Here is a 137,549-nt window from a genome sequence, read left to right as displayed (position 1 = left end):
GCCCTGAACCCCATGGGAGACCAGGAGGAAACACCTGGCTCCTGCCTTGGGATCAGCGCAGTGCACTGGCCGCAGTGCGCTGGCCGTGGTGGCCATTGGAGGGTGAACCAATGGCAAAGGAAGACCTTTCTCTCTGTCTCTCTCACTGTCCACTCTGCCTGTCAAAAAAATTAAAAAAAAAAAATACTGTTTCAGTACTAGTTATAGCATTACTTCACATTGGACAACACATTAAGGACAGATCCCACATGAGAAGTAAGTACAGTGACTCCTCTTGTTGACTTAACAATTTGACATTCTTGTTTATGGCGTCAGTAATCTCCCTAGGCTCTAGTCATGAGTTGCCAAGGCTATGGAAGCCTTTTGAGTTCGCTGACATCGATCTTATTCAGACAGGGTCATAGTCAAAGTGGAAGTTCTCTCCTCCCTTCAGAGAAAGGGACCTCCTTCAATAAATGAATTTTTGATACACCATGACTGACTCTCAAAATAACTATTCTGAGTGAAAGTACTAAGACACAAATATTAGAAAGAGGGGCCAGCACTGTGGCATAGAGGGTAAAGCCATCGCCTGCAGTGCCACCATCCCATATACGCACCCGTTCAAGTCTAAGCTGCTCCATTTCCGATTCAGCTTTCTGCTATGGCCTGGGAAAACAGCAGAAGATGGCCCAAATCCTTGCACCTTTGCACCCGTATGGGAGACCCAGAGAAGCTCTTGGCTCCTGGCTTTGGATCAGCTCAGTGCCAGCCTTTGTAGCCATTTAAGGAGTGAACCAGCAGATGGAAGACTTCTCTCTCTCTCCCCCTCTCTCTCTCCTCTCTCCTTCTCTCACCTCTGCCTCTCTGTAACTCTGTCTTTCAAATAAAATTTTAAAATCTTTTTTAAAATATTAAAAATAGAATACTTACTGTATGATTCCATATATATATTATGATTCCATATATATATATACATACATACATACATAATTATATTAATCCCCATAGAAAATGGAAGCAAATCTATGGTGACAGAAAGATCAGTGATTGCCTGGGAAGCTGGGGACAGGGAGTGAGGAAGGGAAAGATAAATAAAAGACCTGAAAAACCTTTGGGAATGGTAGATATGCTCATGATCTTGATGACAATGAAATCATTGTATGCTAAAATGTATTAAATTGTAGTTAACTGCATATCAATAAAGCTGTTATAAAGGGCACATCTTCAGAATTCAGATTTAAGTAGTATATTAGGTTTTAGTTGGATGCCCTTTATTAAGCTTGAGTACGTTCTCTCTTCTATTTCCATAATGCTGAGAATTTTTTTTTTTAAATCAGAAACATATTGGTGGGGCTGGTGTTGTGTCCCAGGAGGTTGAGCCATCCCAGCCTCCACTGCTCCACTTCCTATCCAACTCCCTATTAGTGCACCTGGGAAAGCAGAGCAGAATGGCCTAAGTGCTTGGGCACCTGCCACCCAAGTAGGAGACCAGGATGGAGTTCCAGACTCCTGGCTTCAGCCTGGCCCAGCCCTGGCCATCGGGGACATTTGGGAAGTGAACAAGCAGATGGAAGATCTCTTTCTCTCTCTCTCTCTGTCTCCCTCTCCTTCCCAACTCCAGTAGTTCTGCCTTTCAAATAAATAAGACATCATAAGAAATGGATATTGGTTTTCTTCAGTGCTTCTCTATTGAGATGCCCAGATGGTTTTCCTTTTCTTTTTTTTTTTTTCAGTTTGTTTGTCTAGTGAATTACATTTTTTTGTTACTGTTGCTTTTTGTTTTAATTTTAATCCACTATATAACCACAGGCTTAATTCACCACTAATTCACTCTTGTGGTGTTGCGGGTTAAGCCACCATCTGCAGTGCCAGCATCCCATATGGGTGCCAATTCAATTCCTGGCTGCTCTACTTCAGATCCTGCTCCCTGCTAATGGCCCAGGAAAGCAATGAAAGATGGCCCAAGTCCTTGGGCCCCTGCACCCACATGGAAGACCTGGAAGAAGCTCCTGGCTCCTGGCTTTGGTCTGGCCCAGCTACAGCCATTATAGTCATTTGGGGAGTGAACCAGCAAATGAAAGGTCTTTCTTTCTGTAACTCTGCCTTTCAAATAAAACAAATAAATCTTAAAAAAAAAAATTTAGGAAGACCCACAGAAGTATAAACAAGGGCTAAAAACAATAATCATATCACATTTCTATACTTTTGTTGTATTCTATATTAACTACCACATACCAGAAAAAACATGATATTTGTCTTTTTGATACTGGCTTATTTCACTAACATAATGGCTTCCAGTTGCATCTACTTTGTTGCAAAAGACAGGAATTCATTCTTTTTCATGACCGAGTAGTATTCCATAGTGTTATATACCACATTTTTTTTTTTTTACCAGTCATCAGTTGATAGACATCTGGGTTGATTCCATATCTTTGCTATAGTGAATTGAGCTTCAATAAACATGGGAGTACAGATAACTCTTTCATTTTTAGTTATCTTTTTAAAGACCTATTTATTTATTTGAAAGGCAGAGTTACAGACAGAGGGAGAGACACAGAAAGAGAGAGAGAGATCTTCCACCCACTGGTTCACTCTCCAAATGGCTACAATAATCAGGGCTGGGCCAGGCCGAATCCAAGAGCTAGGAGCTTCATCTGGGTCTCCCACGTGAGTGCAAGGGCTCAAGGACTTGAGCCATTTTCCATTGCTTCCTCAGGCCATTAGCAAGGGGCTGGATCAGAAGTGGATTCTATATGGGATACCAGCCCCAACTCTTTCACTTTTAAATGTTAACCTAACCTCATCTTCCTAAGACAAACCCTGCTTAATCATGTAAGATCATTTTTATAAAATGCTGGATTACCCTCACTAGGATTTTGCTTAGAATTTCTGCTTCTGTTCTCCAGAGAGATATTGGTTTGAAGCATTCTTTCCGTGTAATGTCTTTGCCCGGTTTCAGTATTATGGTTATGCTGGCCCAAAAGAACAAACTGAGAAGTTATTTCCTCCTCTTCAGTTTTCTGGAGGGGTTTTGAGGAGAAAAGGAGAATTTGTTTTTTCCTCAAATGTTTGGCAGAATTCAGAAGGGAAGCCATGGCCTGGAAACCCTCTCCGAGGCACTAAGCTGGGGCAATGGTAGCAGTCCCCTCATTAGTTTTCTTTCTCAGAAATCAACAGTCTTCAATGCTGAATATTTAAATGCCAGTATTTCAAAAATTTTGTCAGTCTTTCTTAGTTATTTGAGATGAGATAGTCAATCTGATCTCTATTATTCCATCTTGTTTAGATTTGGAGTCCAGAGATTTGAAACCAAAAGTGAGTTTGAGAAATATTTTTAGACTGGACTGGGCCTTTTTAAAATAGACTTTTAATAGCAGTTTTAGAATCACAGCAAATAAACTAGATGTTTAATAACGGGGACTTACCAAAAAATTCTGGAATTTTCTTAAAACATTGTCAAGGGAACGCAAAAGAAAACTTGATCCTGGTAATTTGGAAGTGATAATTTTGGGAAAATCTGATTTTGTGTTTATAATTCACCATGTCCATTCTTATCCCCATAACTCATTGTCCATTCAGCAAAATGATCTTTTTAAAAGAGGGAATGAAGAATATTTTTACAAGGAGTTGAAAACTGTCTCTAAATTTATGTTCTTTGACAATAGTAGTGTCTTTTTCTGGATAGGCTCTGTATTGTCAATGTCCCTTTTAAAGTGTAGCATCCAAGTATATATATATGTGTGTGTGTGTGTATGTGTGCATATGTGTGTATATGTATGTATATGCATATATATATGTGTGAGTACATATATACACAATAATCAAGTATTGTATGACAAGTACAAAAGGATCTGTATCATTTTTCAATAGATGCCACTTAAGATGATAGTATCATTTTTTAAAAGTTGTGTGACACAATTTTTCAGTTAATAATCAACTAAAAATCCCCACTTTAAAAATAAGTGTTTATTTAAAATAATGACTTCCTCACATTTCATGCTTAAGTAGTTGGTATTTGGGTATGAGATTTCCCTTTGGTCCCTGTTTTATCTTACTAACCTCAGAATAACAGAACCTGCCATACTCTTTTCGAACCCAGATTCTGAAGCCTAGCACACTAATTATTTCTCTCAGCTTCACAATGTTGCAAACTTGACACACATGCCACACATCCTCAATTTTGTCACTAGGAAAAATGTTCAATGGGATTAGTGAGTGCTTGAGATGGATTTCTATGGCACCCATTTAAGTGCTATCTCTAAGCTAACACCAATCCATCAATAAACACATTTCGAGTTTAATGATTAATTTCAACTTAACTCAATATATATAATACAATGTAGACTGAAATTCCCAATTTCATCCATACAGGTAGAATGAACCCTTATCATTAAAAATTCAATTTTGGGGCCAGCATTGTGGCATAGTGGGTAAAGCTGCTGCCTGCAATGCTAGCATCCCATGTAGGCACTGATTCAAGTCCCAGCAGTTCTAATTCCAATCCAGCTCCCTGCTAACACAGGGAAAGCAGTGGAAGATGTCCCAAATCCTTGGGGCTCTATACCTTGTGTGGGAGACCCAGAAGAACTCCTGGCTCCCGGCTTCAGTGTGGCCCAGCCCTAGCCATTGTGGCCATTTGGGGAGAGAACCAGTGGATAACAGATCTCTGTCTCTCCCTCTTTCTCTCTCTCTGTAACTGTGACTATAAATAAATAAAATAAATAAATCTTTTTAAAAAATCAATCACTCCCTTATCTTCTACCTTAATGTCATGTGATTTCTCCCCTTGAAAGTCTTCTCTACTATAAAAGGATTCTTGGCGGAGCCTGGCACATTTCCACTAAAATACTTAAAAGGGGTGATGACATTTTTAATGGTCTTCTTGGCTTTAAATCTAAGATGTGATTGAAATCTCTTAAATGTTCCTTCTAATGGATTACGTTCTTCATTTAGTGTAATAATCCACAATTCCCATTTGTCCTTGAACTTTATGTGAAAAACAAGTTTAGGTAACAAACAGAATTGCCCAATCAGCCCTCTCTCCCCTCAAAAAAAATTGTGAACCAAAAAAAGACATCTACACTAAACCTTGAATTAAATATCAATCTGTAGATCTCAAGCAATCTAAAATTATTTTAGATTTTATAGTAACGTTTGAGTGTTTCCAATAGTGCTAAAAAAGAGAAAATGTATGTGTATGTATGTGTGTGTATGTGTGTGTAGTGGCCTAAATGTGTTTGAAGGTACTATTTTTTTTTAAAGATTTATTTATTTACTTGAAAGTCAAAATTACAGAGAGAGACAGAGAGGCAGAGTGAGAGAGAGATCTTCTATCTGCTGGTTCACTCCCCAAATGGCAGCAACAGCCGGAGCTACACCAATTAGAAGCCAGGAGCCAGGAGCTTCTTCCAGGTCTCCCACATGGATGCAGGGGCCCAAGGACTTTCCCAGGCCATAGCAAAGAGCTGGATTGGAAGTGGAGCAGCCACGACTCAAACCAGCGCCCATATGGAATGCCAGCACCGCAGGCAGCGGCCCTACTTACTACGCCACAGCGCCAGCCCCTTGAAGGTACTATTATTATAAGGGATAGGTGTAAGGACACGAAATCATCAGTTTTCAGTCACCCTAAAAATTATCTTCCCTCAGATCTCTCTCTCTCTCTTTATCTATCTCTTCCTCTCTCTGTAACTCTGCCTTTCAAATAAATAAATAAATTTTTTAAGATTTATTTATGGCCGGTGCTGCGGCTCACTAGGCTAATCCTCCGCCTTGCGGCGCCGGCACACCGGGTTCTAGTCCCGGTCGGGGCGCCGGATTCTGTCCCAGTTGTCCCTCTTCCAGTCCAGCTCTCTGCTGTGGCCCGGGAGTGCAGTGGAGGATGGCCCAAGTGCTTGGGCCCTGTACCCGCATGGGAGACCAGGAGAAGCACCTGGCTCCTGGTTTCAGATCAGCGCGGCGCGCCAACCACAGCAGCCATTGGGGGGGTGAACCAACGGCAAAGGAAGACCTTTCTCTCTGTCTCTCTTTCTCACTGTCCACTCTGCCTGTCAAAAAAAAAAAAAAAAAAGATTTATTTATTATTTTAAAGGCAGAGTTACACTGAGAGAAGGAGAGGCAGAGAGAAAAAGTGAGGTCTCCCATCTACTGGTTCACTCCCCAGTTGGCCGCAACAGTCGGAGCTGTGCCAATCCGAAGCCAGGAGCCAGGAGCCAAGAGTTTCTTCCAGGTCTCCCACGTGAGTGCAGGGGCCCAAGGACTTGAACCATCTTCTACTGCTTTCCCAGGGCACAGCAGAGAGATGGATCGGAAGTGGAGCAGCCAGGGCTGAAAGCAGCGCCCATGTGGGATGCCGGCACTGTGGGTGGCAGCTTTACCCCCCACACCACAGCCCCAGCCCCATCAAATAAGTAAATAAATATTTTAAAAAACATCTTTTCTCATTTTCTTGGCAATCCCAGGAATAGGCTCAAGAAGCTATTGGTTTTGTGGGAGGGGGAAGAGATAATTTTTAAAAAAGACTGTAAAATGTAAACATTAGATAATGATTTTATAGTGACAAATTTACAAAATCCCCACTTTCACAACCCAGAATGCTGAACAATCACAGAAACTCAGAATTAATCAACACCCTAGCAAGGACAATATATGGGGGAGAAATTGATATGAGATCCTCTCCCAAAAACATAGCTTTAAAATATGTTGAAGAGGGGCTGCCGCTGTGGTGTGGCGGGTAAAGCTGCCACCCGCATTGCCAGCATCCCATATGGGCACTGGTTTAAGTTCTGGCTGCTCCACTTCCAATCCAGCTCTCTGCTATGGCCTGGGAAGGCAGTACAAGATGGCCCAAGTCTTTGGGCCCTTGCATCCACGTGGGAGACCCGGAAGAAGCTCCTGGCTCCTGGCTTCAGATGGACGCAGCTCCGGCTGTTGCAGCCAGTTGGGGAGTGAACCAGCGGATGGAAAACTTCTCTCTCTCTCTGCCTCTCCTTCTTTCTGTGTGTAACTCTTTCAAATAAATTAATTAATTAAAAGAAAATATGTTGAAGAGTTCTCAGAAACCAGCCTTGATATACATACCACGTTTCTACATTCTATGCCGAGACCCTAGACAATACAATAGTAACTTCTGAATCACTCTACAAAGAGAAACTGAGGGAAGATTTCATGAGCACTGGAGGAAAGATCTCTTACCAAGGAATTCAACAGCAAAAGCAATGTCCAAGAGTGGTGATGCAAGACAAAGCTTTCAGAAGTGGAAAATCCCGGTTATATATACTTATAGTGAATATGTAGTTGTTATCAATGAAATATTAAACTAAGTCTCAAAATACCCAGGGTTCCACAAATGAAACATGCATAAAGTTACTAAGAAAGGATAAAAAGACAGATTTTTAAATGATAAAACTGAGCCAAAGCTCTGGATGTTCCTGACTCTATGCTCCTCAGCCCCCAACACCCTTGCTGAGTTGCTCAAAACTTCCCAAACCTCCCATACGACATGCCCTCTCCAAACCTCTCCAAACCCAGTACATGCAACTTATCTGGAATCATTATCATTAAAAGTTTCAAGATAGGGGCCAGCACTGTGGTATAATAGTCTAAGCTCCAACCTGTGACACTGGCATCCCATATAGGTGCAGTTTATGTCCCAGCTGCTCCTCTTCCAATCTAGCTCTCTGCCTAAGGATTGGGAAAGCAGCAGAGGATGGCCCAAGTGCTTGGCCCCCTGCACCGGCATGGGAGACTGGGAAGAAACTTCTGACTCCTGGCTTCGGATCTGTTTAGCTCCAACCGTTGCAGCCATTTGGGAAGTGAACCAGTGGGTAGGAGACCTTTCTCTCTCTCTCTCTCTCTCTCTCTCTCTCTCTCTCTCTCTCTAACTCTACCTCTCAAATAAAATAAATAAAACCTTAAAAAATAATAAATAAATAAAAGTCTGCTGGGTCAAAGAGCCAAGATCATAAAAAAAAGTTTAAAGATATGTTTAATAATGTTAAGGAGGCTGGGGCTGGCACAGCTAGGCTAAGCCTCCACCTGTGGCACCAGAATCCCATATGGGAGCCAGTTCAAGTCCTGGCTGCTCCACTTCTAATCTAGCTCTTTGCTATGGCCCAGAAAAGCAATGGAAGATGCCCAAGTGTTTGGGCCCCTGTACCCACGTGGGAGACCCGGAAGAAGCTGCTGGCTCCTTGCTTCGGACTGACCCAGCTCCAGCCGCTGCAGCTATTTGGGGAGTGAACTAGCAGATGGAAGACATTTTTGTCTGTCTCTCCCTCTCTGTAACTCTGCCTCTCAAATAAATAATTAAGATCTTTTTTTAAAAAAACAATGTTGAGGACAAAGCAACTGCAAGTGTATTTGTAATGCTTTGTTTGTTTGTTTGTTTGAAAGGCAGAGTGACAAAGAAGAGAGAGACAGAGAGATCTTCCATCTACTGATTCATTCCCCAATGGCAGCAACTGCCAGTTCTGGACCAGGCTGAAGCCAGGAGCCAGGAACTCCATCCTGGTCTACCACATGGGTGACAGGGGCACAATTACTTAGGTCATCATCGCTGCCTTCCCAGACACATTAGCAGGAAGCTGGATCAGAAGCAGAGCAGACAGGACTCTAACCAGACAGGAAGCTGGTATGGTAAATGGCACTTAGCCTTCTGTGATACAATGACATCTCCTGTTTTATTAATTTTTAAAGAAATATTTATTTATTTCAAAGTCACAGTGACAGAGAGACAGAGGAAGAGACTGAGAAAGAGAGAGGCCTTCCACCTACTGGTGCATTCCCCAAATGCCTGCCACAGCCAGAGCTTGGCCAGGCAGAAACCAGGAACTAGGAACTTCATTCTGGTCTCCCCACACCAGTGGCAGGAACCCAATGACTTGGGCCATCTTGCGCTGGCTTCCCAGAGACATTAGCAGGAAACTGGGATGGAGGGGAATGGATCTAAATCAGAACTTAAATATGGGATGCAGGAATCCCAAGAGTAGGCTCAGCCCACTCAGCCAAAACACTCACTCCTGTTTTATTTCTAAAACTGAGTACTAGTCTAAGAAAACTTTTTTTTTAAATCCATGGAAAAATGGAATTAAAATATAAACTTATTTTGGTACAAAAGCTTTTTTGAAATCCAATAATAGTTTTTTTTTCTTCTTTTTTTTAGATTTATTTTTCTATTTTTTTAAAAGATTTATTTATTTATCTGAAAGGCAGAGTTACAGAGAGGCAGAGGCACAGAGAAGGAGGCCGTCCATCTGCTAGTCCACTCCCCAGATGGCCGCAACAGCGGAGCTGGGCTGATCTAAAGCCAGAAGCCAGGAGCTTCTTCCAGGTCTCCCACTTGGGTGCAGGGGCCCAAGGACTTGGGTCATCTTCCACTGCTTTCCCAGGTCACAACAGAGAGCTGGATCAGAAGTGGAGCAGCCAGGACTCGAACCAGCGCCCATATGGGATTCTGGCAATGCAGGCGGCAGCTTCACCCACTACGCCACAGCACTGGCCCCGAGATTTATTTTATTTATTTGAAATGCATAATTACAGAGAGAGAATGAGTGGCACAGAGAGAAATCTTCCATCCATTGGTTCACTCCCCAGATTGCCACAAAGGCCAGGGCTGGGCCAGCCTGAAGCCAGGAGCCAGGAATTTTTTCCTGGTCTCCCACATGGGTGCAGGGGCCCAAGCACTTGGGCTGTCATTTGATGCTCTCCCAGACGCATAACAGGGAGCTGGATAGGAAATGAAGCAACTGGAACTTGAACCAGTACCCATTTGAGATGTTGGCATCACTGGTGGTGGATTAACCCACTATACTATAACACTGGCCTCTTATATAGTTCTTTCATAACACACATTTTCCATGAACTTTTTTGAGGATGCCTCATATACAGATGTTTGATATATTATCCTTTACAACTTGTATATTCATAATAATTATCGTCCCAATTATCATCCCAAACAATGCATGCCCATATCTTCTTTTCCAAAACCTTAACCCAGGATGTATTCTGTAGATAACAAATTAAATTGGGGCCAGTGCTGTAACAGCAGATAAAGCTGTCGCCTGCAGTGCCAACATCCCATATGGGTACCAGTTCTAGTCTGGGCTGCTCTACTTGTGATGGAGCTCGCTGCTGTCCCTGGGAAGGCAGAAGAAGATGGCCCAAGTCCTTGGGCCCCTGCACCCCCATGGGAGACCCAGAGGAAGCTCCTGGCTTCTGGCTTCAGATCAGTGCAGCTCCAGCCATTGCAGCCAATTGGGGAGTTAACCAGCAGATGAAAGACCTCTCTCTCTCTCTCTCTCTCTCTCTCTCTGCCTCTCCTTTTCTCTGTGTGTGACTCTGACTTTCAAATAAATAAATAAAACAATTAAATTTGCAGGGACCAGCATGGCATAATATGCTAAGCCAGCAGTGACACCAACATTCCATATGAGAGCTGGTCTGAGTCCTGGCTGCACCACATTCAGTTTCCTGATAATGTGCCTGGGAAAGCAGCAGAGGATGGTCCAAGAACTTGGGCCCCTGCCACCCACATTGGAGACTTGGCTGAAACTCCTGCTCCTGCCTTCGGCCTGACCCAGCCCTGGCTGTTAAAACCATTGGGGTAGTGAACAAGCAGATGGAAGATATCTCTCTCTCCTCTCTCTGTCTCTCTAACTCTGTCTTTCAAATAAATAAATAAATAATTTTTCATGTTTATTGCAGTTCAATTCACAATAGCTAAGACATGGAATCATGTCTTAAGTGCCTAAATGCCTGTCAACAGCAGACTGGATAAAGAAATTATGGGAGCGGTGGCACAGCAGGTTAAAGCCCTGGCCTGAAGCGCTAGCATCCCATATGGGTTCTGGTTCAAGTCCCAGCTGTTCCTCTTTTGATCCAGCTCTCTGCTATGGCCTGAGATAGCAGTAGAGGATGGTCCAAGGCCTTGGGCCGCTGCACCCAGAAGTTCCTGGCTCTTGGCTTCGGATCAGTGCAGCTCTGGCCATTGCGGCCATCTGGGGAGTGAACCAGCAGATGGAAGACCTTTCTCTCTGTCTCTACCTCTCTCTGTAACTCTGACTTTCAAATAAATCTTTTAAAAAAAAAAAGAAATTATGGGATATGTGCTCTATGGAATATTACACAGTGGTTAAAAAAATGAAATCCGGTCATTTGCAACAAAATGGAGGAATCTGGGAAACATCATACTGAGTGAAATAAGCTAGTCCCAAAGGAACAAATATCATATGTTCTCCAAGATCTGTGACAACTAACTGAGCACCTAAAAAGAAACCTGTAGAAGTGAAATTGATATTATGAGAAGTAATGACTTGATCAGCCCTTGTCATGACTGTCAAGGAACAGCTTATTATTTTATTCTTTTTACTATTTTCTTTTTCTACTTAACACCATTGGTTGAATTCTTTACTTAACACAGAACTATTCTTAGGTGTTTAAGTCCAATTGAAAATTGATCCCTGTAAAAAAATAAAAGTGGGATTAAGAGAGAGGAGATGTACAGTTCAGCACATGTTCCCACAGACTTACACCTAAGAGTAAAGCTAAAGCTTGCCATAGGACTCCAAATCCCATTAACTTGGCAAGTACTAATGCCATCTTACTAGTTAAAATGATCACTTTAAGTGCATAACTGATCATAAAAATAGGAATAAGTGTCAAAGGGATCACATAAATAAGATCAGTGTCTGCTAATAGCAATAGATAGAATTAAAAAAGAGAGAATGTTCCAACCTCGGAAGCAGGCCACACAGCAGACTCACAGAATGAAAAATGCCCTAAACAGCACTCTGGTCTCAGAATCAACCCTCAAGGCATTTGGATCTGTCTAAAAAGACCATGAGAGTATTTCAGGCATGGAAAGCCAAGACACAGTGGCAAAAAATGGTCTACGTGAAAGATCTCTGTGAGTGAGATTCCAGTGAAAAGAAGGGGCCATCAAAGAAGGAGGTACCTTTCTCTGAAGGGAGGAGACAATTTCCACTTTGATTATGGCCCTATCTAAATAATGATGGAGTTTGTGGACTCAAAAGTCTTCCAAAGCCTTGGAAGCTCATGACAAGAGCCTCGGTGATCACTGACGTCATAAATAAGAGTGTCAACTGTCAAATCAACAACAGGAGTCACTGTGCACTTGCTCCCCATGTAGGACCTCTGTCCTTAATGAGTTGTACTATGAGAATTAATGAAAAAATTTGTCTTCAAACAGTACTTTATACTTTGTGTGTCTGTGTGGGTACAAACTGTTGAAATCTTTACCTAATATAGAGTTGATCTTCTGTATATAAAGATAATTAAAAATGAATCTTAATGAAGAATGGGATGGGAGAGGGAGCAGGAAGTGGGATGGGAGTCGGGGGGGGAAGAACCACTATATTTCAAAAGCTATACCTACGAAATTTATATTTATCAAAAAAAGCTGTCTTAAAAAAAGAATTAGGCCGGCGCCGTGGCTCAACAGGCTAATCCTCCGCCTTGCAGCGCCGGCACACCGGGTTCTAGTCCCGGTCGGGGCACTGATCCTGTCCCGGTTGCCCCTCTTCCAGGCCAGCTCTCTGCTGTGGCCAGGGAGTGCAGTGGAGGATGGCCCAAGTGTTTGGGCCCTGCACCCCATGGGAGACCAGGATAAGCACCTGGCTCCTGCCATCGGAACAGCGCGGTGCGCCGGCCGCAGCGCGCTACCGCGGTGGCCATTGGAGGGTGAACCAACGGCAAAAGGAAGACCTTTCTCTCTGTCTCTCTCTCTCACTGTCCACTCTGCCTGTCAAAAAAAAAAAAAAGAATTAAACATGGAGCAGGAGTTTGGCACAGCAATTGGGATGCCACTTGGGACATTTGCATGCCATATTGGAGTGCCTGGGTTTGACTGGTGGCTCTGCTTCCTATCCAGCTTCCTGCTAGTTAGCACCGTGGGCGGCAGCAGCTGATAGCTCAAGTACTTGAGTCCCTGCCACCCACTGGAAGACTCAGATTGAGTTTCAGGCTTCCGGCTTCCACCTGGCCAAGTCCTAATTGTTGTGGGCATTTGGGGAATGAACCAGCAGATCAAAGATCTCCATCTGTCTCTCTCTACCATTCAAGAAAAATACATGTTTTTAAAAAGAATTAAACAATATCCCCATGTTTTTCATATTATAATGAATTAAGCAATTGTTTAGTATTAAATTCAGAATTAAGAACATTAAGTATTATTTCCAAAATTCTCATCTTTGAATGCATATATTAATGCATTTTATACATTTTTATGCACACTATTTGGTTAATTTTTGGTCTTGTATATATTTTAGATTTTAATTTCCAAAAACTGATATTGAACACATGTTAACCTTTGAAATAGTTGATCATCACTTTTAAAATAGTACTGACATGGTACATTTTGTTGATATATCATAAATACTACTCAATTGGGGATTATCCCATTCACTGTTACATCAAAAATTATTTTTTAACAAATGTTTGTGGCAGACCTCATATGTGCTAATATGTCATGCCCTTGTACTAAGATGTAGTGATAACTATGGTTAACAGGATCCTGACTTTCCAGAGTTGACACTCTGGTGGGGAAGACAGAAAAGAAAAAGCAAGGTAAATTAAGTAAAAATCATCACAGTTTATAATAAATTCTAAGCAGGAAATATAGTAATGTAATAAGAGTGTCTGGAGTAGGACTGGGGTAGTCTACCTTAGGAGACAACTTGGGAAAGGCCTGTGAGAAGGTAACATCTAGGCTGAGGCAGGACATATGAGAAGGTGGCTGTGCTGACATGGCACATTACCACACAATGGGGATACTCCACTATCTTCAAAGTTGTGTGAAATCAGAAGTCCCAGCAGGCTAGGCTAATTCCTCACAGTGTGGGATCCTGGGTGTCAGCTAGCCTGGGCTCTTTTTCTTGATGTTCTTCTGAGACTGAATCCACTTCTAAGTTCATTCAAGTTGCTGGTAGAATCCAATCTCTTGTCATGCAGGGTCTAGGTCCCTGCTTTGCTGTTGCCTGTCAGCTGGAAGTTAATCTCAGCTTGGACAGGCCAACAGCATTCCCTGACTAGTGGCCCCCTTCATCACCAAAGCCAGCAACACTGGATCCAGTTCTTCTCCTGCTGCAGATTCCTCCACCACCCTCCTCCCTCCCCCTGCTTTTGCCTCATCTCTCCTGTGCTCCAGTCAGAGAGATTTCCCTGTAATTACAGTGGACCCTTCCAGTTAACTGGACCACGATCTATTTTTAAGACCTATACTTTTAGTCACATTTGCAAAGTCCCTTCTGCTGCATAATGAGTAGCATATTACCAGGTTCTGGGGATAAGGGAATGGACATTTGGGAATGGGGGAAGGTATTATTCTGCCTACCAGAGCCAGATAAACACTGTTCCCAAAAAGGCAAGAGCAAGGAAAAGGAACAGGATAGAAAAGACCTTGGCCTGGGAAGGACAAGCTGCAGGGTAGAAAGCCAAGATAGCAACAGAACAAGGGAAGAATCACAGAAGGTGGCACCATGCACTTCTTTACAAGAGTAAACTTGTTTTCCCATTTGAACTACACAAGTTTAGGATCTGTTTCGAATTTTAGAATCAATCTTATTCATTCTAAAGCTAAAGATGCAGCCTTGGCCTCCCAACTTCCAGTCCATTTTACCTCCCACAAAACTAAAAGGCATTAATATTATTCCTTCACACCTGTATGGAGAAATTGCTTCCAATCAGCATTTCTTAACCCTAAATATTTTGGTTCTTGCATGTAAAACTTATCCAAATATTGATCTCCATCCATCACAGTATATGTAAAATATGTATTTGACTATCAGGAGGCAAAAAACTAAAGTTAAAAAGAATTTAAAACATGAGAAAGAAACTTTATCCCAAAATTTTGTAATTAAAAAATAAGAAAAAAAAAAGAATTCTTTCTTTCCAATGCTTTCCACAAAGACTTGTAGGGCAGTGTTTTGTGGTTAAATGTTGATAAGGAGAATTGCACCTGTGCTGTGGTCTGTTTTTAAATAAACTTGCACCTGCAGTGGCTTTTCAGAGAACTGCTATTTGGGATATTAGGTGTCATTTGTTTGACCATCACGCGGAGTTCTTTCCCTTCCCCCACACTACCTTGTGGGCAGTGCTAATTTACAAATGGCCTACATCCAAAAACTCATTTGAAAAAAAAAAAAAAAAAAGCCTATTCTGTTGTCATGATCCAAGGACACAATTACAAGGCTCCCAGGAGCCCCCTCATACATCAAGATCATGGCCCTCTAAATCGATGAATTTAAGCAGCCTGACCCCTCTCTGCTTTAAGGAAACTTCTAATCTATTTTGGGAGGAGGCTTCTGCTCTAGTCAAATATGTCTGCTTTCTTTTTCCTATAAGTGAGCTACTAATTCCTGTTTCAGAATTTTTTTTATTCTGTCATTCTCCTTACCAGACATTTCCTTCTCTTTCCTTCCTGCTAATCCTGGTCAAAAATTCTAAATTCTTCAAAACTGATTTTGCTGCATTTTCCCTGCTTAATGTCATCCCATTCCATTCGCTCATTTCCTCTCCAGTTCCTCATTGCTAATAAAGCCATATTATGTATCTATACCACTTTGGATGGATTGGCATATTACTTTATGTTTTATCCACTTTCTTCATATGCATATGACTTACCTCCTTACAACACTAACGCTTTCTAAATGCAGGAAGGGGTGTATAAAGAGCAGTATCAAATGGCACCCCCACAAAAGGATATGAAGAGACCCCAGAAGGGAACTCTAAAGAATGAGTTGGGGGGCTATGCTGTGGTATACTGGGTGGGGCTGCCACCTGCAGTGCGGGCACCCCATATGGGCACCGGTTCAAGTCCCGGCTGCTCCACTTCCAATCCAGCTCTCTATTATGGCCTGGGAAAGCAGTAGAAGATGGCCCAAGTCCTTGGGCCCCTGAATCTGCTTGAGAGATACAGCTCCTGACTCCTGGCTTTGGAAAGGCCCAGCTCCAGCCATTGTGGCCATCTGGGGAGTGAACCAGCAGATGGAAGACCTCTCTCTGCTTCTCTCTCTCTCTGTGTAACTCTGGCTTTCAAGTAAATAAATAAATCTATAAAAAAAAAAAAAGAAAGAAAACATAGAATGAGTTGGGAAAACGAATGAAAAAACAAAATTTTTCTTGTACTTACTCTTCAATTTAGAATGTTTACATCACATGTTAACGCATACTATGGGCACTGGTTCTAGTCCCAGCTGCTCCACTTCTGATCCAGCTCTCTGCTATGCCCTGGGAAAGCAGTAGAGGATGGCCCAAGTCCTTGGGCCCCTACACCCACATGGGAGACCTGGAAGAAGCTCCTGGCTCCTGGCTTCTGGCTTTGGATCAGCCCAGCTCCAGCCATTGCAGTCATTTGGGGAGTGAATCAGTAGATGGAAGACTTCTCTCTCTTTCTCTCTCTCTCCCCCCCTTCTTCCTTCCCTTTTCTCTCCCCTCCCTGCCTCTGCCTCTCTCTATCTCTGCTTTCAAGTAAATAAATAAATCTTTTTTAAAAAAAAGATAGAGAGATTATTCTGGATTAGTTGAGCGGGTCCTATGAAACATAAGGGCCCTGATAATTGAAAGAAGACAGGAGAGTCAGTGGGAGAAATGCAAAGATCCTGCACTCCTGGCTTTGAAGGAAAAGCCTACCAGCCAGGGACTCCAGCACACCTCTAGAAGCAAGAGAAGGTATGGAGACAGATTCTGCCCTAGAAACTCCATAAAGAACATAGCCCTGCTGATTCTTTGACTTTTAACCCAAAGAGACCATATCAAACTTCCAAACTACAGATAATATTCATATGCATCATTTTAAACCATTATGATTGTAGTAATTTATTAGAGAACCACAACAAAATTAATATAGCCATATTTTTTACTTATAATTTCCTTGAATAATTGGGGAAACCCATAAATCATTATTTAAAATAATTTCTCTTTAAGATAAACAAGAATGGGATCAGCGTTGTGTGGTGGGTTAAGCCACTGTCTACAATGCTGGCATCTCACATGAGCACCAGTTCAAGTTCTAGCTGCAACACTTCCTTATTTTTTTTATATGGAGTCTTTTTTTTTTTTTTCAAGATGTATTTATTTACTTGAAAGTCAGGGTTACACAGAGAGAAAAGGAGAGGCAGAGAGAGAGAAAAAGGTCTTCCATCCACTGGTTCACTCCCCAGTTGGCCGCAATGGCCAGAGCTGCCAATCCGAAGCCAGGAGCCAGGAGCTTTTTCCGGATCTCCCAAGTGGGTACAGGAGCCCAAGGACTTGGGCTATCTTGTACTGCTTTCCCAGGCCATAGCAGAGAGCTGGACTGGAAATAGGGCAGCCGGGTCTCAAACCGGCACCCATATGGGATGTCGGCACTGCAGGTGGTGGCTTTACCCGCTATGCCTCAGCATTGGCCCCTGCAACACTTCCAATCCAGCTCCCTGCTTATGAACCTGTGGAGGCAGAAGATGGTCTCAGTGCATGGGCCACCCACATGGGAGACCAGGATGGAATTCCTGACCCTTGGGTTCAGCTTGGCCCAGCCCTGGCCATTGCAGCCATTTGGAGAGTCAACTAGAGGATAGAAGCTCATTCTCTCTCTCTCTCTCTCTCTCTGTAATTCTGCCTTTCAAAAAGGATGAACAGAATAAAGTTTCCATTATGACAAACAGGTAATGTGGTCTTTAAGGTGAAGACTGCTTTTCTGGTCTTCATTAAAATGTTTATTCATTCATTTATTCCTTCAACAAATATATCGGCATTTATTTTACATAGCAGGGATGCAAGTGAACAAAATAGGTCTGACTTTTGATCACATGGATTTACGGTCTGGTTGGTAATAACCATGTGTATCCTCATGGTGATGAAGTATAGTGTGCCATAGGAGCACAGAAGTTCAGGGCGAGAAGCAGCAGGATCAAGGAAAGCTTCCCAGAGGAAGCGATGTCTAGCCTGAGACTGAAAGATGAGTAAAGTTAGGCAAAGCAGGGAAGGATGTGATATATGAGAGACTATAACATCATTGGCAATTTGGAGTTGAGAGAAAACATGACCATTCGAGGAAATGAAACTTTAGTATGTTAATATGAGTCCAGAGATCAGACACTTTGTTCCATCACACCTACCCTTAAGTACTACCTATACTGCTGCGTGCTGTCAAAATTAAAATATCTTATTTGGATATAAATTTGGCATTATTATTGTATATGGCTGTAGAGAACTCTTTGCATGGATAACTGTAATTTATACTTGGTTATTTAATATCTTCATCCAGTTCAGTTCCATAACAACATGATATAGTTTTTCTTTTATTTCTTTCTTTTTTTTTTTTTTTTTTGACAGGCAAAAGAGTGATAGTGAGAGAGAGAGACAGAGAGAAAGGTCTTCCTTTTTGCCGTTGGTTCACCCTCCAATGGCCACCGCGGCCAGCACATCTCGCTGATCCGAAGCCAGGAGCCAGGTGCTTCTCCTGGTCTCCCATGGGGTGCAGGGCCCAAGCACTTGGGCCATCCTCCACTGCCTTCCCGGGCCATAGCAGAGAGCTGGCCTGGAAGAGGGGCAACCGGGATAGAATCCGGCGCCCCAACCGGGACTAGAACCCGGTGTGCCGGCGCCACAAGGCGGAGGATTAGCCTGTTAAGCCACGGCGCCGGCCCATAGTTTTTCTTTTAAAAAAAAAAAAAGATATTTATTTGAAAAGCAGAGTTATATATAGAGAGATCTTCCATCTGCTGGTTCACTCCCCAAATGGCCACGACTGTCCAGTGGGGGCCAGGCTGAAGCCGGGAGCCTGGCACTTTAGCCAGGTCTCCCCACCTAAGTGGCAGGGGCTCAAGTATTTGGACCATCTTCTGCTGCTTTCCCAGGTGTATTAGCAGGGAGCTAGACTGGAAGTGGAGCAGCCAGGAATTGAAACAGCACCCATATGTTGCTTAACCAACTGCACCACAGCCAGCCCCACAAGTTTTCAAATATGAGAATATTATCATCTGAAAGAATACACTTGGGGCCGGCACTGTGGCATAGCGGGTAAAGCCACTGCCTGCAGTGCTGGCATCCCATAGGGACACCGGTTTGAGTCCCAGCTGTTCTACTTCCAATCTAGCTATCTGCTGTGTCTTGGGAAAGCAGTAGAAGATGGCCCAAGGTCTTGGGCCCCCACACCCACGTGGGAGACTCGTTAGAAGCTCCTGGTTCCTGGCTTCGGATCACCACAGCTCCGGCTGTTGCAGCCAACTGAGGAGTGAACAAGCATATGGAAGATATCTCTCTCTCTTTCATTTTCTCTCTCTCTCTCTCTCTCTCTCTCCCCGTCTCCCTCTCTCATTTTCTCTGCCTCTCCTTCTCTCTCTGTGTAACTCTGAGTTTCAATTAAATAAATACATCTTAAAAAAAAATCCCTGTCAGGGTTGAAAGTTTTCTTTAAAAAAAAAAAAAAGAATACACTTATAATATGTAAGAGTTGTATTTATTCCCTCTTAAGTACTGTTTAAAAGAATATTAATTGTAGTGTTAATGACAGTCTGAAGTAATGCTCTGATTAGTGTAACTGAAAGGAAATACAGGGGCCAGTGCTGTGGCGTAATGGTTAAAGCCACCACCAACAGTGCTGGCATCCCACATGGACACCAGTTGGAGTCCCAGCTGCTCCACTTCTGATCCAGCTTTCTGCTATTGCCTTGGAAAGCAGTAGAAGATGGCCCAAGTCCTGGGGTCCCTGCACCCTCATGGGAGACCTGGAAGAAGTTCCTGGTTCCTGGCTCCTGGCTTTGGATTGGTACAGCTCCAGGCATTGCAACCAATTGGGGAGTGAACCAGCAGATAGAAGACCTCTCTCTCTCTCACTGCCTCTCCTTCTCTCTGTGTAACTCTGACTTTCAAATAAATAAATAAATCTTTAAAAAAAAAAAAGAAAAAGAAAAGAAAGGAAATATAAGAAGCAATTTACAGGGGCCAGTGCTATGGCGCAGTGGGTTAAAGCCCTGGCCTGAAGCGCAGTCACCCTATATAGGTGCTGGTTCGAGACCTGGCTGCTCCACTTCCGATCCAGCTCTCTGCTATGGCCTAGGAAAGCAGTAGAAGATGGCACAAGTCCTTGGGCCCCTGCACCTGCGTGGGAGACCCATTAGAAGCTCCTGACTCCTGGCTTCGGATCAGCACAGCTCCGGCCGTTGCAGCCAATTGGGGAGTGAACCATCAGATGGAAGACCTTCTCTCTCTGCCTCTCCTCTCTCTGTGTAACTCTGACTTTCAAATAAATAAATAAATCTTTTAAAAAAGCAATTTACAATGAACAAGCAATTTTACCAAATCACAAGAACAAAAAAATCAGCCTAAAGTTTCCCCAAATTCATCAAAGAAAGAACCAATCAATCTCTGAATAATACTCCCCAATTATACTTTACGGTTTGCCTGTACTCTGAACATACCTACTACAGTCATGATTTCCCAGACCCCAAAACAAAAACCGGAGAGATGTAATATGACTGATGCCTCTGAATGCACTTGTTTTTATGTAATCATTTTGGTTAAAAGTGATACCAAGTCTCTGAGAAATATTAATTTATACAGCTGAGGATCCAAGTTCATGAAGCATAGATGCATATGTCTCTGAATCCTATAAGTTTTTCACTGGTGATAAAATGTAGACTGGAAAACATGATAGTATACTGGTTCTGAAAACCAATGTTGTAGGGAGACAATTTGGCTTCAACCTCCTGCTATGCAATCTGGGAGCAAATTATTCCACATTTATGAGCCTTGTCAGTGAAAACAGGATGATAAAGGCATCCTTCTCATAGCTCTGTTATGAGAAATAAGTAAGATCATGAACTTAAAGTACCTGGCCCAGTCCCTGACACATAACTAGTACCTACCAAAATAGTGAAGGAAAACAAATGGAGCAAGCCCAGAGAGCCATTAAAACTTTGGATACACTAAGGATGTGAATCAAATACATATGGAAGTTTTTTTCAGATGTATTTTTGTCAGGAATTTTCACAATTTAGTTGCACAGTGTAAGTTCAGAAATCTTAAACTTGAATAAATTACATACCTAATTCAATATATATACATATAACTCATTAATAATCCAAGCTTTTTTGACATTTGAAGACAGATGGTGCTGTATCCATAGTGGCAGGCAGGTAGTACATCTCAAGTAGAACTGGTCTACCAGTTCTTGTGTGCTAGCTACTTAGGTAAAAAAAAAAATCTAAAATCTTATTTCTTGTGTTTTCATTAAATATCAAGTAGGATCCCATGTTCCAAATGAATCTGAAAAACCCTAACATCTCTATATAGTTCAGATCTTTCCCTCAACCTTGAGATTCATGTACCTATCTGGAAGACATCCGGACACTACAACATCTTCACAAATACCTGAAAAGCAATATCCAAAAACTTAACTTCCCTTGTGTGCTGTCCCCAGCTAAACTCTTTCTACCTAACTTTTCTGTCTTACTGTAAGGTACAGCATTCACTTGGTTGTTCAGGAGAATCTGGAAAGCATTTTAACACCTTACCCTTCATATTTAATCATACACTAAAGCCCATAATGCCATCTCCTAAGCAGCTCTTACTCTGTCTACTTTTCACATCCTGATTCCCAGCACCCTAGTTTAGACACTAAAATTCATCATCTAGATGACTGTAACAGCAACTTTCCACCTGTGATTTTTATCTCCAATTAACTCTCCAATCCTTCCATTTAAAACTCTCCAATGATTCCTCTTTGCTCTTAGCAGAAGGTCTATCTTATCTCTTAATACCTAAAATAGATAAAGATCAAGGTCATACATGCAAAAAGCTTATTATTAAATTCTTGTGTTATTTCTAATAACTTCTAATACCTTACTAAAATTCAAAGGAACTCAATTTAACTTATTATTTGACCAGCTGATTATCAGCATTTACTATGCTGAGTAACTGCATTAGACATGCTATGCGCCAGCATCCCTACAGATGTCCCGGTTGCTCCTCTTCCAGTTCAGCTCTCTGCTGTGGCCCAGGAGGGCAGTGGAGGATGGCCCAGGTGCTTGGGCCCTGCACCTGCGTGGGAGACCAGGAGGAAGCACCCAGCTCCCGGCTTTGGATCGGCACAGCACGCCGGCCATGGCAGTCATTTGGGGGCTGAACCAATGGAAGGAAGACCTCTCTCTCTGTCTCTTTCTCTCACTGTCTATGACTCTACCTGTCAAATTAAAAAAAAAAAAAATTATAAAAAAAAAGGTAGAAAGAAAAAAATAAAATGAGTAAAAAATAATAGAAAACAAATAGAGAAAATTAATAAAGTCAAAAGATGGACATCAGAAAGATTAACAAAATAAATTTTAAAAACTTTTAAAAATATGCTAAGATTTACAGAGATTAGTGGTGATATATCCAGCAGAAAACATCAGACAAGTACACAACTCATCTTAACACCTGGAGAAATGTCTAGCAATCCCTAACTTAGGAAGATTTGACTGGCTATTAGATGGTAATGAAGAGAAACAAATCAAAGAAGACAGCCTGGAGAATATAAGATTTTAGCTGACCTTGAAGGCCAGTTAAGAACTGGGATGGGGCACAGCCTAAACAAAGCCCAAGAGAAATAAATCTCAAAAAGAGAAAAGAATAAGGAGTATTTTGGTTTGGATAGAATATAGAATTCAGGAAAGCAGCTAGAAAAGAAGTTTGGGTCAGATAAGAACAGGCCCTGAACATCATGCTAAAACCTAAGGATTTTATTCCATGGAGAATGAGGGATGACTGAAGGCAAAAAAAAAGAAAACCTATGTGAGTTGTATTTCAGAAGAGCCTCACCCTCAAAGCTATAATTATTATTGAATAAACAGTTAATATATAAGTAGGTGTACTTACAAGTTTCCTTATAAGAAAAATTTTAAAAGGGATTAAATAAAGTTTAGAAAATGATCACATAGTTCTTAGAGTTTGGAATGGAAAGCAGTGTCACAATTCCATTAAATTCTCCATTTTGTAATTAAGACTACTAAACCAAGTCATTTTTTTAATTAAACTTTTATTTAATGAATATAAATTTCCAAAGTACAGCTTATGGGTTACAATGGCTTCCCCCTCCCAAAACTTCCCTCCCACCCACAACCCTCCCCTTTCCCACTCCCTCTCCCCTTCCAATCACATCATGATACATTTTCAATTCTCTTTATATACAGAAGATCAGTTTAGTATATATTAGGTAACGATTTCAACAGTTTGCCCCCATATAGCAACACAAAGTGAAAAAAAATACTGTTGGAGTACTAGTTATAGCATTAAATAATCGTGTACAGCACATTAAAGACAGAGATCCTACATAATATTTTAAAAAATTAATTAATTTTCTATGCCATTTCCAATTTAACACCAAAAAAAAAAAAACCTGTTGTTAAACCAAGTCATTTTTTTATTTAAAAGCTTATAAACTTTCAAATACTTATTGCCTATCTCAATAGAAGTTCTATATTTTACTTCCAAATCACTTTTAGGATCTTTGTGACTTAAAATAGATCCAGGCCTTATTTGCAAAAAGAATCTGTAACATATTGGTCTCAGAGTAAGTGGTTTCTGATAGAAATGAAAGCAGATGGCAACTCCACCTTATCTTTTCCATTTTCCTTATTTCTAAAAATAATCCTTCTTTCTGTTTTGTGACAAAAAATAGTTCAGCAAGTTTCTGTGGTTATATTAAACTAAGCTGATAGCTATTAACACCAAGGACACATTTTCCTATTATTACTCTCATATAAAATTATCACGTTTGCTATGCTATTACCTCACCAAGCTTTACAAAAAAGCCACTTCTTTCAACAACTTTAGTCTCCCCAACCTAGTCTGTATGCTATGAATTTAATCTTGACAGTAACTGTCATTCAAAGTTTTCAGTTGGTATTCTAGGAATATATACCTGGTGAGGAGACCTAAAATTGAAGAGACCTACTGCTGGAATATTTGAAAGCCAGTATAGTTCACTAGTTAGTTACAGTACAGCATGGATTCTGGAGCAATCCAGTCGAGTTACTAGCTTTATGCCTTCATTTAAGCTCTCTGTACTTCTGTTTCCTTGGATCTAAATTAGATATCATTATAGTACGTCTTTCCACAGAATTAAATGTCAGGAGTTTACAACAGTAAGTGGCACCTAATAATTGTTCCCAGTGTTGATGCTATTCAACAGTCCAGGAAAAAAGAGATCAGTTGAAAGTGAAATAGTATCCTGGTATCACCTGACGTCATTTACAGACCCCTACTTTCCCACAGTAAGAAAATTCCCTTTAGACCAAGGCAAAAGAGTAGTCTGTAAAACAAATTCAAAAATAAGCCTGTTGGCTTTCATGTGTAGCTTGCTAACTCCTGTGCAGGCCAGCAACACCATGTTAAAAAAAAAAAAGATTCAAGTTAATGATATGTTGTAATTACCACAGATACAGTAGTTACATATCAAATGTTATTCAGTACTTGTTTATTTTCTCTAGGAATTCTGTGCTTTTCTTTTTAATAGGCATAGGCTTAAGATGTTAAAAAGCTGTTAATCTGTTTTTGCAGGAATACAAATTTCAGCAAATAATTTTCTTATCTAAGTGGCAAATTCTAAAATTAGGCTGTGGAAGGGTCTATAGGCACTAATGTAATTGAAGACCTGACTTCTAAACTGGTCTTTATCAAAAGGATCTTAGAATGTTAGAATACAACACTATCTGTGCATTGCATATTGCAACTTGTGTACCTAGTAAAACTTAATGCTTAGATATAATGAAACAATTGTACATTTTTTAAAGATTTGTTTTATTTATTATTTGAAAGTCATAGTTACACAGAGAGAGAAGAGGCAGAGAGAGAGAGAGAGAGAGAGAGAGAGTTCTTCCACCCAATGGTTCACTCCCTAATTGGCCACAACAGCTAGAGTTGTGCCCATCCAAAGCTAGGAGCCAGGAGCTTCTTCTGGGTCTCCTACATGGGTGCCAGGGTTTCCCAGGCCACGGCAGAGAGCTGGATCAGAAGTGGAGTAGATGGGTCTTGAACCAGTGCCCATATGGGATGCCGGCGCTGCAGGCCAGGGCGTTAACCTGCTTCGCAACAGCACCGGCCCCTCAATTGCACATTTAAAGTAAGGATATAATTACAGTCCTAGCTTAGATGCAACAATGACCTGGGCTGGGCAGTGGTCAAAACTGAAGAAGGAAATGCAATCCAGGTGCACCATGCGAATGGCAGGAACCCAATCATCATGGCCTCCCAAGATCTGTGTTAGCAGAAGCTGAAATCAGGAACCAGGGCTGGGAACCAGGGCTGGGAACCAAGCCTACACACTCCAATGCGGGACGTGGGTGTTCTAAGCAGTAGACTAACTGCCAGGCAAAACACCCACCCTCTGCCTTGTTTTTCAGTAATCTGTATGTCTTCTTCTCTGCTTGATTTTAAGCTCCTCAAGAGCACTCATTTTTGGATCTACTACTGCGTGTAACATTCTACTAGACAGCAAGCTGAATGACAAAATCCATTAACATTTACATTCAAAGAATAACTTCACATTTACCATCAGAAAATAGACATTTACTCACATCTTTTTTATCCATTAAATTTATTTTCAAAATCTTGTGAAGGTTCAAAAAATGCTTTAAAAACCTTTAAGTGCTTTGAAAATATTTAGTTAAAAATGTTATTTTTCACAGAAAATGACCCAGATGGTGCAGCCTGGGGCACAGCGGGTTAAGCTGCCCTTGCATTCTAAATGGGTGCCAGTTCAAGTCCCAGCTGTTCCACTTCATATCCAACTCTCTGATAATGCATCTGGGAAAGCAGGGGAAGATGGCTGAAGTCCTTGGGCCACTGTCACCCACTTGGGAGACCCAGAAGAAGCACCTGACACCTGGCTCTAGCCTGGCCCAGCCCAATCATCGCAACCATTTGGGGAATGAACCTGAGATAGGTGGTTTTCTCTCTCTCTCTCTCTCTCTCTCTCTCTCCTTCTCTCTGAAGTCTGTTTTTCAAATAAGTTAATTAAGATATTTCTATCTCTAAAAAATTTGATGTAATGATAATATAATGTCTCCAAAGAAGTTGTAGATCACTTAATTTTTTTTAAGGCAGTCTTTTTTTTTTTAAGATTTATTTTATTTATTTGAAAGGCAGAGTTTCACAGAGAGGTAGAGCCAGAGAGAGAGAAAGGTCTTCCATCCACCAGTTCACTCCCCAAATGGCCCCAACAGCCAGAGCTGCGTCGATCTGAAGCCAGGAGCCAGGAGATTCCTCCGGGTCTCCCACTCGGGTGCAGGGGCCCAAGGACTTGGGCTATCTTCTACTGCTTTCCCAGGCCACAGCAGAGAGCTGGATTGTAAGTGGAGCAGCTGGGACTGGAACCGGCGACCCATATGAAATACCAGCACTGCAGGCCAGGGTTTTAAACCACTGCGCCACAGCACCGGCCCTATCACTTAATTTTAACAACGAAATTTCAGCTTCCAAATACTTACATTTTTAAAGTATCACAAAACTAACTGAATCTGTCTTACACAAAGTCTGAAAACTTAAACCTGAATTAGTCTGCAGGTAGAGCAGAGCTTTCATACATCTAGCCTTAACAATTTTTCTAAAAACCAACTTAACTTAATTCTTTCCTTATTACTACTACCCTCTTCCTCAAATAGCTTGAGCTGTGCCCCTATTCTTTTTTTTCTTTCATCCACTTAGTAACACCCATCCTCTGGAAAATGTCAGAAATTCACCCACTTTGGAGAGATAAATGACTGATAACAGCTAAACATGGAAGCTCGGTGTGCGAGCACAGACCCTGGTTTCTGTGCTAGATTTGCTAGTGACATTTTCCAAGCCTGGTTCCAACTGTGTAAAATGAAAGCCGTTACAATGAAGGATTCCTGAAGTCCATTCTAGCTCAGGTTTTCAGCCTCGGGCATCATCCATCCACTCTGCTCTATATTGTACCGTAAGGTAATAAAACACTCTAATTTCAATACCTTATTCGTCAACAAATACTGACTGAACGCCACCCTAAGGAAGCACTGGACTAGGTTCTTGAAATAAAGGTCTTTGAAGAAATCCACCAAGCCGCTGTTAGGACGGAGGGAAACACATCTAAGGGAGTTAACGAAGAGACCGAAGGCCGGCGCTGCGGCTCACTAGGCTAATCGCCGGCACACCGGGTTCTAGTCCCGGTCGGGGCACCGATTCTGTCCCCGTTGCCCCTCTTCCAGGCCAGCTCTCTGCTGTGGCCTGGGGGGGGCAGTGGAGGATGGCCCAAGTGCTTGGGCCCTGCACCCGCATGAGAGACCAGGAGAAGCACCTGGCTCCTGGCTTCGGATCAGCGCGGTGCGCCGGCCGCAGCGCGCTACCGCGGCGGCCATTGGAGGGTGAACCAACGGCAAAAGGAAGACCTTTCTCTCTGTCTCTCTCTCACTGTCCACTCTGCCTGTCAAAAATTAAAAAAATAAATAAATAAAATAAAAGAGACCGAAAGGACGAAGCTTCAGCTGCCCGGCGCACGCAGCAGGAATTCCCCGCCTGGGCGAGAATACAAACGGCTTTTCAAGTAACGGGGCTGGCAGGTGCACAGACAGCTGCGCCGCCCGCCCCAGGGCGCGCCGGAACCGGGCCAGACCGCGGCCACCACGCGACCGCACAGCCCAGCTGTGCACGGGGCCAGGCGGGCGCCGAAGCACCAGCGAGGGGTTCGCCCGGAAAGTGCAGCTGTGCCAAGCACGAATCTCCTCCACTTCGCGAGGAGAAATGCCGGGGCGCGTCCCCTTCCCAAGGAGGGGCCCCGTGGCTGCCCGCACTTCCCGGGAGCCTCCCAGTCCCATAGCGGGGCCCTGCCGTCACCCCTCGGCCCCATACCTCCGCGGGCAGGAGCACAGGACGCGAGCTCAGCTCCGCGGGATTCTGGGGCCTAGGGGCGCGGCGGCGCCCGACAATGTGGTGATCGGAAGTTGCAGCGAAAACACACGACAAAAGCCATCTGAATAACTTCAAAACTGACACGCGGACAAGAGAAAAACCACCTCAGTGAGCAGGAAAAAACTACACCCACTAACCCTGGTCCCAGGGGCTTAGCCGCCGGCGCATGCGCCACACAGCTCACAGGCCCGCCCTCGGGATGTAGACATACTGCGCCCTCTACCGGCGCCCGCGAACTCACCTCGCGCTCACATCGCGATCTCGCCCCTCAGCCACTTCCGAGCTCGCGAGAGTAAGAACCAAAATCTCCGGAAAGACTTGTGCGGAACGGAATTTCATGGTTCTATTGTTTCCGCACGGGCAGATTTTAATTCACCGGAACCGACTGCTTCCGTCTATAGACCGAGCGGAAGTCCTGATTTATTCGACACGCGGAGAGCATCTTGGGACCCGGAAGGAGGAGGTGGGAGCTCCTGCGTCCGGAGTGCTCGCAAACTCGCGTGGTCGGGGTGCGTGCTGCTGTTGAAATCCTGCTCGTTGCTGAAGAACCAGGTCTGTGCGCAGAAGTCAGACGGCCGGGATCCCCGCGGCGCTTTAGAACCTGAGACTGCAGGTGAGCCATGGTGGGGCGATCCCGGCGGCGCGGAGCAGCCAAGTGGGCAGCTGTGCAGGCCAAGGCAGGTCACAGCGCCGCGGACGAAGCTGAGGACGATTTAGGGCCGCCACCCTCGCCAGGGGACTCCAGCTACTACCAAGACCAGGTAGATGATTTCCATGAGGCGCGATCCCGGGCAGCCTTGGCTAAGGGCTGGAGCGAAGTGCCGAGTGGGGATGAGGATGATGGCGATGAGGAGGAGGAGGTACTAGCCTTAGACATTGATGAAGACGATGGAGAAGGAGAGAGTTCGAGTGATGAGGAGGACGGTGATAATGATGATGATGATGGCGGGAGCTCCGTGCAGAGCGAGGGGGAGGCCTCTGTGGATCCCAGCTTGTCTTGGGGTCAGAGGAAGAAACTTTACTATGACACGGACTATGGTTCCAAGTCCCGAGGCCGACAGAGCCAGCAGGAGGTGGAGGAGGAAGAAAAAGAGGAGGAGGAGGAGGCACAAGTCATTCAGCGGCGCCTAACCCAAGTCCTGCAAGAGGACGATTTTGGGGTCGCTTGGGTGGAGGCCTTTGCGAAACCAGTGCCTCAGACAGAAGAGGCAGAGACACGGGTCACGAAGGATCTGGCTAAAGTTTCCGTGAAAGAGAAGCTAAAGATGCTGCGAAAAGAATCCCCAGAGCTCTTGGAGCTGATAGAAGACCTCAAAGTCAAGTTGACAGAGGTGAAAGATGAACTGGAGCCTTTGCTACAGATGGTGGAACAAGGGATCATCCCACGTGGAAAAGGAAGCCAGTATTTGAGGACCAAGTACAACCTCTACTTAAACTATTGCTCCAACATCAGCTTTTATTTAGTCCTGAAAGCTAGGAGAGTCCCTGCCCATGGACATCCTGTCATAGAAAGGCTTGTCACCTACCGAAATTTGATCAACAAGCTGTCAGTCGTGGATCAGAAGCTGTCCCCTGAAATTCGTCATCTACTCACACTTAAGGATGGTACAGCAAAGAAAGAACTGATTCCAAAAGCAAAATTGACCAAGGCCAAGCCAAAGTCTGCTTCAGAGACTTCTGCTCCTGCCTCCAGTGTTGGAGAACTTTCTGATGATTCTGATTTTGATGAAGCCTCACTGAAAAACTATAAAGAAATGGAAAACAGGCAAACACTGAAGAGAAAGAATGAAGAAAATGGCACTGAGGAACAGGTTCTTGAAGATCAAAATACCAAGAGAGCTATTACCTACCAGATTGCTAAAAATAGAGGACTTACACCTAGAAGAAAGAAGATTGACCGGAATCCTAGAGTGAAACATAGGGAGAAGTTCAGGAGAGCCAAAATTCGAAGAAGAGGCCAAGTTAGGGAAGTTCGTAAAGAAGAGCAACGTTATAGTGGTGAATTATCTGGCATTCGTGCAGGAGTTAAAAAGAGCATTAAGCTTAAATAAAGTTTCTTTGCTTAGCTCATTTAAGGTTTTCAGTAGTAATTTTAGAGCAATAAATTTCATTTCTGACTAAAGTGGCTGATTGTATTAGTATTAGCATACTTAAGTTTTAAAAACTTGTCAATGGGGAAATTTGTTTGAGTTATTGTCTAATTTTTTCCTTTAATTTATATTAAGGTCATACTAAGAACCATGGGAATAATATAAAAGCGCTTCAGAAATGATTGTGTTGAAAAAGTTCCCTAATAACTTTTCACAAAAGGAGACCATACCTTTGGCAATCAGGTTCTTTCAAATAGCCTAATATTTCATTTGCCTAGCTATTTTTCTTGGGCAGAATACTTCTTAAATGGTTTAATGGTAAGATGGATTATATACATTCTATGGGTAAATGTGTGGGGATGAAAGGAAACGTTGGTTAAAAGTTGAAGGATATGCTTTATAATTGATCACATCAATTATAAATATTGACGAGTGGCCCGTGTGTTCAACAAGGTAAAAAATTGATTTTTCCTGGTGATCTTCAGTGGTTACTGTTTATACTCATATCCCTCCATGTGCTAAAAATTTGGTATTATTACTATTAGGGAAGTGACAACTTGAAATAGTAACAGCAAGGATTATATTTTTCTTTATTTACTTTGGTCTTTTACACTAGGGAGAAGATATTGAAATGGTGAATTTAAAGATGATGCCAGGGAGAAAAGTGATAGTATTAGTGAAAGAAGGCACAAAAGTAGTCTTTAACTGTGCTATGTTGGTTCATTAAACATGTGCTAACAGGAAGAGATGCAAATATGTCAGTGGTTAATACTAAATAATTGCTAGGTATTAGTTGTGCACCATCTCATTAAATCCTTAAAATAATTTTGTGAGGTGGTGGTGTAGTCCCAGTATCACAGATGAGGATGTTGAAATTGTAGGAGGTAACTTTCTAAAGGACATCTGCTTGGGATTTGTACACAAACCAACTTAATTGAGCTTCACTCTCTTAACCTCTGGCTTACAACTGTTTTCCCTGGAGTAACACACATGCCAAATTATTTTATCTTTTTTTTTCCTATAGATAAAGGTGGGTTGGAAAAAAAAAACAAAAACAAAAAAACACTAAATGCTTTCTAAGGTACTTTTTCTGAGAACTTTATTTAGACTTATTTCCTTATTCCTTACAGTCTTATGCGGTAAATCCTATTAGCCACATTTTTGAAGATGAGGAAGCTGTGGCAAAGAGAAGTAATTTTCTCAAGGTCACATAGCTATTATGTGGCAGAGCCAAGATTTCAGCCCAGCCTTTCTGGTTTCAGAGCCTTATCCTATTACTTGCACTTCCTTTTCTGGTGTAGAAAAAGTGCAGGTTTTGGAGTTACTTAGGAGGGTGATTAATTAATCTCTGTTTGATTTCTTTTTATGTGTATACTATTTTTGCTAATTGCCTAATAAGTGTTGGCTTGTGAGAAATTAATACAAGTTTGGGAGAAAGGAGAGGCATTGGGTGAGCACATGAAGGGATATAGAAAATCTAGGACAGGGTAAAAATGAGTTATGAAGTTAGAGGTTGAAAGTATTTGCTGTTTTATGTCAAATCCTTGCCATTTATATATAGTTGTGGTGAGAACAAAATGTTATAAAGGAAGAAGAGTTTTCCATTTAGGAAAGTGGTAAAAAACGAAGCTTGATATATATTCCTCCAAATATATTCCTTTGGAGATTTTATAGCACATCATATAAATATTCATCATTTTAGAAGAGCTAGAAAATAGATAGTGCCATCCTATATTGTAAAACATGGTTTTGTTTGATGTGAGATAACAGCAAAAGAAGTTGTTAGAGTTAATATTTACATGTTCCAAAATTTTTGTTTATCTAACAGACTTAAGGAGCACTGGGGTGTGTCCTGATGCATGTATAACAAATTGTTAACCAATGTGATGATCATTTTCCAGGCTCACTTTGTGAACTCTAGAGCGCTTCATAGAAAGGCGTTCTAATACAGAAGATTACTGACATCAGGCATCAGTTCAAAGCACAACCTGTTTGTTGCATGGCAGCATATTAAACTGTGGGCAGCTGTGGAAAATAGAGAATACTAAAATAGAACATTGAATTAATGAATCCATGACTGTCGAGCCAGCTGGCTTTGGACTTGTCAATTTCCCATGCCCACAGTTTCTTATTATGTTCTTATCTATGGAAGCATTAAATAAAACAATCCCCTTAGGGCCAGCACTGTGGCATAACAGGTAAAGACACCGTCTGCAGTGCCAGCATCCCATATGAGTGCTGGTTCAAAACCTGGCTGCTCAACTTCCAATCCAGCTCTCTGCTATGGCCTGGGAAGGCAGTGAAAGATGGCCCAAGTGCTTGGGTCCCTGCACCCTTATGGGAGACCCAGAGGAGACTCCTGGCTTCTGACCGGCCCAACTCCAGCTGTTACAGCTATTTCAGGATTAACCAGCAGATGGAAGATCTCTCCCTCTGCAATTCTGCCTTTCAAATAAATAAATCTTTAAATAAATAAACACTCCCCTTTAGAAATGAATTTTATTTGCTTCTCAGACATAAACTAGCTACTAGTTTGCATTTGGCAAACTGAAAAATTTTTTTAAGGTTTGCTTATTTATTTGAAAGAGAGAGACCTCCCATCTGCTAGTTCACTCCCCCAAATGGTCCAGGGCTGGAGCAGACCAAAACCAGGAGGCTGAGACTCCATCCAAGTCTCCCAATGGTGGGGCAGGGGCCCAAGGACTTGGGCCATCTTCTGCTGCTTTCTCAGGCACATTAACAGGAGCTAGATTGAAAGAAGCAGAGACTCGAACCAGCCCCCATATGGGATGCTGGCACTGCAGGGCAGCAGTTTAACTCACTGAGCCACAAAAACCAGCTCCTTGAAAATTCTCTTTGACCAAAGCAATAACTAGCTTAGAAAACTTTAGCAATTATATTTTCATATTTCAAATAAATACTTGATATTCCTGAGGAATTATGAGATTGCTTATTTTTCCTGTTGTTTGTATGAAATTAAATAATTTTTAAGTTAGTCAATTATACCACTTAATATTACTCACATAACTCAAGAAAGGTGAAACTTGGCACCTTACGTGTCTGGAATCACAATGAAAGAACACTGAATAGTAGATAATCCCAAAAAATGTAGGATTAAATTAGAACTTCATACCACTCAAGCTGGAAAAACATTGTTTCAATAATAAGTTATATTTTTTAATTCATTTATTCTTTCTTAAAAACATTTGTTGGCCAGCGCCGTGGCTTAACAGGCTAATCCTCTGCCTTGCGGCGCCGGCACACCGGGTTCTAGTCCCGGTCGGGGCACCGGATTCTGTCCCGGTTGCCCCTCTTCCAGGCCAGCTCTCTGCTGTGGCCCGGGAGTGCAGTGGAGGATGGCCCAAGTCCTTGGGTCCTGCACCCACATGGGAGACCAGGAGAAGCACCTCTGGCTCCTGGCTTCGGATCAGCGTGATGCGCCGGCCGCGGCGGCCATTGGAGGGTGAACCAACGGCAAAAAGGAAGACCTTTCTCTCTGTCTCTCTCTCACTATCCACTCTGCCTGTCAAAAAAATAAATAAATAAAAATAAAAATTTTTTTAAAAAAAAGCGTTTAATTATAGAGACCGGCCCTGGGAGCTGGAACGAACCCGGCAGGTCGGCGGGGCCAGTAAACAACTCTCCATTCCTCATTCTTAAGACAATGGTTTTATATTTGCTTTGCTTTTTTTTTTTTTTTTTTTTTTTTTGAAAGATTTATTTATTTATTTGAAAGAGAGAAGAGGGAGAGACAGAAAAAGAGATCTTTCATCCATTGGTACACTCCCCAGGTGGCTGTAATGGCCAGGGCTGGGCCAGGCTGAAGCCAGGAGTCAAGAGCTTCATCTGGGTCTCCCACTTGGATGCAGGGGCCCAACAACTTGGGTCATCTTTCATTGCTTTCTCAGGCACATTAGCAGGCAGCTGGATTGGCGGTGGAGCAGGGGACTCTGGCATCACAGGTGGTGGCTTACCCACTATACTATATATTACTATATTTACTTCAAAATAAAGTTCTGAATGACAGGAACTATTAAGAATCAGCATTTGGGAATAGGCATGCAACCTAGCAGTTAAGATGCTGGTTAGAATGCCCATGTCTTGGGTTCAGTATTCAGCTCTTGCTCCTAATTCCAGCTTCCTGCTGTAGCAGAAAGATCATCCAGGGAGGCAGCAGTGATGAGTTCCTGCCACCCATACAAGAGATCTGGATGAAGTTCCTTAGCTCCCTGTTTTGGCCCTGGCCCAGGCCTAGCAGTTGTGGGCATTTGGGAGTAGGCATGTAATCTAGTAGTTAAAATGCTGGTTGGAATGTGGGCATTTGGGGAGTGAACCAGATGACTCTGTCTCTCTCCCAAATAGGAAAAAGAAAATTTTTAAAGAAGAAACATGTATTAAAAAACAAAAAGTAGGAAGGGACTAGTGTTCTGCCTCAGGAAGGACAATATAGGATAGCAATTAGGAGTTTGGTCTTGGGAGGGATCAAGTTCAAATCCTGGTTTCATTGCTTATCTCGTGTCTTTGGTGTACTTAACCTCTCTATACCATTTTCTTCACATTGAATAATATATGACTGTTATAACCACTGAAATAATCTGTATTAGTAAAAAGTTTGTGGAAAATGGAATTAAAAGGTAAATTTATTTTGGTACAAGAAGTTTTCAGATTCATGCATATGTGGAGTCTTCAAAAAGTTAACAAAAAAAAAAAAATTTCATGTTCTGGGGCTAGCACTATGCCACAATGAGCTAACTTGCAACACAGGCATCCCATACTTGAGTGCTGGATCTAGTCCTGGCTGCTCCACTTTGATCCAGCTCCCCACTAAAGTGCCTGGGAAAGCAAAAGGATGGCCCAAGTACTTGGGTCCTTGCCACCCACGTGGCAGACCAAGATGGAGTTCCTGGCTCCTGGTTTCAGCCTGGACCAACCCCAGCCATTGGGACCATTTAGGGGAGTAAACCTTGCTCTCTCCACACATACATAATCTGCCTTTCAAATCAATCTTAAAAAAAAAAAAAAAAAAATGCGTGTTCTGAAAAGGCTATCCATGAATTTCAAAAAGTTCTGCACCAAAATAAAAATTCCATTTCCATGGACTTTTAAAAATGCTTTCAAGTATTAACAACACCACCTGCTAGATGTGAATTCTTAATTACTATTATGCCATTTTTTATTAAAAAAAAAAAAGCTAATTTACTCTATTTGAATGAGGTTTTTTTCCATGTTTCTACCATAATGCTTCTTAAACTAGAATGCCAAAGGATCAGCAAGTACATTTTATTTATTCTTTTAAAGATTTATTTATTTATTTGAAAGTTGTAGAGAGAGAAGGAGAGGCAGAAAGAGAGGTCTTCCATCTGCTGGTTCACTCCCCAAATGGCTGCAATGGCCAGAGCTAAGCCGATCCAAATCCAGGAGCCAGAAACTTCTTCCAGGTCTGCTACATAGGTGCAGGGGCCCAAGGGCTTGGGCCATCTACTGCTTTCCCAGGCCACAGCAGAGAGCTGGAATGGAAGTGGAACAGCCAGGACGAACCTGCGCCCATATGGGATGCTGGCACTGCAGGGCAGCGGCTTTACCTGCTATACCACAGCACCGCGGGCCCCAGCAGGTTCATTTTAAAATGCAGATTCCTGTGCCCCACCTCCACAGTACCTGATTCAGATGACCTAGAGTAGGGCCCAGGAGTCTTCAACAGGCATTCCACAAGATCCTGAACCGGATGGTCTACAGAAAATACTCTGAGTGACACTTCTCTGGACTGATTTTTTGGTTTCTCTGAGCTAGTAACAAGCATATGAATGAAGTTAGTTAAAAGAGTGAAATATTATGTAGTATTTTCATGGAACAATATAAAACATTGAGGGTAGCTCCCAATAATCTTTTGAAAGCAGTGAACCTTCCCGCAGAACCATAGCACAGGATTAACCACAACATTTTACACACCTAACTGGTGGGTTCCTGGGCTCCCTAAAAGCAGGAGCCCGTGAAACCTGTTAGAATCTTTACTCTCAAGTGTTGGTTTTGTAAGCCTGTGTAAATATGTATAGTAAGAGATTCATTTACCCTAACTGGGGGAGGGAATCATTTAAATTAAGTAGATGAGAACAGAATTTTATTAGCACTTAGATTTTTTTTTTTTTTTTTTTTGAGATTTATTTATTTGAAAGGCAAAGTTAGAGAGACTTTCCATCTGCTGGTTTACTACCTAAGTGGCCGCAATGGCCAGGGCTAGGCCAGGCCAAAGCCAAGAGCCAGGAACTCCATCTGGGTCTCCCACATGGGTAGCAGGGCCCCAAGCTCTAGGACCATCTTCTGCTGCATTCCCAGGCCATTAACAGGGAGCTGGATCAGAAGTGGAGCGGCTGCGTTTCAAACATATGCCCATATGTAACACCAGCATCGAAGGCAGCAGCTTAATTTGCTGCCACACAACGCCAGCCCCAGCACCCAGGTTTTTTTTTAATATTTATTAAAGTACCTCTTTTAGACATACGTTTTTATTTATACCATATTTGAATGTACACAAAAAAGGGAAATATAAGCCAAATAAGTTACTCCTTAAGCCTCATAACCCAACTTTTCTGAATCCATTCTATTCAGGGCCCTTGATAGCCACAGACAGAATCAAAAAAATTTAGACAGGATCTTGGAAAGAGATGTGGGGTTTTTAAAAAAACAGGCAGAGAACTACTTTGAGGAATAGACTTTTGTGCACTATAGAAATAAGAAACTCAAAAGATGCCAAAAGACATGTTAGAGGAGACCCATTACAATGAAATCACCTGATTAAATAGGGTGCTAGGGGACCTCAGAAAAGAAAAACATCCTGCGGCCCGCACCGTGGCACAGCGTGTTAATGCCCTGGCCTTAAGCACCAGCATCCCATATGGGTGCTGTGATCCCAGCTGCTCCACTTCTGATGCAGCTCTCTGGGAAAGCAGTAGAAGATGGCCCAAATTCTTGGGCTCCTGCACCTACATGGGAGACCCGGAGCTTTCCTGGCTTCTAGCTTTGGATTGGCACAGCTCTGGCCTTTGCAGCCCCCTGGGGAGTCTCCACCTCTCTCTAACTCTTTCAAATAAATAAAATAAATCTTAAAAAAAAAAAAGAGAGAGAAAAGAAAAGAAAAACATCCCTCCCACAGTGAGAGCAGAGGCATGGCAATATGAGGAATGCCAAACATGTCAGTAGGCAACAGAGGTGCCACAAGGTAGGAAGATAACAGTGCATAAGAAAGGTGGGGAGGATTAGATCAGGAAAGAACTTGGGTTATTTAGAAAAGACTATTTCAGAAATGGAGAGGCCAAACCAAGGTCTTAGGACACAGTATGACATAATTAGATCAATCTTCAGAAAAGTCAACTATTTTAGTTGCCAGAGAGTAAAGGACTGGAATGGATTAAAACTAGGAGCAGGGAAACCACCTAAGGAATCCCTCATAGGCTGGCGCCGTGGATCATTTGGCTAATCCTCCACCTGCAGCGCCAGCACTCCGGGTTCTAGTCCCAGTTGGGGTGCCGGATTCTGTCCCCGGTTGCTCCTCTTCCAGTCTAGCTCTCTGCTGTGGCCCAGGAGGGCGGTAGAGGATGGCCCAAGTGCCCTGCACCCACGTGGGAGACCAGGGGGAAGTCAGCCATAGCGGCCATTTGGGGGCTGAACCAATGGAAAGAAGACCTTTCTCTCTCTCTCTCTCTCTCTCTCTCTCTCTCTCTCTCTCTCTCTCTAACTCTGCCTGTAAAAAAAAAAAAAAAAAAATCTCGGCCAGCACCGTGGCTTAACAGGCTAATCCTCCGCCTTGCGGCGCCGGCACACTGGGTTCTAATCCCGGTCGGGGCGATGGATTCTGTCCTGGTTGCCCCTCTTCCAGGCCAGCTCTCTGCTATGGCCCGGGAAGGCAGTGGAGGATGGCCCAAGTCCTTGGGTCCTGCACCCGCATGGAGACCAGGAGAAGCGCCTGGCTCCTGGCTTCGGATGGAGGGGTGAACCAACGGCAAAAAGGAAGACCTTTCTCTCTGTTTCTCTCTCTCACTATCCACTCTGCCTGTCAAAAAAAAAAAAAAAAAATCTCTCATAATAACGACAGGAAAAAAAGATGAAGATTTAAATTAAAGGAGAGGGGGCAGCACTGTGGCATAGCAGGTAAAACCACCACCTGTAATGCTGCCATCCCATTTGGGCGCCAGTTTGAGACCCGGCTGCTCCACTTCGGATCCAGCTCTCTGGGAAAGCAGAAGATGGCCCAAGTCCTTGGATCTTTGCACCCACATTGGAGACCCGGAAGAAGCTCTTGGCTCCTGGCTTTGGATCTGCGCAGCTCTGGCCGTTGCGGCCAACTGGGGTGTGAACCAGTGGATGGAAGACCTCTCTCTCACTGTCTCTCCTTCTCTGTGTGTAACTCTGACTTTCAAATAAATAAATAAATCTTTTAAAAAATTAATTAATTAGGCTGGCGCCGCAGCTCACTAGGCTAATCCTCCACCTAGCGGCGCCAGCACACCAGGTTCTAGTCCCGGTCGGGGCGACGGATTCTGTCCTGGTTACCCCTCTTCCAGGCCAGCTCTCTGCTATGGCCCGGGAGTGCAGTGGAGGATGGCCCAAGTCCTTGGGTCCTGCACCCGCATGGGAGACCAGGAGAAGCGCCTGGCTCCTGGCTTCGGATGGAGGGTGAACCAACGGCAAAAAGGAAGACCTTTCTCTCTGTTTCTCTCTCTCACTATCCACTCTGCCTGTCAAAAAAAAAAAAAAAAAAATCTCTCATAATAACGACAGGAAAAAAAGATGAAGATTTAAATTAAAGGAGAGGGGGCCAGCACTGTGGCATAGCAGGTAAAACCACCACCTGTAATGCTGCCATCCCATTTGGGCGCCAGTTTGAGACCCGGCTGCTCCACTTCGGATCCAGCTCTCTGGGAAAGCAGAAGATGGCCCAAGTCCTTGGATCTTTGCACCCACATTGGAGACCCGGAAGAAGCTCTTGGCTCCTGGCTTTGGATCTGCGCAGCTCTGGCCGTTGCGGCCAACTGGGGTGTGAACCAGTGGATGGAAGACCTCTCTCTCACTGTCTCTCCTTCTCTGTGTGTAACTCTGACTTTCAAATAAATAAATAAAGTCTTTTAAAAAATTAATTAATTAGGCTGGCGCCGCAGCTCACTAGGCTAATCCTCCACCTAGCGGCGCCAGCACACCGGGTTCTAGTCCCGGTCGGGGCGACGGATTCTGTCCTGGTTACCCCTCTTCCCAGGCCAGCTCTCTGCTATGGCCTGGGAGTGCAGTAGAGGATGGCCCAAGTGCTTGGGCCCTGCACCCCATGGGAGACCAGGAGAAGCACCTGGCTCCTGGCTTCGGATCAGCGCCGTGTGCCAGCCATAGCGCACCGGCCACGGCGGCCAATGGAGGGTGAACCAACGGCAAAAGGAAGACCTTTCTCTCTGTCTGTCTCTCTCACTGTCCACTCTGCCTGTTTAAAAAAAAAAAAAATTAAAAGAGAGAAGACAGGACAGATTTGAGAGAAATTTATTAGAGAATCTGGAAAGCATGGGAATTGGGATGAAGTGAATAAAGTCATAGAGGGTAAGCAAAAGCAAACAATATAGCCTCAGCAATGACATCAAGATATTAAATGCTGGAGACACAAAACAGAATAAGCTCCTCTAAAGGAGGCCCAGTGAATTCTGTACAGTTTACATAAGAAACACAACTTTGCTGTTAGATCTTCATAAAAGTGATATAATTATGTAACCACTAATCAAAATATCCCCTCAATATGTTTTACTATCCATTATAAAATTAACACATCCATTATAGACTACTTGCAAATATAGTATGTATCTATATATCCATATTCCTTAAGAATCCTAAGAAAATTGCCATTGTTTGATTTAGACGAAATATATTGCTTATATTTCTTAAGAGTTCTCTACAATAAACAGGAAATATAATTAGCTAGCTGTTTTTATAATTTATGTTCTGGAAAAAATAATAAGCTAATAACAGCCATGAAAACCTAGAGATTTAGTAGAACAGTAAACTCAAGAACTTTCATAATGAGGGATTATATTAACTAATATAAATAAATAAATTCCTGCATTTCTTAAAATGAGATTAATATGAAATCTTAAATCGAGCACCTTGTTTTCAAATAAGGTAAGGCTTTTCCCAAGTACGATGTAAAAACAAATCAACTCAAGAAAACCATTATTTTAGAATCATATATATATATATATATATATATACACTATATTAAAAAGAATGGAAAACAGCAATCCTTCTCAGGTAGTATCTTTTTAAAAGATTTATTTATTTAAAAGGCAGGGAGGGAGGAAGAGATATTTCATCCACTGGTCACTCCCCAAATGGCTGCAAGTTCCTAGGGGGATGGCAGGAACCCAGGGATTTCAGCTGCTTTCTCAGGTACATCAGTAGGGAGCTAAATCAAAAGCTAAGCACCAGGGGCTGGCACCTGGCTCAGTAAGTTAATCCTCTACCCCACAGGGGTGCCAGTTGGAGTCCTGGCTGCTCTTCTTCCAATCCAGCTCTCTGCTGTGGCCTGGGAAGGCAGTAAAAGATGGCCCAATGCTTGGACCCCTGCACCTGCATGGGAGACCAGGAAGAAGCACCTGGGTCCTGACTTCGGATCGACGAAGCTCCAGCCAAACATACTAAATTATAAATATCCATACTTAGGATCACCAAAGTGTTTAAAAACAAAGCAAACATGGATAACTAAATATAAAATACAGGCAATTAACAAAGCTTGACTTTTAATTATAGTGTTAGGGTTCTGTCACTTTAAAACAATATGGGACGATGGTACATTTTCAGGAAGGAACATTGTTTAGGCTTGTTTTTATAATCTTGGCTTCTTTAAATGTGCGTAGCAGCTGAATCAGCCCTTTACGTCACTACAGCTAATGCAGAGCTGTGATTTTATTATTGATCCAAAAGCTAAAAGCATAAGAAACTAGGAACTTGCAGTCCCAGCCACCTTTACAGAAAAAGTTCATAAATAGCCTTGCCTGTAAATTTTAAAGGACTCATATTTCAACTAATTTTCTGTACTCATTATACCGCCACTTAATTAGACATAAAGCATAAATGGGATCCTATTATAAAACCAGAGAGGCACACACAAACAACACAGTGCAAGATTCCAGCTCATGGCAATGTTTCCATACCTACACGTATTTTGGCTAAGAAGAGGGGGAAAGCTGGCAAGACACGATAGCATTTCATTCTTTTGTTGAGTTGGTGACTGCCTGGGCCAATCACTGGCCTTCCTCAAGAACAGTTTCTGAGGATGCTGCTCTTTTCCTCTCCCTAAAATGGGGTAAGTGCAAATTCTTGTCAGATTCTGTACTGAAACATTGCAAACCATTTCTATGAAGGAGTCTGACAAGAACATACGATCCTCTGGAATTTCTACATGCAAGAGCAAGAAAAGATATCCGATTAAGGATGGATTTTAAAGCCATAAATCTAGAATCTTTTTTTCAAGTCAGTATACGGTTCACAGTCCTACCAGGCAAGTACATCTTTCTATCAGGATGCTCAGCATCATCAGGAGTGAAACAAAAAGGTCCAACAAACCTCCAACATTCTAAAGACACGATAAAAATGCTTTGTTCCCCGATTCAGCTTTTCATTATTATAAGTAACAAGCTGTTTGCCAAAATGATCAAATACCTCTAATAATAATGATTTAATCCTATGTTATATCGGGTTCTATTCCTTAACCACTCACAATAGCTCTATCAAGTAAGTAATAAAATCTTTCTATAGAAGAGCACAAATAACTTACTCAAGTAGTTAGTAGGGCTGGATTCAACAGGTCAGGAAAATACCCAAAACTAGGATGCTATGAAATTTTCTAAGACTACCTGAAGTTAGCTTCTTGGCAACATTCCCGTTTCAGTGCTTCTGGCTTCAAAGACTTGGGAAATTGACAGTATTAGAAGTAATTTCTGGTGGTATTTTCAAGAACGATTTATAGACAACAGTATTTTTTAAAGGATCACTTTTTCTTTCAGGAGAGTATACAACTTCCTCTTCGGAGGGAAAGACTCAACAGAGGCGGCAGGGAAAGCAGGTGGGCAATATGTTACACAACAGTGATTTTTAATTACGAGTCAACATGGACTCCATGCCAGCATTCTGCAACCCGAACACAAAGCTCATCAGCTGGGAATCCAGGGTGGAGAATAATGAGAGTAGCTGGAAACTCTCTCGTGGAGAAACGCGTTTCCTTGCGGGGTCAAGTGAATCAACAACCACGGATGCAAATATGTAACCTAAATCAATGCTAGGCAATTTGTGGCGAGACCCAGGCTCTATCAGAGTGAAAACTGTCCACCTGTCACAGACACTTGTCATATAAATCTCGAGCTGGTTGGCTTAAAATGCACTCATGCGCACCGGGAGCACTGGCAAACCAGGCAGTTACAGTCAAAGCAAATACAATATTTCTATACCACGCACATGACAGGGAACAAAAGACGAGGTCGAAGGAGGACACCCACCTCTGGTTTATCACCTAAAACGCTCATGAATCAAAACCGTGTATCAACGGTTGAAGTTTCAGGGTGCGAAAGGCAAATGGTACCGTTTTCTACCCGGGGGGGGGGGGGGGGGGGAGGCAGGCAGGCAGGCAGGTGCCTTTTTAAAATGAGCTTTCGCCTCTCCTTCCACCCGGGGCTTTGTGCCTTCGCGCTGCCGATCAGTTGGCAGTCAGACACGAACGCTGCACGGTACTAGGCCAGGCTTCCCCACCTTTCAGGGCACCAGGGGGCAAACACGCCCGGGGCCCGGGCCGGCAGGGACGCGGCGCGGGGCGCCCCGAGCTCCCCGGGTCGGGGGCGAGCTCCGCCGGCCGCGGAGAAGCGGGAGCCGGAGGACGCTGCCCCCTAGGGGAGCCGAGTCGCAGGCTGGGGCCCGGGCCGGGAGGGAGGGGCGCGCGGGAGGCGGCGGCCGGTGGGCAGGCCGCGCCGTCGGGCGGGGCCGTCCCTCCCGCTGGCTCGGGCCCGGCGGGGCGGGCTGTGGGCCGCGCGGCCGAGTTGAGGCTCTGCCCGTGGCCAAGGAGAAAGGTGGCGGCGGCGCGGACGGGACGGGGCGGCAGCTCCCGGCCGTCAGCCTCAGCGCCTCCGCCCGAGTTCCCGTGCGAGTCGGAGGCGGCGGCCAAGGAGGGCACGAGCATGGCTGAGCCCCCGCCGCCGCCCGCCGCTGGTGCCGAAAGTTGCGGCGAGGAGTCGGCGAGGGGCGGAGAGCGGCGGCCGGAGGAGCCGCGGAGCGCCCCTGCCGGAGGCGCGGACCGCGAGGGCGAGGCGGGGCCGCCGCCGCCGGCCTCCCCCGCTGGGCCATCGGAGCCGGACTCGCCGGTGGCCGCCCCCTTCTTCCTGCTCTACCCGGGCGATGGCGCCTCGGGCTTCGCAGCGCGCCCACCGCCGCAGCCACAGCGCTCCTGGAGGACCCCGCCGTCACCGGGCTCCCCGCTGCCCTTCCTGCTGCTGAGCTACCCGAGCGGCGGCGGCGGCGGCGGCAAGCACCGTGAGTGGCGGCGGGGAAGGGGGCACTCGGCCGGGAAGCGCCGGCCCGGCCCCCGAGGAGCTCCGCCTCCCGCCCGTGTGTGCGGAGCCGGGCCGGCCGGGAGGCGGGGGCGCTGGGCACAGCCCCCGGCGCGGCGCGGTGTCGGGTCGCGGCGCTGAGGGGCCTGGGCGGGGCGGCCGCGGTGCGCGCGCCGGGTTATTTACCTCAAGTGTCCCCAGGCCGCGGGCCCCCGCCGGGCCTGGCCTCCCTCCCCGCTCGAGCCGGGCGCTCGCCCTCGCCGGCCGCCCACGTGCTCGCGCGGGGGCGTCGAGCGTCCCGTGAGCCCCAGCCCTCGGCGCTGGGGCCCAGGTTGGGACCGGCCCCGGAGCAGTGGAGGCGGCGGCGGCGGCGGCGCCCGGAGCCCCCTGCAGCCCCGCCGAGCCTCCGATTGCGGGCTCCAGGCGGGCGCCGCGGCCGCCGAGTAGGTGTGGCCGCCGCCCGGCCGGCCTCAGCGGACTAGCACATTCTCAAGTGCGCTCACTCCGTCTCCATAAATAGGATGGATCCGTCTGCGGGAGTGGGAACAGCAACCCGGAGCGGTGTGGCTCTGGAAGGGCACCTCCCAGGATTCTAGCTTTTGTCAGGAAGAGGCCTTCGCCTTTTTTTTTTTAAGCCGCTGTCGCACGCCGCGAACCCCGCTCGGTGCTGACCCTGAGCGGCCGCAGGGTGGGCGCTGTGAAGACTCTGGGAGCAGAGTTAAATGGGGTTTACAAAGCCAAGATCTTACAGTGTGAAAATGTGGCTGACTTGCAAAACATGCCAAAGACTTTGCTGTAGGAGTTCTGAAAAGGGAGAGAAACTTGCCTGAAGTGATGTGCGAAGGCGCCTCTCAATTTATTATTGCTGTTATTATTTGAGCAGCAAATGGAGAATGCCCATCTGCTGGTTCAGTCTCCCAGATGCCCAAAACTCCCCAAAGCCTGGAGCCAGGAACTCAGCGTCTCCCACGTGGGTGACAGAGACTCAATTACCTGAACCCTGTAGCCCAGGATTTGCACCTGCCAAAAGCTGGAGTCAGAAATGAAACCCAGGCGCCCCAGTGTGGAACACAGTTGTCTTAACTGCTGGGCTGAAGTCGAGGACCCCTCATTCTTTGGGTTTTTAAAGCATCAGCGTGAATCTTTAACTCAACTCACTTGTTCTGCTTTGTGGCCCATCTGGTAGGAAAAGGTTAGGTTTGTTGAGTAGTTTCTATGAGAGAGTGCTGTCATGGTTAATATGTTTCGTGAGCCAAATATGCTACTTTTTTAGATGAAGAAGTTGAAGATGAGTATAATTACATGAGTTGTCCTAAGTAATAGCTTAAGAGAAGGAATGAAGTTGACCTAGATTCTTTCTGTACCAAATTCATGCTCTTGTTGGACAGAAGTCCAGAAGTGGGAGATGGTTTATCGCAGGTTAACAGTACAGGAAAGTCAGTTGGATTCAGCCCTGTGTTACCTTCTCTGTATCACTTACCCAGAGAGTAGGACAGTATGAGCATAGTTTGTGTAGTATGCGCCAAAGAAAATCTAGAAACATCTTTTTATATAGCAGAAGAGGTAACAATCTTCTCATCTGCTTTTCATTTTCTAAGAATCTGCTTCCTGCTTTGCACTTTAGGCACAGCCTCTTTTTTCCCTCAGAATTTTCTATTTCTGTATAGTCTGCTTGTTAACCACATCACCTCATTGAATGAAGAAGCCACCCCTGTCAGTTCCCTGTGTAATAGTTAGGGTACAATGTTTGATGTAAACTTTTGCAACTTTGGCCTCTATCAGTTGCTGGGATTAATCTGAATTTCAGGTAATGTTTTTGATTCTTTCCTCTTAGTAAAGACTGACTTTCTTTTTTAAAAGTGTTGTTGGAAACAAAGACCAGTATCAGGAATGATGACTTGAAGTTTCATGGATGTGATCTTTGAGTGTGAACTTACAATACAACAGATGAGTGACATGATTTGTTAGCAAATAAAAATTTTAGTATTGGGCACTGGTGTTGTGCCACAGCAGATGAAGCTGCTGCCTGTAAGCATCCTATATGGGCACCAGTTAGTGTCCCATCTGTTATACTTCCCATCCAGCTCCTTGCTAATGGCCTACGAAAAACAGAAAATGGCTCAAGTACATGGGCCACTGCCACCAACAAAGGAGACCCAAGTGAAGCTACTGGCTCCTGGCTTTGGCCTGTCCCAGCCCTGGCCATTGCAGTCATTTGGGGAATAAACCAGTGGATGGAAGATGCCTCTCCTTCTGTCTCTCTCTAACGCTGACTTTCAAATAAATAACCCCCCTTTTTTTTTTTAATTTTTATTTTATTTTATTTTATTTTTAAATTTTTGACAGGCAGAGTGGACAGTAGAGGGAGACAGAGAGAAACGTCTTCCTTTTGCCGTTGGTTCACCCTCCAATGGCCGCAGCGGTAGGTGCGCTGCGGCTGGCGCACCGCGCTGTTCCAATGGCAGGAGCCAGGTGCTTATCCTGGTCTCCCATGGGGTGCAGGGCCCAAGGACTTGGGCCATCCTCCACTGCACTTCCTGGCCACAGCAGAGAGCTGGCCTGGAAGAGGGGCAACCAGGACAGGATCGGTGCCCCGACCGGGTCTAGAACACGGTGTGCCGGTGCCGCAAGGCGGAGGATTAGCCTACTGAGCCACGGCGCCGGCCAATAACCCCTTTTTTAAAAAAAGTTTTAATATTGCCTCATAATGTTTATTTCTGAAATAGTTCATAGATGTGTAAGTGCCAAAAAAAAAAAAAAATCACTGGGAAAACATGTGTGTGACACTTCCTCTTCTTTTAAAGACCAGTCACTGAAAATATTTCATATTAGCAAAAAAGTTTCAGTACTACATATTTTTTAAATGTAAAGTTGACAAAGTAGTTCTTGTTTTTTAAAAAATATTTATTTATTTGAAAGGTAGAGTTAGAGAGAGGGAGAGAGATCTTCCATCTACTGGTTCACTTCCCAAATGGCTGCAATAGCCAAGCCTGGGCCAGGAACCTGGAGCATCATCCAGGTTTCCCACATGGGTGGCAGAGACCCAAGCACTTGAGACCATCTTCTGCTTTCCTAGGCCGTTGGCAGGAAGCTAGATTGGAACTGGAGCAGCAAGACTCCAGCTGGTGCACAAATGGGATGCCGACAGCACAGGAGGAAGCTTAATCAGCCTGACCACAATATCAATCCCTGTAAATTGAATTTTATATTCCCTTTCAATTTATCTTTGTCTGCATTGATTGCCATATCAGAGCATTACTTCATAAAGTTGTTTTTGTCTTGGACTTTTGGATTTTTACCTACTATTTTTATACAGGGATACTTCAAAAGGTTCATGGGGAAAGGCAATTAATAATAAACTTATTGGGGTCAGCTTGTGATGTAGAGTATTAAGCTGATGCCTGTTATGCCCATGGATAGAAGTTTCTCTCCCTCTTTCTCTCTCTAACTCTGCCTTTCAAATAAATAAATAAATAAATCTTTACTCCCCAGATGACCGCTAGAGCCTGGGCTTAGGCAGGCTGAAGCCAGGAGGCAGGAGCTTTATCTGGTTCTCCTACATGGGTACAGGGGCCAAAAGACTTGGGCCATCTTCTGCTACTTTACCAGGCACATTAGTAGGGAGCTGGATCTGAAGTAAAGTAGTTGGGACACGAACTGGTACCCCTATGGGCTGCTGGTGTCATAGGCAATGGCTTTACCAACTCTGCTGCAACACCAACCCCACAAAAAGTTTTTTTTTAATCAAGGATGGGTACTTACCCTAGAGGTTAAAGATACCTGCATGCCTTATTGGAGTGCCTGGGTTTGAGTCCTGCTCGAAACTTCAGATTTCTGCCAATATTCACCTTATGAGGCAGCAAGTGATAACTCAAATGGTTGAGGCCCTGCCACCCACCTAGGAAGCCTGGGTTGTGTTCCCAGCTCCAGCTCCAGCTTTGTTGTGGGCATTTGGGAAGAGAACAGGCAGATAGGAGCTCTCTTTTTCTCTCTGCCTCTCAAATAAATAAAATGAGTAAAAATTTTAGAAAAATATTTTCAGATTCATGCATAGTTTTTGTTTTATTTAACAATATGTACTAAAGGCCCTTTTTGCATGGATTTCTTTTGTTGTTGTTGTTTTTAGAAAAGGATTTTATTGATTTATTTGAGAGGTAGAGCTACAGACAGAGAGAGGGAGAAACAGAGAAAGGTCTTTAATCTGCTGGTTCACTCCCTAAATGGATGCAACGGCTGGAACTGGACCAATGTAAAGCCAAGAGCCAGGAGGTTCCTCAGGGTTTCTCACATGGGTTCAGGGGCCCAAGCACTTGGGCCATCTTCTACTGCTTTCCCAAGCCATAGTAGAGTTGAATTAGAAGAGAAGCAGCCAGAACACGAACAGGTGACCATATGGGATGCTGGCGCCACAGGTGCAGGTCAGCCCACTACACCACAGTGCTGGCCCACATGCACTAATTTAAAAAAAAAGAAATTTTGCACCAAAATAAATTAAGTTCCATTTGTGATGAACCTTGTGGAGTATCCTCATATGTACTTTAGAACACATGTATACTTAGAAAAAGGAGGCCGGTGCCGTGGCTCAATAGGCTAATCCTCCACCTTGCGGCGCCAGCACACTGGGTTCTAGTCCCGGTCGGGGCTCCGGATTCTGTCCCGGTTGCCCCTCTTCCAGGCCAGCTCTCTGCTATGGCCTGGGAGTACAGTGGAGGATGGCCCAAGTGCTTAGGCCCTGCATCCCATGGGAGACCAGGAGAAGCACCTGGCTCCTGCCTTCAGATCAGCGCGGTGCGGCGGCCATTGGAGGGTGAACCAATGGCAAAGGAAGACCTTTCTCTCTGTCTCTCTCTCTCACTGTCCACTCTGCCCGTCAAAAAAAAAAAAAAAAAGAGCAAGCCTGGTCCCTGAGCCCCTCTGGCTTCCCGTCTCACCGTATGATCTCTCTCCCCAACACATGCTCCTTGTTGTGATGCTGTTGCCATCAGGTCCGGGCAAAAAAGAAAAAAGAAAAAGAAAAAGGAATGCTCTAGATATGAATACAAATATCAGGATCAGTACAATATTACTTTCTGTAATGATACTGAATATCAGAACTGATTTTCAATTGCACTTTTAAGAAACCTGAGACCAGCGGGTGTGTGTGTGTGTGTGTGTGTGTGGTCCGGCCATAGACAAGAGTTTTTAAGACTTGTTTTGATTACAGTACTTGGACTTAGTCTCAATACCCAGTGAATATATGGTGACTGACATCTGCCTCCTCAGCACCCAGTTTTTAATTTTTACTAATGTATTTGCTAAAAGTATATAATAGGCCAGCGCCTTGGCTCACTTGGCTAATCCTCCGCCTGCGGCGCCGGCATCCCAGGTTCTAGTCCCAGTTGGGGCGCCGGATTCTGTCCCGGTTGCTCCTCTTCCAGTCCAGCTCTCTGCTGTGGCCCTGAGAAAGCAGTGGAGGATGGCCCAAGTGCTTGGGCCCTGTACCCACATGGGAGACCAGGAGGAAGCACCTGGCTCCTGGCTTCAGGTCAGCACAGTGTACCAGCCACAGCAGCCATTTGGGGGGTGAACCAATGGAAGGAAGACCTTTCTCTCTGTCTCTCTCACTGTCTAACTCTGCCTGTCAAAAAAAAAAAGTGTATAATATATGATAGCTTTGAAAGATTATTGATTAAGATAATAGTATCAAGGCCAGTACTGTGGCATAGTGGGTAAAACTGCCACCTGCAGTACTGGCATCCCATATGGGCAATGGTTCGAGACCCAGGTGCTCCACTTCCTATCCAGAACTCTGCTATGGATTGGGAAAGCAGTAGAAGATAGCCCAGTACCTTGAGAGACCCGAAGGAAGCTCCTGGCTCCTGGCTTCAGATCGGCACAGCTCCGGCCATTGCAGCCATCTGGGGAGTGAACCAGCAGATGGAAGACCTCTCTTTCTGCCTCTCCTTCTCTCTCTGTGTGTAACTCTGACTTTCAACTAAATAAAGAAATCTTTTTTTTCTTGGTTTTTTTTTTTTTTTTTTTTTTTTTTGACAGGCAGAGTGGACAGTGAGAGAGAGTGAGACAGAGAGAAAGGTCTTCCTTTGCCGTTGGTTTACCCTCCAATGGCCGCCGCGGTCGGTGTGCTGTGGCTGGCACACCGCGCTGATCCCAAGGCAGGAGCTAGGTGCTTCTCCTGGTCTCCCATGTGGGTACAGGGCCCAAGCACTTGGGCCACCCTCCACTGCACTCCCGGGCCATAGCAGAGAGCTGGCCTGGAAGAGGGGCAACCGGGACAGAATCCGGAGCCCCGACCAGGACTAGAACCCGGTGTGCTGGCGCCGCAAGGCGGAGGATTAGCCTGTTGAGCCACGGCACCGGCCTTAAATAAATAAATCTTAAAAAAAAAATAAAAAGATGGGGCCAGTGCTGTGGCGCAGCAGGTTAATCCCCTGGCCTAAAAGGCCAGCATCCCATATAGGTGCCAGTTCAAGACTTGGCTGCTCCACTTCTGATCCAGCTCTCTGCTGTGGCCTGGCAGGGTAGTCCCCCAAAAGAGGAGACCCGGAGGAAGCTCCTGGCTTCAGATCGGCGCAGCACTGGCCGTTGCGGCCAATAGGGGAGTAAGCCATCGGATGAAGACCTCTCTCTCTCTCTCTCTCTCTCTCTGCCTCTCTGCCTCTCCTCTCTGTGTGACTCTGACTTTCAAATACATTTTTAAAAATTATTTTTAAAAAGATATTATCAAAAAAGATATTATCTTTATTTTAGAAATCATGACTGTACTCAGATTTTAAATATTAACTTTCCCACTTGAGTTCAGAAACTGTTCTTAAAAGAATAGCAAGCAAAACAAAACAGAAAAATATTCTTAGCAAACAGAAGAGGTGGCCTAAACTGTCAGGGTTGGCGATATGAAGTATTCTGGTATAAAATCTCACAGGATTTAATTCCATAAAATCTGCATGCTTAAATGAAACATGAAAGTCAGCTTCTCACACACCTTCTTGGATTGTGTTCCTTTCTGAGTCTGAGTGCTGGCAGTCTCCATTTTTATGCTAGTAACTTATATCTTGTGAAATTCTGTACTTTTACAAGTGGCATGTTAATCTATTATTGTTGTCTAGATGTCTTACAATACAAAAACACATCATACTAATTTGCTTTTCCTGGTGTGAACCCCAGGATGCCCTCTGCTACTCCGCTACACATTTATTCCTTATCAAAGGATACTACTTTTGAGGTTGAGTTTTCCAGGACTTTTTCATGTATTCATAGACAGGCATGTGTTTGTTCCTATTTCATAGTATCTTTTCTCGCTTGGTATATGACCTTCCATGACAGTTTCTTGTCAACTATATCGGATAAAGCTATGGAATGCCGTGGTACAACATTTTAATAGCTTCCTTTTCCATCCTAATGTTAGAAACTGTCTGGTGCATGGGCAAGATGGATAGGAAAAGGCTTCTCCCTATGCAGGATGGAAGAGATACGCCCACTGTTTGCATGATTACCGGCTTCTGTGTACTGTTATTCTTTTGTCTTTCCAACCCTCAAAACTATAGCAGACATTTATGTTTAAGGCAATGCCATGCAAACACCCCATCTCTCTGCCTTTACCTTTTCTCTCCCAGTTAACAGCAGTATACAAACAGTGTCCCACCCAGGAAAAAGCTTGCTTTATGTATTTGTGTGTGCTCTTTTGAGATGGAAGATAGGCTGGAAGAGGAACAGAAGTGAAAATCAGACTCTTGGAAAGGACTGGCCATGTTACTACGACTACCCACTTAAAAGTTGGGTACACGTAACGATGAGTGCCAAGCGTCTAGGGGTAAGCCCTGAGTAGTGCAGAGAATGAGACATCTAGATGCATTTGATTGTTTCTCGGAAGCACTTGAAGAATCTGTGATGTGGGGGAAAGAATATACAACTTACATATAAACCCAGCAACTAGTGTTTTAGGGGAGAAAATCAATTTTCATGTTTACATTCTCTTTTAAGAAGGGTCTTCAGCTAGTTCATGTGAATTGCATATTATGAAAAAACTATACAAGGATTTCAGTACTCTTTGCACCAGAATAAACTTACCTTTTAATTCCGTCTTCTGCAAACTTTCTGAAGTACCCTTGTGTGTGGATATACATACACAGATACATAGATGTGTGTATATCTATATTAAAAAGTGTGTATATATAGATATGTAGATGTGTATATATAGCATGTGTGTATAAAGATACGTGGATGTGGCTGTATATTGTGTGTGTGTTTATTGTAGTTTATACTTCATGGACCATCCCAATTTCTGTTATTGGCTCTCTTTCTTATTTTTTAAACTTAATAATACTCTAGGAAACATACAGGAGTTGAATATACATTCATCAGTTCATCTGCTGTGTGCCTTTAAAAAAATTTCTTTATTTTACTTGAAAGTCACAGTTACACACAGAGACAGAAGGAGAGGCGGGGGTGGGGGTCTTCCATCCGATGGTTCACTCCCCAGATGGCCGCTATGGCTGGAGCTGTGTCAATCCAAAGCCAGGAATCAGGAGCTTCTTCCAGGTCTCTTGCGTGGGTGCAGGGGCCCATGGACTTGGGCCATCCTCCACTGCTTTCCCAGGCCATAACAGAGAGCTGAATCAGAAGTGGAGCAGCCAGGTCTTGAACTGGCGCCCATATGGGATGCCGGCACTGCAGGCGGTGGCTTTGCCCACTACGCCACAGCACCAGCCCCTGCTGTATGCCTTTTAAAGTCTGAAAAGTACTTGATTCTATTTTGTAAATATAGAGGTACCTACCCAAGCTGTGAGATATAGAAGGAAGGATCAAACCCTCAGAACCTCAAAGTCTTGAGCATTCACCTTCCTACAAGTAGATTTTGAAACAACAAGTTAATTTGTGATTTTTTTTTTTTTTTTTTTTTTTTTTTTAGAAAGACACTCCTTGGTATGTTCAGTATAGATCAGCACCCATTTACCATACTGTGATTCACAAGTCTGTTAGCTTTCAGCTCTTCTCCTGCCTTATTAAGAGAGCAAAGACATTTTCTGATCCATGAAATGTTATTTTGTGAAGTGACAGATAAAAGCACCCATTATCAAAAAAAGAAAGAAAAATCTGTGAGAAACATAGCATCATCAGATTATGTATAATTGTAGGTAAGTGACCTCTAGAGAACTGGAGTTAAACCATTAAAAGTATCTTAAGTGGGGCCAGCATTGTGTTTAAGCCTCTGCTTACAGTGCCCGCATCCCATATGGGCTCTGGTTCAAGTCCCAGCTGCTACACTTCCAGTCCAGCCCCATGCTGATGTGCCTGGAGAGCAGTGGAGGAGAGCCCCTGCACCCACTTGGGAGACTCAGAAGAAGCTCCTGGCTCCTGGCTTTGTCCTGGCCCATTGCAGCCATTTGGGGAGTGAACCAGCAAAAGGAAGATTTTCTCTCTCTCTCTCTCTCTCTCTGCCTTTCAAATTTAAAATTAATTAATTAAAAAAGAAAGAAAAGAGCATTTAAGTGCAGCTAGCTGCTCTCTGTGTGCAGCTGAAATGACCTGGACCATCCTGAGTTACTGAGGGGCAGGCAGCTTGGTCACCTTCCCGTTTCCTGCCTCTGTTGCTCACCTTCCTGGCTCTGCTGCTGTTACCCCTGCTGCCTGAGCCATCATAGGTTGTTCTCCATGCCATCTTCTCTCCTCCTCTTCTGCCTTTGCCCTTGTGTTTTCACTTGTTCTTCCAACCTAGTATAATCAAAAAGTCAAATGGCATTTCTGATTGACAAAGCAACCATTGCAGAATATGGGACTGACCCTTTGAATCTTTGAATTTGCTTTGGCTGCTCCCCTTTTGATAATCGTAGGTCATTTATGAAGAGTTTTCTTTTTCTTCTCAGCTTCATTCTGGTTACTAGAGGATGGGTCCTAAAAGGCTCTTCATTTATATAACAGAGGCTTACTGTAGCTTTCTCACCCAAAAAATTTACAATAAAGAATGTTACTAGGCCGGCGCTGCGGCTCACTAGGCTAATCCTCCGCCTGCGGCACCGGCACACCAGGTTCTAGTCCCGGTCGGGGCGCCAGATTCTGTCCCGGTTGCTCCTCTTCCAGTCCAGCTCTCTGCTATGGCCCGGGAAGGCAGTGGAGGATGGCCCAAGTCCTTGGGCTCTGCACCCCATGGGAGACCAGGAGAAGCACCTGACTCCTGACTTCGGATCAGCACGGTGCGCCAGCCGCAGTGGCCATTGAGAGGTGAACCAACGGCAAAGGAAGACCTTTCTCTCTGTCTCTCTCTCTCTCACTGTCTAACTCTGCCTGTCAAAAAAAAAAGAATGTTACTTGTAAGATAATAATAGAAATTGTGATTTCCATTTGTGGGATTTTTTTTTTTTTTTTTTTTTTTTTTGAGAGACAGAGACCTCTTATCTGCTAATTTACTCCTCAGTTGCTTGCAACAGCTGGGTCTGGGCTAGGCCAAAGCCTGGAGCTGAGAGCTCCATCTCTCTCTCCCCTGTGTGTGTCAGGGACCCAAGTACTTGAGCCATCACCTGCTGTCTCCCAAGGTATACATTATCTGGAAGGTGGAGCTGTGACTCCAATCCAGGCTTTTTGATATGGGATGTGACCATCCCAACCACCGTCAAAGCCATTATGTCAAACACTTGTCCCTTGTAGAACATTTTTATGGGTCATACAGAAAACTAGTTCTTAATGATTTTTTTTAACTGAAGATTAGAGAATGAATATTCCTAAGTAATCTGAGCCCAAAGTCCATGTTCTTTATCACTTTGTGTTCTTACCAAGGTCTTACAGAAGCCAGTTTGGGCAGAGGGCAGAAAGGGTTGCTGATTGGAGGGTGAACAGAAAAAAGGTGGTACAGAAACTAACTTTTTTTTTTTTTTTTTTTGACAGGCAGAGTGGATAGTGAGAGAGAGAGAGAGAGACAGAGAGAAAGGTCTTCCTTTTTTTGCCGTTGGTTCACCCTCCAGTGGTTGCTGCGGCTGGCACATCGTGCTGATCCGAAGCCAGGAGCCAGGTGCTTCTCCTGGTCTCCCATGCGGGTGCAGGACCCAAGGACTTGGGCCATCCTCCACTGCCTTCCCGGGCCATAGCAGAGAGCTGGCCTGGAAGGGGGGCAACCGGGATAGAATCCGGCGTCCCAACCGGGACTAGAACCCGGTGTGCTGGCGCCGCAAGGCGGAGGATTAGCCTGTTAAGCCACGGCACCGGCTAGAAATTAACTCTTGCAACTGAAAAACAAGTATTGACCTCAAGCATATTCACCTGATTATGTTCTGCCTTGCCTCTTTTCCCTTTTTGTTTGCTTTGTCACAGAACTCTGTAGACTAAAATGGTAGAATTTCGTTAATAAACAAAAAGAACATGTTTTTCTAGCATAGAATATAGGCATGGGGACCAGCATTGTGGCATAGCTGGGAAAGCCACCACTTGCAATGCTGACATCCCATATGGGTGCCAGTTGTGTCCCAACTGCTCCACTTCTGATCCAGCTCTCTGTTGATGGCCTGGAAAAACAGTAGAAGATGACCCAAGTGTTTGAACCCCTTCTACCCACATGGGAGACCAGATGAACCTCCTGGCTTCGGCCAGGTTCAGCCCCTGCCATAGCAGCCAGTGGAGTAGTTGGGACTTAAGCTGGCACCTATATGGGATGTTGGCACAATAAGTAAAGCTTTTAAAAATATACATGCATGTAAAAAGTCTAGCTATGCTGATGAAAAGTATAACAGAATTAGCTGGATGAGATAATGGTTTTTCTTTGTTGACTTAATGTTTTTGAAAAATTCCTTAATTAATGAAAGAATTGACTAAAAGACGGGCTAGCCCTCCATTGCATATAGGCAACCTGTGGCCACCATAAATAAAGGTAGAATCTTATTTTAGTGAGCTTGGCAGGATATCATAGCTGTTGCATTTCTTCCTAAGTTCTGTGAATATTGCTTCTCTCTGCAGTGCCACGTGGCTCAAGCATGAGCTTTGCCAATCTGTCTTGGGAAGTCAGTGGTGCACCATACGCATTAGAGTTGATTTGAAATTAGGTGAAAGGACAGGCTTTTAGAGTCCACAGTGGTAGAGCTTGAGAGGGTGTCAACATGGCTGTGACTGCACTGTCGCCTTCCTGAGCACCCCAAAGATGCTGGCGCACGTGGGATTCCAGAGCCTTTAGCATAACTGCCTCGCTGTAGATTTGCTCCCTACCAAATGGACTCAACACTCTGCATGTGTCAGAGGTGGTGGTTGGACAGAGGCCAGGAAGCTTGACCAAAAGGGGAGGAACCTCGTGATGTGTGGTGAGGGAGAGACTGGTGGCCTAGCTAGCCAGGGGCATGGAAAAGCAGAAGTTGTTTCAGCATGTTTCCTCTTAGAGTGTGGTTCTTCTGACTTAATGTGTTTCGGGACTCTCCACAGACATTTCTCTGCTTCTGCTGTCTTTTTAATGTCCAGTCACCAGATGTGAATGCTTGGTAAAATCCTGACCCATCTCTCTACCCCTTCTCAAGACCAGAGACACCACAGTGTACCCTTTGCTCGTGGGGTGGTCAGTGTTTTCCAGATCTCTCAGAAGCACTTATACTAAGCATAATGGCTGACTTTGTTTCCTTGCTGCTTGCTTTGTGCCAAATGCCACGCTAAGCATTTTACTGACATTACTTCATTGAACTCTGAGGCAGTTAATTTTCCCTAATTTGTTCATGAAGAAATGGGCACAGAGTGGAGCAGTATGGCAGTCCTGAGGTTCAATGTGGGCCTTTGGACTCCAGGGTCCACAAGTTCCATCATACTGCTTTTCAGGCAACAACCCTCTGGTTCTTTCTACTCACTAACAATGAATGAATGAATGAATGAACAAATGAAATGCTCAGATACCCAGTTTGATAGAGGAAAATATGTATGTGAACAACCCTGAACAGTCCATGTATATAACAGGGACATAGGAATTTTTTAAATATATGTTGCTTATTGCCTTGTTTTTCCTTCTGTATGCTAAACCACTGATACTTAGCAGGTGTCCTGTACATGTTAAATGAATTAATCTGTTCTGTTACATGAAAAATGCCTATGTTATGATAGTGGTTTTCAAGGTTGAAGTAAAATAAGAAGGTGGAAGAATACAATTGTAATACTATGAAGTGCTTTAGAATTACATATACCATGCACCAAAGTTGTAGTACCCAGGATAAGCTACTGCCTATGATGCCAGAATCCAACATGAGCGCTGGGTTGGGAGTCCTGGCTGTTCCACTTCTGGTCCAGTTCCCAGATAATGTGCCTGGGAAAGCAATAGAAGATGGCCTAAGTACTTGGTCCCTGCCACCCACGTGGAGTCTTGGGCTCCTGGTTTCAGCCTGGCCCAACCACAGTTGTTGTGGCCATTTGGAGAGTATGCCAGTGGATGAAAGATCTTCTCTTTCTCTTCCCTCTCTCTCTCCCTCTGTAACTCCACCTTTCAAATAAGTAAATAAATTTTTATTAAAAAAAATTAAAGAATACATATACCAACAAATTGGTTTAGGGTACTATACTAGCAAGAATCTTTTGATAACCTGGCATTTGGTAGGTACTGTTTTGAGCAGGTGTATAAATGGTATACAAAACAGGCAAATTTCTTCTCATGTACCCTTTGAAAAGCAGAAAAAGAGACTGTCCTTCTGCTGACTCATTCCCCAAATGCCTGCAACAACCAGGACTAGGCCAGGCCAAAGCCAGGAGCCCAGAACTTAATCTGAGTCTCCCACAATTACTTGACCCAATTACTTGAGCCATCACCTGCTGCCTCCCAGAGTTAGTGTTAGCAGGACACTGGATCAGAGGCAGAGCAGGGACTTGAACTCAGACCTTCTAATACGGGATGCAGGTATCCAATGTGGAGCTTTAACCACTGCACCAAATGTCTGCCCTGTGAAACTAGCTTTTAGTTTCCTTTTACAGTAAAGCTGAGTAAATTGAGGCAAAGGAGGATCGATTTCCCAAGGTCACCCACCCACTAGGTTGTTGTAAGCTCTTCTGCTGTTAATAATTGCCTACTGCCAATGAGCCATGAAATCAATTTTACTTTTCAAGATAGAAGTTACTCTAGTGTTATGCTGGTTAATTTTAATACATGAAAAAGATGATGCATTATAATACTCCTGGTGGCATTTATTTCTAAAAAAATAAGAACTCAGCTTCCCAGGTATAATTACTATATTATTACTTATTGTCACCCTTAGTTAATGTCTACAACCAAGTATATAAAACTAAAATTGAAGAAATCTCAGAGGCAGAGGTAGATGGAATAGATTTTGGTGCTGGGAGAGGAGGGGAGGTGGTTGTGGACTGGGAGCATGTGAGATAATCATGGACATTCAGATGAGTACTCTTGCAACTTAGCAGAAACATCTGGGCTTTCCACCAGTGTCGTCATAATGATAATTCATCACAGACCTCCTGTCATGCTAACAGCAAGTAGTAAAAGGGGAGGTTAATGAGATTTTTCTTCTCATATTGTGAAACCATGACTCAGGAAGCCTCAGAAAACAGATTTTGTGGGCTTTACAGATTGATGTAGTACACAGCTGACATTTTAAGAAGCAATATTATGTCTAGAATAGGAACAGCTAAATAGAAAGAGGTTACTATCAAATAAATGACATGGCCTCTTTCCCTCAAACCTGTTAGGAAGAATTGGCATACTTGCCAAAAAAAATCGATTTCTGAAAAAAAAAAAATCTAAATAATATGCCTATAATTCAAAACGAACAAAATTAGAAATATTCCAAATGTCCACCAGTGTGAAAATGAATCAGAAAATTGCTTATACATACAATGGAATATTTCCTTATCCATCAGCTGAAAGGATAAATAAACCACAACTGCACATTACAGGGTGGGTGCATGTTAGAAGATGAGATGTTGAGTGAAAGGCTTAGAAGGTTGTATGCGGCATGAAACCCTTTCTATAAAGCTAAAAAAAAAAAAAAAGAGCTAACTACAACTACATTGTTTTTAATATCCATACATTAATAATAATATTTTTTAAAGATTTATTTTATTTATTTGAGTTACAGAGAGAGGTAAAGACAGAGAGAGGTCTTCCATCCGATGGTTCACTCCCCAGGTGGCCGCAACGGCCGGAGCTGTGCTGATCCGAAGCCAGGAGCCAGGAGCTTCTTCCAGGTCTCTCATGTGGGTGCAGGGGCCCAAGGACTTGGGCCATCTTCCACTACTTTTCCAGACCATAGCAGAGAGCTGGATCGGAAGAGGAGCAGCTGGGACTAGAACCATTGCCCATATGGGATGCCAGCGCTTCAGGCCAGGGCTTTAACCCGCTGAGCCACAACACTGGCCCCAATAATAATATTTTAAAAATAGGAATGATCAGGGCCATACATTGCTCTGAATCAGTCATAATGTGGAAAATTCAGTGTTTAGGCAACAAGAACATACAATTTTTCTTGGATTTGAACTTCACACAAGTGTAACCTGTTTTAGAGCCACAGATTGCATCACACTCTCCACACAATCATCTTACAAATGTGAGCCATTATTCATGAATGAGGATAGATGAGAAAATACTTGAGTAAAGCTTGTAATTAGTGTGTCTATGAGAAAAAAAAAGTCAAAGTGTATGTATCTTATTGGCAGCTTAATATTGTCTTTATATTTAAGGCCAGTACATTTACTTAGTAAAGACCCAATGGTAAAAGCAATACTAAGCAATCTTTAAAATTATTTTTTATTATTAGTCTTGTATAAATAATAAAAATTTTTAATGAGTTCATCATTTATGAACAGTAAGCAACTGCTCATTCTGAAGACTCAATGACATTTACCTAAAGAACAGGTGTGATTCCAATAGTGGAAGTACAGGTTTTCCTGCTCACCCTCAGTTCTTATTTCTGAAATGACTGTTAATGCCTCCTCAAGTATATAGACCTGTGAAGCTAGAGGGTGACCAGGCTTTTTTGTCCTTGCCAAAATTTCAGTTGTTTTGGGCTTCTGTCCCTGTATAATCTATCTGGAGAGAAAGGGGGTTGGGAGGGATCTTGGAAAGGAATGTTAACTAAGTTTTTTACTTCCTAACCTAGTTAATCCTGTTGTGCTGGTGTGTTGTAATCAATCCAAATCTCCTATTCAAGGTTAATAAATGCTTATTGGTTGGTGAAAGATTGTTTATCAGGGTTTGTGACAAGGCTAAGTGTAGGGACAGTAATCCTGTCTTACCCAGTTTTGCTTTCCACAGTTTGTTACTGACAGTCCACTGTGATTCATTACATGGAAAATTCCAGAAGTAAGCAATTAATACATTTTAAATTTCACTCTGTTTTCTGAGTAGTGTGATAAAATCTTATACCTTCTTGTTCTAGATGTGACTCAATCATTAGTCCAGTGTATCCTTGTTACATACACCACCCTTCCATTAGCAGATAAATTGTTTTGTTCAAGTAACCCTCATGTGGTAGCCTAATGCTGGGTCATAATGCCCACATCATTCAGTTACTTCCCACTCACCTTGTAGGCATTGTTTTTCATATCTTCACAAGAAAAGTGAGAACTATGCAGTAAGGTACTTGAAAGAGACAGACCACAATCACCTTTTTATTACATTAAACAAGTATTGCTGTTATTGCCCTATTTATCATTAGTCATTGTTTTCAATCTTACACTGTGCCTACTTTATAAGCTAAGATATATCATAGGTATGCATGAATAGGATAGGAAAGGTCATCATGAGTATAGTGCTACCCTCAGTTTCCTGCATCCAATGGCGATCTTGAAATGTATCCCCTTTGGAAAAGAAGAGGCTATTGTATTGGACCCCAGGCAGTAGCCAAACATTTAGATTCTTCATGTATTCATTGTTCTATTTTTTTTTTTTTTTTTTTTTTTGGACAGGTAGAGTTAGACAGTGAGAGAGACAGAGAGAAAGATCTTCCTTCTGTTGGTTCACCCCCCAAATGGCCGCTACGGCCAGAGCTGCATCCATCCAAAGCCAGGAGCCAGGTGTTTCCTCCTGGTCTCCCATGAGGGTGCAGGGGCCCAAGCACCTGGGCCATCCTCCACTGCCTTCCCGGGCCACAGCAGAGAGCTGGACTGGAAGAGGAGCAACTGGGACTAGAACCCGGCGCCCATATGGGATGCCAGCGCCGCAGGTGGAAGATTAACCAAGTGAGCCACGGCGCCAGCTCATTGTTCTGTATTTTATGGATGTCTCAGGGACCTAGACGCTTGACATAGCTAATACAGATAACAAAGACTGTAGTTGTGGTTCCTGGAACTGTTCAGTGTAATATATAGGTTTTAATGATGACTTAATATGTTTTGAAGTAGGCAGAAATTCTGTGTTAATATATGTGATGGAAATATGTTTGGCTAAAAAGGAATTGAACTGCAAATACATGTGAATGTGGTAGATGATAGCCTGTGTTCTACATTTGGGTATGTAACTATTGCCTTGATAAAAGAGTCCTGTCTTTGCTGCATGTACATTACCTAGTTTGCCACCTGGCGTGGAGAGCACATCTCAGTGAATACTTGCTGACTGAAGAAGTAAATTAATTACTCTGGGTCCAGATGTTGGGCGATAATGAGAGAGAAATAAATTAGGAATGTTTTATTTTCCTTAGTAATTTACTGATTACCCACCCCTATTATAAAGAAACATGTACATAGAGGGTCCTTGAATTACAGTGTTTTGACTTTGACAAGAGTGCAAGAGTTATAAACATTCAGTAGAAACTGTCCTTTAGATTTTGACTTTGGCTACTTTCCCAGGCTAGCCATCTTAAATACGATCCTCCCTCCAGATGCTGAGCAGGGGCAGCAGCTACGGCTCCTAGGGGGCCATGCGATCACAAAGGGAAACACCTGAGATTCTACAATGCTTCTTATCTCAGGATGGAGTTATGTCCTGATAAAGTCATCATAGGTGAAAGAACTTGAAAAATGCATTCACTACCCTTAACCTACCGAATGTCATAGCTCAGCAATATAGTACTCTGGGGATATCAGTTGTTCCCTTCATGACTGTTGTGCTGCCAGGCTGCATTCCAGTAGAGTATCCTGCATCATATGGTTAGCCCTGGAAAATCTCAAGAGGCAAACTCTGCTTTTGACAAACTACAAACCACTTTTGCACCATTGTAAAGTCATAAACTGAACCATTGAAAGTCGAGGACTGGTTGCACTGTATTGTCAAGCTATGATGTTCTGCAGGAAAGGTGTACTTTAAAAAAAAAAAGATTTGTTTTTATTTATTTGAAAGAGTTACAGAGAGAGGTAGAGACAGAGAGAGAGAGATCTTCCATCACTGGTTCACTCCCCAAATTGCCACAACGGCCAGAGCTGTGGCAATCCGAAGTCAGGAGCCAGGAGCTTCCTCCGGATCTCCCATGCAGATGCAGGGGCCCAAGGACTTGGGCTATCCTCTACTACCTTCCCAGGCCATAGCAGAGAGCTGGATCAGAAGAAGAGCAGCCGGGACTAGAACTAGCACCCAGGTTAGCTGTATTAAATGCATCTTATAGTGGATTTATAGGGATGTAACCCCATTCTAAGTCCAGGAACATCTGTACATACATTCTCACATTATACCAGTTTATCCTTCTTCTAACAATGCCTGTTTGCAGAATTCAGCTCTTAGCATTCTTTCTTTGAACTCCGTCTCCAATTAAGGTGGAGCATTTATGAATATTCCATGAATATTATCCAAATAATATTCTTCTAGTTTTCAGAGATCAGGTAAATCAAAATGTCCATCTGATAAGAATCCCTACAATGGAATAAATAGTCTTAGGTTATATTTTTTGAAGTTGTATGGTCTTTCTTAAAACCGCAACTCTTAAATAGAAAAATCATCTGCTATAAAAACAGAAAAAAAACCTTATATTCAGTTGTCGAAAGCAGTTTCAAAGAAGATCCATTTCATTCCTCTCCTTGTTATTTCTGTAGCTCAGAAAGCATGTACCTGCCCTTTTGGTATCTTTTGGTTTAAGAATACTGATTCTTAAACAGAGTAATTTAAAACAACATTTAATTAATTTCAGACCTCAGCGGCTAATATCATAAGTTTGTATATATTGGTTGGTTGGTTCAAGTGAGTGTGACAGTGAGTCTTCAGTATGGATGGGAGGATTTTTAAATAGAACATGGTTTTATCTTCTGCTTACAAACAATAGGTAATATCAAAAAAGGAGGGAAATTGCCATTAATCAGGAAGGATTTTATTTTTTTCAGCTTTAACTTTCTGTCCTGCATTTCTGCCTAGTCTAAAAAGTCAGGTCTTTGTACTTTGGAGATCAAAATCATTAGTGAGAACAAAATCTGCTGTAGCTTTTCTGAAAATACCGCCTTTAACATAGAATAGAACTTTAAGAGCTGTGTACCTAAGGATAAAAGAGGTGAGATATGTTCTTGTTAAATTGATCTCACTGCCTCTTTCACCATCTTTGCTGTGGAGCATTACCCAGTGTTCATTGTCCTCTTGTTATTCAGCCCTGTGTTCCCCAGTGCGGGCAATTGATGAGGATATGTGCATTGTGTTATGTCTGATCACAGTTTGACTAGCACGGTCTGGAAGTGGGCTGTACAGAATGAGAGAGAGCAGCCTAATTGCTCTCCCTGCATCAGCAGCATCTATAAAGCATCCTGGGAATTGCTCGCCTGACGTTCAGAGCAGCTGGTCACATGAGCCTGAATTTTCAGTTCAGTTCATTAGTCAGCCATTTTGGTCAACACCCTGCTTACTGCGCACAACCAATCCTATTAGAACTCAGCATCCCGACTCATCTGAGCAGATCCTAGAAGTGATTTCTACAGTTCAGGATTTTTTAAAGCTAAATTGAAAACACAGGTTTAATTTTTTGTTCAGGTTTTCTTTTGTGGTTTTTTTTCCCCTGCACAGAGAAGGAGGATTTTTTTTTTTCCACTTCTTCATGCCAAGGCCAGTTTTTTAAAGCCAGCTAAAGCAGCATCGGCTGGGCAGGATTTCAAGGCTATTGCTGAGCTGCGGAGAAAAGGGTAGGGAGGGGACGATCAAAGGACAAGCAGCTGAGAGAAGAGAGGCATCATCGTATTTCGCTATGTGGTAGGAACTGTCCATAAGAAGAGATAGTACAGAATTTTCTTGAGCATTTGGTTCTTAAACCATAAGGTATTTTTCCTTGTTTTTCGCTTTTTGTTTTTTATAGCCTCCCCCACCCCTTTTCTGGAAAGCTTTGTTTGAGAGCTTTGGGTCGGGGTTTTTTGGTGAGGAGCTCTTATTTATTTTTGTGGTGTGTGTGTGTGTGTGTGTGTTGTGGTCCCAGCTGAGTCATCATGTCTGCTCTGACACCTCCGACCGATATGCCAACCCCCACCACTGACAAGATCACACAGGCTGCCATGGAGACCATCTACCTTTGCAAATTCCGAGTGTCTATGGATGGAGAATGGCTCTGTCTGCGAGAGCTGGATGACATCTCACTTACACCTGACCCAGAGCCTACCCATGAAGGTACGGGTGTCTCACCAGCATCCTAGTTGTTACAGGGGGCTGGGAGGGCCCTGGGGAGGTAGGAAGAACCTACACTCTATAAACTGTGAATGGCCCGGAAACCCTTTCATCCTTACCTACCACTCTGCTCCCTGTCTCACTTACCAGGGAAAAATTATATTTTTCCCTACTCTCTTTCAAAAGATGCTGGTGCCTATTTAGTGTTCTTTATCTTTAAGCCTCTCATGAGAACATTAGAGGTCACATATCACATCTTATCCTAATCAATAATGAAAAAGCTGTTAATTTTATTCATATATTATAGAAAGTATAGTAATTCTTAAACAGTAATTTAACACAACATGGCTATAAATATAGGATTGTACATGATAATATAGTAGAAACGCTTAGAGGGACATATGTTAGACTTACTGACATCTAGAAAATACTTGATAAAGTATTATTTTTAATAATATGGATTATTAGGTTAGATGAGAAAGCAGATTTACATTCAGCATTTATTTAATAAATATGGACCTTTGAAAAAAGTGTAATGCATTGGAAAGGTTATGCATGATTAATATAGTAATCCCTACCCTAGAATCTATGGGCCATTGCTTTTTATGTCGTTTATGTGACTATTCTGAGCCACTTGATGAAATTTCTACTGTTAGTGCCTTGGAGACCTTTGAAGTCTTTTGATTGTGCCTTTATCCTAGACTCTTTCCTCATTTATTTCAGCTTCTACCCCTTAATTCTCTTAATACCGTAGCAAAAGAGTTGGAGCCATAGCTGTGGATTGTTTGTTTTTCATACAATGACTTCTTAGTGTTTTTTCTTTACCTTTAAAATAATGAAGCTGGAAATGCCCATGAGGAGATGTTCTTCATAAACATCTGCCTGATACTGAGGCAGAACTGCAGGACAGGGAGGGACCTAACGAGAATCATAGCAGATGGGGTTAGGGAAAGTGATTTCTTGCCCTTGACCTTGTGTTGCAATCTTATCATGACTCAGATTTCACCCATTTTGTTTGATAAGGATTTTATCTTCCCACTCAGACTCTAAATTTTGGGGAAGGATGAGATAAGAGAACAAAGCAGTGATGTTGGGTGTGTCTTTAAAATGTTTAAGTAGTTTTTAAAACTCTGCCTCAGTTAGACCTCTTCCTCAGGCTATAAGTTTCAGAATACGCACAAAGATTAGAAGACATCAGCTAAAATCCTGTACAATGCCAGCACTATTTAAAACAGCCTCTAAAGTTTTAAACATCTTGGAGAAGAAAAATACAGTTTTAGGAGGCTATCAAAAAGTCTTTTAGCAGATGCCTCAGTGCACGTTTTAAGATTTTTGCCATTCATTTTGAAACATTCACCAAGTTTGAAATATTAAATATGAAATATTCACTTGTAAAATCCAGTTTCTCAGTGTCTGAAAAATAATCATTAACAATTTTAGTACTTTGAATGTATGTTTGTTTTTAGCGTGATTCCTATGAGTGTGTAAAAGTAGATTTATTAGTTCATGTAAGCATTTGGAGCAGTGCTCTTTGAATCCTTCATGCAGAAATATTGCCACAGTTTTTGAGAGCTACAACCTAAGTGCTAAGTGGCATATCTGTGATTAAGGAATCCAACACATAGGAAGTTTTGGAAACCTTTGATCAACTATAGATGATGTGGAAGAAAGTGGAGAAATGCTGACAGTGAGTTTGGGAATTTCCCCTTAAATTGGGAAAAGTTAGAAATGAAAATAATGAGGGAAAGCACAGGTCTTTGGAAGCATTTATGGGCAGGTGTAATGATCTGAGAAACCAGGTGGTGCTTCATGGGGCTTTTATTTCCTTGTCTACTGGCTAATTCCCCTGATCTCTACATAGTCCTTTGGACCTAAGAAATGCCTGCTTTAATGTTAACACCAGTGACTATTGTTAGATTTAATTTAGCTACATGTATTTAAGTAGTATTCACCAAGACAATGATTATGTGACTCTCAACTCAGTGACAAAAAGGAATTGCTGGTGCTAGACACTTAGAATCTAGTCTACTTCTGGCTGATTCACAGTAGAAGACATCTGACCACATAAATCTTGCAGTAGGACTCCTGACTCTCACTGAAGAAAATGGACAAAAAAAAATCATAATGTCTCTTCTTTAAAAAGCAAAAATAAGATTTATTTGAAAGGCAGAGTTACAGAGAAAGAGAGGGAAGAGAGAGAGCTCTTCCATCCTCAGGTTCACTCCCCAAATGGCTACAAGGGCCAGAGCTGGGCCAGCTGAAGTTAGGAGCCTGGAACTCCATCCGGAATCTCCCAAGTGGGTAGCAGGGACCCGGGTACTTGGGCCACCTTCCACTGCTTTCCTAGGCACATAAGCATGGAGGTGGGTTGGAAGTGGAGCATTTGGGCTGTGAATGGGCATTCAAATGGGATGCTGGCATTCTAGGCAGTGTCACAAGCGGCAGCTTAACCCACTGCACCACAGCACCAGCCCTATAATGTACTGTCATCGTAGTACAGACTGGTTGTGTTTTACTTCTGCAGCAGAGGCTTTGGAGTTTCCAAATTTAGCTTTCAGAAAAATTCCTGTCCTTCACTGTGCAGCCCACAGTGTAAGCCTGCACCCCGAGGTTCTGCCTCCATAATCCTTAAATACATGAGGGTAAGAACACGCACTTCATTCCCTCAGTGTTTATTGGTGGTCAGTGAGGTGATTGTGCTCTCTCGCACGCATGCTCTCTCGCTCTCTCTCAAAACCAGGAATGTTATCTACAACTTTTCTTACAAATAGTGTTTCTGTAAAAACAATTACCTAGAATTGATTCCACAGAGGGCAGAGTGATCAGGAGAGGCTTCCTGGAGGGGGCCTTGGGCTGGAGAGATTTCTAGGTGGTCAGTAAGCAGACACGGACAAGAGCATTGCAGATCATGCAGTGAGTTGGCGAAGACAGAGAATAGCAGGCAGTTAGGAGAATAAACTGCATGTGGTTGTCACCATGAGGTGCCAGGCTGGGAAGCTAAATAGGCTAGATTGTAGAAGTTACCTCCTAATCCTGAGGACTCCGGACTGGATTCTATAGTGAAAAACCACTGCTGGTGCTTTGTGTCTTAGAGTACCATGAAGTAAGGTTTCTATTTCGAAATGTTCACTCTGGCAGCAATATAGTGGATATAAGCTCTCCAGGGACCCCCTAACCATAACTATTAAAATAGTCCGGGTCAGAGAAGACAAATCCAAACTGAGTGGGTGAGAGCGAACATGAAGGGATAGCAAAGTAGACTGTAGCTGATGGTGAGTGGCTGTGGCCTGGAGGATGAAGGTGAGGCAATGCTTAGGACTCTGAAGTTTCTGGCTTCAGGTCCTGGGTCTCCTGTACCCTTAGGGAAGGCAGAGGAAGAGGACATTTGAGTCCCTGATGGTAATCACCGTCAGTTTAGCCCTCTGACCACCACCACAGAAGTGTGAATCAAGTTACACTTTTCCAGATTATGTGCTCTGGTTTTATCTTCTACCTCAGCTTCCTTTAGTAGTTAGAATCCTTGCACTTGAGGGGCAAGGTGGAGGGAAGGAAAATGAGACTTGAATGGACATTTAGTGATTTGACACTGTTGCAAATCAACAGCAGAAGCCTAGATTATATAAAATTCACTTTGCATTTTCCTGGCTTAGGAAAACATGTGCCGTCATTTAAAAGGACCTTTTAGAGACATTGTTTGAATTTTTTGTTGGTTTTTGAAGGAAAGTAAAATTTCACAGTAAAGCACCATGGACTTTATATGTGCCCTTGTCTTCCCAAGAAGGGAAGCTCAACTCCTCAGAGATTTCTTGACACATTCCTGTAGTGATTTCAGAAATGACACCAGGGCCAGTGTTGCAGCATAGTGTAGCAGGTTAAGCTTCTGCCTGTGACACCTGCATCCCATGTGGGCACTGGTTCAAGTCCCAGCTGTTCCATTTCCCATCCAGCTCTCTGCTAATGCACTTGGAAAGCAGTGAGGATGGCCCCAATACTTGGGCCCCTGCACCCATTTGGGAGACCAGGAAGAAGCTCCTGGCTCCTGGCCCAGCTCTGGCCCTTGCGGCCATTTGCATGTGAATTTCCTAGAGCAGCGTTCCCAAAACAATTATTTATAATTCCAGGATAAGGAAAACAGTAAGAAGTTTGATTTCGGTTTCCCCCAGAAATTCCTCAGTATGCCCTGTGTGTATACACAAATACGTGAAGAACAGGCTTTAGAGGTACGTTCAGTATCACCAGGTATTTGAACAACAAATTCAACTATAGCTGTGACTCAGTTTATAATAAGCTTAACTGATTAGCAATTTATATGTTGAAAAAAATCTTTGAAACTTTAACAAGACTCTTTAAAGAAGCAAATCCTGAGCTTTCCATATTTTGTTTCTTAAGTGACTAAATTGCAGTTGGCTGAAAAGATAGCAGTGGTGCTGTATTTCAAAAGAGAAAATAGGTCGGTGCTGTGGCTCAATAGGCTAATCCTCCGCCTGCGGCGCTGTCACACCGGGTTCCAGTCCCAGTCAGGGCGCCGGATTCAGTCCTGGTTGCTCCTCTTCCAGTCCAGCTCTCTGCTGTGGCCCAGGAGTGCAGTGGAGGATGGCCCAAGTGCTTGGGCCCTGCACCCCATGGGAGACCAGGAGAGGCACCTGGCTCCTGACTTCGGATCAGCACGATATGCCGGCCGCAGTGGCCATTGAGGGGTGAACCAACGGAAAAGGAAGACCTTTCTCTCTGTCTCTCTCTCTCTCTCTCTCTCTCACTGTCCACTCTGCCTATCCAAAAAAAAAAAAAAAGAAAGAAAGAAAGAAAGAAAGAAAGAAAATAATATTCTGCCTATATTGCCTTTATTCTGTAAAGTGTTCTATAAACAGGTATCTGAACAGGATTTATAGTTAAAGTTAAATTCCTTACTTGCTCTTGAGCTGTCTAGTTTCAGATGCATTTTTCTTTCACATTCCTATTATCCTTTGTATTTACTAAATTGAATCAAAGTTGAATTTTTAAAATAGAACTTTTATGTGAATATGAAAAATATTGTGGAGATCTGGAAATTTTTAATTTTTTACTTTTTTCAAGATTTATTTGGGGGGCGGGGGGGGGGCGGCGCTGTGGCACCGCAGGTTAAAGCCCTGGCCTGAAGCCCTAGCATCCCATATGTGCACCAGTTCTAGTCCCAGCTGCTCCTGCTCCTATCCAGCTCTCTGCTATGGCCTGGGAAAGCAGGATAAGCTGGCCCAAGTCCTTGGGGCCCTGCACCTACGTGGGAGACCCAGGGTAAGCTCCTGGCTCCTGAATCCTGGCTTCAGATTGATGCAGCTCTAGCCGTTGCGGCCATCTGGGGAGTGAACCAGCAGATGGAGGACCTCTCTCTCTGCTTCTCTGTAACTCTGTCTTTCAAATAAAATATATCTTTAAAAAAAAAAAAGATATATTTTATTTGAAAGAGATACAGAGAGTGGAGAAAGAGAGAGATGTTCCATCTACTGGTTCACTCCCCAAAGGGCCAGAGCTGGGCCAGGCTGAAGCCAGGAACCAGGATCTTCTTCTTGGTCTCCCACATGGGTGCAGGGGCACAAGTAGTTGCGCCATCTTTCTCTCCTTTCCCTGGGTGCATTAGCAGGGAGCTGGAATGGAGATGGAACAGCCAGGACTAGAACCGGAGCCCATATAGAATGCTGATGCCACAGGCTGAGGGTTAGCTCACTATGCTACAGCACTGGCCCCAGATTTAGAAGTTTCTAAAAGGAATTTTGGCACAAAATCCAAAATGATCATGAAGAAATCTGGGTCTCTAATGAGCTTATTTAGAATTGGATGGATAGCGGTTAGACTCTGGAAAACCTTGTTGCTCTCAGTATAGTGGTATATCTGATAACAGTCAAGGGGTTATTATAATAGTAGGTTGACTTGGCATTTAATGCTTTCAGCCACTAAGTTAGTCATTAATTGAGAGTTAATACAGGATATTGATTAAAAGCAAAGATTTTGTATCTTCTTTTAAGATTGATTTTTTTTTTGAAAGTCAGTTACAGAGAGGGAGAGGGAGAGAGAGAGAGAGAGAGAGAGAGATTTCCCATCCACTGGTTCACTCCCTAGATATCCACATGACTAGGACTGGGCCAAGCTGAAGCCAGAAGCCAGGAACTCCATCCAGATCTCCCACATGGGTGGCAGGGGTGCAAATAGTTGGGGCCATTTTCTGCTGCCTTCCCAGTCACATTGGCAGGGAGCTGGATTGAAAGTAGAGCAGCGAGGACTTGAACCAGTGCTTTGCTATGGGGTGATGCACCATAACGCCAGCTCCAGATTTTGTCTTGAATCTTGGATCCAGTTCCTTACCCTCCACATACTCAGTAGTCATGTGACCTTGTGCAGGTTACTAAATCACTCTATTCCTGAGTTTTCCTTTCTTCTTTTTTTTTTTTTTTTAAAGATCTATTTACTTATTTGAAAGAGTTACACAGAGAGAGGAGAGGCAGAGAGAGAGAAAGAGAGAGAGAGAAGTCTTCCATCTGATGGTTCACTCCCCCAGTTGGCCGCAATGGCCAGAGCTGCGCTGATCCGAAGCCAGGAGCCAAGTGCTTCCTCCTGGTCTCCCACACAGGTTCAGGGGCCCAAGGACTCGGGCCATCTTCCTCTGCTTTCCCAGGCCATAGCAGAGAGCTGGGTTGGAAGTGGAGCAGCCAGGTCTTGAACCGACGCCCATATGGGATGCCGGCACCTCAGGTCCTGGGCGTTAACCCGCTGCGCCACAGCGCCAGCCCCTCCTTTCTTCTTAATTAGAAATTTTAATGGTAACTACTTGATAGGTGTATTAAATGAAATAATTAATGAAACAGTGGTTGTAGCTGCTACTGTTTAAGCCCCTCCTTTAAAAAAAAAAAAAGATTTATTTATTTGAAAGACAAAGTTACAGAGAGAAATATCTTCCATCTACTGATTCATTCCCCAAATGACCCCAATGGCCAGGGCTGGACCACGCCAAAGCCAGGAGCTTTGTCTGGGTCTCCCACGTGTGTGACAGAGACCCAAGTGCTTGAACCATCTTCCACTGCTTTCTCGGGTGCATTAACAGCAGGGAACTGGATGGAAAGCAGAGCAGCTTGAACTCAAACCCACACCCATATGGGATGCTGGCATTTCAGGCAGCAGTTTTACTTTCTGTGCCACAGTGCTAGCCCTTCAGCTTGGCTTTTACATTTGGCCCCCTCCGAACCAATATATCTTCTGAGGGCACGCCTCCAGTGTCCAAAGGACCTCCCACCTACATGCATGATTGGATTAAATGTCTGCCCTCTCAATGCCATTAACTAAGGCTTTAGAGACTAAGCCTTTTAACACATGGGCCTTTGGGGTACACTCAAAGTAATATCCATACCATAGCAAGTATAAATAAGGAAGTAATTGGTTAAAAATAAAACTCAGTTACCAAGAAATGTGTGTTTTTCTATGAACCTTCTTTTAGTTTGGGAATCTGACTTTGAGGACTTGATGCACAGACATCAATTTAATACAATTAAATACACCACTAGGTTTTACACAGGCAACTTTGTGAGCTTTGAATTTACTCTTTCAACTCATTCTCAAGTACAGATCATGAGAACCAGACTCTGAGGTTATTCTATATGGGATGGACGTGTTAAGAAAAGAACCTTTACTCAAGTCTTTGAGTTTAGGATTACTGTGGACAATTGCAGATGGTGGCAGAATTCCCATGTGCAGTTTTTGCCTAATCGAAGTTTTCCCTGATGGTTGCATTTGCTTTGGTGATCATTTAGAATGTCTGACATTTATGCAACAAGAGTGTTTTGGTCTACTAGTTGGCTATAAATATTCATCAGGCACCCTTTGATGACTGTTTAGTCCGAGACTAAAAAATAGATAGCTCTTACCTTCTTCCATGAATTCACTGTCAAGGTAAAGAAATGGAGTCAGATGTCAAAGGCTGATGAAAAACAGATGTGAACTACTGAGTTGCAAAAGGCCACCCCTGTTAGGAACTGGAACATGGAATTCAAATCGTGATAGCACTTAGAATGACCGTGTTTCCCAAAGTATAGTGTTCGTACAGCTTAGAGGTCAGGCTTTTCCATTCAATACAGAATACACTAATCATATGATGATCTCTCAAGATGAAATGGAAAGTGTTCATCATTTATTGACTGAAGGAAGTGTCTGGTACTGAGATCATTTCATTGACTTTGACTATTTCACTTTTACTCACTAAAAATCACCACATTAATGACCCCATTCTGCTGGGGAACAGCATAGGTTATATGAAAAAAAGGGCTTGTTCCAGTGGGCATTTTGGTAGGGGAAGCCAAATGGCTGTTTACTGAGAGACTTCACAGCCTAAATTCAACATAGTCTAGTACAGGGCTTCTAAACCTTGGATCTGTCATCCCAAAAAACTATATATCAAATTTTGTTTCTGTACATTCCCCTTACCCCACCCCAGGGAAAAACTCTAGTGTCCATTTGAACCACAAAAGAAAAAAAGTTTTCAAAAAAAGGTACTTAAAAACCATGTGATTTATATGAAAAGATCAGACTTTCAATGCTTCATCCAGCAAACATTTATGATTGTGCTTTAGACCTAACACTATATAACTAGTTCATAGGGACACGGCACAGTGATACAACGTAGTCCTGTGTATTCTCTGAGTTTACTGACAACAATTTTTTAATGAATGGAATGGGGTGGGGTTTCCAAGAACGATTTCCAGTTGAAATAGTGTTTGAGTCAAAACCTAAAAGATGTGCTGAAGCTAGCTGACCATAAACTAAAGGTAACTGTTGTTGGATGGGGGGATACCACAGTTGTAAGATATTCAGTATTTTTAGCCGCATTCCAAAATTTCCTTTCCAGTGAATCTTTACCTTTTTTATCAGAAGTAATAATAAAGCCACATGCTTGCTCTAGCAGGGATAAAATGTTAGGGGTAGAGATGGTGTAGCTTTCTTTTCTCTTCTGGGTTATACACAATAATAGTTTTTCAACATTAAAAATCTGAAATGTTTGAACAGTGGATGAGTTCACTGAATACATGCATTTACTTCTATACTTTAATAAGGATATAGTAAATATTTAGCATATGAATTTAATGACTCTAAAACAAGACTTAATAGGAACCATTTTCCTCCAATTAATAGAAAAATAAGACAACTATTACTCTTACTGTTGAATATGATAAGCATGTAATTTGTGCTTAGACTTCCCATTTTCACTTATTTATGTGTGACCCTTCCTTTATCCTTTTGATGCTAAACATATGTTTCTTCTACCAAGAAAAATTACAGCCATGGAATATTCAATATTTCTGAAGTGAAAACATTTAGCTGAAGCTGATAAAAAGTCAAGACTTCAATTATTTTCATAAAACTTGTTAATTAAAAAAGGCTTAATGATCTGAATGACCCTTCCATATTTAATACAACACATGGTGTGTGTGTGTGTATGTGTGTGTGTGTGTGTGAAATATCATATGTTTAAAACATCTGATTATATCTGTTAGGGTTAAATAGGAAAACAGTGCCATGCATGTTTAGAACCTAAAAAGGGGTGTGTATTTGCTCTAATCTACAGTGGTCTTGATTTTGTCTTTTGTTTTCATTTCTACAACTGCCAGGATCTAATCTTGTCACATCCAAATTCCTACACCTACTTTCCAACTTTTCCCTCAACCTATGTCTATTCCCATTCCAATCCATTCTTTGTAAAATCATGAAAGTACATTTTTCCTTCCTGTACTGGAGCTCTTGTTTCAGGTGCCCAGCTGCATTGAATGTAGAATATTCCTGGAAAACATTCAGTGGTGGTTTAGCAGGAGGAAATACTCTCATTTACTGAGCAATTACTTTGTGCCAAAACGGTTTTCTGTTAATATGTGTATTAACTCTTTTAATCCTTATGGTAACTATTATCATTCCTACCTTAAAAATGGAAAATTGACTGAGTATTAGAGTCAGTATTCAAACTCAGGCAGCCAATGGCTCAGCTCATAAACAGCACACCTATTCCAGAACCCAGGAAGTCCAACCACATACCTGCATGTAATGAGAGCCCTTCCTTCCAGTCTCTGAAGATATACGTTAGTTGAAAATGGCATAGGCCACACAGCTCAGGTTCAACAAATAGCCAAATAAGGCCAAAACATGGCATTTGGGACATGCTTGGTGGTTGCTATTAATTAAACTGGAGACCTGAAATTTTTGCCCACAGACTTTTCCTTTTTTTTTTTTCTATAAAGATTTGTTTCTTTGTTTATTTGAAAGTCAGAGTTATGGAGAAGGAGAGGCAGAGAGAGAGAGAGAGAGGTATCTTCCATCTGCTGGTTCATTCCCCAAATGGCCACAACTGTCAGGGCTGCGCCAGGCCAAAGCTAGGAGCCTAGAACTGCATCTGGGTCTCCCACACAGATGCAGGGACCCCTTGGACTATCTTCCACTGCTTTCTCAGGTCATAGCAGGGAGCTGGATCAGAAGTGGAGCAGCCAGGTCTTGAACGGGTGCCCATATGGGATGCTGGCATTGTAGATGGTGGCTTTAGCCACTATGCCAGAGCACCAGCCCCTCATTTTTCTTTTTTCCATTCATTTTTATAAAATAGTACATGAAAGTATTTACATATTTGAGCAGACCTTGCCAAACAGCAATATTGTGCACTGCTAAAACTGACTGTTGGCTGATGGCCCCTTTGTTTGCTGTGTTTAAAATGGTCCTCAAAATGATGCATGCAAGTGATATGAAAAGCTGTTTGTGATAGCAGTAATGTCTGTAATTATGTATTACTTAAGATAACTATACTGATTTCTTATTTTTTTAAAATTTTTCATTGTATTTGAATAGACAGAACTTCCATCTGCAGGTTCACGCCACAAATGCCCTGATTAGCTGTAGTGGCCGGGCAGAATCCCAGATCCCAGAACTCTGAGTCTACCATTTAGGTGGTAGGGACACAACTACTTGTCATCACCTGCTGCCTCCCAGGATGCACATTAGCAGGACTTGATCAGAAGCAGACTAAGAGTAGCCAAGATTTGAAGCAGGCATCTCAAGTGGCGACTTACCCACCGTACCCAAATCCTCACACTTCAGACAAGCTTGCCCATGTCCTTCCCTGGATGAATTCACTTATCCAGTGTTTTTTCAAACTCCTTTTTAAAATACTTACCTGTTCCAGCCAGGCTGTTGATTCTGTACTTCACCAAAACCCTAACTGTTATTCCCTTCACCCCTGACTCACTTCATCTGCAACTCTCTGATAAACCCAATACCCTTCATCTACTGAATCCCTGGGTACTGACTGTGTCCATTGTTTGAATATGCTTGGCATCAAAGTCTGTTTATTTTATGTGGTTCCTTGTTTCTTAAATTATATAGAAATTTCTTTGGGGCAAAACATTTTTCTGCATCTTCAGATCTTATAGTATTGTGTACTATTTATGGTAGATGACCAACAAACTTTCATTGAATTCAATAATTTCCTTGTAGCCCCAAAAACAATTCATTATAAAAGAAGATTATTGGAATGCCTTTCCTCCATTACACACAATTTAATTTACTTTTTTTTTTTAAGATATATGTATTTATTTGAAAGGCAGCATTAGATAACTTTATCAGTATGAGCTGGGGGACTTAAAAGTTAATTCCTGACCACAATACCAGACATCTATCCTAAGGAAATAATCAGATAGATAGACCAAGAGTTCTATATGCATATTTATTGCAGTCTTCTAAAGTATAGAGGCAAAACCTTGAAATTATTCCATGCACATCTGTATAGCACACACTAAAAATTACTCTGGATTATTGAATGGCATAAGATAATGTTTGGAACATAATGATTTTTCAAAGTTGTATCCCAAACCACATATACACTGTGGTAACAATTTTTTTTCATGCAGAATACAGATAAACACAAGAAAAAGGAGATGTACCAAAAATGTAAAAAGTGATTATTTCTGCGTAGTGGAATTACAGTTTTTTTTTTCTTTTTTTAAAATTTTATTTGTTATGTAAGCTTCATGTCTTTCTTTCTTTCTTTCTTTCTTTCTTTCTTTCTTTCTTTCTTTCTTTCTTTCTTTCTTTCTTTCTTTCTTTTTTGACAGGTAGAGTTAGAGAGAGAGAGAAAGGTCTTCATTCTGTTGGTTCACCCCCCAAATGGCCGCTACGGCTGGCATGCTGTGCCAATCTGAGGCCAGGAGCCAGGTGCTTCCTCCTGGTCTCCCATGTGGGTGCAGGGCCCAAACATTTGGGCCATCCTCCACTGCCTTCCTGGGCCACAGCAGAGAGCTGGACAGGAAGAGGAGCAACCGGGACAGAACTGGTGCCCCAACCGGGACTAGAACCCGGGGTACCGGCACCGCAGGCGGAGGATTATCCTAGTGAGTCGTGGCACCGGCTCATGTATTTCATATATACAGATTTAGGAACATAGTGACACTTCCCCCCTTACTCTTCCTCCCACACACACTCCAAACCTTTGTCCTCCCACTCTCACATTCCCACTTTTAATTTTTACAAAGATCTATTTTCAGTTTACTTAATGATAGTATAGTTAACCCCATACTAAGTAAAAGAGTTCAACAAAGAGTATGAAAGCAAAAAACAAAAACAAAAACTGTTCCTCAACAGAAGAGACAAGGGCTGTAAACAGTCATCGACTCTCAAAATATCTATTAAATTACAATGATTTTTATGATATTCTTTATTCATTTATATCTTCCAAATAGTCTACATGTGAAAGTATTATTCCAGTCAGCATGAAAAAATGGTTATTCTTCCCCAAAGCAAAAAGCTTCATGAAAATGATAGTTATACAATCCCCCATCCATGTGACATATCATATACTGTTGCCTTCTGTAGTGGTGTTTCACATTCCATGAGCAGGGAAAATCACCTGAAGGCAGAGCTATATTCGGGATTCAATTTCCATGGTAATTTTTTGGTGTTTCTATTAGACATAGTGAGTAGTTCAAGTTACAGACCTGTGTTTAGTTACTGGCATGTTTTGTTTTTGTAGCCGTCTTAAATGCAGCATACAGTACACAGGGTGATCCGCAGGGCCTAGGCATAAAAACATTCAATACATTTGATGTTTTCCTTTCCTACTTGTTCAGAAAACAAAATGAGTTGCTCAGATCCTGTCTCCTGGAATCTTGTTGTCCTTTGCTTTGACTGCTCTCCTCCCCACTTTGTCATCAGCCCTTGGTGAGATTATGAGAACCTTTGTTGCCCCCAGGGCAGTTAACCTCAAACTCTCAGGTTCGTGTACACAAGGCAGTCTTTGTAAGCCTCTCAGAGTGGAGATGGTTGCAGCTTTAATACGGCCTCCGAAACCTCTGGGGCAAAGTTCCTTGGACAAGGTTCATTCCTCATTGTACTGCACTGGGAATAACCTGGCTTGTCACCCTCAAGGTAAGCTTTTCCCGGGTAACCAGCAGGATTTTGTAAAACCCTCAATCTGGGTGGAAAATAGCAGTAGATTGTACTTGTCCCCAGTCCCTGTCTAAACCCCAGAGAAGCTTTGGGGTGCCTCTGAGCTGATTGTGTTGGCTGTCCTGCAGAAAGCCGGCGCTGGCCCTCCTGTTTCAGGTCCACTCCTTTCTTCCCCACTCCTTTGATGTTCCTGTACTATCCTTAATCACAGTACCTTGCAGTCTTTCTTGATGAGCCTTTTCTGGATCTTAGAACAGAGCTTCTACTTAAATCTTTAACTTGTGCCTTTCTTAGTTCACATTAATCTCTGTTGAGTTGTCAGCTTCTAACACCTAAAAGTCCTTTGTCCTAAACTAATGGGAGAGATAATGTATCATTTTCCAAAACTAAATGCTGTGGCAGATTAGATAACTACTGCTGGTGGTAGAACTCAGAATAGAATTCAAGTTGTTGGGTTCCCAACCATGGATACAGACTCCTGGCTGGGAAGAAAGCACCTGCTGCCGAGCATCCACCGAGGAACTGCTGCCTTCAGGGGCTGCACTGGCAGGAAGCTAGAGTCAAGAACCAGAGCCAGAAATCCAGTCCAGGCACTCTAATGTGGGACATGGGCATTTTAACTGCTAGGCTAAAGGCACACTCCCTCAATGACAATATTTTATCTGGTTCTTTAAAATAACAGCAAAACTAGCAGTAATGTCCCAACTGTAATTTATGCAATAAGAAACTATAAAAATCTAAAACTGAAAGTGTATGTGAGCTGTACTACATTTATAGATCTGTGTTTAGCAACTCCCCCACTCCATTCTACCACAGAAGTTATCTCAGCTGGTGCAACCATCCAGATAGAAAAAAGTGCACTTATGGGGGCCCCTTTTCCCTGTCCTTTCATCTTTTTAACTTCTGTTGCCTTAGTAAAGTGCTCTGCTCACCATAGATGCTCAGGTGTTAATAACATAGTGTATTACTTTTTTCTAGGACCATTTGTAATTCTTTACTGATATTTTGTTTTTAGTATATACTGTGGGAAGATCTACCTTGGCATAAATTGCTGCCTTATTAGTAGCAAACTTCTTTAGCATTAACAAAAATCAGCTTGGCAGTTTGTTTACAGTATGTTTCCAACCTAATTATGTTATTGTTCACTTAACAGCACTTCAGCTGTCAAAAGTTGTCATTTGGTCTATAAGTTGACTAATTTTTCCCTATGTTTAACGTTGAGCCTAGTTGATTTTTTAAAATGCCTTTCATCCTCTCTATCTCCCTCCCTCCGTCTCTTTCCTTCTCTCCCCATTCTCCTTTTAAATAGTTGTAACAGATACACTTAGATTAATCCAGTTTTTAGCCTAACCGTAATACAGAGGACACTTTGCTTTCTTATAAATTTGAAGTTGACATTGAATAGTTATGATGTGCCAAGTACTTGAAATTCATTAGCTTTTATTTTCACAGCAGTCCCATAAGGAGTTATTTGTGATTGACCTATCAGGAGGGCAGTCCACCAAGAAACTGTAATAAACTTCTAAAAATTAACACTCTCATCCAAAGACTCACTGAGTCAAGCAGACAAAATTACTCCAGGTCTTGTAGAATTTGACTATAACTTGGTTGTCTATGGTTACTACTGCTGGAGAAAGATTGTATCAAAAAGAGAGATTTTGCAACAATGCATAACATCAAGAACAGAGAGGCAAATTTTGAACTTGAATACTTTTCTGTAGAGAAGGAGCCTTGTGGGCACCATGCTAGCTCTGTCTCAGCATCAGATTCGGGCCAGATCAGACTGCTGCCCTCATACAGTCACCACGTACTTTCAAAGCAAACCTATTGAAGTACCACTTAGTATTTCTAGAGACACATAGTGTGCTGATTTATTCATTCTTAGACCTGAAACAGAATGATAGTCAAAAAATAGTTAAGTAAACCTTAAATAAATATGCATTCTAATTGAGAGTTCTTACACAGTTCTGCTTTGTCTCTTAAGACCAAAAAAGTCTTTGTTCTATGTGCATCTCAAAGGTCACTAACTTCTTCTAGGTGCAGCATTCTTAACCATTTAACCCAGGTGTTTGGAGCAGACAGTCACAGTGTTTTGTTACTTGTCTCACAGCCCCGCATGTGCCACTGTCAGCTCCACATTTCTGAGCTGGGCACTCCGTTCCTTACTGAGGCAGTTCCCAAGGCTAATTGCTTAGCCAGAATAACTTTGGAAACTCCTCTTTACTACTTACTCTAATATTTATGGTATCCATGTAGCACAATTCTGATTGGTGCTGCTCTGAATTGTGCATTATCTCCAAGGAGTCTTCAAAAAGGTTCATGTAAAACATGTATTATGAAAAAAACCTATCCATTGATTTCCAAAAATTTGTACCAAAATAAACTCATACTAACTTGTTGTAACATGTCTGGATAGGATCTCCTTTGAGGCATGAAGAAGCCTAAAACATTAGTTTGAAAACAGCACCTTTCAAAGCAACATTAATTCTGCTAAAACTGGAGCAAGAACATCAAAATTTATGAGGAAATTTAGGTGGAAAGATATGAAAACACTGATGCTTTATGGAAAATTTATAGGAACAATGCCTCCAAAGACATCAGCAGTTTAAGGATGGATAACTCATTTTAAGAAGGGATGAGACAATATTGAAGACAAAGCCTGCAGTGGTATACCATTGACATCAACTTACAAGGAAAAAATTAATCTTGTTCACGCCTTAATTGAAGACCATTGATTAACAGCAAAGTCAATAGCCAACACCATAGACAACTCCACTGGTTCAGCTTACACAATTCTGATGGAAGAATTAACGTGCAGCAGACTTTCTGATCAGTGGGTACCCACATGGTTACACCCAGATCAGCTGCAAAAAAAAAAAAAAAAAAAAAAAAAAAAAAAAAAAAAAACAGATTTCAGTGGAGATTGTAAATGAGTGGCATAAGGATCCTAAAACATTTCTCAGAAGAACTGTTAAGTGGAGATGAAATATGACCTTAAGTATGTGATTCTGAAGACAAAGCACTAAGTAATGTCTGCCCAGGAGGTAGAAGTGTTCCAGTTAAGCCAAAGGCAGACCGGTTGAGGATTAAGGTCGTTGTGACTTGGGGTGCTCATTGCTTGTTGACTTTCTGGAGGACCAGAGAGTAATAGTATTTGCATTATGTGAGGGTGTTTGCAGAAAGTGAGCCAAAGCTTTAGCAGAAAAATGCCACAGAAAGCTTCACTCATCCTTCTCATCAAACCAGGGCAGTTTTGTAAGTTTCCATGGGAAATCATTAGACATCTGCTTTAGAGTCCTGATTTGGCCCTTTCTGACTTGATTCCTAATCTTAAAAAAAATCTTTAACGGGCATTCATATATTTTTCTTCAGTTAATAATGTAAAAAAGGCTGCATTGGCATTAAATTCCCAAGGCCCTCAGTTCCTTAGGGATAGCTAAGTGGCTGGTATCATCACTTCCAAAAGTGTATTGAACCTGATGGAGCCTATGTTCAGGATTAACGTTTACATTTCTTGTTATTATCTTTTAATTCCATTTTCCCATGAACTATTTGAAGTCCCCTCATGTAGCAGAATTTTAATCCAGACCTGTTAACTGTTATGAACTAGCAGGTTTTTAGAACTGCTTCTCCCTGTAATTTGTGAAAGGGAGTTTTTCTGATATAAATTATGTTAATACAGCTTTTTAGACCAGGCAAAACCTGAATGAGCTCTCAAGAAATGAAACATGCTGGAAAAGAGACAGGAGTTGTCCATGCTGCCACCCACCTCTTTGGTATGTGGTAGATGGCAGCTGTTGTTATAATAATTTGAGCATATTCTAAAGGCACAATTTAAAAAAATCTTTTATACATCCTTCTTTTGGCATTAAAAAGAATGGCATGGGATTTTTGTTAATACAAGAAAATCCTCAGGACCTTAAGGTAAAGTGGAGAACTTGTAACAGGAAATACAGCATCTTTTACCCTTTTGTGAAAAGAGGATTTTTTAAATTCTGTCATTCTAGTGCTTAAAACTTTAAACTCAGCTTTAAAGAGAAAATGAAAATATGAGTGGTTGAAAAAGAAAAGTACCTCTTGCTGGCACATGCAAAAGGGAAAGCCAGAGAGCTCTTGGTACCAACCGCACGTCCTTACCTAGGAGTTCACTTTCTAGAGCTTTTTCCTGTATAAATCCTGGAGGATTTTTATATTTTGCCTAAAATAAGGTAGGCTTTTATTAGGTGACAAGTGTAGCTTCTTGTTAAATGAATAAAATGGGAATATTTGGTCTATTACTTTTAAGGTCACATAAGCAAGTCTATAAAGGCACTCATGTATATGGTTAAAAGAGTACATTCTTGGGAATCTAACTCTACATAATACATCTGTAGCACATATGTTGTTTATGTATTATGTCTGAAAGTAGCATATGAAAATATGTCTATGTATAATTATTTTAGCATTAATTTACTGTAAAATCTTAGCAAACACAGTTTTTTTCCCTTTTTCTTCCTGTGTAATACAGTTTTTAAGTGCTTTACATAGACAAATAAACTACTCCAAATTCCAAAAACAGCTCTAGAAACTAAAAGCACTTTTCATAAATTTTCCTGAACTCACTTAGTGCTTAAACATGCCATGAATTAATTTGAGGCTGTTTATAGTCCTTATTCTATTTAATCTGAATATTCAATTGACAAAACATCTGGCTTTGTGGAATAATACTAATTTATTTTGTGGATTTTCAAAATAATATCCCTTATTTATATTTTGAGAAGAAAAATCGTAGAGATTAGAAGAAGTGTTTAGATTTTTATTGTTATTTTAAGGAAAATTATTTGTTTGCATTCTGACATTTGTCCTGAGTCTAAAAAAAAGAAAATCCACATGCTTTTCAGATTCACTGAAGTGACCAAAATAAATTTTGAATGTGATTAATGTTGTGTACACTAAAGATAGGAAGAACCTAATTTGATTTTCAATAGAAAAGTATCTCTGTGTTATTTTTTTATGGAGTATGCATCTTTGTTTTCTTTTACTAGAAACTTTGAAATTCCCGATCTTAGCTTTGAAAGGTATTCAGGAAAGCTGCTCAGTTGGATGCATCCCCAGCCATTGTCAGTGTTAACCTCTGTGCCAAGCAGAAAGAGTCCTAGGAACTTACCTTTCAGTTATCCCTTTGGAAATCTTGTTTTTAATAGCATTTTTTTTTCTCGGCTTGCATGACATTTTATCTTTCTTTTCCTTTCTTTTTGCTGTTTGCAAAGACTCTTGGGAGGATTTGACAGATTTGGTGGAGCAAATGCGCGATGATACAGAAGGTGCGTGCCACACCAGCATCTTTCAGCTTTTTTTTTCCCTTTCTTTTTAATTTTCTGACCACCTTTAATTGTTTTCCATAAGAGGGAGTGTCAGCTTTAGGTTTTATTTCCCATGGCAAAAGTGGAAATCTTTATTCTTGTGGTCCTAAGTAAAATAGCATTAATACATGTTTTCACTGCTCTTTTAAGATATTTGTTAAATAATGTGTTTAAAAGGGACATTATTTAAAGATTTCGTCGTTTTTCTGTGGCCGTTTTTTCATTCGTTTGTTGGGAAAGTGTAAATGTTATCACTCATGTAAAAATACACGTGTTTATTTCTGTGATTTTCATAGCAGTCAGAAACAGATCCCAGCCATCGTTTAGCCTTTGGTCTGTAGTGTTGCTCTAAATTGTAGGTTTTCATTTCATGTTAAACACCTTCGGCTTTGTCATGTATTAATATTCCTTTCTGGTGGAATTGCTTTGAAAAGTACCTCATGCATGTGTTCCAATGTATGAAGGTTACCCAAACCAGTCATTTTTCCTTCTGTAATTTTAGCACCTAACTGGGGTGATTTACATACTTATAGTAAAAATAGACGTTAGAGGTTTGACTCCACTTTGCATTCTTCCACCTTGTCCTGGCATCTAGAGGTATCTCTGAGTGTGCTCCCCTAGCTCACACACACTGGTCTGCTTAGTGCCTTTGCGCTGGTCTCTCTGCCTGTGCTGCCATATACTCTCCTGCTTTTGTTACTATGACATCACATGTGGAGTGTTTACCACCCCCTCCCTCTGCCTGTGCCACCTGTCCAGCCTGTTGGTCTAGACAGGGGCTTCACAAAATACCCCTGACATTTGGCCCATACTCATTTCGCCATTCGCATAACTCCTGCACAACTTGGAGCTTAAAGTTTTTTACTTGTTCTTTAATTGTCATGTGTTTATCCACCCTAGTTAAAGTTTAAGTTCCTTGAGAGCAGAGATTGTCTTAAACATCTTAGTGTCTTTATCAGACCTGGGACAGTGCTCTCCTCAGTAGATCTGGTCCCACCAAACAAAACCAAGGCGCATTTCTCTCTCCAATAATGCCTGTGACAGTATCTTCTTCAATGCTTCCCTTTGAATGAATAATTTAGGATCCTGAGTCTCATCTCTTTTCCTATGGTCAGACTATTTTTCAATGCCATCTTTGTTTCTAATATGATTACATATAATTTAATGAAAAAATAAATGTGTATTGTCTAGCAAGTTCTTGTTCACAGACAAGAAAAAAAGGAGGTTTATTTTTTCAGTGAATAATGTTTACTGTTATGTTAACTATTGTGATTATGATTATGATTATTTACCAGTCACAATCAGGTTTTAGGTTTTTATTACTTTCATAGACTACATAACAAAGAAAAACCTACATAAAATCTTTGACCTTCTTAAGGACTTGTTCCCTGGAACTCAGGGAAAATTCAATTTCTGTAATCAAAACTACTACAAGAATTAAGTGTACTATGAGAGAATGTGCCTCCTTTTTTTAATTTTGTTTTTTCTGGAGTCTTTAATGGGTGATTATAGATGAAATCTGAAAGAAAACAAGATTAACTTTAAAAGTATAATACATAAAATACCCAGAAGATATGAATTGTGGCAGTACTTCAATGATCTTAATAAATTACCAGATAAATGCTGTATGGTAAATCTAGTCCTATTTGCTGAAGAATCTTTTGGGAGACTGTTTTTTTAAAAATCAGTATGAAAGGAAGGGGGTATCTTTACTTGTTAGCTTTTTTGTGTCATTTCATTTTTAAAATATCATTTTCTACTTCTCTTACCTTGTGGCTTAACCACAAGTATTTGAAATATCATAAGTGAAGTGTATTACATAACTTAGAGGCTTTGAAAATGGGTACCAGGAGCAAGAAGAAATGTGAGTTGTGGAATGTTATCCACACGTAACACATAGAGCAGTTTGGGGCCCAGGGAGAATCATGGTTTGTAGGCAGGCTCAGATTTTTTTCAGAATACCTTCCTTGCTGAGCTGTTCCAATTCTGTTTTGGAGCTGTGATAATGGATGTGACATTTCAGTTGGCTTTTTAATAAATGTGTTAACACTGACATCTGACCTCTAAGAAAATTTACTTTTAACAGCAACAAACTCGAGTAGATTGCAGTTTTGTACAGGTAGTTTTTTTTTATTTATTGTTTATTTTTTGCAAGATTGAAACTTAATTACAGTGATGATTGGTGTCACACTTAGTATGTCTATGACTTATGTCCAGTAGACTATGAAATATCTCCTTAGGGTCAAATTGTATTTTACTTACATCATTGATATCTTTTTGAATTTTTATTTATTCATATTTTATTTGTTTGAAAGGCAGAGAGACAGATATTTCTCATCTGCTACTTCATTCCCCAAGTATTGACAGCATCCAAGGCTGGGCCAGGCCAAAGCCTGGAGCCAAGAACTCAGTCTCAGTCTCCCAAGTGAGTTTCAAGGACCCAACTACTTGAGCCATCACCTGATGCCTTCCAGAGTGCACATTAGCAGGAAGCTGGATTAACCCTGGCACTCTGATACAGGCTATAGGCATCCCAAGTGGCATCTTAGTGCCTGCCCTGATTATCTTGCGTTAGCCCAGTATGTGCTAGTAATTTGTGTCTAAAAAAGTTTTGAAACTCACCAGGAAAATTAGAAAGATTAAATTAAGTAATAGCACGTGATTTGCTACCTTTGGTTTCTCAATAAATACTGAATTTCCACCTAACTCATTACTAGCCTGTTCAACAGATTTTGTGAATGTGCAGTTGTCCATATCACTTCCCACCTCCTGGGAATTGAAATGGTCAGGACACTACTGGAATTTGTGAGATATTTCCTGGGCCGGCGCCGTGGCTCACTAGGCTAATCCTCCGCCTTGCGGCGCCGGCACACCGGGTTCTAGTCCCGGTCGGGGCACCGATCCTGTCCCGGTTGCCCCTCTTCCAGGCCAGCTCTAAACTGTGGCCCGGGAGTGCAGTGGAGGATGGCCCAAGTGCTTGGGCCCTGCACCCCATGGGAGACCAGGAGAAGCACCTGGTTCCTGCCATCAGATCAGCGCAGTGCGCCGGCCGCAGCGCGCCTACTACGGCGGCCATTGGAGGGTGAACCAACGGCAAAAGGAAGACCTTTCTCTCTGTCTCTCTCTCTCACTGTCCACTCTGCCTGTCAAAAAAAAAATTAAAAAAAAAAAGAAAAGAGATATTTCCTGACTGAGAATGGTTACTGTGTTTTTGGCATTGCTTTTATTTAAAACTTTATTCTACCATGTTGAAAAACAGAAGAAACTATCTAAGAGACTTTCTTAGCTTCTTAGCTGTGCCACTCCACTTAGTCATTCACTGAAGGTTTATTAAAATATTTTTGGAAGATCATAATAATTATAGCTGGGCCGGCGCCGTGGCTCAACAGGCTAATCCTCCGCCTTGTGGCGCTGGCACACCAGGTTCTAGTCCCGGTCAGGGCGCCGGATTCTGTCCCGGTTGCCCCTCTTCCAGGCCAGCTCTCTGCTGTGGCCCAGGAGTGCAGTGGAGGATGGCCCAAGTGCTTGGGCCCTGCACCCCGTGGGAGACCAGGAGAAGCACCTGGCTCCTGCCTTCGGATCAGTGCGGTGTGCTGGCCGCAGCGCGCCAGCCGCGGCGGCCATTGGAGGGTGAACCAACGGCAAAGGAAGACCTTTCTCTCTGTCTCTCTCTCTCTCACTGTCCACTCTGCCTGTCAAAAATAAAAAAATAATAATTATAGCTAACAATTTTTTGTTCTTACTATGTTCTAAGCAATTCTCGATACATAACATATATGAACTTGTTTAACCTTTAAAACCCTCATCATTTTATAGATGGGATGGCAAATCTAACAGAGGTAAAGAACTTTCCCAGTGGTATACAAGTACTACTCACAATAAAAAGGAACAAGCTGTTGATACGTGCAGCAGTCTGGGTGAATCTCCAGAGAATTAGGCTGAGTGGAAAAAATGTATTTAAAATGTTACATACTATAGGTCTCATTCATATAACATCCTTGAAGTGGCAGAACTGTAGAAACAAAGAGCAGGTTATGGGTGCCGGTTCAAGTTCTAGCTGCTTCACTTCCAGTCTAGATCCCTGCTAAACTAGGGAGACCTGGATGGAGTTCCTGGCTCTTGGGTTCATTCAGGCCCAGCCCTGGCCATTGTGGCCATTTGGGGAGTGAACCAGTGATGAAAGATCTGTCTCTCTCTCTCTCCGCCTCTCGTTGCAACTCTGCCTTTTGAATGAATCTATAAAATCTTTTTAAGAAATCCTTTAAAGAGGGGGAGGGGTCAATAAGAGGGATCCTTGTGATGCAAGTGCTCTGCTTTTTGACTGTCATTCAGTTATCTGTATATAACGTTTGTGATCATATACTACATATAGTTTGAAAGGTACTTCCTATGGAGGAGCTAGGTTAAAGGTATGTGGTATATCTTTGTATTATTTCTCAGTTATCTCAAGATACACATACAACAAGTGAAATAAGATAAATTTTCCCAAGGCTACATGACTATGGAAGAATTTGAGTAGAGTTCAGACCCCCACAGACTAGCTTTAGAGCTTGTTCTTAGCTGTTACACCAAAATTCTTCAAACTTTCACCCAACTTTGACAGGCTAACTTATTAGCTTGTAAGTAGGGTAAACCTCAGACCTGATTTAAAAAAAAAAAAAAAAAGCAACACTTCTATACTTAATTTAACTCTCTGGAATATTGTGCCCCAGCATGTTTGTGCTCCAAATGAGAGAACACCAAAAGTAAATACAGATAAAAGCATGAAATCCCCACATCCTACAGGACTTGAGGCAGACCCCATATGTTGCAAAATTCAGAAAACAGAGGAAAGTATTCCAGGTGACCAAAGAACCACTATAAAAATGTATTTTCATCAGAATTCAGAACACACGTCATTTATTTGTTCATTTCTAAAATACATGTTTTATGAAACAATATATAACCTTACCATGTAGAACACATCAAATTAACTGTATGACCCACTTAAGGGGTCCTAACGTTCAGTTGAAGACACTGCAGAGGCAGGCATTTAGCCTAGCGGTTAAAATGCCAGTTCTGACACCCATGTCCCACATCAGAGTACATGGGTTTGATTCCTGGCTCTGGCTCTTGACTCCTGCTTCCTGTTCATGGAAGGCAGCAAGGATGGCTCAAGTGAGTCTACTTCTTGCAAGGCCTGGATTGAGTTCCTAGGTCCCCACTTTGGCCTGGTCCAGCCAAGTCTTCATGGGCATTTGGGGAATGAACCAGCAAACAGAACATGTTCTTTCTCTTCCCCCCAAATAAATTAATTAGGTGATTAATTAAAACACATAAAAGACTGCATTATCCTGTGATGCCTTTCTAGCTTATATACACTTGAGCCCTAGCCATTCTCTAAGTATTTAAAAAGATCTTTTCCTGCAGTCACTGTCTTGGCTCTCTGTTTCCAGCTATAATGGTTGACACACATGGGCCAGTCACATTGCATTCTCCTGGTTTTCATTAAATCATATCTGGTTAAGGCATCATTTTTAACTTAATCCTTTAGTTTTTGAGGTAACATTTTAATTTACATTATAATCAAAGGCTTAATGGCTCTACTGAATAAAGAGGTCAACAAATAGAGTAAAAATACGGTAGCCCAAGAGGAAAATAGGCAAGGGCTATAAGCAGTAATCATGAAAAGATGTTGAACATTACTTATGTAGCATCCTTCCTCACCATTGCTTTTAAAAAAATTTGTTTATTAATAAGGCAGAATTACAGAGAGGCAGTGGCAGAGAGAGGTCTTCCATCCTCTGGTTCACTCCTCAAATGGCTACAATGGCTGGAGCTGGGTCCATCTGAAGCCAGGAGGCTTTTCTGGGTCTCCCATGTAGGTGCAGGGGGCCAAGGATTTGGGCCATCTTCTGCTGGTCTCCCAGGCCACAGCAGAGAGCGGGATCAGAAGAGGACCAGCGACTCAAACTGGCACCCATATGGGATGCTGGCACTACAGGTGGCAGCTTTACCCACTACACCACAGCACCGGGCCCTCACCATAGCTTTTATTACCAATATACTGTTGACTGTTCAACTCCAAACTTTTTTTTCCTATTTACAACTATATGATAAAAAATGTTGATAGACTATTTATTGAACTTGTTAGTATAGAATTAATCTTATGTATATAAAGTTAATTGAAAATAAAAATGGGGGGCCGCGCAGTGGCGTAGCGAGTAAAGCTACCGCCTATGGTGCCATCATCCCGTATGGGTGCCGGTTCAAGTCCCAGCTGCTCCATTTCTGATCCATCTCTCTGCTGTGGCCTGGGAAAGCAGTGGAAGAAGTCCTTGGGCCCCTGCACCTCCATGGTGAAAGAAACTCCTAGCTCCTGGCTTCCGATACGCCCAGTTCTGGCCATTCCGGCCAGTTGGGGAGTGAACCAGCGGATGGGAAACTTTTCTCTCTCTCTCTCTCTCTCTCTCTGCCTCTGCCTCTGCCTCTGCCTCTCTGTAACTTTGCCTCTCAAATAAAATAAATAAATCTTGGGACCGGTGCTGTAGCATAGTGGGTAAAGCTGCCCTTTGCAGTGCCCATATCCCATATGGGTGCCAGGTTGAGTCCCAGCTGCTGTACTTCCAATCCAACTCTCGGCTTTGCACTAGGAAAGCAGTGGCATATGGCCCAAGTGCTTGGGCCCTGCAACCACGTGGGAGACCCGGAAGAAACTCCTGGCTCCTGGCTTCGGATCAGCCCAGCTCCAGCCATTGCAGCCATCTGGGGAGTGAATCAGCAGATGAAAGGCTCTTTCTCTCTCTCTCTCTCTGTAACTCTGCCTTTCAAATAAATAAATAAATCTTAAAAATAAATTTTTTAATTAAAAATAAAATAAATCTTTTTTTTTTTTTTTTTGACAGAGCCATAGACAGTGAGAGAGAGAGAGACAGAGAGAAAGGTCTTCCTTCCGTTGGTTCACTCCCCTAATGGCCACTATGGCCAGCTCTGCGCAGATCTGAAGCCAGGAACCAGGTGCTTCCTCCCGGTCTCCCCTGCAAGTGCAGGGACCCAAGCACTTGGGCCATCCCTGCCCTCTCAGGCCATAGCAGAGAGCTGGACTGGAAGAGGAGCAACCAGGACTAGAACCCAGCGCCCATATGGGATGCCAACGCTGCAGGCAGAGGATTAGCCTAGTAAGCCTCGGCGCCGGCCCCAACTTTGCTCATTCTTAACACCTCAACTTCCTTAAAAGTTGCTTTTCAATTCAACTCTTTTGTCCTCAGTGACTGCCTACACTTAAAGTTCTACAATTCCTCATGGTTGACAGTTTTTATATTCTTTCCCCAGATTCATTTTTTAAATAAACTAAATTGTCATCATACTGATCCTTTGCTCAGAACCTAGTCTTTCCCATTGCCCCTTCATTAGAATGCATGTGTCAAGTCTAGTTTTAAAGAGCTCTTTATCTGAGAATACCCTACTAGGTTTTTCAGCTCTCCCTAGTAAATACTCCCATTCAATTCTTATTTTCTCCACCTCACTTCACCACAAGAATTCCCACCATTTGGAATACTTCCCTGTGTATTTTCTTAATTTTTCAACATATGGATCTGCCTCAATTCCTGTAGCATATGGAGATTTATCATGCTTTTGTCTGTATTACTTTTGGTGTTTTCTCATTTTGGAGCACAAACATGCTGGAGCACAGTATGCCAGAGAATTAAATTAAAGATAGAAGTGTTGCTGTTTTTGTTTTTCTATCAGGTCTAAGGGGCACCCTCCTTACAAGCTAATAAGTTATCTTGTTACTGTTTTTGGGTGTTGGCACAGACTCAAGATTCCCAGGTCAGAGAGAAAGGACCTCATTACTTGTAACACTGTAAGCAGCCTGAGTATCAACAGATTTGTACCAGTTTCCCTTGTGTCCCAAAGGGTGACACGGGCTTAGCCACCTGTTATGCATGTGAGGATCATGGAGTTTGGGGAATCCATTGCTTTGATAGGACCCAGTAGGAAAGCCCTGTCTTCCATGATTATCAGCTGTAATATAAAAAACCAGAGAAATGACCCAGGTTTGAATGGGCAAGAGCTTTCATTCTTCATATAACTCAGTCACATAGGAGCACTGCAGATCCAACAAGTATTATTCCCCCCAACATTTCACAGGTTAGATGTAAAAGGATGAGGAATTCCCCCCATCATCCTTCAGAGATTGTGAGACAGAGCTAACCCTTCTAGATCACAAATCTAGTCATCATGTTGCCCTTTAACATCCATGGAGTAAATTGAGTAAACAAGAAACTCTCAAATTGTATGCATTACCTAAATTTTCTATGTTGTATCAAAACAAAGATGACCATTCCCAGAAATCTAGGTGTTCTTCTGTGGCATGGAATTGTTTAGATAAGAATACCTGGAGAAGCTTTGGAAATTTTCAAAATGAAAATTGATTATGTTGTGATATGAGAGCTCCCTGCCCCCCAAAAAATGAGTGGTTTGTTAGGGAACTCTAGTGCAAGCTTGAATTATAAAAGATGACCTATTAAAGGTTAGAGAAATGCATACCTAACCAAGAATGAATAAGAAGGTATAAAGAATGCTTTGGGAAAGTTAAATCTCCAAATAAGCTCACTCATTTCAATGCTAAAGATAATCAAAAAGGCTTTTTTGTCTGTCATGTCCAGAGGTAGAAAGAAAGAGCACTTTTATTCCTCCTGGAGGCTAGGAGATAGAATGTGACCTAAAGCAAGATAAAGCAGAATTTCTCTACTTTTAAGCACCTAGAATAGAAAGAACAGCATAATGAACTCTTAACATCTTCATTGTTCAGCTTCAGTAATTATCAGTATTTGTCAATCTTACCTATTACCCCCACAGTTTTGTTTATGGAGCATTTTAAGGCAAACTTCATATCCTGGGTCTGATCATCTGTAAACATCTGACTGCATCTAACAAAGTTAACACTGATGTCTTTTTTTTCTGCTATACATCCATCACCACTGTCTAATTCTAGATTTTCATCACCAAAAAGAAACCCTACACCCAGTTAGCAGTTACTGCCTATTCTCCCCAGCACCTGGCAGTCACTAGTGTATTTTCCATCACTGTGTATTTGCCTATTTTTAATATTACATATAAATGAAATCATAAAATATGTGACCTTTGTGTCTTCTTTGGCTTAACATATTGCTTTGAAAAATTCATCCATCTCGGCTGGCGCCGTGGCTTAATAGGCTAATCTTCCGCCTTGCGGCGCCGGCACACCGGGTTCTAGTCCCGGTTGGGGCTCCGGATTCTATCCCGGTTGCCCCTCTTCCAGGCCAGCTCTCTGCTATGGCCCGGGAAGGCAGTGGAGGATGGCCCAAGTGCTTGGGCCCTGCACCCGCATGGGAGACCAGGAGAAGCACCTGGCTCCTGGCTTCTGATCAGCGAGATGCGCCGGCCGCAGTGGCCATTGGAGGGTGAACCAATGGCAAAAAGGAAGACCTTTCTCTCTGTCTCTCTCTCTCACTATCCACTCTGGCTGTCAAAAAAATAAAATAAAATAAAATAAAAATAAAGAATGGGTATTTAAAAAAAAAATTCATCCATCTTGTAGCATGTATTAGAACGTCATTCCTTTTAATGGCTGAGTAGTAGTCTGTTGTGTGGACATACCACATTTTGTCTATCCATTGATCAGTTGGTAGATATTTGCTTGTTTCCCCTTTGGGGCTCATTTTTGAATAATGCTACTATGAACTGTAACGTAGATGTTTTAGTGTGGATATATGTTTTCACATTACTGATATACCTAAGAGCAGATTTGTGAGGTCAGATGGTAACTCTCATGTTTAACTTTTTGGAGAAATGAAAGATTGTTTTATAAAGCTGTTGCACCTTTTATATCCCTGAGTGTTACCTTTTATACTTTGGCCTCTGTTTCATTTTGTGCTGTTTTCATGTTTTGTTTTTTGTTTTTTTCCATGTGGATAACTAATTGTCCTAGCACTATTTGTTTATTTTTTTTATTATTTATTTATTTATTTTTGACAGGCAGAGTGGATAGTGAGAGAGAGAGACAGAAAGAAAGGTCTTCCTTTTTGCCGTTGGTTCACCCTCCAATGGCCGCTGCGGCCGGCGCATCGCGCTGATCTGAAGCCAGGAGCCAGGTGCTTCTCCTGGTCTCCCTTGCGGGTGCAGGGCCCAAGCACTTGGGCCATCCTCCACTGCCTTCCCGGGCCATAGCAGAGAGCTGGCCTGGAAGAGGGGCAAGCGGGATAGAATCCGGAGCCCCAACCGGGACTAGAACCCAGTGTGCCGGCGCCGCAAGGCGGAGGATTAGCCTGTTAAGCCACGGCGCCAGCCAGCACTATTTGTTTAAATATATATATATATATATATATATATATATTCCTTCCAAGTAGTCTTGATGCTTTTATCAAAAAATTTTTTTAAAGATTTATTTTATTTGTTTGAAAGGCAGAGTGACAGAGAGAGTGGTCTTCCATCTGCTGGTTCACTCCCCAGATGGCCACAACGGCCAAAGCTGTGCCGATCCAAAGCTAGGAGATTCCTCTGGGTCTCCCACATGGGCGCAGAGGCGCAAGGACTTGGGCCATCCTCCACTGCTATCCCAGGCCATAGCAGAGAGCTGGATTGGAAGAGGAGCAGCCAGGACTGGAACCAGTTTTGTTTTGTTTTGTTTTGTTTTTTTAAGATTTATTTATTTATTTGAAAGGCAGAGTAACAGAGAGAGAGGGAGAGACAGAGAGTAAGGTCTTCCATCCGCTGGTTCAATCTCCAAATGGCCTCAATGCTAGAGCTAAGCCAGGTGCCAGGATCTTCCGGGTTCTCCAGATGGTGCAGGGGCCCTAGCACTTAGGCCATCTTCCACTGCTTTCCTAGGCTGTTAGCAGAGAGCTGCAATGGAAGTGGAGCAGCCATGACTCCAACACTTCAGACGGAGGCTTAACCTACTGCACCACAGCACCAGCCTCTTGTAGTAAGTTTTTAAATCAAGAAATATGCATCCTCCCACGTTAGTGTTTTTTTTTTTTAGGATTGTTTTGGCTGTCTCACATTTCCATATATATTTTAGGATGAATTTGTCAATTTCTACAAAAAGACAGCTGGAAAATTATTAAGAACTATTCTGAATCTGTATATCAACTTGAGGAATATCGCCACTTTAGCAATATTAAGTCTTCTAATCTGTGAACTTTGGATGCCTATTTCTTTTGCCAAGATGTTTTGTAGTTTTCAGTGTACAAGTCTTGCATTTCTCTTGTTAAATTTATTTTTATTTTATTCTCTTTTGATGCTACTATAAATGATTTTTTCATTTCATTTTTGAATTGTTTATTATGAATACACAGTATAATTTTTTATGTAGTGATCTTTTTTTAAGATTTTATTTATTTGGGGCGCCGTGGCTCACTTGGTTAATCCTCCGCTTGCGGTGCCAGCATCCCATATGGGCGCCGGGTTCTAGTCCTGGTTGTTCCTCTTCCAGTCTAGCTCTCTGTTGTGGCCCGGGAGGGCAGTGGAGGATAGCCCAAGTCCTTGGGCCCTGCACCCGCACAGGAGACCAGGAAGAAGCTCTTGGTTTCAGATTGGCACAGTGCCAGCTGTGGCGGCCATTTAGGGAGTGAACCAACGGAAGGAAGATTTTTCTCTCTTCCTCTCTCTCTCACTGTCTACAACTCTACCTGTCAAATTAAAAAAAAAAAAAGATTTTATTTATTTATTTGAGAGAGAGAGTTACAGACAGTGAGAGGGAAAGACAGCGAGGAAGGTCATTCATCCACTGGTTCATTCCCCAAATGGCCACAGCTGTCAAAGCTGTACCAATCCAAAGCCAGGAGACAGGAACTTCTTCCGGGTCTCCCATGTGATAGAGGGGTCCAAGCACTTGGGTCTTCTTCTACTGCTTTCCCAGGTCATAGCAGAGAGCCTGATCAAAAGAGGAGCAGCCAGGACTAGAACAGGTGCCCATATGGAATGCCATCGCCACAGGCCAAGAATTAACCTACTGCACTAGCGTGGGCCCCAGTGTGTAATGATCTTGTACCCTGTAACCTTGTTGAACTCATTTACTAGCTAATATATGTGTGTATGTCTGTGCCTGGGTATCTGGCAAATCTACAGACAGAAAATACATTAATAGTTGCCAGAAGCTGGGAGGAAGGAGAAATGGGGAGTGAGTCCTAATTGAGTACAGGGTTTCTTTTTTACAGTGATGAAAATCTAGGATTAAATAGTGGTGATGGATGCACAGCTTAGTGAATACACTAACCAGTGCTTAACTGCATACTTAAAGACACAATCTTTGTGGGTTACAAATTTTTAATTGACATCTAATATTTTTACACATTTATGGGGTACAGTATGATAAACTGGTTCATGGATACAATGTGTAATGAGCAAATTAGGGTGATTAGTATTTCCATCTCAAACACTGTCATATCTGTGTGTTGAGGGCTTTTTATATGTAAGGCCATGTCATTTGCAAATACAATTTTACCTCTCCTATAATTTTGTTTTAAAAAGAGCAGACATCCTTGTCTTGTTCCTGATTTCTGAAAACCTTCTGTCTTTTAGCATCAAGTATTATGTTAGCTTTAAGTTTTTGTAGCTACCTTTTATTAGGTTGATAAAGTTTCCCCTCTCTTCATAATTTGTTGAGTGTTTGTACCGTTAAAGGGTGTTGAATTTTGTCAAATATTTGGTTTGCTTCTGTTGAGATGATCATGTGGTGTTTGTCCTTTATTAATTTGGTGTAATAATAAGCATTAAATAATACTCCTTTAACTGTTGTATTAGTTAACAACAGTAAATTCTTACTTTTAGGTTCTGTGTTCAGTAGTCAAGTTACTCTGATTTTTGTTTGACTCCCGTTTAAGGTAGGAGTTCTCAGTGGGGAAGGGGCCTGATTTTGTTTCACAGAGAATGGCAATATCTGAAGATACTTTTGTGTGTCATAACTGGAGGGTGACACTGACATCTAATGGGTACAGACTTGGGATGATGCTAAACTTTTTTTTTTTTTAACTTTTCCCACATTCATTGCATTGAAAAGGTTTATCACCAGTATGGAGCCGTTGATATTGAATGAAATAGGCCTTGTGGACAAAACCCTTTCCACATTCTTCACATTTGTGGCATTTCTATTCTGAGTTTGGTGTCTTACAGATAATGTTAGTGTTTCCCCTAAACATTCTCTGTTCCTGGGTCAAAGATTCCCTTAGTATTTCCCATAAGAAGATCCCTCTCTGTTTATCTAACCTACCAACAAGTTCAAAAGTTTCTCTTCCTATGGGGTCCTGGTCAACTTCACTTTTGATTCTTGTAACTATTACATCCTGTGGTTCCACTTTTTCCTCAATTTCTTGTTTAACAGTTGGCTCCTCATCATCTCTGTTCAAAACATCCAGTGAAGGCTGGCGCCGTGGCTCACTTGGCTAATCCTCCACCTGCAGCGCCGGCACCCTGGGTTCTAGTCCCAGTTGGGGCACCGGGTACTAGTCCGGGTTGCTCCTCTTCCAGTCCAGCTCTCTGCTGTGGCCCGGGAGGGCAGCGGAGGATGGCCCATGTGCTTGGGTCCCTGCAGCCACATGGGAGACCAGGAGGAAGCACCCAGCTCCTGGCTTCAGATTGGCGCAACGCCGGCCGTATTGGCCATTAGGGGAGTGAACCAACGGAAGGAAGACCTTTCTCTCTGTAACTCTGTAACTCTACCTGTGAAATAAAAATTTAAAAAAAAAAAAAAATCCAGTGAGACCAGGTTTCCATAACTCTCCATCATGACATCCTTATACGGACTTCTCTGAGCTGGATCCAGATAATCCCACTCCTCCTCATTGCCCTGCTCCGATTCTCTATTTACACTGGCTTGTGATCCAATTCAGTTCAATTCCTTGAGCTTCTCTTAGCGTTTACCTTGGGTCCAGGCTTCATGACAGGCCCAGAAGACACAAGGGAAGGTCAAAAATGGTGCCTCATCTTTGGCTCTGGTGTGGGGCTTGGGAAGGCCATTCTGGCCAGAGAATAGGAGTAGCAACTGGGGCGGCGACACAGAAGGGAGCCTCTGGTAAGGCCTACCCTGCAGCTATAAATTAGGCCTGCTGAAGACAAGCCTTCCTGGTTGTGTCCAGCCAGATCCTGCCTCAGTCCCTGAGCGGTCATGACCCCGCAGTTTATCAGACACTCCCTGGCTGCATCCCAACCTTGAACCTCAACCCTTGCGTGGCTGCACAACATTTCAGGCCTCTCTACAGCATCCTTCCAGGTTCCGGTTCCTCCTCCTTGCAGCCAAGCAGCCCTATGACCGTCTGCCCCTGGTCCAGAATGCATCACCCGGAACCTTCATATGCTAAACTTAATTCATAGAACAGCCTCCTTCCCCCAATAAAAAGAACTATCTAGCTCAAAATGTCAGTAGTGCCAAGATTGAGAGTGGTATTTTCTCAAGAATGGATGGAGTGTTTGTGTTTGATATAGGTGAATGTAAATAGGTTATAGGAACATAGTGATGGAGTTCAAGGCATCAGGAATATAATTACCATAAGCACAGGTAATCTTTCCTTGCATCCCTGATCCCAGCTAAATGTTATAAATGTAGCTGCTACTGATTACACCAAGAGCAAGAAGAATCTTTGTAGATGGTTGATAGAAATCTATCACCACATCCTGGAAAATGTCTCAAAACATGATTTTTTTCTATCTACTCCAAATTCAGCTCTCTGCACATAAGAGGTTGGAATCTGCTTCTAAACTTTGACTACCAGCAATGTTTAGTCTATTTTTTAGCTCCTAAATTAACAGCCTACAGGTTCAGAACGAATGTTTTCTTAGGGAAGATAGTTACCCAATTGCAGCCACAGCCTGCTGCTGTCTGTTCAGAGGTGCTAAATGAGGAGTCCAGGTGCTCTCCATTAACATTCATGCCCACACCTGTACCCTGTTGCTTTTGTCCAGTGGTGATAAGAGGTCAGAGACACTAAACTACAAGTAAATGCTAGTGATGAGTAGAAATTAATACCTGATGATGTTGTTTTTTGTGGTTGTCTTTTAGGGCGTAGTTTTCTTGTGTATTTCACTGTCTCTTATGAACTTGCTCTGTGCTTAACAAGTTGATCTGCCATGAACAAAGACAGCCCATTTGCAGCATGGCCCTGAAATATTTGTTTGCAAGAAAGAATTAATGGTAATATGTACCAACTCTCACTTTTATGTACAGTACTTCTCCAAAAGTGCTGCCTCAGAGAGCACTACAATAAACCAAGATTTGTACATCTGGAACTAAAATCTATGTAAACTGTAAATCCTTAAACTTATGGAGAAGATTAGTTTAGAATTTGCCCATTTGACTCTTCTTATTTAACTGTGGTAATAGATATAAATAAAACATTTATGAAGACAACTACTTGGGATAATTGGCATAAAATCATCTCTGTTTTGTATTAAGTGGCTTATTTGTATTATGGAAGTATAGTTTCATTAGTAATTTTATTAGTACTTTTAGTTTTTCTAAGAAAAAGTAGGCCGGCGCCACGGCTCAATAGGCTAATCCTCCGCCTTGCGGTGCCGGTACACCGGGTTCTAGTCCCGGTCGGGCTCCGGATTCTGTCCCGGTTGCCCCTCTTCCAGGCCAGCTCTCTGCTGTGGCCCAGGAGTGCAGCGGAGGATGGCCCAAGTGCTTGGGTCCCTGCAGCCACATGGGAGACCAGAAGGAAGCACCCAGCTCCTGGCTTCGGATCGGCACAGCGCCGGCCGTATTGGCCATTAGGGTGTGAACCAACAGAAGGAAGACCTTTCTCTCTGACTCTCACTCTCTCTCTCTCTCTCTCTCTCTCACTCTCTCACTGTCTAACTCTGCCTGTCAAAAAATAAAGAAAAAACTATGTAGGGCTTTTGATTTGATTAAAAATACTTTTTACTGCTTCATCAAGAATAATCTTAAGAGAAACTGGCATTTTTTTTTTCACAGCAAGTACATGGCAAAGATGAATACAACTAATAGAACAGTGTGGCGCCACTTCCTTGCTTCCTGACTTGGCACCAGCACTCTTACCCACTACTGCCTTTATATGTCTGTGAAATTGGGAACACAGTAAAATTGTATTGAACTTTAAAAGTTGTCATTTCCATTAACCAGGCTTCATCTGCCCCCCCCCTTTTGCTGCAGATCCTAATTATCTCATGGCTAATGAACGCATGAATCTGATGAACATGGCCAAGCTGAGCATCAAGGGCTTGATTGAGTCAGCTCTGAACCTGGGGAGGACTCTGGATTCTGACTATGCACCCCTTCAGCAGTTCTTTGTGGTGATGGAGCACTGTCTGAAACATGGTTTGAAAGGTAGGCTGTTGCCTCACAATACAAATGGGCGTGCATATATACTGGTTTTATATATATATATATAAAAATTATATGTATATATGTATATATATACTGGTGCATATATACTGGTTCCCAGCAGTATGCACTCAAGAAAAGAGCATTGTTTGTGGAACCAAAGAGTAAGAGGTGTGAATTAATAATAATAATAATAATAATCATGCATTGGAATGCTGTTTCAATGGGGGCAGGGTTATTAAATTAAGGATTTGTTGGGCTGAAAAAAGATCCTTTTATGTTACTGATGTAAGGGTTATTATAAGTAATCAAGTGCAAGAGTGTAGTCCATTTGACAGGCAGAAACAGGCTTGCCTAGACGGACTTGCACAGTGGGTTGGAGCAGAGAGGGTTCTAGATCTCAGGCCTCATGATGTGTTCCTCATTGCTCCTCCCACTGAACTATCAGCTTTTGAGAGCAGCACTTGGTCTGGTTCACCGTGATTCTGTTTCTTAGGGCTAAGGCCACAAAGTCTTCCTTAAGAAGATTGAGTGTTTTATTTTCATAAAATCTTCTCTATTATTAAAGCTTGCATAATTTTAGAACTAATAATCTAGGATTGACTACCTGAAAAAAACATTGAGTAGATGAGATGTGTGTGTTTGTGTGTATATATGTTTTGAGTAAGTACTTATGTTGTAAAGAATATTTAAAATATTGCTTTGTTTTTATTTCCTTAGCTAAAAAAACTTTTCTTGGACAAAATAAATCCTTCTGGGGACCTCTGGAATTGGTAGAAAAACTTGTTCCAGAAGCTGCAGAGATAACAGCAAGTGTTAAAGATCTTCCAGGACTTAAGTAAGTCTAGAGTTGGATTCTGCTTGTTAGGAGCATCTTTATCAACTGTCCCCTTAAGAAGATAAAGATGTCCACCACAGTTTATTTCATAACAATCCAAAATATATACCATTGTTATGAATAGGCACTGTTATGAGAGAACTGATATGTAGCATAGTAAGGAAAATGTGCCCTTGAGGGTTAATTATTCATCTAAGAGAAGTTGTTTCCTTGGTGGAATACCAAACATTATCTTACTTTTTATAGAACTTGTGAGAATCAGTTGATGAGTCTCAAGAAGTAGCAATCTTGGCAAGTGGCATGCCAGAGTCGATGTAGGAAAAAGACTGTATTTGATGGAGTTTGAGAGCAAAGACTGAAACAGCTGTCAAGTGAACATCAGAAACTGACTCCTGCAGCCTCCCTTAGAACTTGAAGGAGAGTGGTGATCACTTCCCAAATGAGATTGCTTTAATTTTAACCAGATAGAAACCTAAATTGCCTATGTCCACAGTAGTGTTTGGCTACTTGTATGTACAATCTGCACTGAATTTACCAGGATTTACTCATACATATCTGATGGAACATTTTCAGATTGCAGGCACATTCACTCATTAATATTTTGAGAGAGTTATCATCTGAAATGCACCCCTGTGTCCCAGTAGCCCACACAAAATTCCTTGGATAGCAATGAGGTGGGAGAGGTGGTGGGGAGCACCCAGTGTGCTTGTTACACTGGGAGACCCTCAGCAAGTGAGTCTGTTCCTCCATGACCCCTGTCTCTGTTATGTTTTTGTTTGGTTCGTGTTTTTGTAGGACACCAGTAGGTAGAGGAAGAGCCTGGCTTCGTTTGGCTTTAATGCAAAAGAAACTTTCAGAATATATGAAAGCTTTGATCAATAAGAAGGAACTTCTCAGGTATTACTACCTTCTTCAACTTTCTCTCTCCTTAGTATGTTCAATGTCATACAATCAGCTAGACCATCCATTATCTATTTATGCACCTATTACATAAAGTATTTAATGAAGTTTTTTTAAACTTTTTCATTGTTACCATAGATGACCATGTTTCAACCATGAAGAATTTAATTTTTGCAGCTTTGTTATAATGGAGAATTCTGTGGATTTCTCTTACAGTGAATTCTATGAACCCAATGCCCTCATGATGGAAGAAGAAGGAGCCATAATTGCTGGTTTGTTGGTGGGTCTGAATGTCATCGATGCCAACTTCTGTATGAAAGGAGAAGATCTGGACTCTCAGGTGTGTCAGTCCAAGTCCCATTACTTCAGAATTTTGATGATTAGATTTTTATGCTGACCAAATTAGAAATTCTGTGAGTCTCAAATAGTATTTGCTTCAGTTTTGATGTGAATAATAAAAGTAGCCTGTTTCCTTCCAACTTGGCTCATTTATGTATTATGAATTTTTCGAATTCTTGCCTTAGCCATGATCCCTATTAAACATGTATGAGGGTACTTCAAAATGTTGTTGGAAAGTGCAATTAAATGGCAAGTTCAAAAACAATTTTGAAATCCATTCATATAAAAATATACATTAGGAAAAATCATGTAAAGATTTCAATTTTTTTTTTTTTGACAGGCAGAATGGATAGTGAAAGAGAGAGACAGAGAGAAAGGTCTTCCTTTTTGCCATTGGTTCACCCTCCAATGGCCGCCGCGGCTGGCGCATCCCGCTGATCCGAAGCCAGGAGCCAGGTGCTTCTCCTGGTCTCCCATGGGGTGCAGGGCCCAAGGACTTGGGCCATCCTCCACTGCCTTCCCGGGCCATAGCAGAGAGCTGGCCTGGAAGAGGGGCAACCAGGATAGAATCCGGCGCCCCGACCGGGACTAGAACCCGGTGTGCCGGCGCTGCAAGGCAGAGGATTAGCCTGTTAAGCCACGGCGCCGGCCCGATTTCAAAATTTTTTTACAACAAATAAGCATCCATTTCTATAATCATTATGAAGTATCCTCATATATATATACATACACACACACACACACACACATATATATTTATACCTAGACACACAGTTGCACACCATTTATGAAAAGTCTGCTTAGCGTGATAGTTACCAGTAAAGGCTCTGAAGCCAAACTAATTAGTTTTAAATTCTGACTTCCTCATTTTTTAGCTGAATATATTTTGTAGTTAGTTTCTTGATACTTCAGATTCCTCGATGTAATACAGAGACAAAAAAAAAAAAAAAATATCCCAGGGACGCACATTTAGCCTCGTGATTAAGACACCTGCATCTCACTTTGGAGTACTTGAGCTCAAATCTCAGCTCCTGGCTCGAGCTTCCTGCTAATGCAGACCCTGAGAGACAGCAGTGAGAACTCAAATAATTGGATTCCTGCCACCCACACAGGAGCTCTCTCGCTCGCTCGCTCTCTTTCTGCCTCTCAAATTAATTAATTCGAAAAAGGTTATTTACTTGAGCTATTGTAAGGGGGAGCTATAGGAGTTGATATGTGTAATGGACTTAGAACAGGAACTAGCACAAAATTAATTGCAAAATAAATAATGCTACTTTCACTATGACTGTTTCCCACAGGAACAAGTTTCTGTTATATTTTACTGTGGAAAAATGGAAAAGGAAGTATGATATTTTGATGTGAATTTTAAAAAATACATAAACTGAATAATTGAATGGCAAACCTGAAAGATTAAGCATCTGTGTCAGTGAAGTTTGAGAGAATAGACACAAAAGTGTTAACAGGGTTCAATTTAGGGTGGTTGAGGTTATGACTGTCATAAGACTTTCTTTTTAACTGTATTCTCTAAAACTTCTAGGGGAATGTGCATTGTTTTTGTAATTAAAATTTTTTAAAGTTATTCCTAATGTTGATTCAGTAGCAAAATACCTGAAGTAAACAAAAGAGAAAGAAACTTTAAGCCTTATTTGTATTAAGGATTCCATTGATTGTTACAAGATGGCCTTCCAGTCCTATTGACTTAATCTATCACAAATTTCTGATAATTGTCATGAGTATATTACTGTTTTGAGTACTTTGAGAAATTTATTTTATGCTCTGCTAAAAGTATCTAATTTTATATTCTCTGTAGGTTGGAGTTATAGATTTTTCAATGTATCTCAAGGATGGGAACAGCAGTAAAGGTAGTGAAGGGTATGTACAAAGAAAAATAGGTTTCTTTTTTTTCTCTGATGCAGTAATATTTTGCTTTGTTCATATTTAATACTTAGAGTAATACTTTAAACAGACTTGCTGTAAAAAGTTCTGATGATAAGCTTTAAAAAAGTCTTGCCAAAAATACCTAACTATTCTGCCTACTGCTAAACTAAAAGGGTTCTTTGTTGAGTGATTTTTCTGCTGTGTGCTTTGAGGACAAACAAAATAAAAACTTACTAAAGGAATCCAGCTCTCCATCTCTTAAAGGTGTATTTGAAAATGTGATGGTCTTGACCAGAAGAACTGCAATCTCATTTTGCTTAACATTTGAAATGTGAAAGGTGTCATGGCATTATGTTTTTAAAAACAAGTATATATGGCCGGTGCCGTGGCTCACTTGGCTAATCCTCCGCCTATGGAGCCAGCACCCCGGGTTCTAGTCCCGGTTGGGGCGCCAGATTCTGTCCCAGTTGCTCCTCTTCCAGTCCAGCTCTCTGCTGTGGCCCAGGAAGGCAGTGGAGGATGGCCCAAGTACTTGGGCCCTGCACCTGCATGGGAGACCAGGAGGAAGCACCTGGTTCCTGGCTTCGGATTGGCGCAGTGCACTGGCCGTAGCAGCCATTTGAGGGTTGAACCAACAGAGGGAAGACCTTTCTCAGTCTCTCTCTCTCACTGTCTAACTCTCCCTGTAAAAAAAAAAAAAAAAGAAGAAGAAGAAGAAAGAACAAGTATATGGAAATCTGTACTGTCTTTATAATTCTTCTTGTAAATCTAAAATTATTTCAAAAGTTTAAAATATATTCATTATGTTACTTAGTAATTAGAGGTCAAAAGCATACCTTATATCTTTTATAAATTTAGCAGTTTAAAGCATAATTAGTCTGGTGTTGTTAACCTTGGCTGTTGAGTTAAGATTATATCACTTGTTCTTCTGGTAGTTGTCCAGATACATGACCTTTCTTTTTTTTTTTTTTTTTTTCAGATACATGACCTTTCATATCTTTCAGCTAAAAAGGCAGGCTGTTCAGCTTTGGCCTATTATCTGTTTAGCTGGTTCTAGAAGTGAACCTTTTCCCCAGTTCTATTTTTCATGTAACATTAGATTCTTGATCTTCATGAAAGTTTTTTATAAAGGTTGAGCATCCCTAATCCAAAAATCTAAAGTCTGAAATGCTTTAAAATCTGAGACTGTTTCAGTGCTGACAGTGTTGCTCAAAAATTTTAGATTTTGGATTCCAGATTTCCAGAAGAGGGATGCTCAGCTGGTAAAGTCCCGTAAATATTCCAAAATTTGAACACTCCTGGTGCCAAGCATTTCAGATAAGGATTACTCAACTTAAACCATTCAGTTTGAATGTAAATAGCACTTAAAGGCAAATATTGTACAAAGCCTTTGAGAACAACCGTGTAACACTGGAGTGAGCTTAATTCAGTGCCTATGACAAAAGGAAAATTATTAGTAGGTAATACTAGTGAAGTTGAAAAAAAAAACCACTAGCTCACAAGAAAATGCTTATCCTTTAAAAGCCTCTGAGTGTGACACTACTTAAGTTCTTTAGGTTTGTAAGTTATAACAAGGATTTTATTAATGTAGGGGTTTTTTTTTTTTTTAATGTTTAAACTTCTGAGTGTTTCTTATTGTTGAGAGGGCTCATCACTCTGTCTTCTGGTTCACTGTATCTGTGCCACAATTTTTTCTCCTGTATTATGAAAAAAAAAGGGGGGTTGAGGAGCAGAATCTAAAGTTATTTATATTTATTTAGTTATTTCTAAAGTTATTTATTTTATTGGACTTCCTCTCTTTTTTCCCCTCTAGAGATGGTCAGATTACTGCAATTCTGGACCAGAAGAACTATGTAGAAGAACTCAACAGACATTTAAAGTAATGGATAAATAATCTTAACTTTACTGGGGATTTGTTGGAGGGGAAAGGGACATGCGAAACTATGAACACACCATACTCTTCAAGTCTATACTGAATTCCTGCCTACCATATTTATAGTTCACTTATGAAAGATAGCCATTTTTCATTTAAGTAAGACCTTAATGTGATTATCCAGCATCAGTATAAATTTGGGGTAGTCTTGGTTCCAGCTAGCAAATTCAAAACTAATTTAAGTGAATTTTCTTTGGGGACCAGGAACTAATAAAGACTGTAATGAGTTATGGAAGTGTTACAGCAGATTATTTACTCTTTCTATGCCTTAGTTTTTTAATCTGTGACTAGGCATGCCTCACAGATAGGGTTATTGAAAGGAGTAAGTGAAAAAATGCAAGTAAATTTATTTGAAAAGTTCTTGGTGTGTATAAACAATTACTGTAGCCTGTTATTGTCATATATAGTCATCTTAAAATTTAGTGTATAGTGATGAGTATTTGGAAAGTAAAGTACAGGGTATTGTTCCGCTTTTCAAAAGATGCCATTATGTTTTTTCTTCTCTTGATAGTGCTACTGTAAACAATCTTCAGGCAAAAGTAGATGCATTAGAAAAATCCAACACCAAACTGACAGAGGAGGTAAGTGTTTTGGAAAGTTTTGTTTGACCTGTAGAATTTAATAGTATGCATTTGTGGAGCCAATAATCTTTGTGTAACTTTAGAAATGAAGGACTTGATTTTTTAGATAACATCTACTGTAGTATATATAGACCCTTATTCTGACCAGAACAGCTAATTAACTTCTCACAGAGGTCTGTTTTACCCAGTTGGATTGTGTAGGCAGTGTAACCTGGCCTATCAAGTGTCTCGATTTCTTTTGTGTGTTTTGTCTAGGCTAACCTAGAGTAAATGTCTAGCATATAGCAAAATATTCATCATTTATTCATTCAGTTAACATATTGGGCACTGTTTATTTGCTAGAGCTAGACAAAGGTTTATATGCGCCAAGCGTGGATTTCTGTGTTCAGATTGGCAAGCTGCTCACTCCACACATTCTGCTTTTTCCCTTGAGGGAGGGGATACATGTGTTGAAGAGCTCTGGTGAGAGACCAGTAATTCTGCTTACATGTCATGTGTTCCTAAGTCAGTCACTTGACCTCTAAGAGGCCCAGTTCCTCCACAGCCAAGTGAGGGTGTGCTTACTTCCCCTTTCAACCTCACAGTTACTCAGATCAGATCAGAATATATATGTTAAAAGTCCCCAAAATAAAAACAGGAAAATAATCTAATAAAAAGAATTTTCATGTTTGACTTCTGATTAATAAAGATCTCCCCCTCACACATACACAACTTGCCAAAGGCTAAACTAGAGATTTTTTTCATTAGATATTTCTATGAAAGATTTTAAAATTACCCAGGTGACAAAGAATTTCTCTTCTCTATTTCTAATTATAGTGATCCTGTTACATACAGTGAGATAAATTTGGTTAATATAAGTTCAAATTAAAGCACTAGTCAGGGAGCTGTTGTTTAATGTTTAATACGTTTTTCTTCCGAATGAAAATTTTCATTGTAATTTTGAAATTCCTCCCTTTGTTGGCTTCATTTTTGGATGAAGACTTAAATTTTACATATGTATGTAATATATATATTTAATTCATGGGTATGACCCTTAGAACCTTATCTCACAAGGCTTTTGGAATTTTCAACACAGAAACTGTCCACTGTGATTCTGCTGTCCTGTGTTGAAGCAAATTCTAGCAGAGCTCTTAAGCCTGGTCTCTAAAATTAGCCTACTTGAGTTCATATCCCAGCTGTGGCCCTTGCTGATTTTCTGATCCTGGGCTAATCACTTAAACTTCTACTACTGACATTGTTTTGCAGATTACATGATGTACGACTCAGCCAAGTCTTGGGACAGTGCTTCACACATCATGAGCACTTAATAAATACGTTGTTAATTTTGTTCCTTCAGCCACAGAATTATCCTCCTGACTAGATGTATTATACCAACAATATTTATTTATGCATTTATTTTCTGATTTATTTTACCAATAACATTTATTTTCTTGAAACTTTGAACCTTAAGTGATAGGTAAGCACTGTGTATACTTTGTAGAGAACAGAAAAAGCTAATCAGGTCTGCCTTTTCTCCTTTCTGTTTTTGGTTTTAAGATCAGTTAAAAAACAAATTAACAGACCTCTTTTCTACTCCTGAGTTCTAAACCAGTATGGTAAAATGAGATTAATTAAGCACATGGAGATGTAAATATCCGTATCTTTCAGTTCACTTTTCCATGGACTTTCTGAAGTCCCTGCATAATTACCAGTCCCGTGTAGCAGTAGGGAAATGGGCTTCCAGGCCTGCCTTAGGAAAACATGCCTGAGCCCTAGCTGCTCCGCACTCAGCATGTTAGGCTCTGGGCAGAACCCGTAGCTGCTGCTGGTGAGGAGATAAAGAAGAGGGTGATGACCTGACTGAGCTGCGTGGTTCCTCCTCCCAGTTCATCAGAGACCTTAACTTTCTGCAGGGGGAATTGAGGTTAGTAGGTTCAGAAAAGGAGAAAGTGTTTCCACCTTACTTTTCTCTCCTCTGAAATGGGATGTAAATATTTCCCCTTAGCAATGTACTGCTAAGAACATTACTTTATCTTTTTAGATGATGAAATTAAAAACCTAATCACTGCTTAATTGGATTTTTTTTTCTTTCTTTTTTTTTTTTTTCGGACAGGCAGAGTGGACAGAGAGAGAGCATGGAGAAAGGTCTTCCTTTGCCGTTGGTTCACCCTCCAATGGCTGCCGTGGCCAGCGCGCGGCGCTGATCCGAAGCCAGGAGCCAGGTGCTTCTCCTGGTCTCCCATGCGGGTGCAGGGCCCAAGTACTTGGGCCATCCTCCACTGCACTCCTGGGCCACAGCAGAGAGCTGGCCTGGAAGAGGGGCAACCAGGATAGAATCCGGCGCCCCAACCGGGACTAGAACCCGGTGTGCGGGCGCCACAAGGCGGAGGATTAGCCTGTTAAGCCACGGCGCCGGCCTTTTCTTTTTTTTTTTTTTTTGACAAGCAGAGTGGACAGTGAGAGAGACAGACAGAGAGAAAGGTCTTCCTTTTGCCATTGGTTCACCCTCCAATGGCCGCCGTGGCCAGTGCACTGCGGCTGGCGCATCGCGCTGATCCGAAGGCAGGAGCCAGGTGCTTCTCCTGGTCTCCCATGCGGGTGCAGGGCCCAAGCACTTGGGCCATCCTCCACTGCACTCCCTGGCCACAGCAGAGAGCTGGCCTGGAAGAGGGGCAACCGGGACAGAATCCGGTGCCCCAACCGGGACTAGAACCCGGTGTGCCGGTTCCACAAGGCGGAGGATTAGCCTATTGAGCCATGGCGCCGGCCAATTGGATCTTTTAGAATATGAACTTTGGTGTTCATTTCTTTAATCTTTTTAGATCATTTGTTTTTTTGTTTTGTTTTAAAGATTTATTTATTTATTTATTTGAAAGAGTTACACAGAGAGAGGAGAGGCAGAGAGAGAGAGTTCCTCCATCCACTGGTTCACTCCCCAGATGGCTGCAACGGCCAGAGCTGCACCGATCCAAAGCCAGGAGTTTCTTCCAGGTCTCCCACGTGGGTGCAGGGGCCCAAGGACTTGAGCCATCCTCCACTGCTTTCCCAAGCCACAGCAGAGAGATTGACTGGAAGTGGAGCAGCCAGGTCTCGAACCGGCGCCCATATTGGATGCCGGCGCTTCAGGCCAGGGCATTAACCCGTTGAGCCACAGCGCCAGCCCCTTTTTAGATCATTTGTAAAACAGCTTATGGAGCATTCATAATGTGTATTCCATGATGTGGTTCCATGCATGAGGTGACTTCTTTTACTAAAAATTTTCAGAAATAGATATTCTTGCTTAATATAATTACAAGATACCCAGGAGGACATCCTGGAGGTAAAAATTCTTGTAAAAAGCAGTAATGAAGAGATACTGCTTAATTTTTTTAGCCTGCTTTAAAAGTATTTCTTCTAAAAAAAAAAGTATTTACTTGAAAGAGTTACACAGAGAGGGAAGGAGAGGCAGAGAGAGAGGTCTTCCATCTGCTGGTTCACTAGCCCCATTGGCCGCAATGGCCAGAGCTATGACGGTCCGAAGCCAGGAGCCAGGAGCTTCTTCCCGGATCTCCCATGTGGGTGCAGGGACCCAAGGACTTGGGCCATCCTCTACTGCTTTCCCAGGCCATAGCAGAGAGCTTGATCAGAAGTGGAGTAGCCGGAACTCAAACTGGTACCCATATGGGATACTGGCACTGCAGGCTGCGGCTTTACCTACTACGTCATAGCACTAGCCCCAGCAATAACTTTTTTTAAAATTTTTATTTATGTATTTATTTGAAAGGCAGGCAGACAGAAGGAGAGCTCTCATCTGTTTTACTCCCCAAAATGCATCACACAACAGCTGGAACTGGACTGAGGCTGAACCTGGGAGCCAGGAACTCAATCCAGGTCTCCCACATGAGTGGCAGGGACCCATGTAATACAGCCATCTCCTGCTGCTTCCAGGATCCATGTTAATAGGGATCTGGAAGCAGGAGCAAATGGGACTTGAACCAGGCACTCCCATGTGGAATGTGAGTGTCCCAGCAGGCATATTAACCACTACGCCAAATGCCTACTCCAGCACATTTTTATTGGGTTATATAGATGGCTTTGTTCATTCCCAAGAATATCCAAACCTAAAAAATATGTCCTAGCACATCATGAGTTGTACTATATTAACAAAAGATAAAAGATTCTCTTTAAATTTCATCAACAGCTCGCAGTTGCAAACAACAGGATTATTACCTTGCAAGAAGAAATGGAACGAGTCAAAGAGGAAAGCTCCTACATATTGGAGTCCAATCGGAAGGTTAGTCTAACTGGACTTATAAAGTATTTACAGGGAGCACATCGATGTGTTAGCAGCAGGAGGAGGACTGTTTTAAGCAGCGGGTACTTGCACGTATCAAGCATACTGTTTTTATTTCAATCTCATGCATAATTGAGTATACAGCAAAGGTTGTGACTGGGTTATACCTCTTATCAAAGATGCTCCTTGACTTCCCTGCCTCCTACATCTGTTTAGAAACTGCCAGAAAGTTGAACTCAGTTTCTTGCTTTTATGTACTGATTTGTATTGTATTTTATTTAACTGTTATACTTGTTATATTGAATATACCATTATCTTTATAACATGTAAGTGCTTTATAAGAAGTGACTGACACCTCATTTATGTGATATCACTGGGAAAGAGTTAATATCTTCAAGAGCAAACTTTTTTGTGTGTTTCATCAAATTTTTGCAAACCTTTTCTATATTGCACAATTCTAAATCTCCTTAGTTACAGGACTTAACTTGACACATTTAGGCATGTGTGCTGACTGAAGATCATAATTATCAATCTAGGTAGTTCTATACTAAATTATAAAGATGCTGTGATAGGAAACTGCTAAGATTGATAGAGCTTCAAGCACCTAGATTTCTAATCTGTTGTGACCTAGGAATGCACATTTCTATAGTTACTAAAATTGTTCCTAAAAAGCAGTTAGGCTCTGAGTACGATCTTTAGCAGTTATTTCTAAGAATAGAGTTTGATTTTACTGAATGGACTTAATGAAAACAAGTGTGGCCGGCACCGCGACTCAATAGGCTAATCCTCTGCCTGCGGCGCCAGCACACCAGGTTCTAGTCCCGGTTGGGGTGCTGGATTCTGTCCCGGTTGCCCCTCTTCCAGGCCAGCTCTCTGCTATGGCCCGGGAGTGCAGTGGAGGATGGCCTAAGTCCTTGGGCCTTGCACCCGCATGGGAGACCAGGAGAAGCACCTGGCTCCTGGCTTCGGATCAGTGCGATGCGCCGGCCACAGCGGCCATTGGAGGGTGAACCAATGGCAAAAGGAAGACCTTTCTCTCTGTCTCTCTCTCTCACTGTCCACTCTGCCTGTCAAAAAAAAAAAAAAAAAAAAGAAAGAAAAAAGAAAACCAGTGTGACTGCACAGAAGAGATTTTTGATCCCTACTTATTTCTAGCTGTAAAATCCTTCTATAGTTGAAAACAGTAGATACAAGATTTCTGTAGAATTTATGTATTCCCATTTAAACTTTTGGCACAACTCATAATTTGCAGCAAATATTGGATTTTTTTTTTTTTGAGGCTAAAATGTTACCACCTAGTTTGATAACCCAGCTTACGATTTTAGGTCAAGTAACGGGATTTTAGGTAAAGTAACGGGAAACTTCACAGTTCAGGTCTTTTGAAATTTACTAGACCTTTTCAGTTACCTCATTGTCTTTCTGTGTTGTTAGACCTACTTAGGTATGGTGTGGATTATTTATATGCTTAAATATGTAATATGTATCTCTTTAAGGGTCCTAAGCAAGACAGAACTTCAGAAGGGCAAGCACTAAGTGAAGCCAGAAAACATTTGAAGGAGGAGACACAATTACGACTGGTAAGCTTTGCTTAGATTCTGATAGTTCAGGGTCGGGTGTTGTGGCACAGCAAGTTAAGCCACTGCCTGCAATGCCAGCAACCCATAAAGGTGCCAGTTCATGTCACAGCTGCTCCATTTCTGACCCAGCTCCCTGCTAAGGTGCCTGGGAAGCACCAGAGGATGGTGCAAGCGCTTGGGCTCCTTCACCCATGTGGTAGACCCACATGAAGTTCCAGGCTCCTGTCTTCTACCTGGCCCAGCCCTGGCCATTGCAGCCATTTGGGGAGTGATCCAGCAGATTTAAGATTCTCTCTCTCTCTCTCTCTCTCCCTTTCTCTATATAATTCTTTATATATATATTATATATATATATATATAATCAGGAACACATTAAAAGGTTTTACAGGGGAAGACCAAGATCAGAGGTATAAATGGTGTTGTAAAATTTGCATGTGTGCATTGTATACATGTGTCAGAACACATTATAACTTGTAGGTACACACAGTTATCAGGTGCTAAGCAGCCAGTCTGTTTCAATTATCTAAGGACATGGAAATGCTAACTAAAATGATTTTATCAGTACCTATTAGATATATAAGTGAAATTATCATACTGTGCCCCATAAATATGTAAGATTATGATAATTAGTAAGTGAAAACCTCTTAAAGTTGAAAAAGATGTTTTATGCCTATAAAATTGTTTCTCATTCATTTTCAACCACACTCTCTATAATTCTTAATCTATTTTTTTTTAAGATTTATTTATTTGGGCCGGCGCCGCAGCTCAATAGGCTAATCCTCCACCTGCACCTTTTTAAAAAACATTTGTTGGCCAGCGCCATGGCTTAACAGGCTAATCCTCTGCCTTGCGGCGCCGGCACACCAGGTTCTAGTCCCGGTCGGGGCACCGATCCTGTCCCGGTTGCCCCTCTTCCAGGCCAGCTCTCTGCTGTGGCCCGGGAGTGCAGTGGAGGATGGCCCAAGTGCTTGGGCCCTGCACCCACATGGGAGACCAGGAGAGGCACCTGGCTCCTGGCTTTGGATCAGCGCAGTGCGCCGGCCGCAGCACGCCGGCCGCGGCAGCCATTGGAGGGTGAACCACCGGTAAAGGAAGACCTTCCTCTTTCTCTCTCTCTCTCTCTCTCTCTCTCTCTCTCACTGTCTACTCTGCCTGTCCAAAAAAAAATATATATATTTATTTATTTGAGAGGCAGAGTTGCAGACGGAGGGAGGGAGAGATGGAGAGAGAGGTCTTCCATCCACTGGTTCACTCCCCAAATGGCCAAAATGGCCAAAGCTGAACCAATCTGAAGACAAGAGCCAGGAGCTTCTTCCAAGTCTCTCACTTGGGTGCAGGGATACAAGGACTTGGGCCATCTTCCACTGCTTTCCCAGGCCACAGCAGAGAGCTGGATCGGAACATGAATTGGTGCCCACATAGGATGCTTGTGCTGCAGGCTGAAGCTTAGCTCACTTTGCTACAGTGTGCCCCTATCAGTCTATTTTCTGAGTATTCTCAGCAGCAATGAGATTTAGCTAATCTTAATAGTTTTTGCTTTTATACTTTGTGTTCCAAGAACATTAAGTATACAAAATCTGCTTTGTCATCTCATGCAAACTTCCAGCAGCAGCTCAAAGATTCTGCTAAGTGTTCTAGGAGGGGCCACTCCTCTGTTCCTCACCAAGATCCCTGACAGAGAATTACTCTTTTTCTTTTTTTCTGTTATTTGTAAATTATTCTTGCTCTTAGAGATAAATGGTGAAAATTGTGATTTGGCATTAGAATTGAGAATTTTTTTTAAATAAAAATTATGCCCGTACAAACTCATCATGGGGCCGGCACCATGGCTCACTTGGTTAATCCTCTGCCTGCGGCGCTGGCATCCCATATGGGCACCAGATTCTGGTCCTGGTTGCTCCTCTTCCACTCCGGCTCTCTGCTGTGGCCCGGGAGGGCAGTGGAAGATAGCCCAAGTGCCTGGGCCCCTGCACCTGTGTAGGAGACCAGGAGGAGGCACCTAATCATGTAAAGATAGGAATCTCAGTTAAACAGCCCCTGATGAAAATCTGAAAGTTTTCCATATCCTTTTATTACAATAAATATTTGTTAAGGTAAGAAACTAAAATATTAGCCAAGGTCCTGTGTACAGTGTGGGTGCAGAAGAACTTCAGGACTTTGTATGTATCTTCTGCATAATATTGTGTTAATAGTAGTCCAAACAAAAGGAGGTTTCTTATTAAGTGAACCTAAAATTCAGTTAGCTGTGTAGACCATGTACCCTAGGGACCTAGAATGCCTTCTGGTTTCCTTGGGTTCATGACTATATCAATAATATTCAAATTCAGCAAAATTACAGCTGCCTCATTTTGTGCTGACTGTTGTAGCACTTCATGCATAGTTATATAAGAGGATGTGGCATCCATTGTCTTAATTTGTAATGAAGTGCCTCAAATACATGAATATTTTAGACACTAAGTACAAGTACACTGTCTTTGGCCTAGCAAGTGTTTCAGATTTGTACAATATTGAGCAAATGTTACTGTAATTGTCCTAACTGTGATCCTCGTTGTTACTGTCTCTGTAAATGAATGGCAGCTTATAGCTATTTTGCCCAACTATTCAGTTTTGGTTTCCCCTTTCCTGTGAACTGTTATGAGTTGTACTCTGTCAAAGAGAGTAAGCAGTATATTTACCTTTGGGGTCAGGATGTTGAAAAGGAACTGGAGCTGCAGATCAGCATGAGACAGGAGATGGAATTGGCTATGAAGATGCTGGAGAAGGACGTCTGTGAGAAGCAGGATGCCCTGGTGTCTCTGCGGCAGCAGCTGGATGACCTCAGGGCTCTCAAGCATGAACTTGCCTTCAAGCTGCAGGTAGGGGAAGGAAGAGGCATGGACTTGCTGGCTCTCTGACTTCTTGACACTGCCCTTGCCCTCCTTGTCCTCTAGAATCTTACTTCAAATACAACACATTTGAAGCTAGCTGCCAGTAAGCCACTTTAAGAATTAAACTGTGCAAGGAGCTGCTGTTGCTGTTCTGGAAAATCAGGGCCACTGTTAATGTGGCAGTGGAGATCTGGGTCTTTACTGTCCTATGAGATAACTTCTGTACACCACTCTAACATTTTAGATAAATTGGTGTACCTTCTGATACTATCTGACAGCTGCATATAACAAAACTAATTTTAAATAAATACCTTTTGCTTCTTGTTTTCTATTTGGGAATTAATTGATAAACATATGACCATTTCTGTTTATTTACCCTTAGAGTCAAAAGGCAGATATAGTTATATTTCAAGATTAAATGTTGGAAAAATACACACAGACTGAAAGTGAAAAGATAGAAGAAAGAATGGAAAAAAATAGTCCATGCTAACAGAAAGTAAAAATCAGCAGGTGTAGCCATCCTAATATCAAACAAATAGATTAACACAAAAACTGTTAAAAGAGACAAAGAAGGGCATTAAGTAATGATTAAGGGATCAATTCAACAGGAAGATATGACTGTAATAAATGTGTATGCACCCAATGCCAGGACACCTGGCTATTTAAAACAAATACTAATGGATCTAAAGGGAGACATAGTCTCCAATAAAAGAGTAATGGGGGACTTCAACACCCCGCTTTCATCAATGGGCATATCTAGACAGAAAATCAACAAACAGAGCTAATCTCTATGGACCAAATGGACATAACTGATATCTACAGAACCTTTCATCCCACAGTTGCAAAATACACATTGTTTTCATCAGTACATGGAACTTTCTCTAGTATAGACCATATGCTAGGCCATAAAGCAAGTCTTACCAAATTGAAAAAAAAAAAATGAGGCCGGCGCCACGGCTCACTACAGTAATCCTCCGCCTGCAGCACTGCCACCCCGGGTTCTAGTCCCAGTCGGGGCGCCAGATTCTGTCCCAGTTGCTCCTCTTCCAGTCCAGCTCTCTGCTGTGGCCTGGGAGTGCAGTGGAGGATGGCCCAGGTGCTTAGGCCCTGCACCCACATGGGAGACCAGGAGGAAGACCTGGCTCCTGGCTTCGGATCGGCACAGTGTGCTGGCCACAATGCGCTGGCTGTAGTGGCCACTTGGGGGGTGAACCAACAGAAAAAGGAAGACCTTTATCTCTGTCTCTCTCTTTCTTACTGTCTAACTCTGCCTGTCCAAAAAAGAAAAAAAAAAAATCATACCATGCGTCTTTTCTGACCACAATGGAATGAAGCTGGAAATTAACAACTGAATCTCTAGAAAATATGCAAACGCATGGAGACTGAACAGCATGCTCCTGAATGAATAGTAGGTCATAAAAGAAATCAAAAGAGAAATGAAAAAATTTCTAGAAATGAATGAAGATGACAGTACAGCATATCAAAACTTATGGGATACAGCAATGTTAACTTATGGGAAAAGCAATGTTAAGAGGGAAGTTTAAGGGCCAACCCTGTGGTGTAGTAGGTTAAGCATCTGCCTGCAGTGCTGGCATCCCATGTAGGCACCAGTTCAAGTCCAAGCTACTCCATTTCTGATCCAGCTCCCTGCTGATGGCCTGGGAAAGCAGTAGATGGCCCAAGTACTTGGGCCCCTGCACCCATTGGGTGACCTGGAAGAGGCTCCTGGCTCCTGGCTTCAGATGGGCCCAGCTCCAGCAGTTGACGGCCATTTGGGGAGTGAACCAGGGGTTAGTGTACCTCTCTCTATCTCTCTCTCTCTCTCTCTCTCTCTCTGTAACTCTGCCTCTCAAGTAAATAAATAAAAAAAGTTTATAGAAAAAAAAGTTTATTGAAGTTGGTGCCTGCATAAAGAAATTGGAAAGACACCAAATAAATGATCTATCATTGAATCTCAAGGACCAAGAAAGACAACAAACCAAACCCCAAATAGTAGGAGGACAGAAATTATTAAAATTAGAGAAGAAATAAATAAAATTGAAATGAAAAAAGTTACAAAAGATCATTGAAATGAAGAGCTAGTTTTTTTTAAAGATTTTATTTATTTATTTTAGAGATGAAGTTACAGAGAGAGGGAGAGACAGAGAGAAAGGTCTTACATCCTCTGGTTCACTTGACAAAAGGCTGCAATGACTGGAGCTGAGTCAATCTGAAGCCAGGAGCCAGGAGCATCTCCTGGGTCTGCTACATAAGTGCAGGGGCCCAAGCACTTGGGCCATCTTCCACTGCCTTCCCAGGCCATAGTAGAGAGCTGGATCAGAAGTGGAGCATCCAGGACTTGAACCGGCGCCCTGTGGGATTCTGGCACCACAGGCAGAAGTTTAGCCCACTAAGCCAGCCACAAAGAGCCAGTTTTTTATAAAAACAAACAAAATTGAGAACACCATTGGCTCAAGTAACCAAAAAAAAAAAAAAAAAGACTTAAATTAATGACTTCAGAGATTAAAAAGGAGATATAACAGTGGATACTACAGACACAAAAAGAATCATTAAGAAGTAATTCAAACAGCTATATACCAACAAATTGGAAAATCTAGAAGAAATAGATAGATCCCTGGACACATACAATCTACCAACACTGAGTCATGAAGACATAGAAAATGTAAACAGACCAATAACCAAGATGAAGACAGTTAGTAATGAAGACCCAAAGAAAAGCCCAGGATCAGATGGCTTCACTGCTGAATTCTACCAGACTTTAAAAGAAGAACTAATTCCAATTCTTCTCAAGCTATTCAAAAACAATTAAAAGGGATGGAATCCTCCCAACTCCTTCTATGAAACCAGCATCACTTTAATTCCTAAACCGGAAAAAGATACAAAGAAAGGGAACTATAGACCAATATCCTGATGAACATAGATGCAGAAGTCCCCAACAAAATATTAGCTAATCAAATCCAACAGCACATCAGAAAGATTATTTACCCAGACCAAGTAGGATTTATCCTTGATATGGAGGGATGGTTCAACTTAGGCAAATCAATAAATATGATATATCACATTAGTAAACTGAAGTATAAAAACTGTTTGATTATCTCAATAGATGCAGAGAAAGCATTTGATAAAATACAACATCTTCTTATGATAAAAACCTTAAGCAAATTGGATATAGAAGGAAATCTAAGCACAATCAAGGCTGTTCATGACAAACCCACAGCCATCATATTATTGAATGGGGAAAAGTTGGAGGCCTTCCCACTAAAATCTGGAACCAGACAATCACTATTGCTATTCAATATAGTCTTGGAAGTTTTAGCCAGAGCCATTAGGCAATAAAAAGAAATCAAAGGGATACGAATTGGAAAAGAGGAAGTCATATTATCCCTATTTGCAGATGACATGATTCTATTTATAGGAGAAGCAAAAGACTCCACTGAGAGACTATTGGACTCATAAAAGAGTTTGTTAAACTTGCAGGATATAAAATTAGTACAAAAAACTCAGTAGCCTTTGTATACACAGACAATGCCATGGCTGAGAAAGAACTTATAAGATCAATCCCATTCACAATAGCTACAAAAAGAAGTAAATACCTGGGATAAATTTAACCTAGGAGTTAAAACAAAATTTTTTAATTTAAAAAATTTAATAAATTTAAAAATTTTTTGAAGAAAAAAATAGAAGACACTAAAAAATGGAAAAAGCTTTCATGCTCATGAATTGGAAGAATTAATATCATCAAAATGTCCATACTACCTAATCCAGTTTACAGAGTCAATGCTATCCCAATCCAAATACAATGACATTCTTCTCAGATTAAAAAAAAAAAAAAGGTGCTAAAATTCATATGGAAACACAAGAGACCCTGAGTAGCTAAAGCAATCTAAAATAACAAAAAGCCTGAGGCATCACAATACCAGATTTCAAGGGCAGTTAAAATCCAATATCCTGGTACTGGCACAAAAATAGACATGTAGACCAATGGAACGTAATAGAAACTCCAGAAACCAATCCACACATCTACAGCCAACTAATCTTTGACAAAGGAGATAAAATCAATCCCTGGAGAAAGGACAGTCTTTTCAACAAATGTTGCTGGAAAAATTGGATCTCTGTGTGCAGAGTATGAAACAAGACCCCTACCTTACACCTTATACAAAAATCAACTCTAAATGGATCAAGGAGCTAAATCTGTGACCTGATACCATCAGATTACTAGAAGAGAACATTAGGGCAACTCTGCAAGACATTGGCATAGGCAAAGACTTCTTGGAAAAGATCCCAGAAGCACAGGAAGTCAAAGCCAAAATAGACAAATGGGATTATATCCAGTTGAGAAGCTTCGTGCTGCACTGCAAAAGAGGCAACTGACAGAATGGGAGAAAATATTTGCAAACTATGCAACTGATAGAGGATTAATGTCCAGAATCTATAAAGAGCTCAAGCAATTCAACAACAACAAAACAAACAATCCAGTTAAGAAATGGGCAAAGGACTTAAACAGGCATTTTTCAAAAGAGGAAATTAAATGGCTGATAGACACATGAAAAACCACTCAGGATCACTAGCTGTCAGGGAAATGCAAATCAAAACTAGACTGAGGTTTCACCTCACCCCAGTTAAAATGGCTGTCATACAGAAATTAACAAACAATAAATGCTGGCGAAGATGTGGGGAAAAAAGTATCCTAATCCACTGTTGATGGGAATGTTAACTAGTACAGCTATTGTGGAAGACCGTATGGAGATACCTCAGAAAGCTGAAAATAGATAAACAATATGACCCAGCAATCCCACTCATGGGAATTTACCCAAAGGAAATGAAATCAACATTGAAAAACTTACCTGTACCCCCATGTTTATTGCAGTTCAATTCATAATAGCTAAGATATGGAATCAACCCAGATAGCCATCAACTGATGAATGGATAAAGAAATTGTGGTGTATATATAGTATGGAATACTACTCAGTGGTTAAAAAAAGAATGAAATCCTGTCTTTTTCAATAAAATGGATGCAACTGGAAACCATTATACTTAGTGAAATAAGCCAATCCCATAAAGACAAATACCATGTTTTCCCTGATCTGTGGTAATTAACAGAGTGCCAAAAATGTAATGTGTAAGAGAAATTGACATTTTGAGATTCAATGATTGTTTACAGCTGTTGTTTCTACTGTTGAGGAGCAGTGTTTTTTTTTTTCTTTTTACTATTTGTGGAACTCTTTATTTAGTGTAGGGTTAATCTTATGAGTATAAAGTAAACAAAGTAGATAATTATAAAAATTGAGAGGGAATAAGAGAGGAAGGAGGAGGAAGGGTGGGAAATATCACTATGTTCCTAAATCTGTATATACTGGATATTTGTTTACCTTAAATATAAAGATTAAAGCAATAAAAAAGATTATATGTTGGGAATAGCATAGTGGTATAGCAGGTTAAGCCTCCACATATATTGCCAGCATTCCACATGAGCACTGGTTCAAGTCCTGGCTGCTTCACTTCCGATCCAGCTCCTTGCTGATGTGCCTGGGAAAGCAGTGGAAGATGACCCAAGTACTTGGGCCCTTGCCACTCACATGGGAGACCTAGATGAAGCTCTGAGTTTGACCTGGCCAGTGCGGTCATTTGGGGAGTCAACCAGTAGATGGAATATCTCTCTGTCTTTCCCTCTCTCTCTCTAATTCTGTATTTCTGATACATAAATAAATCTTTTAAAAATGTTACATAAATCATTTCTTATTCTTTTCTGTAACAGAGTTCAGACTTAGGGGTAAAACAGAAAAGTGAACTAAACAGTCGCTTAGAAGAGAAGACTAATCAGATGGCTGCTACCATTAAACAACTTGAACAAAGGTAAAAGTGCTTTTTCCTTCATGAAACATTTTGGGCTGTCAGTGCTGGAAGTGAAGGGAAGTGCTTTGCATTTGGCAAAGAAAAGTATATGAAATTCTTCCAATTTGACAGATTTTGTTTGTGTTTTCTAAGATGTCACTGACAGCATTTTAAAATAATGTTAACCTTTCTTGATTGCTCTGATTGTTGGAACTCTTAATGCATTTCATTGTTGATGTGAGAGAAAAGATCCTCAGATGAAAGCACTTTTAAATATGTGTTTGTAATTTTGTGATTTTATTATTTATCACTAAAGTCTTTGAATACTTTGAGGCTAGGTGATGTTGGGATACTGAGACATAGGTGTTCTCCAGGGATCTATTCTGATCTTTCCCTTCTTTAACTTGAACTCTTTTTCTCCTCTTTCACATCTCCCTCTTCTCTCTACTTTGTCTTGCACAGTCCTGTAGCCTGCAGTGTCTTACCCAGCATGAATCTCCAACTCTGACCTCCATCTGGAGACCACTTTTAAGTTTTCCTCCTCTGACCAGCTATCTCCTATCAGTGCCTACAGTTCCATCTGCCTGAGGCACATCTTCTCCCCATGCCACTCTCTTCTTTCTTTTTGTCTAAAACCATTGTTTTCTTCCTGGTGACTCAGCACTAAGAGAAATGGCTGCTTGAGTGTAGCATGGCACTTCTCATGGTCATTCGATATTTCTGCTTTTAACCTCACTCATCATCCTTCCTGTATATGATCAAAATAAAGTCCTGGCCCTTGGACTTGCATGCCATTTTCCCTGCCTATTCCATTCCTAAAAGTTCTGTCCATTAGAACTGCCCTTCCTCTACTCCCTCCCTTGTTCTTCAGGTGTATTTGTTAAACTAGACTGAAGTGCCACACTCCAGCTTCCTCTGATGGCTCTTCCCAACTAGAAGCCATTTGTTCTCTTGGAATTTCCATGGCCTATATCCTTACGATCCACACCACTTATAACTCTTCCTACTGTCTGCTTTATCTTGTAGTCCTTTTTAACCTGTATCTTATCTTCCAATGAGAGTTCCAATGTAAGTTCCTTTAGATTAGTTAACTGATCTGTTAAGCTCCTTCCCACTGGATCTGTCACAGTGTCTTGAATATACAGGACATTGATTCAGCAGATAAATGAATGGATGACTTCTTTTATTTAGGTGATTCTTAACCAGGGAGAGTCCTGTACAGCATTGCATGTTAACGTTCACTCAAAAGTAAATTGCAAATTAATAAATGAGCTTCAAGCCTCTGGTATGGCTGATAAATAAACACTATTGGTTCACTTCTGAAAGAAAGTTATTTAAGTAATTTCTCATAAGCAGTTACACATTTATTATTTAATAAATCCATTTTCATGTTCATTAATTGTGCTTTTGAAATGTATAAATTACTTTTCAGTGTTTTTTTGACTTGTCATTTAAAGCAGATAGAACTAAAATAATGACATCTCTTTGAATATTAAGCTGACTTACTCTCTTGCTATTTTTGTGTTTCCTATTTATCTGTTTTCTCATTCCCCTTTCGCTCTGTTTTTCATTTTTATTTTATTTAGTGAAAAGGATTTGGTGAAACAGGCAAAGACCTTAAATAGTGCAGCAAATAAACTGATTCCAAAACATCATTAGGCGTTTTGCAGTTGGTCACCTCAGAAGTCTGTTTTCACAACAGTTGTAAAAGGAAGAAATCAGAAAGTTATTATGTTTAAATTCTGACCCTATAGAAAATATCACCAAAAGTTGACTTTGAATTTGTTGGACTTTAAAAAAATAATTGGACATATAGGTTGAATTTTTTTTATTTTCTGCCCAGAGTTAGACAATTTGGTATAGGTTCCTAATTAAATGCCAAATAAAACTTTGAGAAATTAATTATGAGTTGACCAATAACTAAAACACCATTAAAACAGAAGCCTAGGGAATTGGAGTACTGTACATATATTAAGGATGCCTTCACAGCCCAGTCCTTGATAATGTCAGATTCTTGGTGCATTGTTCGTGTGTGTGTCCGCAAGCCTGTTCTGCCATTGCTGTGTAATGAACTAGAGGTGACTAGCGTGTGAACCTGGACTCTTCCAAAGTAGTTCTGTGTCTGTTATGCCATGGCCCCTTTTCAATTTTGTTGTATAGATTTTGTCCCCAGGCCCAGGGATAAGAACTAAAGTATTTCCCTACAGTTCTACTCTCAATAACCAAGATTGCTTGCAATTTTTTTGCCTTAGTGACTTTGGGTGAAAAAAAAAAAAAAGCAAAAAAAAAGCATCCTTAGATTTCTTTAAAGTACATAGAGATACAGTTAGGAATTAGGTAACTTATGATAACATAATGTGGAAGCTTGGGAAAACCCTCCTAATATTTGCCATCTTCTACCTCTGCCATTTTGTTGCAATTCCACTTTCTATTTAGATAACTCAGAGAGAAAAATTTTAATGAAAATGTTCTCTCCTGTAAAAAAATTATAAGCACTACACATTTTTCAAAACTATCCTGCTTTTCTTACTAGAGTAAAAAGACATAGATATAAGTGATTATTTTCTCCCTGCCATTCCTTTCCCAGCAATGTTTTACTTATGAGTTTTTGTGCAGATGGGGATTTGTTAAAGGTTCTGGGAAACTAATAATTTAATTATTAAAAAAAATTTCAGAAAAGGAAATAGATAAATGATAAACTTATATTCTTTGTTAGTAGCAAATAAACATTCCCAGTAGATATCCACAAGCAATATTAGCAGGGCTTTTTTTCTAAGTGATCACAGATCTAACCCTTTTAGCTCTTATGTTGTAAATAGCCCTATAAGTATTTTGATTTTTTTTTCTTCTAATGGCTTTTGATTTGGAGTACAGGCTTCACATAAGCCTTCATTCCTTCAAAAGATCTTGGCATAGTTTTCTGGGTTCCTTTTTCCCTTTTGTTCCCCATTCTGATACACTTTGCGGCATTTCAGCTGCTTAGGTGAAGACAAAGACAACTCCTTTGTTTCCAGCTTTTCAAATTCCTTAGCTTCTTCTTGGCAAAACCATAATTAAAGGAGTGCAGTAGATTCCCTGGGTGCATTCGTAGATTCTTGCAAAGATTTGAATCAAAATCAAGTCAAAGAACATATGTTTAGATCAGCTACGTGGAAGATCCTGTGCTCTTGAACTTATTTTAGTTCTTATAATTTTGCACCTTTATAAATGCAGCTCCTACTTTGTTCTCATCTTCAGCAACCTTTTGTGATAGCCTTTTTAATAAGCATTTGGAAGGAATGATCAAACTACTTAAAGACTGCACATAGCATGCTTCTAAATACTATTATATAAAGCCCCCAATTTTTTACCTTGTAAAACATAATTCTTCATAGGTGCAAATTTATAAAGATTCTTAGGAGAAAATGTCCGTCAGAATCTTCTCAAGAACATGTTCATGAGTCTTATTCAGGCCCAGTGCCGAGGCCGTTAGTCACACACCACTAGGCAGGAATGAAGTAGGAGAGAGAACCAAATTCTTGACAAAGGCTTTTACTATACAGTAACCCAGAGCCTGGAGAAGGGTTGATGTAGAATGTCCCATGAGCTAATAATGTACAAGGTTTGGGGAAAGGACCAGAAAAATTAACGTTACAGTTCCACATATAAGGTAGTTGCCCATTTGCAAGTTCCAGTTATGTGTGTAAAACAGAAATATAAAGTACTAGATCTATTAGGAAATAAGAACAAACAAGCAAGTGGATTTAACTGAATTGCTGTGTATTTGAGGTTGGCTTTGGATATGAATTTTCTAAAAAGTGTTGTTTTAATGTTTATCATCTAATGGCTGTAAACTGTAGTATTAGAATAAAAAAAAGTGCAAAATCAGCTTTTCCTCTGCCTGGTTCACCATCATCTTGTGTTTCTTTAGAATTTGTTCCTTTACCATCTTTTCTGCCCCCTTAATTTCTTCCCCTGTGTCTTCGCAGTTTTTTTCCTCTCTGTCCATGCCGTCTTTGTTGGGTTATTTTATTTTGTGTTGTGAACTTGGTCTTCCTCCCCACCATGGTTTTGTTTTTTATCACAAGTTCATGTGGCTCACATCCAGATTGCGCCAGGCTGAGCGAGGCCGCCAGTCTGCTGAGTTGGACAACCGGCTCTTCAAACAGGACTTTGGAGACAAGATCAACAGTCTGCAGCTGGAAGTGGAGGAGCTCACCAGGCAGCGGTGAAGAGAGGGCAGCTTGAACTGGCAGGGTGGTCATGGGTAATCCAGGGCCAGACAGGAGGAGAAGGAAGGGGGCGCTCATGGCCTTCAGACATCTCAGCTCTGGCTTTTCAATGTCCTTCCTCTGGAGTTGGAATTGAGGAAGCTTTGGTATTCCCCAAATCCTGTCAACATCCTTCAGGAGATTAGAGCCCGTGGTCCTGGATAAATAGTAATTAATGGCCAACATAATCCTAATAATAAAAGTTAATATTTACTGAATTCTATGTGCCAGGCAGTTTACAAACACCTCACATGCAATCTCTCCTTACACGTCTACCCCTCTTAGCAGGCAATATTATTGCTCTGCTTTCAGGTGAAATTAAACCTTAGAGGGGTTAAGTGTATCCCATTCACACAGGTATTTAATGGCAACATGATCATTTTAAAGCCTGTCTCTCTGACTATAAGCCCTTAACTACTCTGTATTCTCTCTCAAATGAGACTCACTCTATGCTGAAGCCACTGACTTCAAACATAGGTAGTGCTTTGTTGGATATAAAGAAGAGAACTAGAAGGAACACTAGTGGTTATGAGGGTGTGAGTGAGGATTGGATAGATAGCTATAAAGAAACCAGCTAAGTAATATGAAATGGAACTGTATTGAAACTTAACTACTGTATGTACTGAAAATTTTAAATTGAAGACCAGAGTTCAGCATTCTTTAGACAATGTGAATGTAGAAATCTAAGTTTTTCATTCCTTTCCTCTCCCACCCATCCCAGGAACCAGCTTGAGTTGGAACTAAAACAGGAAAGAGAAAGACGGTTACAGAACAACAGGAGCATCCTGGGAAGGGCTTCCCAAAAGCTAGAACCCAAGATGGTAATATCTGTTATTCCTTTGTTTACTGAAGTTTAGTTCAGTGTTGAAGGCTACCTTGATGGGCCTATTGGGTTTCTTTGGAGATTCACTGTGCACATTCCTGGAGGATGTGCACAGCAAACTTAGGGATGGAGTGAACAGAGGAAAGCTTGATTCTGGGTCTGCCTTTAGCACATTCGCCAACTTGACTTCATTTGGAAAGGTGGATTTTTACAGACATCATTTTCAGTGACTCTCTTTTCCTTTTAAGTTTTAAAACAAAGATTATTGTGCTATCTTAACAAAAATATGTGTTTTCTTGGTTATCTGCTAATATTTTTAATAATATGGTATAATAACCCCTCTTCAGCCCTGAATTCCACTTTAACACAATGTCTTAAATGTGGGTTTGTTTCTGTGTATACTGTCTTCAAAATCATGAGGATTTCAGTCTGAGTATACTCCGAATCTCCTCTTGGGAATAGGTAGAAAGAGAGGGAACTTAGTCCTGGGAAAGGGAGAATAATTAATGTGGAGTAGCTTAAAGTGCACAAGTGGAAATTTCTACAGAACGGCTTTGGAAGGCAAGGCTTCCAGCACCTACAGTGATGAGTGAACTAAAATCAGGTCTGATCATCGCCAGGAGCCAACCTCTTCAAATAATGAAACCAGAAAAGTGTGACATACTTTTGCCATCAAAGACAAACTGCAGGGACAAAATTGCCTCCCTTATGTACATACCGTATCAAACAAAGCAAGGCAAATTTACATGCCTCCTATTTAGAATTTATAGAGTGAGCTGCTGCTTTTTGAGCTAGAAAGTAGAAAAGAATGGAAAATGCAGTATCTGTTACTAACAAAATGTGCAAAGAACCAAGCATAAAATCTAAAGGGTATACAGAGATTTCTTTAAAATCATAGCCTTTGTTACTCTTCTTCCAATGGACATTAGGTTTCTCAATTCTCAATTGCCTTGCAGTGGGGTTTCCAGGAGGGTAAATTACACTGACCTCCCTTCCTAGAAACTCGAGTTTCCACATTTGGAAGCAGATAGCAATGGTTCAAGGCAGGCGAGGAGAGTGTGCAAAAATCTATCCCAGGGTCAGCATTGTGGTACAAAGGGTTAAGCTGCCATCTGCAACAGTGGCATCATATGAACCTGGGTTCAAGACCTGGCTGCTCTGTTTCCAATCTAACTCCCTGCTGATGCACCTGGGAAAGCAGCAGACTGTGGCCCAAGTGTGTAGGCCCCTGCCATTCACATGGAAACCAGGATGGAGTTGATTTGTTCCTGGCTTCTGCGTGGCTCAGCCCTGGCTGTTGCAGCCATTTGGGGAGTGAACCAGCTGTTGGAAGTTATCTCTGTGTCTCTTCCTCTCTCTCTGTGACTCTGCCTTTCAAATAAATAAGTAAATAAATCTGTTTTTAAAAAGAATTTGTTTCTAAAAACTGTCCAGGCAGGGCTTCAGAGCATTGGGAGAAATACAGTTTGGAACTTGAGAGTAGACCTTTGAGTGGTGGCGGTTGTGGAAGTTGTCTTGGTAGCCAGGCTCCTGCTCGATCGAGTGTCCAGAGGATCACACCGTCTGCTGGAGATGACCACTTGGTTTTTTCAGAGCTAAGTCAGGAAGAATAAAATTATATTTCTCCTAAGAAGTAACTGAAATCTTGAGCCTACTTTATAAGTAAATAGAATACATTCTGGATTTTATTTGAATCTCAGGAATTAAAAAATAATGTCATTTGTTGCAAACACTATCCAAAAATTAAGAAGCTTTTTAGAGAAGAGAAGGAGGAAATGTGCTTGAAAGTCAGATCCCTTTCCCAATTAAAAAGCTACTTAGCTTCACCGAATTTGGGGATTGCAGAAGAAAATTGCAATATCATCATTTGGCATCTGAATACTTAATAAGCTGAGTTTTTATTTTTGTTTTTTTGTGTCTTTTTTTTTGACAGGATGGGAAGCACAAAAATCAAGAGGAAAATGTTAAACTAAAAAAGCCCCTGGAAGAAAACTGCAGGTGTTTGTTAATCGAGTATTACTATTAACTAAGATACATGAAGTTATTTGGGGGAAGCGGGAATGAGGACGCTTTTGATATACGTTGGCATCGACAAAGACCAGGCACTGACTTGTAATAGTCATATGCCAGAAAGACATTTTGAAGAAGAAGTGAATAAATAACCAGTGATCACATACTATTAAATCAGACCCATTAGGCCACTTCAGAAGAAAGCAGAATAATCCAGCTGCCCTCTGAATTCTGGCCTGCTTAATCCCCAAACTCAAATTACCACTTAGAACAGTCTTCCTCATCTTTACGAGTCATGGCTTTTCTCAGGCCCATGAATGACTGTGACTGTTTCCACTGTGTGCCAGGTTCCCAGGAACAATCCTCATTTCCCTGTCAGGAGTAGGGAACCTTGTTTCTGCCAGGGGCCAGCTAGATATTTACGTCTTTCACAGGCCATACAAAATGATCAACTTAAAAATGAGCCTGCTGTAGCTACGTTGAATTTTGGGTCTGCCTGTGGTTGGCTTGGCAGGACCGCGCCAAATGATTTCAGGTTTTATACAGCTCATGGCCAGAAGTTCCCCTCCCCTGTAAGGGGATCAAACTAAATAACTTCATTACTTTTTCATAATTCTTCATCTAACTGGCTCGCTATGAAGAACATATGATTGTTTCAAGGAAGCTGACTTCTTTGAAACACTATCTTTGAAAGTTAGAAATAAAAGTACTCCATAATGCCACTGCATTAAAAAATTAAGGATATCTCTGGAGGCCATTGTGACACAGTAGGACACCCGCATCTTCTATCGGAGTGCCAGTGCCGATGCAGTGTCCTGATAATGCATTCTGGGAGGCAGCAGATGATGGCTCAGGTGCTTGGGCCCTTGCAACCCACATGGGAGACCTAGGTGGAGTTCTAGGTTCCTGGCTTCAGCCTGGCCCGGCCCATGTTATGAGGGCGTGAACCAACAGATGGAAGGTGCCTCTCTTTGTCTCTCTCTGTGTCACTTTGCCTTTCAAGTAGGTGAAAATAAACAAATGAAGGCTATCCAGCTATATGATATTCTAGAAAAGGCCATGGAGAGAATAAAGAAAAAAAAAAAAATCAGTGGTTGATAGGGGTTAGGGGGAGGGATGAGAAGGCAGAACTCTTTTTTTTTTTAAGATTTTTTTATTTATTTGAAAGTCAGAGTTACACAGAGAGAGGAGAGGCAGAGAGAAAAAGAGGTCTTCCATCTGCTGGTTCACTCCCCAATTGGCTGCAATGGCCAGAGCTGTGCCAATCCAAAACCAGGAGCCAGGAGCTTCTTCCGGGTCTCCCACGCGGGTGCAGGGGCCCAAGGGCTTGGGCCATCTTCTACTGCTTTCCCAGGATCGGAAGTGGAGCAGCCTGGTCTTGAACCGGCACCCGTATGGGATGCTTGCACTTCAGGCCAGGGCGTTAACCTGCTGTGCCACAGCGCCAGCCCCCTCAAAGGGTTTTAGGACAGTGGCACTGTCCTATGTCAAACTGTAATAGCGGCAGAGCCAGGTCATCCACACACTTGTCCAAACCCAGCAAACTTGTCCAGCAGCAAGAGTGACTCCTGATGTAAACAATGGACTCCAGGTGATATGCCCTATCAGTGTGTCCTCATCAGTTGTAACAAATGTACCGCTGTGGTGCAGGGTGTTGATAATGGGAGAACCTGCAGAGGCAGGAGGAGAGGGGGATCTCTGCACTTTCTACTCAGTGTTGCTGTGAACATAAAACTGCTATTCAAATGTATTTTCAAAGGAAGGAGAAGAGTTTAGTGATAAGGAAAGATGCCATCGAGGTGTTGTGAGAGAACCATACACTGTCCTTGTTGAGTCACTGTCTCTAGGCTTTGATGCCTGGAGAATGAGGTAGGGGTGTTCTTTGGTCTAGCAGCTAAGAAGCTGTGTGCCAGATCAGAGTGCTGGATTTAATGGCCAGCTCTAGCTCCTGACTCCCAACTTCTTGCTACTGCAGGCCATAGGAGGCAGCAGTTGATGGTTCAAGTAATTGGGTTCCTGCCACCTCTCGGGGAGACTTGCATTGCTTTCCCAGCTCCTGGTGCTTCCACCTTGACCCAGCTGCAGCATTGCGGGCATTTGTGTTTGGGAGAGAGAACCAGTGGATTGGAGTTTTCTCTGTCTGTCTCTGTGCATGTATGCCTCTCAAATGAGTGAAAACTTAAAAAAAAAAAAAGTGAGGTAGTATGTCATCTGCAGTGACAGGAGCTGCTGGAGAAGAGAAGTGACACAGCCCAGCCAGGTAGCAGCTTGTGTAGGGGCTCTGCCTTAAAATACCCTTCCCCGCTGCCAAGGCCAGGGTGACGCCGGAGTCTTTAATTTTCTCTCAGAGAGCATGGTTTAATCCAGCACGAGTCCCTCAGAGATCAGCGTGGACGCAGGAAAGAGAACTAGAAAGACTGTAAAATTTCCTTGAAATAAATAAATTAAATAGGACTGCAAAATTAACTGGGGCTTCCAGGTGTCTTTCAGAGTCAGCCTTGTTCCACACTCAAATCAAATCTTGACCTGAGCAATCAGGAATGTCTGTTAAATGTGAAGTTCTGATTTAGACCCTAGGAATTTGAGAGTTCTTCCTAGTATCCGTGGTGTGCTCTGAGGCTTGGAACATAGGTTTTACCTTCATTTTCTCCTTAATACATTTAGTTCTCATTACTTGAGTATAATTCCTACTTTATAGATGAGAAAACGGGCAGAGACAGGCAAGAGGACACACCACGTTGGTGCTCTGGTTTAAGTCCTTTGTCTCTGCACTCCTTGGTAGCAACTTTAAGGACCCAGTGCAGCCAAAACTGCCATCGTCAGACACACCAGGCTTGCTAGGCTTGTGGTCCAAGGAACACTGGCATATGTCTGGGGGGTCACACTGCCACTCAGCTGAGAGAACAGGCACCAGTGTAGTCTTGGGTACATTTCCCCTAGAACCCAGAGACTTGGCTTGTCTGCTTGTGTGGCTTCCAGTCCAAGTTGGGATAACAGGAGTTCACTCAGCTTAGTCTCATAAATAGTCAGTCTGAATGGCTGTTCATGTGACCATCTCATTTGAGTGAAGAAACTAATACAATATCTGATGGGGAAAAAAACTACTAAAATACATGGCAGTGGGACTTTGAAGCTTTATGTACTGGCCATGAATGCTGTTGCTTTTAATAAAGAAGCATAAACTATAACTCCAAATCTAGTTTTTAAATGTAACCATAATATAGGTGAAGGGTCAGAAACTAGTAATAGATTTAACCAAAATTTCTAAAACCTTAAGAGGTTACAGTTAATATTTATGTTGTTCCCAGCTACAGCTATGTAAAAGAACTGCAGTGTTGCTTGACAGACTGTCTTCTGAGCTTTTGAGGTGGTATCAGTGGAAATACAGTAAATTGCTGTTCCTTAACTCTTTGTATTCTCCCTCCGTTCTAGGCTGCAGTCCCACCCTACCAATGAACAGGTAACTGAGCCTCATGTTTTAAAATACTTTGTAGAAATTATGAAGTTGATTGTACCACGTCTAGCCAGTGAACACGGTAGCATGGGAGGAAGGTGAATGAGGACAGGCCTCTGCGTACCATCCTTTTAACAGCATGGCCCTAACAGTGGACTGCCTGAAGCTCTCACAGGCAGCAGCTCGGCTTTAAGCCATTTGCTAAGTACACAGCAGTGCTTACTTCTGACTTGAAATAACCTCTGGAGGCCAGGAAAGCTCAGCTTACTTCCCTGTCCTTTAGTCTTTTACATAAAATGGAGACGAATACACTTCTTGATCACAGAAATAAACTAACACAAATGGCTGTAAAATATTTGTGAATGTAACAGCATGTGACAGTCCCAGAGAAAGACTATACATGCTACTGTGTCTGAGTCACAGATCTATTGGGAGATAAAATGATGCCTTCTCTCAATTCATGGTAGAGTGAGATAACAGGAATGGGACCACTAAATAAGAATCAGATACAGACCGCCCACCTTGACACATCTCTGATGATCCTGTCAAAGAAAGTTTAAGCCTATGGGGGTGTCATTTCCAGGTAGTCTGTAGTGTGGTTATATAAATTTTATGGCCAAAAACTGCATACTCTGAAAGCATTCATGTTTTTTGACACTGAAATAAACTAACTGCCTCATTCTGTGGTTTAGGATCTGCTGCTGCTCTCAGAGAAGCCCTGGGTGTGTCAGCTGTGCCAGGAAGGCGGCAGCCTCACAAAGGTAACGGGTTCCTCACTGGGCACGCCACTGTACTGCCTGCCCCTTCCCAGGCCCACTAGGGACTGTGTACCAGGGACCACAACGTGTGCAGTGCAGAGTGCCCTCTCCAGAGCCAAGGATGGGGAAGCAGAGGGGATGTTGTGGAGTACCTGTTCTTTCTCAGTCCTGGCAAGTCATGTCAGTAAATTCCCATTAAAATTAGTTTCAAAAACTGTATACATAATTTAGAACAAATAAGCAAATAGAAATTTATGAGTAAATAAGATATCTGTGGATGCCTGTGTAGAATGTGCTGCTCCATGTGCTGGGGAAAGAGGAGAAAAGAAAAAATAGACTGTGTCCTGGTCTTGTACATCCTGTGTCCTGTGTGCCATCTTTTAAAGATGAAGAACCTTGGACTCAGAGACATTAAGCGCATTTCCCAGAGCTACTCACGTCGTTAAGTGGTGAAGTCTGGATTTCAGCCCGACTTTGGCTCGGAAGTCCAGTCTGCCTCTAATACTCGTCCTGCTCAGAACTTGGGAAAGGAGCTCTCCCCGCTCCCCCCCCCCACTGTCTCCTCACTGTCCCCCCTCCACGGGTGCACCGGGATCTCTGCCTCAGCACCTCCCTAGTTTGTCTCCCTAGAGCAGGCCGAGTGAAGGAAGTGTTGAGAGCACGAGTGTCCTTCCATGTCCTGCTGGAACTGTGGCTCCTCACAGTGTCTCCCCAGCATCTGGTGCAGCGCGCGCTCGTGGTAGACACTCTAGAAGTGTTCTTACAGTGAATTTAGGAAGCAAGTGCTTGACGAGATACAGGAGACACACCCAGGTCAGGATTATAACCTGCACACTACCATTTGTGATCATGCTGCATTTTAATGAACAAAACTGGAATGTGACTTCATCTTAGAGTCACACAATCAGATGGCAGAGGAACCGCCTTTATAGAATTGGAAGTTGCAGTTGTAGAAATATGTCTCAAAATAGAAGAAACTGCTAAGTAAAGTCTGGCTTCTGGCTGCGAAGCCATACAAAGTAACTTGAGCATGTCGGATCGAAATTCTTCTCAGGCTCTCAGGTAAGTGATCCACCGTGCCCTCGGGAAGAGGCATTGTTTGCGATGAAAGTAGCATTTCACAGGGGAAATTACTCACAGCGGTTTTTTTTTTTTTTTTTTAAGATTTATGTAATATATGTGAAAGGTAGAGACACAGAGAAAGAGAGAGCACACTTCTGTGCAATGGCCAGGGCTAGGCCAGGGTGAAGCCAGGAACTCGGATCTCCATCCAGGTCTCACACTTGGGTGGCAAAGGTCCAAGCATTTGGGCCATCTGCTGCTGCTTTCCCGGCAGGGAGCTAGATTGGAAGCATTTAAGACCATGGGGCTCTGCAGGCACCAAAGAACTTTACCAGTCACACAACCCAGTGACCCACCCACTCTCTAAAGAGACCACTTTCCCTAAAAGGATGCAAGAAGCCATGTTCCAACTTCACTGATATCCCAAAAGATATGCTTACAGAGCATCATAGGAAAGGACAGTGTATTAAGAATTACAGTTTCAGTTCGTAGTCAGCAAATCTTTTCATCCTAGCCTGTCCACCCAATCTACTGCAAGGTCATTGTGTCATTTGGAGTATGCTTAGATACTTGAAAACTCATTTTAGAATTAGACCATCTGCCCGGTTCAAGTCCTGACTGCTCCACCTCCATTCCAGCTCCCTACTAATGCAACGAAGAAAGCAGCAGAGGATGGCCCAAGTACTTGGGCTCCTGCACCCACGTATGAGACCTGGAAGAGCCTCCTGGCTCTGGCTTGGCCCAGCCCAGCCATTGAGGCCACCTGGGGAGTGAACCAGCAGATGGAAGATCTCCATCTCTTGTCTTTCTGTAACTCTGCCTTTCAAATAAAATAAATCTTAAAAAAAATTAACCCATCTGAGAGTAAATAGAAGCAAAAGTATGAAATGTATTTCAAAGGTGAATAATTTGTGTAGTACCTGTTCTTTCGATTTTGTTGGCACTGCTCCCTCTGTTCATTCAACCTAAGAATTAGACTGAGCTTGTAGACTGGGTCTGTGTGGTCAGGTACACAGCAGACATTCGGTCAGTGCTTAAGTAGGCATTGAGCATCTACCAGGGTTGGCCTTTATAGCCCACACATCCTGCCTTGCTGCTCTTGTACTTCCCACCTAACCATCTCCTCCTCCTCCTCCTCTTATAGAATGTGTGCAAGAACTGCAAAGGAACCTTCTGCAATGCCTGTTCAACAAAGGAACTGCCTCTGCCATCCAGTATCAAGCCTGAGCGAGTTTGCAATCCCTGTCACAAGCTGCTGATGCAGCAATATTCCACCAGCCCGTCGTAAGACTGGAGGCCACAACCTGGACCAGAATGTCCACTCAGGGCCATTCTCTGCCTGTGTTAGGTGTCAGGCTCTCCTCCAGCTCAGTCCTGAGGATCAACTAGAGTTGATAGGAATGATGTAAGTAAACCAGGTCTAGGGAGAAAAGGCAGCAGCAGTGGAGGTGCTAGAAATTTCCCGTAATAACTGTACAAATAAAAGTGACTCAGTTGAGCCTTTCTCTTCTAAATCTAAACAAACCCACTTTGAAGGGTTTATTTGATAGCACATTTGGGGAGGGCTATTTATTTTTTATAGTGATAATATTATCGGGAGGGGGGTGTAATAGGAAAGTCCAAACAGATTACAATAAAAAGGAAAATTATCGTCTCCCTCTATTATACTTGCAGATCCAAGAGGGAAAGGTTAATGTTAATTGAGATCCAAATGATTGGTGTTACCTACTTTCCCAGGTGCTACTAGACATAAGCACTGCTTTCCTCTTCACCCCCACTAACTACCTCTTTAAAGTATATCTTCCAAACTGTGAACCCAGACTCAGGGAAAAGAAATTAAAGTGTAATATAAATTCTGAATGTAATGGCAACAATCTAATATATTAGAATTTGAGGGCCAGCATTTCCTGGTCTTGGCCTTCAAGTGTCTCATCATCACAGCAAGAATGAGCATTGCTGATTTTTCCACTTACTGACTTCAAAATAACATGTCCTTTTCAGACTCTTTCTACCACAAAACAAGCTGGCTCTGGTCCCCAACCCTCCCTTCTCTCCAAGTCATGGTGGAAACTTTAAGGAGTGTTATAGGTAGGGTTTACCTTTTGCACGTACGAAGTATTGATTAAATAAAAGCTAAGTCATTGAAAAGTAAAGCAAGCTAATTTAGTTGGTTGCTGACAACATTTAGCTCAATATTTATTAAATTGTTTCTTTTAAATAAGGAATTCCTTATGCTGTTCCAGAGCTGGTAGATGGGCTTCTGAGAAAGGACAGATCTCAAACATCTCTTAAACCCTTTGTGGGGAGAGAGGGAAGCACATTCAACAAGGGAAGGAAAGACATGGTATATACTGTTTTGATTACGTTACATGTGTCTAGATTGTTTGATTCTAATTAGTACCTGAGAAGAAATGATTCCGTGACTGGTTTAGAATTCTGGGGTGGAAACATCCTGGCACTGTGTTATTTGATAAATTCTGTCTGCTAGCATGGGTTACAGCCTGGGAAAGGGTTATTATTCTAGAAGTCTTGCCTGTTACTTGGCCAAGCTGGAGTTTGAATACTAAGGAAAATAAAATCTAATGATTCTAGATGAGTTTTTTGTTTTGTTTTTTAGTTTGTTAATTATTTCTATTTGAAAGGCAAAGTGACAGAGACAGAAAGAGATCTTCATTACTGGTTTACTCCACAAATGCCCACAATAGCCAGAACTGGACCAGGCTGAAGCCAGGAACCAGGAACTCCATCTGGGTCTTCCACGTGGGTATCAGCGACCCATTTCCTAGAGCCACTATCTTCTGCTTCTATAGTGCACATTAGCAGGAAACTGGATCAGAAGCAAAAGCAGAACTTGATCCCAGGCACTCTGATATGGAATGCAGCCATCCCCAACCTGTGCCACAACTCCTTTGCCACTGATTTTTTTTTTCCCTCATAAATAATTTTTTGTCAGTTTTCATGCTCCTTATCTGACCACCTACATGAGCCAGCACTCCTTATGTGCCACATATATTGGGACAGAAGTGGTGAAAATGAGGATTATGCCTTTTCGTTCTGAATGAAATGGGAAAGGGCAACTCCATAACAGAGGTTGTAAGGAGGAGTAAGTAGTCACTGGAGATTTTACTTAGACGTGCACATAGCTGTTTACACAGCTTTTAACATGTCTATAAACAAAGCACTCTGCTTATTAGTGTAACCTTCCCCCAAAAAGGACCAAGTCATGAATACCTTGACTTAATAATATATCCCTATGATTTCCTGTAAAAATTTTATTCTCCACCATTCACAACAGCACCACAAGTAAAGTATATGGCATAGCGGGTAAAGCTGCTGCCTGCAGTGCCAGCATCCCATTTGGGCACTGGCTGCTCCTCTTCCAATCCAGCTCTCTGTTATGGCCTAGGAAAAACAGTAGAAGATGGTCCAAGTGCCATCTTCAGGGACCCTGAAAAAACTCCTGGCTCCTGGCTTCGGATAGACTCAGCTCGTTGCAGCCATCTGAGGTGTGAACCAGTGAATGGAAGACCTCTCTCTCTACTTCTCTCTGTAACTCTTTCAAATAAATCTTACATAGGCCGGTGCCGTGGCTTAACAGGCTAATCCTCCGCCTTACGTTGCCGGCACACCGGGTTCTAGTCCTGGTTGGGGCGCCAGATTCTATCCTGGTTGCCCCTCTTCCAGGCCAGCTCTCTGCTATGGCCCGGGAAGGCAGTGGAGGATGGCCCAAGTGCTTGGGCCCTGCACCCACGTGGGAGACCAGGAGAAGCACCTGGCTCCTGGCTTCGGATCAGCGGAATGCGCCAGCCGCAGCGGCGATTGGAGGGTGAACCAACAGCAAAAAGGAAGACCTTTCTCTCTGTCTCTCTCTCTCACTATCCACTCTGCCTGTGAAAAAATAAATAAATAAATAAATCTTACATAAAAAGTATGGTGGAGCTCTTAAAAGGGTTTAACTATTTCGTGAAAGGACTCTAGCCTCATGATTCTGAAGCTGCTCTCAGGACCAGCGTCCACTGCAGCCTCATTTCAGCTGTAGGCCCTCTTTTTTAAAGAATTATACTTCAGAAAGCAAGTGGCCTTATGTGAGTTAAATTTTCCTTCAAACAACTTAGCCTAATTTAAGTCCCCATATGTTCTCCCAGGTCAAACTGTAATGATTCTTAGACATTTGCTGGCTTAGAGTTGTCAACTGTTGAGGTCCCCTATTTTATGAATGTACTTAGTTCATGGGAGTGGGCATTTAGCCTAGCAGTTAAAATGCCTGCATCTTACACTGGAGTACTTGGTTTCAAAACCCAGCTCTGCTCCTGACCCAGCTACCTGCCAATGCAGACCCTGGGAGACAGCAGTGATGGTTCAGGTGGGCTCCTGCTACCTGCCTGAGAGACCTGGATTGAGTTCCCAGCTCCCAGCCATTGTGGGTGTTAGGGGAGTGAACCAGTAGAGAGCCCTCTCTGTTTGCCTCTCACATCTATAAAATAAAGTAAAATGGAAAAATTTTAAAGTGGTTTATTTTGGTGCAGAACATTTTGAAATCCATGCAGTTTCTTCATAAACATTCTAGAGCCCTGTTCTCAACACTCCCAAGGCCAGGCTGATGTGACCTCACTACTTTTGGGTAAAGATTTGTGTAAGCACGACATTCATTGTAAGTCAGAAACCAAGTATCTGATAAGCACAGTTTCTATTCCTAGGATAAAAGAGAACAAACGTTTTTCAGACAATGTACTATCTTTAGTGTGAAATTTGTTTAGAAATAGAACCAGCAAGCACTGCTGCAGCTAAGCACAGTACCTCAGACCTCCAGTGGGCAGGCAGAAGGAACCACCTGTGCGAGCCTCCAGGAAGTACAGCTGACCCACGGTCAACTCAGACTCAACTATAAGGCCTGTCTCAAAAACTCTTATGTTAGAGCAGGTTAGAAAGAATACCACTACTTGTACTCCCCAATTCGTCTTCCTACAGAGCCAGGGACAGCGGAATTACATCCAGCCTATCAGAAACTGGGACTTGAGTCTCCCTGGCTCTGGGTCCTTATTCCCAAATGCTGGCCACTTTCTATGAAGTGGCAGGAGGTTGAGAGCTTTATTTCAGTTAGAAGCAGGTATATTTTGGGATCAC

At 42.1% G+C, this 137,549-nt stretch overlaps 2 protein-coding genes across 8 annotated transcripts; both read left to right on the top strand.

Annotated features, from left to right (window-relative positions):
• Nucleotides 1-28,301: 28,301 nt before the first annotated feature.
• UTP3 (UTP3 small subunit processome component) lies at nt 28,302-29,952 on the top strand. Its single transcript, XM_062198739.1, has one exon. It carries the CDS (start codon nt 28,503-28,505, stop codon nt 29,931-29,933), a length of 1,431 nt encoding a protein of 476 aa, XP_062054723.1. The 5' UTR covers nt 28,302-28,502; the 3' UTR covers nt 29,934-29,952.
• Nucleotides 29,953-43,150: 13,198 nt separating this feature from the next.
• RUFY3 (RUN and FYVE domain containing 3) lies at nt 43,151-135,021 on the top strand. 7 transcript variants are annotated; one of them, XM_062198733.1, is made up of 19 exons: nt 63,162-63,650; nt 63,805-63,992; nt 98,901-99,074; nt 99,792-99,909; nt 100,705-100,806; nt 101,026-101,149; nt 102,959-103,020; nt 104,840-104,905; nt 105,471-105,540; nt 109,700-109,792; nt 111,286-111,369; nt 114,057-114,224; nt 119,992-120,089; nt 124,156-124,275; nt 125,040-125,139; nt 127,075-127,139; nt 130,584-130,611; nt 131,298-131,366; nt 133,570-135,021. In XM_062198733.1, the coding sequence occupies exons 2-19, from the start codon at nt 63,815-63,817 to the stop codon at nt 133,711-133,713; spliced, it is 1,863 nt and encodes a 620-aa protein (XP_062054717.1). In that variant the 5' UTR covers nt 63,162-63,650; nt 63,805-63,814; the 3' UTR covers nt 133,714-135,021. The 7 variants fall into 7 exon arrangements, 6 of the variants coding, with proteins under 6 accessions (XP_062054716.1, XP_062054720.1, XP_062054721.1 ...); XM_062198732.1 differs by lacking the exons at nt 63,162-63,650; nt 63,805-63,992 and adding an exon at nt 43,151-43,517; XM_062198734.1 differs by lacking the exons at nt 63,162-63,650; nt 63,805-63,992 and adding an exon at nt 82,679-82,729.
• Nucleotides 135,022-137,549: the final 2,528 nt, after the last annotated feature.

This window comes from Lepus europaeus, chromosome 8 (genome assembly GCF_033115175.1).
Source record: "Lepus europaeus isolate LE1 chromosome 8, mLepTim1.pri, whole genome shotgun sequence".
Classification (NCBI taxonomy): Eukaryota; Metazoa; Chordata; class Mammalia; order Lagomorpha; family Leporidae; genus Lepus; species Lepus europaeus.
Note: the sequence above shows the minus strand (reverse complement) of the source record. Positions and strands in the feature narration are given on the sequence as shown.

Bases quoted from the DNA above. Each gene is read 5' to 3' on its own strand.
- UTP3 (XM_062198739.1), top strand. From the start codon at position 28,503: ATGGTGGGGCGATCCCGGCGGCGCGGAGCAGCCAAGTGGGCAGCTGTG.
- RUFY3 (XM_062198732.1), top strand. From the start codon at position 43,166: ATGGCTGAGCCCCCGCCGCCGCCCGCCGCTGGTGCCGAAAGTTGCGGC. The intron at 114,225-119,991 runs GTAGGGGAAGGA...TTTCTGTAACAG, and splicing joins AACTTGCCTTCAAGCTGCAG to AGTTCAGACTTAGGGGTAAA. The intron at 120,090-124,155 runs GTAAAAGTGCTT...GCTCACATCCAG, and splicing joins ATTAAACAACTTGAACAAAG to ATTGCGCCAGGCTGAGCGAG.